At 33.6% G+C, this 144,179-nt stretch overlaps 3 protein-coding genes across 6 annotated transcripts; 1 reads left to right on the top strand and 2 right to left on the bottom strand.

Annotated features, from left to right (window-relative positions):
* Nucleotides 1-6,752: 6,752 nt before the first annotated feature.
* On the top strand, nt 6,753-8,009 carry LOC135140798 (uncharacterized). The gene is made up of 6 exons (XM_064071475.1): nt 6,753-6,890; nt 6,936-7,387; nt 7,430-7,531; nt 7,577-7,679; nt 7,726-7,854; nt 7,935-8,009. Exons 1-6 carry the CDS (start codon nt 6,753-6,755, stop codon nt 8,007-8,009), a joined length of 999 nt encoding a protein of 332 aa, XP_063927545.1.
* A 4,589-nt stretch (nt 8,010-12,598) lies between these two features.
* Nucleotides 12,599-14,008, bottom strand: LOC135140841 (uncharacterized). The gene is made up of 3 exons (XM_064071553.1): nt 13,247-14,008; nt 12,963-13,200; nt 12,599-12,916 (listed from the first exon to the last, which is right to left on the bottom strand). Exons 1-3 carry the CDS (start codon nt 13,738-13,740, stop codon nt 12,671-12,673), a joined length of 978 nt encoding a protein of 325 aa, XP_063927623.1. The 5' UTR covers nt 13,741-14,008; the 3' UTR covers nt 12,599-12,670.
* Nucleotides 14,009-22,906: 8,898 nt separating this feature from the next.
* LOC135140880 (protein kinase C-binding protein NELL2-like) lies at nt 22,907-113,460 on the bottom strand. 4 transcript variants are annotated; one of them, XM_064071611.1, is made up of 13 exons: nt 113,161-113,460; nt 65,142-65,297; nt 52,760-53,187; nt 45,586-45,741; nt 45,381-45,509; nt 45,169-45,262; nt 44,829-45,020; nt 44,522-44,641; nt 44,001-44,261; nt 43,714-43,950; nt 36,515-37,104; nt 24,956-24,976; nt 22,907-24,467 (listed from the first exon to the last, which is right to left on the bottom strand). In XM_064071611.1, the coding sequence occupies exons 1-13, from the start codon at nt 113,210-113,212 to the stop codon at nt 24,210-24,212; spliced, it is 2,694 nt and encodes an 897-aa protein (XP_063927681.1). In that variant the 5' UTR covers nt 113,213-113,460; the 3' UTR covers nt 22,907-24,209. The 4 variants fall into 4 exon arrangements, with proteins under 4 accessions (XP_063927681.1, XP_063927680.1, XP_063927682.1 ...); XM_064071610.1 differs by having other exon boundaries at nt 24,927-24,976; nt 113,161-113,459; XM_064071612.1 differs by lacking the exon at nt 24,956-24,976 and having other exon boundaries at nt 113,161-113,459.
* Between the last annotated feature and the right edge of the window lie 30,719 nt (nt 113,461-144,179).

Raw genomic sequence — 144,179 nt, 5'->3', positions numbered from 1 at the left:
GACGTCGAGATCTACGTCCCTGAATTTTTTCAGAATTTTTAGACGACTTTTCCAATGGTCCCCCCGTCTTCACATTTTGTCGAAATTTTGACCTTTTCGAAACCTAACTGAGTACATTTTCTTGTAGATTTCGAGCTCTAGAACTCACTTCCGGCCTCGATTCTTTGATAGCTGCAACCTTTTTTCCAGAATCGACGGTTGAAATATCGAAATTTTTGAAAATTCGATAAATTAGGCATTTCGTACCGATTTTTTCGAAAATGTCGCTCCGCGACCATCAACAGGCTATATTTTTGGAATCAGCACGTCGAGATCTACGTCCCTGAATTTTTTCAGAATTTTTAGACGACTTTTTCAAAAGTGAAAATTTTCCAATGGTCCCCCCTTCTTCACATTTCGTCGAAATTTTGACATTTTCGAAACCTAACTGAGTACATTTTCTTGTAGATTTCGAGCTCTAGAACTCACTTCCGGCCTCGATTCTTTGATAGCTACAACCGTTTTTCCAGAATCGACGGTTGAAATATCGAAATTTTTGAAAATTCGATAAATTAGGCATTTCGTACCGATTTTTTCGAAAATGTCGCGCCGCGACCATCAACAGGCTATATTTTTGGAATCAGCACGTCGAGATCTACGTCCTTGAATTTTTTCAGAATTTTTAGAAGATTTTTTTTTAAATGAATTTTTTTAATGGTCTTCTTCAGATTATTAGGTAAATTTTAAGCGTGATTAAAAAAAGTCGTAATTTTCATAAAGAATGAAATGAGAAGTTAAGACCACATTTAAAGGAATTAGCTGACCTTTATATTATTAGCTTTATAGGAATTATTTTGAGTACTTGAAAAAAGAAATTACTTCCAGCTATAAATTATAATAGGCATACTTTGAAGCAAAAAGTTACAATTTTTCAAAATATCAAAATTTCGCAGCGACGGTTTAGAAAATTTATTCTAATTTATAGCAAAACGTGAAGATACATCTAGACAACGACAAACAAAACTCTCCACTCTCCAGTCTAGTTCCGCTCCGCAGTTAATTTGTTATTATTATATTTAGGGTGGCGACGACTTTCACACTTTATCAACACTTTCTAACGATTGCAGTAGTAAATTTTGCAACGCAGTGACCATTAGTACAAATTTATAAACATTTCTACTGATTTACGATTTTGACATTACGAAAACTCATTTCTCCTAATTTAAAACCATCCAAATACACCGAACCTCCAAACACCTGTGTTTCCATTACAACCCAATATTTCAAAAACCGCTAATCCGCTCAAACACCTAACGGCACTCCATAAAATAGCGCGCTTTTCACGCTATTACCTAACGGAGAAAACACCCAGTTTCCCAAACCCCACAGTTTTCAGCAAACCTGCTTTCTCCTCGTTAATTTTCCCGAAATCGCACCAGTACATTCCGATTGGCATTAAATCAGGTTTGTTTGAATCGATAGCAAACAAACACGCATTCGCTCCATCAGAGGTGGAAAAAGGACATCGGAGCCCACGGTTTTGCTCTAATACGGCATATCTTTAAATACATAAAATATTGCAATTTTCAGACTGGTTTCGCGGCTGCCCACATCGTAATTGTCTCTTTTTTATGTCCGAGTGGTTCGTAAAAATGTTTAGAAATTGGATTGGGTCGGCAGTGTGGGATGCTGACTTCATTAGGTATCGAAATTGACGCCTTCATTTCGGATTGCTAACTTATTGAAAACCTGTACGCTTCAAATGTCGTTTGATTGCGTGTTTATTGGGTAAGACCGGAGGTCAGTGGGAGAAGAGTTTGCGCTGGAAAAACCGCTTATGGAACGAATTTGGTCATTTAAAAACGAATATTTTTGTTTACGACGTTGCTGATGCTCTTTCATAAGCAATTTCGACACCGAACTAAGCGTTTTTTTAGGTACTGAAATTCGTATCTTTATTTCAACTTGCTAACTAATTTCGTTGGAAACCTGTGGGATTCAAATGTGGTTTGGTTGCTTGAGGTCAGGTGAAGAAGACGTTGAGGTCGGTGAGAGTCCGTAAGAAGAGGTTTTACGTTAGGGATGAACAGGTTCTCAGAGGGGTTGTAGCAATTAGTAGAGGATTTCCTTCTATAATTATTTCGTTGTAACGTTAGAATCCGGCTTGGGGAGTTCTGAAACCGTATCTATGAAAATGAGAACGGAAATTAATTTGCTCACGAAATCGTGGCTATTTTTCTTAGTATTACAAAGATGATGACGTCATCCGTAGATTATATTGTTTAGTGTGGTTCTAAGTCTAATTTTGTTTTAACTTATAAGAGGTAATTGTGTTAGAATCATAAACATTAAAATTAGTAATGTTGGTTGCATAACCACTGAATTTTAGGAGTGGGTTGATTCTGTCGTTTTAAAATTAAAACACAGCCGCAATTTTTTTATATCATGAAAATAGTTACTTTTTTCTCACTTAAGTTAAAATATTTATTCTCAATTTTGTCAGACTTAACTGTACCTAACAACAATATTTTTGTTAAATAAATATCAATGGTTTCCCCAAAGAACATTTATTGCAAAAGTAAACAACGAAAAAATTGGTCGAAAATTATTTCGACAGAACTTCCCTGGCTTCTCAAGTACAGTCCAATAAATGCTGCTTCTTTGAAAAATTATAAATTAAATTAATTAAATCCATTCCCAACAAAAATTTACCATTTTGAAGAACTTTTAAGTTTGTTGTTGTGAAAAAAAGACTGTGTATTAAGAAAAAAAAGGCAAAATATAAGACCCGCCCACCCCCCCTATCTCGATTGTGATTATTTTTTTATTCGTTGTGAGTCAGAGGGCGAAGCTCAGCTGCAAAATCCTCATTCCTCTACCAGAAATTACCATATGAAAAAACTTAACAAGTTCTTAAGTAATCGTATTGTGTAAGGAAAATTGTATGTATTAAGTAAGAAAGAAAGCCACATGTTAAGCCCCACCTATACCCGCCCCGATCCCAATTGTGGCGAATTTTTCATTGGTTGTCAGATCGAGGGGCGGAGCGTAATTTCAAAATCGATAAATTTGCCAATTTGAAAATGTTTTAAGATTCTTGTTATGAAAAGAAGACTACGTTTAAGAAAAAAAATTGGTCGAAAGTTATTTCGACAGAACTTCCCTCGCTTCTGAAGTACATTCCAACAAATACTGCTTCTATGAAAAATAACAAAATTTGATTTTAAGGAGGTTTTACCTTCTTAAAAAAAGAACGTTGGGAGCCCTGAGAAGACTTAATATTCTTTAAAAAAACCACTTGGGGTCCCCGTGAAGGTGTCACATTCTTAAAAAAAAAAGTGGGGACCCCTCAGAATGTTTCACATTCTTCTTCTTCTTTTTAAAAAGGACAGTTGGGATACCCGAGAAGGTTTCAGATTAAAAAAATCATTTGGTGCCCCCGAGAAGGTTTTACATTTTTAAATAAGCCAGTTGGGACCCCCGACAAGGTTTTACAAAAAAAAAAGAAATTTTTTGGAGCCCCCGAGAAGGTTTTACATTAAAAAAAATCATTTAGGGCCACCGAGAAGGTTTTACATAAAAAAATACATTTGGGGCCACCGAGAAGGTTTTACATTTTTAAAAAGGACAATTGGAACCCCCGAGAAGGATTCACGTTGTTAAAAAAAATAGATTTGCGACCCCCGAGAAGGTTTTACATTGTTAAAAAAGACAGTTGGGACCCTCGAGAAGGTTTCACATTAAAAAAATCATTTGGGGCCCCCGAGAAGGTTTTACATTTTTAAATAAGCCAGTTGGGACCCCCGACAAGGTTTCACAAAAAAAATAAATTTTTTGGAGCCCCCGAGAAGGTTTTACATTAAAAAAATCATTTAGGGCCCCCGAGAAGGTTTCACATTCTTAAAAAACCATTTGGGACCCCCGAGAAGGTTTTACATTGTTAAAAAAGACAGTTGGGACCCCCCGAGAAGGTTTCACATTAAATAAATCATTTGGGGCCCCCGAGAAGGTTTTACATTTTTAAATAAGCCAGTTGGGATCCCCGACAAGGTTTCACATTCTTAAAAAACCATTTGGGACCCCCGAGAAGGTTTTACATTGTTAAAAAAGACAGTTGGGACCCCCGAGAAGGTTTCACGTTGTTAAAAAAAATACGCTTGGGGCTCCCGAGAAGGTTTTACATTTTTAACAAAGACGGTTGGGACCCCAGAGAAGGTTTATTCTTAAAAAAAAAACATCTGAGGCCCCCGAGAAGGTTTTCCAATTTTAAAAAAGACAGTTGGGACCCCCGAGAATGTTTCACATATAAAAAGACAGTTGGGACCCCCGAAAAAGTTTCACATAAAAAAAATCTTTGGGGCCTCCAAGGAGATCTTACATTAAGAAAAAGACAGTTTGAACCCCCGAGAAGGTTTCACTTTCTTAAAAAAAAACATTTCTGGCCCCCGAGAAGGTTTTACATTTTGAAAAAAGACAATTGGGACCCTCGAGAAGGTTTCACGTTATTAAAAAAATACGTATGGGGTCTACGAGAAGGTTTCACATTTTTTAAAAAGACAGTTGGGACCCCCGACAAGGTTTCATCCAGAAGGTTTTACATTAAAAAAATCATTTGGGGGTTCCGAAAAGGTTTCATATTCTTAAAAAAACATTTGTGGAAATTTTTACAATTTTAAAAAGGACAGTTGGGACTCCCGAGAAAGTTTCACATTAAAAAAAATCATTTTGCGCCCCGAGAAAGTTTTACTTTTATTAAGAAAGACAATTGGGACCCCCGAGAAGGTTTCACGTTTTTAAAGAAATAGGTTTGAAGCTCCCGATAAGGTTTAACATTAAAAAAAATCAGTTGGGACCCCCAAAAAAAAATGATCGAAAGATGTTTCGACAGAACTTCCCTCGCTCCCGAAGTACAATGAAACATGTCAAGTGGTAAATTGTTGTAGGAAGGATTTAATTCATTTAATTTATAATTTTTCAGTGTGTTCAGCAGTATTTGTTGGAGTACTTGAGAAGCCAGGGAAGTTCCGTCGAAATAACTTTCCAATTTTTCAACGTCTCCCTTTTGGGATTTGTGTTTAAATATTTCGATTTTTCAATTTTCAACTTTTGGCGTTTCTAAATTTTTAGATTTTTCGATTTCTCAATTAATCGATTTTTTAATTTTCCCAATCTTTCGATTTTTCGCTTTCTCAACTTATCATCGATCTTTTGATGTTTCGATTTCGCGTTTTTTCAATTTTTCGATTTCTCAGTTTTTCGATTATTCTTCTTTTCGATTATTCAATCTTCCAGTTTTACAAAATTTTGTTTTTTTAATTTCGATTTCCTTAATTTTTCGATTTGGAATTTTTTTCGTTCCTTCAAATTTACGACATTGAACTTTTCGAATTTTAATTTTTTAAACTTTTCTATTTTCTAATTTTTCGTTTCCGTTTATTTTCTTTATTCTATCTTTCGATTTTTTTCCTTATCGTTTTTAGATTTTTCGATTTTTCAATTTTTGGATTTTTCGCTGTCTCAATTTCTCAATTAATCGATTTTTTAATTTTCCGATTTTTCAATTTCTCTGTTTAAATTTTGGAATTTTTCAAGATTTCGATTTTCAAATTTTTAGATTTTTCGATTTTTTGACTTTCTACTTACTCGATTTTTCAGAATTTTGCGAGTTGTTTCTCTCGACACGTTGAACTCTTACTCGTCAATTATTTCGTTTTAAAAAAAAGTCGATTCCAAAGTAAAAAAAAATTTAATCGAAAAACAAAGATGTCAAGAAATTGAAACAAAAAACTGAAAAATCGAAAAATGTATATGTAGTTTAAAAAATCTAAAAATTGAAAAATAGAAATACCGAAGAACTGAAAATCTAAAAATGGAAACATCAAAAAATAAAAAAAATCGATGTTTCAGTTTTTCAGTTTTCGATTTCGATTCGGATGTTAAACGAAAAAATCGAAAAAAATCGCCATAGCTATTGTTTACGAGATGTTCAACTAATTATATCCAAATATAAAATAACAAAAATAACTCTGCTTAAAAAACACTTAATAAATATTTTCGCTGATTAGACCACATTCCAGTCCTGCACCTAATCCGCTCTTTTACAAGCAATTTTCGCAATACACTCACCTTTGCTGAACTTCAATCTGTGTTGGACGAAACCACGTAAACAGCCACCTACAAAATTAGCGTTTTATTCAAAAAAGGTGTTATGTCTTAGTTTGTGCCACATTCATTTTTTCGACAACAACAAGCTAATAAATTGTGCCGTAAAAAAAGAACAAGTCTGAAAATCGATTTTGCAAATTTTACCAGACATTATCGGGCCAGCAGGTGGCTAATGATACTCGGTAACGCCAAATCGGGAGGCCTAAATCTCCTACTGAAGACCACGAGCGCACGTGGGGGGCCCTCGCAACGAATAAATGTAGCTTTAAATTAGCATTATCGCAATCTTGTCAAAATCGATAGGACGAAGAGTTTGTCCGAATGGTAATGGCATGTCAAATCTAAATCGCGTTATTGGAAATTTGAATTCATTATTATCAATTATTATCGAGACATGCAGAAACTTGGGAAACTTCTCGTTTCCTTAACTCGCAACTAGCAATTAAGTTTTTCAAAAAACGCTTGATCGATTAGTGGGTAATTAATTCGAGTATAAGTATAGAAACTGGATCTAGGTCACGTTATGGTTGAAAATGGACCAGCAAAAGCGCATTCTAAAACTAAGCTTGACGTTTTTCCGTGTACTGGGGTTACACCCAAATGAAAAAATGCTCAAAATTCAAGTCGGAATTTTTCTTATTTCGTCTATATTTTTATTGTTTTTGGTGTTCTTACGATTTCGGTACGAAAAAATCACGTTCGGACTCATTTCGGACACTTTCGAGTCGACTTTCACCCTAGTGCATGTGAGTATTTTGCGAAAAAACTCAAAATAAGGAGCTTTGTTCCAGGTGTTACCTAAATTCGTTACTTTGGCGCTGGCGCGGCACCGCATCAAAAAATTACTAGAAACCACTCGAAAGTTCTGGTTTTTTAAACAATTCCAGGAAACTAACAACGAGCTGAAAATTTTGACTTTCGTGTTACAATCGTTCTTGTTTTTTGTTTGTTTAGTGATTTTGATTTTCGCGATTCGGCCCATTTTTAACGACGCTTTGGCTATAAATTGCCACGTTCCTCGGTTTTTTCCGACTTCCGTTTTCACGGTTTTTAATAATTTGGTTTTTTCGTTTTCCGCTTTTGCTGTCGGTTCTTTCGATATGTTTGTCTGCGTGATGGTCGTGCTGGTGGCGTTACAACTAAAAATCTTAAGTCGAGTGATTCTAGGGGTAAATTTGGCCGAAGACGAGATGTGTCTCAAAAAACTGAAAATGTGTATCAACTATCACAATTTTTTGAACGAGTAAAAATTTTTCTTGGAAAATAATAATAATTTTGGTTGTAGTTTTTTGCAGGAAGTGAATTCGATTGTGAGTCCGGCCCTACTGGTGTACTTCACCCTAGCACCAGTCGCTCTTTGTTTCGAACTATTTTTCATATCGAAAAGGCAAGATTGAAGTTTTAAATTTCCAAAATATAGCGAAGTTTTTAGCCCAAATTTGGCCGAAACTGCGAAATCTTGTATCTACGTTTCTGGAATTGTCATCGAATTGTTCTTCTTTTTTTGCCTACCGGCGACGCATCTCATGATTGAGGTATTTCAAAAGGTTTTGTGTCAAAATTTTCGGAAATTTTTTTTAGTCCGAACAAATGGTCAACGTTGTATACAACACCCACTGGGAAAATTCGTGTTCTTTACCAGTCCGCAGAACACTCATCATCATGATGCAACGAATGCAAAAGGAAAACATTCTATCGGCTGGAAAAATGGTCAAAATAAATTTGGAAACGTGCACAAATGTTTTCAAGACACGAATTTTGGATGCACTGTGTAATTGAGAAAGTTGTAGGCGTTCCGGATGGCTGTTTCTTTCTACACGTGCTTGCAAATTGTTGACGAAAGAACTGGAAAAAAGTGCTGCTAAAATTCGATGGTCAGGCAACCAACATTACAAGTGCATTGTTTTTTAAAGGTGGAAATAATGTATAAATACAGGGTGTTATTGAAAGGTACGTACAACAAAATTGACAGTTATTCGCGAAGTCTAAGAAGTCTGAAAAACTTATTTTGTGTTATCAAAATTATAAGGGGAAAATCAACCCTTATCCAACCTTTTTAGACGCTACTGAAGAATAAATAGGTAAAATTAATTTATTTTAGTAAATCCTAGCAACTGTAACAATAAAACTTTGGTCAAGAGTAAAATATTGCTATAGAAACGAAAGATGATCCTTTTATCAGAGGCGTACAACGAATTTGGACATAAATTTTAATCATTTTTATCTCTAAAAGGAGAACACTTTTACCTGAACTCTTTTTTACTTTTAGCACCCATACTTCGAGACCAATTGCCGATTTTATTTTGTACGTACCTTTCAATAACACGCTGTATATAAAACAGAAAACCCTGTCTTGAAAGAATCTATCTGGTTTTCCAAAAATATGTGCTGTAATAAATTAATTCGTTAATTTTTAGATAAAAAGTTATTGCCTGAAGTGCCTATTTTGTCTTTTTTAGAATCTTGTATCAGATTTTGTTTTTGAATATTTTTTGGCTTCTTAGAACAAGTGTATTTAAATGATAGAGTACTTTAAAACCTTCCACTTTTGGTTCTACAAAAACCAGACATAGTTGATCATTAATTGTTAATCAGTACCTCCCCCCGCCTTTCCTCGGGAAAACAGTTTGTGGACTAAGACCAGGAACTGCTTGAAGAGGCTGACAATGTTGAAGCGGAGTGACGGCTAAGCTTTGTTGAATTCTACAGAGTTTTCGTTAAATAGATAGGTTTGAATAATAATAAAATGATAAATGAGGTCATCACAAAATTGTCTAAAGTAAAAACTCAACTCGAAAATGCTGGATATGTTTCATTGTACTTTCGGTGCGAGGGAAGTTCTGTCGAAACAACTTTCGACCAATTTTTTAAAAATGTAAAAAATCCTTCTCGGGGGTCCCAACTGTCTTTTTTAAAAATGTAAAACCTTCTGGGAGGGGGGGCACATGTTTCTTTTAAGAATGTGAAATCTTTTATTTCTATTTCTGAAGAAAGAACGGGTGGGTGGGCGGGACTAAGTTTAACTTTTGGGTGGGTGGGCGGGGCTAAGTTTAACTTTTCATATAGAATTTTTTATAAGCAAACAATAGCCCCGCCCACCCACCCCCTCTTCATTCCAGTGAATACTCTTAATATTGTTCAGTCATTTTCCAAAATCAGTCTTATCTTAACAGTTACTAGCTCCGCCCACCCGCCCTCTATTTTCTTAGGGGATATATAATTTGCCAAAATCAGTTTTATCTTATTACTTCACCGCACAACTTTCGACCAATTTTTTAAAAATGTAAAAAACCTTCTCGGGGGTCCCCACTGTCTTTTTTAAAAATGTAAAATCTTCTGGGGGGGGGCACATGTTTCTTTTAAGAATGTGAAACCTTTTTTTTCTATTTCTGAGGAGAGAACGGGTGGGTGGGGGGGGGGCTAAGTTTAACTTTCCCTACAGAATCTTTTATAACAAGCAATAGCCCCACCCACCCACCACCTCTTCATTCCAGTGAATACTCTTAATATTGTTCAATTATTTTCCAAAATCAGTCTTATCTTAACAAGTACTTCTCGGGGATTCCAATGGTCTTTTTTTTAATGTAAAACCTTCTCGGGGGCGTCAAATGTTTTTTTTTTTAAGAATGTAAAACCTTCTCGGGGGTTTCAGTTGTCTTTTTTAAAAATGTAAAACCTTCTGGTAGGGGGGGGCACATATTTTTTTTAATGTGAAACCTTCTCAGGGGTCCTAACTATCTTTTTTTAATTGTAAAAACTTCTGGGAGGAGGGGGCACATATTTTTTTTAATGTAAAACCTTCTCGGGGATTCCAATGGTCTTTTTTTTAATGTAAAACCTTCTCGGGGGAGTCAAATGTTTTTTTTTAAGAATGTAAAACCTTCTCGGGGGTTTCAGTTGTCTTTTTTAAAAATGTAAAACCTTCTGGTAGGGGGGGGCACATATTTTTTTTAATGTGAAACCTTCTCAGGGGTCCTAACTATCTTTTTTTAATTGTAAAAACTTCTGGGAGGAGAGGGCACATTTTTTTTTTATGTAAAACCTTCTCGGGGGTCCCAGTGGTCTTTTTTTTAAGTAAAACCTTCTCGGGGGCCCCTAATGTCTTTTTTTTAATGTAAAACCTTCTCGGGGGAGTCAAATGTTTTTTTTTTAAGAATGTGAAACCTTCTCGGGGGTTTCAGTTGTTTTTTTTTTTTTTAATGTAAACCTTCTCGAGGGCGTCAAAGGTTTTTTTTAAGAATGTGAAATCTTCTCGGGGATCCCTGATGTCTTTTTTTTAATGTAAAACCTTCTCGGGAGCGTCAAATGTTTTTTTGTTAAGAATGTGAAACCTTCTCGGGAGCGTCAAATGTTTTTTTTTAACAATGTAAAACCTTCTCGGGGGTCCCAATTGTCCTTTTTAAAAATGTAAAACATTCTCGGAGGCCCCAAATGTCTTTTTTTTAAATGTAAAACCTTCTCCGGGGCTCCAAAAAAATGCCTTTTTTTGTGAAACCTTCTCAGGGGTCTCAACTATCTTTTTTAAAATGTAAAAACTTCTGGGAGGAGGGAGCACATATTTTTTTTAAGGTGAAACCTTCTCAGGGGTCCTAACTGTATTTTTTTTTTAATGGAAAAACTTCTGGGAGGAGGGGGCACATATTTTTTTTTATGTAAAACCTTCTCGGGGATTCCAATGGTCTTTTTTTAAAGTAAAACCTTCTCGGGGGCCCCTAATGTCTTTTTTTTAATGTAAAACCTTCTCGGGGGAGTCAAATGTTTTTTTTTTAACAATGTAAAACCTTCTCGGGGGTCTCAATTGTCCTTTTTAAAAATGTAAAACCTTCTCGGAGGCCCCAAATGTCTTTTTTTAAAATGTAAAACCTTCTCCGGGGCTCCAAAAAATGCCTTTTTTTGTGAAACCTTCTCAGGGGTCTCAACTATCTTTTTTAAAATGTAAAAACTTCTGGGAGGAGGGAGCACATATTTTTTTAAGGTGAAACCTTCTCAGGGGTCCTAACTGTATTTTTTTTAAATGGAAAAACTTCTGGGAGGAGGGGGCACATATTTTTTTTTATGTAAAACCTTCTCGGGGATTCCAATGGTCTTTTTTTAAAGTAAAACCTTCTCGGGGGCCCCTAATGTCTTTTTTTTAATGTAAAACCTTCTCGGGGGAGTCAAATGTTTTTTTTTTAAGAATGTGAAACCTTCTCGGGGGTTTCAGTTGTTTTTTTTTTTTAAATGTAAACCTTCTCGAGGGCGTCAAAGGTTTTTTTTAAGAATGTGAAATTTTCTCGGGGATCCCTGATGTCTTTTTTTTAATGTAAAACCTTCTCGGGAGCGTCAAATGTTTTTTTTTAAGAATGTGAAACCTTCTCGGGAGCGTCAAATTTTTTTTTTTTAACAATGTAAAACCTTCTCGGGGGTCTCAATTGTCCTTTTTAAAAATGTAAAACCTTCTGGGAGGGGGGGGCACATACTTTTTTTAATGTGAAACCTTCTCAAGTGTACCAACTGTCTTTTTTTTTAATGTAAAACCTTCTCGGGGGCACCAAATGTTTTTTTTTAAGAATGTGAAACCTTCTCGGGGGTTCCAACTGTCTTTTTTAAAAATGTAAAACCTTCCCGGGTGCCCCTGATGTCTATTTTTTAATGTAAAACCTTCTCAGGAGCGTCAAATGTTTTTTTTTTTTAAGAATGTGAAACTTTCTCCGGGGTCCCAACTGTCTTTTTTTAACAATGTAAAACCTTCTCGGGGCTCCCAATTGTCCTTTTTAAAAATGTAAAACCTTTTCGGGGGCCCCAAATATCTTTTTTTTTAATGTAAAACCTTTTCCGGGGCTCCAAAAAATGTCTTTTGTGAAACCTTCTCAGGGGTCCCAACTGACTTTTTTAAAATGTAAAAACTTCTGGGAGGAGGGCGCACATATTTTTTTTATTGTGAAACCTTCACGGGGTCCCAATTGCCGGTTTTAAAAATGTAAAACCTTCTCGGGGGCGCCAAATGTCTTTTTTTTAAGAATGTGAAACCTTCTCTGGAGTAAAATGTAATAATTTTTATAAAGGATAAACATATTTTTGAAATTATACTTTTTTCCTTTCTGAACCTGTCAATTGAAAGAGCTGAAAAGTCGAAAAGGTACAGTGAAAAAAAATGAACAAGAGGTAAAATGAAAAGAAAAATAGCAAAATTTGGGAATCCATATTTTTTTTCAGAAGTCAAAATAATAACTATCTAGTAACTTTACTTGATACTAAAGTTCTCCTATTAATTTGAATTATATGATATGAACAGAGATAATCTCTGATATGAAGTTCTAAATTTGAATAGGCGCCATTTGTTGCCCTATATGCAACCAGCAATTCTTGTGTGGTTATTTTATTGTTTTTTATCTTACGAATATCTAGTAACTTTAGTGAATTATGTGTCAAACTACAACATCAATACCACCCGTAGCAAAAAAAACCTCCCCAGCTCGGAAACATTTTATTAATTCCTTTCAAAATCATACTAAAATATCAAACTCCACACTCAACTTAACCTTACTTAATTAAAAAAATCAGTAACTTCCTGCAACTCTCTCTCCCTCGCTTGTTCATGAGCCCACCTCTCCTCAGCAAGCCGGTCCGACAAAGACCACTTAAAATGGAAAATGCGAGCCCCACAAGCGCTACACTTCTTATTGCCAAAAGGTGGTTGCTTCATAAACGCGAAAAAGCACTCCTGATGAAACAAATGTCCACAGTGGACTCGTTCAATATGTTTGGGGGAATTCTCGTCAATTTCCAATTGCTGCAAGTGAAAGTTAGCTCATTAATGATATCTCTGTTGCTCTTACTCTTGGATCACAGGGAAAACAGCGCTGTTTACAAAACTGACAATTTTCTGAAGGCAGCCGCTTCACGCAGTCGATCAGAAACTCAACGGATTTTTGGAGGGACGGCGACGGCTTGAACGGGGGGTCGTTCGGTTTTTTCTTAATGGGGGGTTCCACGCACTTTCGGGCTATTTCTCTGGCTTGACCGACCATGTGTCGGTTGAAAGCGGACGAGAAATTCGTGGAGACGTCTTGTATACTAAAAACTACAATTAAAAAGGCGCTAATTTCAAACAAAGACGTACTCAATAGCGGCTTTTGGGTAATCATCAGGAACTACAACCCGACAGTTGAGGAAGTAGCTATGATTGACTGCTTTCAAGTGAACGCTGGACGTTTTCTGCTTGAGTTTGAGCTCGTCTCTGTCCGTGAGAACCTTCTTAAGGAAGTTTATTTCGTCATAACAGCAACAAAGGGGGTTTTCGTCGATAAAATTCCTCAGAAACTTAATAGTATTGAGAACTTGTGCTTTCCCTAGGTATTTTTTAGCTTCTTGTTCGCATACATTCGTCAGTCCGTGCAGCAACTTTTCAGACAAAGTTTTCGACTTGAGTTCGAGCAGAAGCGGAGTGCTGGGGTAGGTTTCAGGGAACTGGATGCAAATGACCACGGACTTGAATTCAGTCCTTTTTATTTCTGCTCGAACCATCGTCTTGACACACGACACGAGTTTGCTGCCGGGAACCACATTTTCGCACAGCTTTTTGACTTCGCACAGCTCATCTTCGAGAAAACCCATGAAATAGGAAGTGTTGACAAATTGAGGTTAGGTTTATTGACTTGGTCGAGTTTACTTCCGATGAGCTTTTATTATCGTCGGTTTATTTTCAGCTGCAAGTGGTGTTCACGAAAATAACACATTTGTTTTAAATTAAAAGCGGAAAATTGCGAAATTTGGGTGACGGAAGTGTCTAAGGATTCGATCGTGAGCTTTTGTTTTGGTGTTAGGTCGTGACTTTAGACACAGGAAGATTGAGATTTGAGGTGAATGCTGAAGAGGAAGGAGAAAACTTGCTACATTTTACGGCTTTTTTCGTTTGTTTGTTTTGTTTGTATGATGAAAGTGCGTTAAAATCATTGTCCAAACCCAGTTTGAAAAAATTTCTGAAATCGTGGGTAGGCAACCAAATATACACCAATGTGGTAACCATAGAAGGACTTTCCCTATTTTTATTGTCGTTTGTAATCTTTATGGCACAGCGGTGACTATTAAGCTTATTATTATTATTTCCCAATTCTTCAATTTTTCGCTTCCATGATTTTTCAATTTGTCGAATTTTTAAATTTTAGATTTTTTGTTTTCTTTGATGTTTGAATTGTTAGTTTTTGATACGATTTTTTTTTCAAAAATTTTCAGTTTGTCAATTTATTCACTATACGATACTTCAGTTTTGCTCGATTTCGATTTCTCAATTTTTCGATATATTACTGTTGGGATTTTTCGATTTATCGATTCTTCGACTTCTCGATATTTTCCGATGTTTCAGTTTTACAATTTTTATTTTTTTTTATTTTTCAGTTTTCAATTTTTGACGTTTCTAAATTTTTCGTTTTCTCAATTTTTCGATTGGAAAACGGAAAAACCTAAAAATCAAACATAGAAAAATTGAAAACTAAAACATCCAAGAACGTAAGTAATATCAAAAGATCGAAAAATCGAAAATTCGAGAAGTCAGAAATTGAAAATTGAAAAATTTTAAACTAAAATTCGAAAAATTTAAAAATTAGAAAATTGAAGAATCAAGAACTTGAAAACTGAAACATCAAAAGATCGAAAAATCGAGAAAATAAAAGTCGAAAAATCGAAAAATTGAGTAATCGAAATAGCGCAGAACAAAGTGGAAAAAAATGATAAATTTAATATTAAAAAAAATCGGAAAATCAAAAAACCGAAAATTTAAAAAATTGAATAAATAAAATACCGAATTGAAAAATCAAGGAAATCAATTTGGAAAATTGAAAAACTAAAAAATTAAAGAGTGAAAAATTGAAAAATTTCAAATCAAAAAATTGAACAAAAAGTTGATTGAAATTGGGAAAACAAAAAATTGTAAAAATGAAGAATATAAAACACCCAAACGAAAAATTGAAGAATCGGAAAATCGAAAAAGTGACATATTTTTAAAATTATAATAATATTGAATATTTGAAAGGAAAATTGAGGATATGAAAATTGAAAAAATCTTGAAACTCAAAAATATAAAATTGAAAACTGAAAATTGGAAAATCCAAAAATTAAAAAAAATTACATTAAAAAAAGAAATATAAACTCATTAAGCACATTAAAAAAATAAAGAAAGTAAAAAACCGAAACAAAAAATTGAAAATCGAAAAATTGAAGCCAAAAAAATTGAAAAATTAAAAATTAAAATTTCTAGAAATTACAAATCGAAAAATTGAAAAAATTAAAATTGAAAAATCAAAAAATTGTAGAAATAAAGACAATAAAAAACCGAAACAAAAAATTGCAAAACGAAAATTTAAAAAAATTAATAATTAAAGAATCGAAAAATTGAAAAAGTAAAATATTTTAAAAATTATATATTAAATATTTAAAAGGAATAATTGAGGATATGAAAAATTGAAAAATCATGAAACTCCAAAATCTAAAAGCGAATAAAGGAAAAATTAAAAAATTTAATAAAGGTTGAAAAATTCAAAAATTGAAAAATCAGAACTTGAATATTCTAAAAGTCGAAAAATCATAAAATTGAGTAGTCGAAATAGCGCAGAATCTAAAAATCGAAGTTAAAAATGGAAAATGATGAATTTGAAATTAAAAAAAATTCGAAAAATCGAAAATTAAAAAAATTGGATAATTAAAATACCGAAACAAAAAAATGGAAAAATTGAAAAATTTTAATTTTAAAAATCAAAAGATTGAAAATTGAAAAAAATAAAGTAAATCAAAAAATTGTTGAAATGAAAAATTGAAAATTCAGAATGTAAAACCCGCGAAATCGCATATCGAAAAATTGCGGAATCTAAAAATTAAAAATCCAATATTTAGAAAATTGAAAAATTAAAAAATTTTAAATGAAAACCCGAAGGTTGCATTTCAAACACTTAATTGAAAAAATTAATTCAAATTGAAAAAACAAAAATTGCAAAAATTTTCACCAATAAATGAAAAAATTCTAAAATCGTAAAATCGAAAAAGTGAAACATTTAAAAGAAAAATTTTAAAACTGAAAAATTAAAAAAATTAAAGATAGCAACGTCGAAAATTTGAAAACTGAAAATTACAAAATTCAGAAATTAAAAAAACTTCACATTAAAAAAATTAAAAACCGAAACAAAAAATTGCAAAATCAAAAAAAAAAGATATGAAAAATAGAAAAATTATAAACCTCAAAATTTTAAAATTGAATAACCGATATATTACTGTTGGGATTTTTCAATTTATCGATTCTTCGATTTCTCGATATTTTCCGATGTTTCAGTTTTACAATTTTAATTTTTTTTTATTTTTCAATTTTCAATTTTTGACGTTTCTAAATTTTTCGTTTTCTCAATTTTTCGATTAACTGATTTTTTTATTTTCCCATTTCTCTATTTCTCGATTTTTCAATTCTTCCTTTAATTGTGATTTTTCAATTTTTCGATTTCTGAATTTTTCAATGTTTCAGTTTTGGTTTTTTTCACTTTTCCGATTCTTCAATTTTCTTTCCATTTTTCAGTTTTTCAAGATTTCAGTTTTGAAATTTTTCACTTTGTCGATGTTTCAAATTTCCTTCCATTTATCAGTATTTCAGTTCTGGGATTTTGTAATGTTTCGGTTCTTCAATTTTTCCATTTTTTGATGTTTCGATTTTTAAGTTCTAGATTTTACGTTAATTTTTTTGGTTTCCTTGATGTTTTGATTTGTCGATTATTCGATTTTTCAAGTTCTCTGTTTAGATTTTTTGGTTTTCCAATTCTTCGATTTTTAAATTGTTTCATTTTTAGATTGTTCAATTTCTCGATTTTTAGATTTTTCAATTTTTACCGATTTTTTTTCATTTAAAATGTTTCAATTTTTCAATTATTAACTGTTCGATTTTTCAATTTTGATCTAACTTGATTTCTTAATTTTTTGATTTTTTGACTCCTCCACTGTTGATGTTTTGATTTCTCGATGTTTCAGTTTTTGAACATTCCGATGTTTGGATTTTTCGACTTTTTGGCTTTTCGAGTGTTCAATTTTTTGATTTTTGAATTTTAGATTTTTGTTTTTTTGATTTTTTTGGTGTTTCGATTTCCCAATTCTTCAATTTTTCGAATTTTTAAATTTTTGATTTTTCTTTTCTTTTATTTCTCAATTTTTGGATTTTTTAAATTTTACATTTTTCAATTTTACTATTTTTTGATGCTTGGATTTCTCAATTTTTCAAGTTTTCAGTACTCGTTTTTTCAGGATTTGAATATTGAAAACTTTTCAATTTCAGGATTTTCAATTTTCAGATATGTTAATTTTTTTGATTTTCCCATTTCTCCGTTTCCCAATTTTTCAATGTTTCAGTTTGGGATTTTTTCACTGTTTCGATTCTTTAATTTTCCTTCCAATTTTAGGTTTTTCAATGTTTCAGCTTTGAAATTTTGCAATATTTCGTTTCTTCAATTTTTCAAATTTTTGATATTGTGTTTTCTCGGTTTTTAAATTTTTCGATATTTTAATTTTTCAGTTTTTAAAGTTTTAGGTTTTTAGATTTCTCACTATCTCGACTTTTCGATTTTTCAGTTCCAGGATTTTTCAATTTGTAGAATTTTTAAATTTTAGATTTTTTGTTTTCTTTGATGTGAGTTCTGGATCATTCGATTTTCTGAGTTTTCAGGCTTAGATTGCTTTTGTTGTTCAATTTTTGGATTTTTAAAATTTTTGTTTTTTAAATTTTCCTATTTATCAACTTACTGGGAATTCAATGTTTTGATTTTTTGATTGTTCAATTTCTCGATTTTTTTTAATTTTCACTATTTGATACGATTTTTTTTTTTTCAAAAATTTTCAGTTTGTCAATTTATTAACTTTACAATACTTCAGTTTTGCTCGATTTCGATTTCTCAATTTTTCGATATATTACTGTTGGGATTTTTCAATTTATCGATTCTTCGATTTCTCAATTCTTCATCTTTTTGGTTTCTGGAATTTCTTCATTTTTCGATTTCTCAATTTTCCGATGTTTCAGTTTTACAATTTTAATTTTTTTTTAATTTTCAGTTTTCAATTTTTGCGTTTCTAAATTTTTCGTTTTCTCAATTTTTCGATTAACTGATTTTTTATTTTCCCATTTCTCTATTTCTCGATTTTTCAATTCTTCCTTCAATTGTGATTTTTCAATTTTTCGATTTCTGAATTTTTCAATGTTTCAGTTTTGGATTTTTTCACTTTTCCGATTCTTCAATTTTCTTTCCATTTTTCAGTTTTTCAAGATTTCAATTTTGAATCTTTTCACTTTTTCGATTTTTCAAATTTCCGTCATTTTTCGGTATTTCAGTTCTGGGATTTTGTAATGTTTCGGTTCTTCAATTTTTCCATTTTTTGATGTTTAGATTTCTCGCTTTTTCAATTTTTCGATAGGTATTTTAATTTTTCAATTTTTAAGTTCTACATTTTCCGTTAATTTTTTTGGTTTCCTTGATGTTTTGATTTGTCGATTATTCGATTTTTCAAGTTCTCGGTTTAGATTTTTTGGTTTTCCAATTCTTCGATTTTTATATTGTTTAATTTTTAGATTGTTCAATTTCTCGATTTTTAGATTTTTACCGATTTTTTTTCATTTAAAATGTTTCAATTTTTCATTTATTAACTGTTCGATTTTTCAATTTTGATCTAACTTGATTTCTTAATTTTTTGATTTTTTGACTCCTCTACTGTTGCTGTTTTGATTTCTCTATGTTTCAGTTTTTGATCATTCCTGTTTCGATTTTTCGACTTTTTGGCTTTTCGAGTGTTCAATTTTTTGATTTTTGAATTTTAGATTTTTGTTTTCTTGATTTTTTTGGTGTTTCGATTTCCCAATTCTTCAATTTTTCGAATTTTTAAATTTTTTATTTTTCATTTCTTTTATTTCTCAATTTTTGGATTTTTTAAATTTTACATTTTTCAATTTTACTATTTTTTGATGCTTGGATTTCTCAATTTTTCAAGTTTTCAATACTCGTTTTTTCAGGATTTGAATATTGAGAACTTTTCAATTTCTGGATTTTCAATTTTCAGATATGTTAATTTTTTTGATTTTCCCATTTCTCCATTTCCCAATTTTTCAATGTTTCAGTTTGGGATTTTTTCACTGTTTCGATTTTTTAATTTTCCTTCCAATTTTAGGTTTTTCAATGTTTCAGCTTTGAAATTTTGCAATATTTCGTTTCTTCAATTTTTCAAATTTTTGATATTGTGTTTTCTCGGTTTTTAAATTTTTCGATATTTTAATTTTTCAGTTTTTAAAGTTTTAGGTTTTTAGATTTCTCACTATCTCGACTTTTCGATTTTTCAGTTCCATGATTTTTCAATTTGTAGAATTTTTAAATTTTAGATTTTTTGTTTTCTTTGATGTTGTGAGTTCTGGATCATTCGATTTTCTGAGTTTTCAGGCTTAGATTGCTTTTGTTGTTCAATTTTTGGATTTTTAAAATTTTTGTTTTTTAAATTTTCCTATTTATCAACTTACTGGGAATTCAATGTTTTGATTTTTTGATTGTTCAATTTCTCGATTTTTTTTAATTTTTACTATTTGATACGATTTTTTTTTCAAAAATTTTCAGTTTGTCAATTTATTAACTTTACAATACTTCAGTTTTGCTCGATTTCGATTTCTCAATTTTTCGATATATTACTGTTGGGATTTTTCAATTTATCGATTCTTCGATTTCTCAATTCTTCATCTTTTCGGTTTCTCGAATTTCTTCATTTTTCGATTTCTCAATTTTCCGATGTTTCAGTTTTACAATTTTAATTTTTTTTTATTTTTCAGTTTTCAATTTTTGATTTTCTTTTTCGTTTTCTCAATTTTTCGATTAACTGATTTTTTAATTTTCCCATTTCTCTATTTCTCGATTTTTCAATTCTTCCTTAAATTGTGATTTTTCAATTTTTCGATTTCTGAATTTTTCAACGTTTCAGTTTTGGATTTTTTCACTTTTCCGATTCTTCAATTTTCTTTCCATTTTTCAGTTTTTCAAGATTTCAGTTTTGAATTTCTTCACTTTTTCGATTTTTCAAATTTCCTTCCATTTTTCAGTGTTTCAGTTCTGGGATTCTGTAATGTTTCGGTTCTTCAATTTTTCCATTTTTTGATGTTTCGATTTTTAAGTTCTAGATTTTCCGTTAATTTTTTTGGTTTCCTTGATGTTTTGATTTGTCGATTATTCGATTTTTCAAGTTCTCGGTTTAGATTTTTTGGTTTTCCAATTCTTCGATTTTTAAATTGTTTCATTTTTAGATTGTTCAATTTCTCGATTTTTAGATTTTTCAATTTTTACCGATTTTTTTTCATTTAAAATGTTTCAATTTTTCAATTATTAACTGTTCGATTTTTCAATTTTGATCTAACTTGATTTCTTAATTTTTTGACTCCTCCACTGTTGATGTTTTGATTTCTCGATGTTTCAGTTTTTGAACATTCCGATGTTTCGATTTTTCGACTTTTTGGCTTTTCGAGTGTTCAATTTTTTGATTTTTGAATTTTAGATTTTTGTTTTCTTGATTTTTTTGGTGTTTCGATTTCCCAATTCTTCAATTTTTCGAATTTTTAAATTTTTGATTTTTCTTTTCTTTTATTTCTCAATTTTTGGATTTTTTAAATTTTACATTTTTCAATATTTTTTGATGGTTGGATTTCTCAATTTTTCAAGTTTTCAATACTCGTTTTTTCAGGATTTGAATATTGAGAACTTTTCAATTTCTGGATTTTCAATTTTCAGATATGTTAATTTTTTTGATTTTCCCATTTCTCCGTTTCCCAATTTTTCAATGTTTCAGTTTGGGATTTTTTCACTGTTTCGATTCTTTAATTTTCCTTTTAATTTTAGGTTTTTCAATGTTTCAGCTTTGAAATTTTGCAATATTTCGTTTCTTCAATTTTTCAAATTTTTGATATTGTGTTTTCTCGGTTTTTAAATTTTTCGATATTTTAATTTTTCAGTTTTTAAAGTTTTAGGTTTTTGGATTTCTCACTATCTCGACTTTTCGATTTTTCAGTTCCATGATTTTTCAATTTGTAGAATTTTTAAATTTTAGATTTTTTGTTTTCTTTGATGTTGTGAGTTCTCGATCATTCGATTTTCTGAGTTTTCAGGCTTAGATTGCTTTTGTTGTTCAATTTTTGGATTTTTAAAATTTTTGTTTTTTAAATTTTCCTATTTATCAACTTACTGGGAATTCAATGTTTTGATTTTTTGATTGTTCAATTTCTCGATTTTTTTTAATTTTTACTATTTGATACGATTTTTTTTTTCAAAAATTTTCAGTTTGTCAATTTATTAACTTTACAATACTTCAGTTTTGCTCGATTTCGATTTCTTAATTTTTCGATATATTACTGTTGGGATTTTTCAATTTATCGATTCTTCGATTTCTCAATTCTTCATCTTTTCGGTTTCTCGAATTTCTTCATTTTCCGATTTCTCAATTTTCCGATGTTTCAGTTTTTCAATTTTAATTTTTTTTTATTTTTCAGTTTTCAATTTTTGACGTTTCTAAATTTTTCGTTTTCTCAATTTTTCGATTAACTGATTTTTTTATTTTCCCATTTCTCTATTTCTCGATTTTTCAATTCTTCCTTCAATTGTGATTTTTCAATTTTTCGATTTCTGAATTTTTCAATGTTTCAGTTTTGGATTTTTTCACTTTTCCGATTCTTCAATTTTCTTTCCATTTTTCAGTTTTTCAAGATTTCAGTTTTGAATTTTTTCACTTTTTCGATTTTTCAAATTTCCGTCATTTTTCAGTATTTCAGTTCTGGGATTTTGTAATGTTTCGGTTCTTCAATTTTTCTATTTTTTGATGTTTCGATTTTTAAGTTCTAGATTTTACATTAATTTTTTTGGTTTCCTTGATGTTTTGATTTGTCGATTATTCGATTTTTCAAGTTGTCGGTTTAGTTTTTTTCCAATTCTTCGATTTTTAAATTGTTTCATTTTTAGATTGTTCAATTTCTCGATTTTTAGATTTTTCAATTTTTACCGATTTTTTTTCATTTAAAATGTTTCAATTTTTCAATTATTAACTGTTCGATTTTTCAATTTTGATCTAACTTGATTTCTTAATTTTTTGAGTTTTTGACTCCTCTACTGTTGATGTTTTGATTTCTCGATGTTTCAGTTTTTGAACATTCCTGTTTCGATTTTTCGACTTTTTGGCTTTTCGAGTGTTCAATTTTTTGATTTTGAATTTTAGATTTTTGTTTTTTTGATTTTTTTGGTGTTTCGATTTCCCAATTCTTCAATTTTTCGATATTTTAATTTTTCAATTTTTCGAATTTTTGATTTTTCTTTTCTTTTATTTCTCAATTTTTGGATTTTTTAAATTTTACATTTTTCAATTTTACTATTTTTTGATGCTTGGATTTCTAAATTTTTCAAGTTTTCAATACTCAATTTTTCAGGATTTGAATATTGAGAACTTTTCAATTTCTGGATTTTCAATTTTCAGATATTTTGATTTTTTGATTTTTTAATGTTTCCATTTTTGGGTGTTTTGATTTTTCGATTTTTCCGACTATATACTTTAAAGAAGAATTGCTGGTTGCGTTTAAGGCAACAAATGGCGCTCAATTCAAACTTGTCTCTGGTCTAGCGTTCCTCCTTATGTTTGTGTTGGCAATGCTGAGCAGTTGTCAATAGATCGTTTATTTTCAGGAGTGAGGAGGAATGAAGGTGTTAAAATAAGCTTGTTTTTGATTTATTTATTTTATTTATAATAATGATTGGCACACATTCTTTTACAACAGAATAAGGATTATGGCGATGTTTGTACAATAACATGTTCGTAAATAAATATAAATCTCGAATGTACACAACTGTCGGTAGTATGTGGAGTAATCGTTTCGGCAAAAAGAACAAAACGAAAAAGAGTCGAGTTTTCGCTCAAGAATGTAATTTCGAAGCCAATTATACGAATGAATAAAATTCGAAAAAGAATACTGACGTGTGACAAAGACTATGTGCTTATTTGAAAAACTTTAGCTCAAATTTTAGTCTCAACTAGTTATTTTTCGTTTTCCTAAAGTACATTATTTCTGCAATTTCTTTCATTATGTACAACGGTGACATCATCTTTGGTAAAAAAAATATCGATAAAATAGGTACTGCGCTATATACGTAAATAATGAGCAATAAATAATTTACAAGTTACTTATCTAGTGAATATTGTTACAAATCAAGAAACAGCTAAACAATTCGTTGTTCAGCAGTATAATTAATAATAATTATACACTATTAAAAATTTGATGGTGTTTGATTAGCCTATCTTATCATAATATTTACTTTGTGCTAAGTACATGTTCTTCTTTAATATTTAATATTTGCTCAAAAGTGGACACTCCACGTTTTGTCGGAGTGCTACACAGCGCACATGTCGCAGGAACTAATTTACATTTAATGGAAAAGTTACATTAATTATTAGTCTCATTTAACAATATCACAATTTTAATATTGCAATAATTTTTAAGTAGCTAGATATGCTTCCATTACTTTATTTAGATGTTAATATGTAAAGCTTGCAAGTACACTCTAGCAAGCCCATCATTAATTTGACTAGAGTTTCCGTAATAATGCCCACGAACAGAAAGAGACATTACCGAACGGACTACTAAAATGTGTGTTTTAAAGAACGCACTTGAAAGCAAAGCCTCCTTCAAGAAATGGATGCTACAAGTTTGCGCTTAAAACGTGATTGTTCGTGCTATCACCTACATGATATATACTATATATACACATACATTTTCTTTTTGATATACGTTGATAGTTGGATAAAATCTTTTGATATACAGTACGCCGCCACCACATTCTAGTAGTCCCGCTCCGCGTCGAACATAGTGTGTAACATTTCAATAACAAATGTAAAGCTGGCGAAGCTCAGGCGAAGCCTGGCCACGGTACTAGGAAGACACTTGGGATGAGGCCTAGCAAGCAGCCGTACAGGCGAGGAGAACACTCAGAGTGGCCGTAGGCTATTGCACAATTGGCTCGCAAGTGTCCAGGAATGTTAGACCGGTCCTCGAGCGGGACATCTCAACCACCGGGAGGCGCTGGTTCAGTCTTGTTGCCCCCCATCGAGTCACTGACGTAGACGACCCCACCACTACTATTAGCCACTCGAAGAGCTGCACTATATTGTTTAGTAAAGTCACTGACGGGCGTTGCGGCGCCGCCGCCGCCGCCCCCGTCGCGTCCATGCGCACCGGCCGTGCTGGCCACCACTCCGTCAAAGCCCACTGCGTGCGCATCGTCACCGCAATGGTAATTATAACTGCAGCAAAGCACTCCGTCCTGCGAAAACACCACAAACGGTTAACATTTTACGGCTCCGGACTGAATCCGCCCACAACCTGCGAACGCAAATTGTGAAGGAATTCGCTGGGGCTCTGTGCTAGTCGGAAAATCGTGACTGTGCTCGTCTATGAGTCCCACAATAGACTTGGTGGGCGGGAGATCGCCGCCTGGGAACCGGTTTCGCCGTTTCCCAGACGAGGAGCTCGAAATCTATCGGCTCGCATCAACAAGACCATGCACATTCATCATTCACCAAACTCTAGGACCTACGTCTCGACAGTACACTATAGTAGTAGTAGTAGTAGTAGTAGTAGTAGAGAAGGGAGCATGCAGTATGTATAGGGCGATACACATCTATAGAGTGCTATATATATAGTAATTTGGACACTACTCGGAACGAAACAGGCACTACTAGAGGTGTGTATAGTTTGAGTGTAGTTAGAGTGACGTGATTACCGATGCACACAACACGCGACATTGCTCACCAGTTCGGCGCAGAACGGCACCTGGAAGGGAACGTAGTGTTAATTGTTAGTATAGCCTAGCTATCAGCAAGCCAGCCTTGGGCTCTATGCAGCGGCTAGCCATGCTCTCGAGGGCGCAGGAGGCGCGACAGCTGCGCCCCCTGCATCCCGAGGGCTCCACTATCTATTAGTTTCCGACTAAGCATTGATTAAATACATATAGATAGACCCATGCTATTGTTTGGAGCGAACAGGCCAACGGCTGGCGAACAAGAGATGGCGCACCAACAGTCGGCCGTCAAACGCCGGCGAAAAGCTTGGACACCAATCGCGCGCGTAGATAACCCAAATCGCAGCAACAATACATTTAATAAAGCTACCACTCGACAGAGGGCGACGAAAACAATGTGTAAAAATCTCATAGTAACCATTTATATAATTTGCAACGTTGCCAGATGAGCCTAGCACAACTTTGCCGTTATTTCTAGTCGATTAGATTTTATTTCGTTTAAAAGTTTCTGGTAAATAAATGGAATTATTATAATGAATAAACAATACAAACAAATTATTACTTGTTATTTTAAATACTTGTTAGTGTTGATGAAAACATAAATGGTAATTAAAGTTATTCTAAATACGGTCCGGTCCGGTAGCTCAAATTTTACAGTACGAGTGATATGTTTCAGGACGAGTAGGTAGCCGAGTCTTTAATTTCGAAACGAGTACTGCGAAAAGAGTTACCGGACGTATGTTGTTATGTATTTTATTTCATACTGTCAACATACTTTTTTATTCGATAATATTATTATTATTTTGAGAAAAAATCCAAATCGAGTCACTTTTTCTGACATCGTTAGCAACCGCTCTTTGGTAAATGTTTTAATTTGTTTATTCGTGCAAATCAGCATCATATGTTTAAACACATAGTACTTATAACACTTTACAGGACTTATTGTTTTGTATAATCCGACTCGATGGACGAATGTTTTGTGCAATCCGTCTCGAAGGACCAATGTTTGTGCAACTCGGCTCGTCCTACCAGTATTTTTTGTAATCTGGCTGATACGACAATGTGATACCGAATTGTACTTTGATATTGCTGTTACAGCTAATATCCGAAATACGTTATTATGCATAATAACTAGATATTTTAGGAATTATGCGTAATAACTAAACTTGTCGGTTATTATGCATAATAACCGGAAACATTAGGAATTATGCGTAATAACTGAATTTTTCAGTTATTATGCACAATAACGGAAACGTTTAGGTAATATTGATAACAACTAGCAGAGGAAAAGGAATTATGCATAATACCTGAAACATTAGTCATTAAGCATATTGTCTAATAGGCCAGGGCCGATAATTTTTGAGAACAAAAAAATTTAGAACAGGATGATACCCATTGGAAAAGAAAGAAAATATAACAAAAATAAAAGGAAAAATAATTTACGGGCGATCTGAGGTCGGGAAGTCGAAGAGGGTGAGCTTTTAAGGGTAGAAAACGGTTTATCACGATTTCCGGCAAAACTACAAGTTCTATCGAAAAAAGTTAATGGCGAAGTTCTAGGTAATAAAAGGATCTACAACTTTTGTATTTAAACTTTTTTTAAATAACCTCAAAATTTATGCGAAAAATGCAAATAACCGAGTTTTTGGTTTTTTATTTTTATCTCCCACAAAAGTTTTTTTTTCACGAAATTTGGTGAAAACTTCCCTATTTATGTCTCAAAATCACTGTAATTTTTTTTATTCAAAATATTTAATGTTTGTATTGATGAGGCTGATACGTGTTTAAACTCCATATTAATTTTAATAATAATGAAACAACTTTCAGAGTTTTCGGTACACTTTCGGTACACAGTACCGTCTTCAGGCAGAAGAGAAACTGCCTGAAGACGGTACTGTGTACCGAAAGTGTACCGAAACACGTGTAGCAGTGACAACAAATATATTATTTAAACTCTGAAAGTTGTTTCATTATTATTAAAATCAAAATATTTATTTTTCACCCTTATTTTGATTTAATATCGAAAAACCACCCTAATTTTCAATCGAAAATTCTCACGTCAAAATGTTTGTTTAAAAAAAAAAATCGGTGTGCCTTCTGTTCGTTGAAATCTCTACTTTCTGATGGTGTAAAAAAAAGTATGCATTACTATGGCAAATTTTCACAGGAAATCCAAAAAAACGAAAAACTCGAATTCGAATTTTTTTTTAATCATGTAAAATTTGGAGCTATTATTAAAATTTACACTTTAATTACTCGAAAAAAGTAAGATTCCATGTTACACTGATAAACTCAAAAATTTAAAATCCCTGTTGGTGGGAGATTTGTCAATATGAAAGATGATTTAATTCTTGCTAATTCATTTTCGAAATCTTAATTGATTCAGTGTTATATTATCATTTTTACATTTATAAATATATTTGATTAATTGTAATCCACTTTTTGCGATATCTTCTTTGTTTGCATGTTTTTATAAAAAATATTGTCCAAATTTGACAAATTTTTATCATCTGACTAGCAGACCCAGTGAATATTTTAGTAGTTAAATAAAAAATAAAATAAAAATAAATAAATTATAATTAAATTAAATTATAAATTATACATAAAAATTTATCGTACGACAATGATTATTATATTCAACAGCCATCTTGAAACCTGCCTTGTGTATCTGTGGATGAAAGTAAAGATACTAATATCATTACTACAAAATGGGGGTTGGTGGTAGAAGGGTGAAAATTTAGGGTTAATTGTATTTTTTGAAGCCAAATCTTAAAAAAATAAAAATAACAAATTTTGTCCGAAAAAAAAAATTTTTTTTGGATGGGCCACTCTTATCACCTAGGGGTATAAAAAATAGTTTACAACCCATTGTCAGACCTACCGAATATAGACAGAAAATTTCATAAAAATCAGTCAAACCGTTTCGGAAGAGTTTGGTTACACACACTGTAACACGAGAATTTTATATATTAGAAAACAATGAATTTACGATGTTTTGCTTTCCTTTTCCGGCAAACCCAGATGTTGTATCGCAACCAGAAAAACAATACAGAAATGCAGCGATATTTTTGAAAGATTCATATTTGAAAAATAAATCTTTTACATTTCTAGAACCTGGTTTGAGAAAATAAATGTCATAATTATTTGAATTCAATTGATTCAAAAGGACCAAAATATCTTAACCCACAACTATGACAGTTTTATTGGTATCTCTAGCAGTTTCTATCCAGATCTTAATTATGTTAGCATCAGAATCTTCTTCTGCTTGTTTACAGGAAAATCCTTGTGACTGTAGATTCCAAAAGTTTCTTTTAAATAAATCAATTCGTCACGGTTCTCTTCAAGTAACTCAGCCTGCACGTGTATTTTTATAGACGATGTTGTTCATTCTTCTGATGGGCTAAAATTTTCCGTAGGCCATTCAGGTATGTAAGTTATCTTAAAATAGCAATAAATAGGCACCTATGCATATAATTTAAAAATTATCCTACAACTTTAACAAAATATTGTAGATGTCTTATAAAGTATTAAGTGTATTAACTTATTTGGTTGTTAATTATAGTAGTATATTTCGATTTGCAATTTTTTAATTTATCAATGTAACATGAAATATTACGTTTTTCGAGTAATTAACGTGTACCCTTTTATAAATAGCTCCAAATTTTACATAATAATTAAAAAACAAATTTTTGAATTCGAGTTTTTCGTTTTTTTGCGTTTCCTGTGAAAATTTGCCATAGTAATGTATAATTTTTTTTACACCTTCAGAAAGTAGAGATTTCAGCGAACAAAAAGCACACCGACTTTTTTAAAAAAGCAAATATTTTGACGTGGGAATTTTCGATTGAAAATTAGGGTGGTTTTTCGATATTAAATCAAAATAAGGTAAAAAAATAAATATTTTGTATCAAAAAAATGACAGTGAGTTATACATAAATAGGTAAGTTTTCACCAAATTTTGTGAAAAAAAAAAAAATTGTGGGAGATAAAAATAAGAAACCAAAAACTCGGTTATTTGCATTTTTCGCATAGATTTTGAGGAAAGAAAATGTAAATACAAAAGTTGTAGATCTTTTTATTACCTACAACTTTGCCATTTAACTTTTTGCCGGAAATCGTGATAAACCGTTTTTTACCCTTAAAAGCTCACCCTCTTCCCCTTCCGGACCTCAGATCGCCCGTAAATTATTTTTCCCTTTATTTTTGTTACATTTTCTTCCTTTTCCAGTGGGTATCATCCTGTTCTATTTTTTTTTCACTTTTTACCATTTTCAAAGGCTTATAACATATCCAGCTGATTTCAAAAAAACGGGTGATGAGCAACTCAGGTTCTCATAGATCAATGAAAAGCAATGGGAATATGACGTTTATATAACTGTAATTTGTCCCTTTTTTTTAAATCAACTGTACATGTGGTATGTACGAGAAAGCGAGGCAGGGTGGGTAGCTTTTTGGAAAATATGCATAATTCCTGTTTCTGTGTTAGTTATTATCAATATTACCTAAACGTTTCCGTTATTATGCATAATAACTGAAAATTTCAGTTATTACGCATAATTCCTAATGTTTCTGGTTATTATGCATAATAACTGACAAGTTTAGTTATTACGCATAATTCCTAAAATGTCTAGTTATTATGCATAATAACGGATTTCGGATATTAGCTGTAACATTGCTCCAAGGACCTTTGTTTTCTTGCGTGCGAGATAATAGACAGCGTTCGGTTTCGATGTTTAATACAGGACGGTTACAGAAGTACTAAATTTACATTTGTATTTACAATAACAGGTAAAGCAAAAGAGACTCAAAAGGGTCAGTGGCCGCTTCCGGAAATGGAAGACTTGTCCTTTTTGGCCACGGAGGTAGAAGAGTGTCTCTTCTACCTCCGTGTTTTTGGCTCAATTTTATCGGACTTGTCCGTTTTTTTTTTTTTACCGGAATAGTTCGATCCAGTAAAACGTCAAACTTGACATAGTATGAAGTAAAATAAATAAATTTTATGATGTAAATACAATTAAGTGTATCGATAATAATTCGCTACTGAAAATTTATTGAAATATAATTTGTGTTAAAAAAAGATTTTTGTGGTTTTATGGTTTATTAAATGTAATTAAAATAAATAATATCAAGAACTTGTATTATATATTAAAAACATTCATTGTAAATAAGAAAATTATGTAAATAAACCATAAAACCATACAAAATTTTCCTGCGACCTCTATTGAAAATCCCAGTTTACCAATAGGAATTAAGGCACAAAGATGTTTCACTGAATTTATTACCGATTTTTCAAGAAAAGTATGCTTATAAGCCTATAAGCGTCTAATGGGTTAAAACAACAAATAATAATCACAATTTATTTGTTTTATGTGTTCATTACAATAATCCCATTTATTTACCAGAAACTTCTAAATGAAATAATATCTGGTTGACGAGAAATATCCGCAAATTTGTGTTAGGCTCATCTGGCAACGTTTTCGGTAGGTAGGTATCAATGGAATAATGCGATTAGGTATACTGACCGTTTTAAGGGTGCCGTCTGGAGGCAAAATATCTGCCTGGTCAAAGTGAGAATAAAACGACCCGGGAGATGCTGCCTCCTGTTAGTGAATTGCTAAAATGTGAATAAATGCAGCACCGATCCGTAGAATTCTACATTTTACTGTACGGAAATAAGTTTTAGTACACAAGCCGCAGTGCCTGTCTAGCCATAATAGTTGCAAACAAAACCCGGGTACCTGAATTTACCCTTGACCGTTCAAAACCGGAAAGATGTAAAACTCACTGATTCATTTTCCTATTTTGGCTACAGTTAATTCTTTCCAGTTATTTATTTTGTTTCCGTACTTAAATTGTTTTCGGTAAATATATTAAATATATGTAAATATTAAAGTACCTCCTACTGTCGGGGAATCATCTGTAGATATGTGATTTATTCCTATCAAGGATGTGTTGTTTGTCTGAATTACAGGAACATCATGTAAAGCAAAAATTGGTCGCGCCAAGGTACTATTTACGAACGGGAGGGATTTTCCACATTTGTAGGCTAAACTTGAAATAAGAGAATTAACAATATTTCCGGTATAAGTAAATATTTTTATTATTTTCCTACTATCTGCACTGTCGGACATGCCCATTCATTACAAATAGAATATTTTTGGCGGAAAATTTTTCTTAAACTTAATAATGTATAAGAGTTTGGTTTTGTTATTTACTTTATCGTTTGCAACAAAACAATAGTAATAAAAATAAAAATATATTTACCAAGTAAATAACAATAAATTGTTAAAATTATTAGCCGCAATCGTTTGAAAATGAATAATAACGTGTCCTTGAAGCTATTAGCCACATAGCAAAATTTTTTACTTTCTTCAACGCAAATCATTAGTACGTTGTATGCAAGTAATTATAAGCATTCAACGGTGGTTTTTTATGTAAGTACTAAAATATTCATGTTAATTATTTTGGCGGCTAACTGCATGGCAGAAGGCAGTTTATTTAAAAATTTGACTTTGCTTAAACTGTTTGTTAGTATATCGTTTTGTAAGGATTTAAATAGTTAATTTTAAATTTTTAATAGAAGCAGCTGCTATTTTTTATGCATATTAACTTTGACTTGCACTTTTAATTTTACATATATCATATGCTTGCGCATCGTAAACCTCATTTTTTTGTATAAGGTGTAAATATTTTTTGTTCACTACATATTTGTCACACTGTTTCGGAAAGATTTAATTTTAAATTTTAGGCTTGAACAACAGCTTGAACGTAATTTTAAATTCGGAAAAAAATTGTTACTCAAATGGAGTCGAAAGCGTGTACAAGGGATAATTTCAGTCCGCAATACCAGTCCCACTTCCGGTGACAAACAAAAGTTGTTAAATTTATTGTAGGTGGTTGTTTACATCTGGCTGGTAGAAATGGTAGAGTCCTATGAATGTAATTGTTTGAAATGCACGTAAAGTACCTTTTTTCGGCAAAACTCAGTTTTGGAACAGTTGCCAATGTTACTACCACTTTGTCAGTGTCTGCCTAAAACATAGTTTCGGTCGTCCACTTACAAATTATTTGCACTATATTTTTGTTGTTACACCTTATTTTATAATAATGGCTCGTGACAAATTTTATCTACGCAAAAAAAAAACAAAACGTGCAATTAGTACAAAAAATTGTACAAACAGTAAAAAAACACATAAGTTTATTGAATTGAAATAAAAACATCCAACTTAAACGAAATCATCAATACTTTTATCAAGTATGTTATAAGCTGTGAAACATTAATCCTTTTCCCGTCATAATTCAAACTACAACATTTTTAGATTCAAGGTCAACTGGAAATTTGTGAAAAGGAGATTTGCTACTTTGTGGTTTATAGTGGAGATCAGAATAACCTCCATATAGAAACAATATTTAGAGATCGAAAAATATGGACAGAAATTATGTTTCCAAAATTAGAAAAATTCTATCGCTGCTGTTTGGCTCCTGAAATAATACTGAACAGGAGGTCAAAAAATTTGAAATGTTTAAATTTTGTTGGTTGTCTGTATGCCCCATTTTTTTAAGGGATTAGTAATATATAATTAAAATAAGCAGCATTTACAAATATTAATATTGCATGGGTTCGGTTTGACAAGTGTGTGCTGTGAAATTATACTGAGTATTACAGTCTGGATAGAAAGTCGCTAACCCGATTTGTTCTGTTACTGTCCTACAGAAGATAATATGCTTTTCTACCTGCCATCAATTCATCTCTTTTTAATCATACCTATATCGGCGTAGGTTGATTATGATTACAAAACTTTGACATCGTTTTACTTCTTTCATCTTCACCAACAACTCAATGACGTTTCAGAGTATATATAATAAAACACGTTTCAATTTTATTTTTTCATAGAGGATAAAAAATAATTAATATAAAACAGATTTATATGTGCCTCAGCTGCGGAGGATTGTAAATACCTTTTGATCTCTTAAATAAAACATACTTAATAACTAACTTTTAACGTATCCATCTTTTTTACTGTTTTAGTAAAAAAGATGGATACGTTATTTTGTCACTTCTAAAAACCGAAATGGTATTGTAAAATCGGAAATGCGATATCAAAATTTTATTCCGATAAATCGCTGAGTAAAAACAGCTCCCCCTGGTGGACAAGGTCCACATTAAATTAAGTCTGCAACCAAACCAGAATCTAAGTAAACCTGTATTCTGCTACGGCATCATAGCTCGTTTAATGGCGATTTCTCGTTTCAACAGATTCTGTCTTTTCGAGAGTTATTTACCTCAGTCGTGAATTTTTTAGGATTATAAATGGTATCAAAAGAAAGCTGACACTTTTCCCCAGGGGACCTCCTATCTCAGAATGCAAATCACTTCAGCACTTCTTCAAAAAATGCATCAATGTACCGGTTAAGTCTGGTGTAAAAATTGGTCAACTTTATCATTTTTTTTTTGTAAAAACTGCGGACTAGATATGAATATAAATACGGAGGTCCCCTGGACTCAAGTTTGTTAATTCGAAATATAATTTTTTTAAAGCGATATATTCCGTATTTTTAAAATGCAACTCCGGAAACCACGACGATGTTTTCAATGTATTTAGTATAGGGCGAAACCGATCCAGACGCGAGCCTTAAGGAGTGCTCGTCCAATAGTGCGTAAACTAAAAGATTTGGTAATTTTCTTGGAAGAGTTTGTTTCTTCAATGAAAATTTATGGTTTTTAATTCTTCGGCCGCTTGAAAGTCTCGCCATGTGAAAATAGATTATTTGATAACCTGTTTCGTAATAATTGTAAATACGAACAAAAGCATATTTGCATATTCTAAACAACAGGCCATATCGATTCCAAACTTGTACAGATATGTTTTTTATTGTTTCTTTTTTCAATGAAATAAATTTTATTTGCAAAATACCTAATGTCTAACGACATATCACGCATACATACTACCCCATTTACTATATTTTCAATCTGTGCATTTTTCGCTTCATTCGTAGGAGCCAAGTAAGAAGTATCAGTGAGACCGGCGGACTTTCAATAGCTCGTAAATGAAAAGATTTAGTAAAGTTTCCTAGAACAGTCTGTCTCTTCATAAAAAAATTTAGACATTTTTACTATGAAATATAGGTACAATACGGTATATTCCACTGTTTGTTTTCTTTGAGATACGACTAGTTCTTGTGCCGAAGTGAAACACCAAAAAGTCTAAAGTCCGGAAATCAGAGTGAATTTTAAAACACATAAAACGACTTCTTTATTTATTTAAATATTGTCCTGTAACGTCCTGTGACGTGGAATGGAGTTTCTTAATGTACAAAAGTATGTTAGATAATAACCGAAAAATTTTCTTGATTAAAACTAAAGGAAACACAATTATTACTTGGAATAAAAATAAAGAATATCAAGAACTTGTGCTATGTATTAAAAATATGTAATTTCAAATAAGTAAATTATGTTAATAAACCATAAAACCACAAAAATCTTTTTTTAACACAAATTATATTTCAATAAATTTTCAGTAGCGAATTATCGATATACTTAATTGTATTTACATCATAATAGTTATTTATTATACAAGCGGTTAAAGTGAATGTTTAATGAGCGGCCAGTTTAAGGCGAGAGCGGCGTATGCCGCGAGCGCCTTAAGACCACGAGTTACACATTCATTTTAACCGCGAGTGTAATACAAACTTTTATTCAATTTTGACAACCCCAAGTCCCAAATTGTGAAAAAATTGGTGATTCAAAGTTCACATTCGAGAAACGTCAGAATTGACAGCGACCAAATAAAAGTTTTATATGCGTAGAATTTAGGTTACAATATCAGGTGTGTGTGTGTAGTATGTGACTCTGGCGACGGTGTTTGTTTATTTTAAGCAAACTAAAATTATCGAAAAATTGCAAAATCATGCAAGATTCCAACGGCAAAACTTGCTCCCAAAAAAGAGCAAATCAGAAAGTGTATCAAAAGTTCCTTAGATGGAAAGAGCAGCAAGGCATTGGAGAAATTACAGAAATGGTAACCATGGTTTTAAAACAGCAAAATAAAAATTTTATTTCGCTAGCGGTTTAAAAATTTTATGGTGCTACCGGATAAACCAAAGCTTTAGTGGCCTACTGACGGCAAAATTAACGTTCGTTTACATGTCAAAATTGAATAAAATTTATTTATTTTACTTTATACTATGTCAAGTTTGACGTTTTACTGGATCGAACGATTCCGGTAAAATCAAAAAAACGGACAAGTCCGATAAAATTGAGCCAAAAAGGACAAGTGTTCCATTTCCGGAAGCGGCCACTGACCCTTTTGGGTCTCTTTTGCTTTACCTGTTATTGTAAATACAAATGTAAATTTAGTACTTCTGTAACCGTCCTGTATTAAACATCGAAACCGAACGCTGTCTATTATCTCGCACGCAAGAAAACAAAGGTCCTTGGAGCAATATCAAAGTACAATTCGGTATCACATTGTCGTATCAACCAGATTACAAAAAATACTGGTAGGACGAGCCGAGTTGCACAAACACTGGTCCTTCGAGACGGATTACACAAAACATTCGTCCATCGAGTCGGATTATACAAAACAATAAGTCCTGTAAAGTGTTATAAGTACTATGTGTTTAAACATATGATGCTGATTTGCACGAATAAACAAATTAAAACATTTACCAAAGAGCGGTTGCTAACGATGTCAGAAAAAGTGACTCGATTTGGATTTTTTCTCAAAATAATAATAATATTATCGAATAAAAAAGTATGTTGACAGTATGAAATAAAATACATAACAACATACGTCCGGTAACTCTTTTCGCAGTACTCGTTTCGAAATTAAAGACTCGGCTACCTACTCGTCCTGAAACATATCACTCGTACTGTAAAATTTGAGCTACCGGACCGGACCGTATTTAGAATAACTTTAATTACCATTTATGTTTTCATCAACACTAACAAGTATTTAAAATAACAAGTAATAATTTGTTTGTATTGTTTATTCATTATAATAATTCCATTTATTCACCAGAAACTTTTAAACGAAATAAAATCTAATCGACTAGAAATAACGGCAAAGTTGTGCTAGGCTCATCTGGCAACGTTGCAAATTATATAAATGTTTACTATGAGATTTTTACACATTGTTTTCGTCGCCCTCTGTCGAGTGGTAGCTTTATTAAATGTATTGTTGCTGCGATTTGGGTTATCTACGCGCGCGATTGGTGTCCAAGCTTTTCGCCGGCGTTTGACGGCCGACTGTTGGTGCGCCATCTCTTGTTCGCCGGCCGTTGGCCTGTTCGCTCCAAACAATAGCATGGGTCTATCTATATGTATTTAATCAATGGACTAAGCAAGCCCTCGCATCGACACGCATTAATCCAAATGAGATGACAACGAATGATACAGTGTATGAAGGAGAGGGTTACACGAAAGGCACTATCTCTCAGCGCATCTCTAGTGCGCTCGGATGCTCCAAGCAATTATCGAAAGTCACAGTACCTGAAGTAGTAAGTACGAAACATTCAGACCACGACAATCATTAGTTTAGTACACGTCAGCACCCCCGCATCGCACCCACCTTGCAGTTGCAGGCCACGCAGGGGTCGTTCGGGTCGGCGAACTGCGCTCCGGACTCGTACATCCGCCCGGAGAAGGTGCAGGGCTGCCCCCACGAGGACGCGTTACCCAAAGGACACAAGTCGTCGCAGTGGGGGCAGCAATCCCCCGCCGCCTGCACCGGGTTGTCGCACAACAAAGGCGGACACTTCATCTCCCAGCAGTCGACCTCGCCGTACAAACACTCGCACGTCTGGCACTGGTACGACCACTGCTCGCCGTGCATGAGGATGACGTCGGGCAGCTCCTGGTGCCGACAAGCGTGCTTCTTGTCGCACTGCGGACAACACCGGTTCTGGCCGTTGCCTGGAAGAGAGCAGTTGCAACGGGGCTTCTCACAGCGCATCACGCCGTGGTTGCACAAGCAAGTCTGGCAGGGGTCTTTCTGCGGGGACAGCGACAGCCCGTGCCCCACTTCCGTCCCCTCGAACATGCAACTGAGGCGGCAGTCTTCTTTCCCGGGGGGACATTCGCAGCGGAAGCCCCCCTTGAGGTTGACGCATTGAGCAGAGGGATGACACGTGTGGAGCTCGTCCGCACATTCATCAATATCTACCAAAAAAAAACATACACAACACCCGTAGAATCATTATTAAACTAGTACCATTGTTTAAGTATATTATAGTTGGACAACCTAATACAAATTTTACTTCGCCTAAATAGTGAGCTTTAGGACAAGGAATCCAGGAGGCGTGGGACAAATTTTTCGTCAACGCGCATTTTCACTACAGTGAGCGAACGTATTAGGTTTATTTTACTCTACTTCAGATGGCGCCATCAAACATTAGCAAAGGCAAACACCCTTCACTCTGCTCTTATACGAGGAGTTATCCATAAATCCATAATTAACATTGTTCCCAAACAGTAATGTGTATAAACATATATGTATAAAATATGAAAATATACTTGACATAAAAAATATGAAGCAACGCGTTGTAACGTGATACGAAAGAATTGTATTTAAATGAATTTGACGTCTATTTTTATTTGACTATATCTGAAGACTGACAGAAACTTTCCAAGGATTTTTAAACTGGTATAATTGTTTAGTTTTACAAGATTTAGTAAAATTTTGATTCGTGGTGTTACAAAAATATTAACACAAAATGAAAATTATATTCAAAGTAAATAATAGAATGACATAAACTTTCGGCGTTGACATTACAAATAATTACAAGACAGAAAAAAAAACGCATGTTTGTAATATCGGGTTGTTAAAGGCTGCTTTCAAGACAGTTTGTTTCTATGAAAAACAATTGATGAAATCCGACGTTTTGGTAGATTTTGTTCCAAAAATACGAGATAACTAATTGTTTCTTGAACTAGTTTCCGTAATTTTAAAATTTAAAAAGGATACGCCATTCTGCTGTAATAAAATCTAATATTACATCTGATTTTGTCAACCACATGAATATAATTTACATTAAAATAAGTTACAGACGTTGTTTGAAATGTTTACTATATTTCGAAAACAAGATAAATAAATAAAATGTGCAGTTTATAAACTTCAGAAGTTTAGTATAAAAATAATCATGTTTGAAGCTTTATTTTGTCTGTTCCATTTTATTGGGTGTACTCTATACTGGGCCCCTCTCGGGATATAACACCGACATCAATGCACCGACCCAAGGTTCTTCAACCGATGGGATGATTTATTACTTCCGTTATGCTAGCCCTACACACAGTGAACTGGTTTTCGGATTTTCGGCTAGATCTGCACAGTTAACTCTCTGCGCACTGCACACTGACACAGACAGAGTATTTTGTTCACGCCAGCATCAAAAATACTACGCCGAAAGCACTTCTTCAAGTCTTAATTTTTTTAAGATGTAATATTTGTCAGCGTTTCCAAAATTTTCTTCTTTGCACAGGTCAACTAATTTTTCGTAAATCGCATTTTAAAATTTTTGTTATTGTATTTTTTACTTTTTAATTTTCTAAGGCATGAAAAAATCCCATATAGGTTTCTATGAATTTACTAATGAAATCAACTGATAACTTGCGCGCCATTTTGTGTTAATTAATATCAATAGTGATTATGATAATTTTAATCCAGCTGAATGAAAATCCATCTCCCAAATATTTTACACCGATATAAATTTATTACTTTCTTGGCACGATTTGTAATCCGAAGTCTCCCTCCACATGCAATTTTTCGTCGCCTGAGAACTTGTTTGATCTACAGACCAAACCACACTCAGGCCAATAGCGGCTTTAAGCGATTTATTTATAAGTCGTAATGCGTAAGAGTTGATCTGATACACATCCACTACGAAGAACTAACCCGTTTCGACCATTGGACTTTACAACGAATAAGTGAACAAAGTTCTTGAACATCTTAACGATTTAATACATAATGTTTCCGAATGACAAAATTTACATTTCAAATTGTATTATCAAATGGTAAAACACTCACCAAAATTTGTCACCAACAATGAAATGACGCAATCTCCAAATTTTACAATACTATATCCTCCGTTTACGGTTTATGCATCCGTGTTGAGTTTTCACCTTGGACGTCAAGATTTTTGGAAAAAAAATGAACATTTTCCAATTTATAATGTTATTTAAATTTAAAAAAATAGCATAGTCCTGATCTTGTGATTTATAAATACGCTATTGAGACTTTCCGGCTTTTCGATTTCTGGATTTTTCAACTTTAAATGTCTCAATTTTTCAATATTTCAATTTTGGGCTTTTCCAATTCTTCCATTCTTCAAATTTTCCATTTCTCGATTTTTACTTTTTGGATTTTCAATTTATTGTTAAACTTTAGATTTTTCAATTCTTCGACTGTTTTCTGTTTTATACCTTTTTTTCGATGTTTCAATATTTCATTTTTTAAAATTCTAGGTTTTTCGATATCTCGAGTTTTTAATACTTCTATATTTAAATTTTTCAATTTTTCAAATTTTTTAATATTAATTTTCGATTTTCCGGTTTTTCTTTTTTTAAAATTTTTCGATTATTCAATTTTTTAATTTCTCAATTTATCGAATTCAGATGTTTCGTTGTTTTGATTGTTCAGTTTCTCAATTTATCAATTTTTCAATTTTTAACTTTCCTTTTCGACTTACGACTCCTCAATTTCTCGATCCTTCGATTTTTCGATTTCTCGATGTCTCAGTTTTTGAATTTTTCGATGTTTCGATTTTTGGATTTCCCGGTTTCTCGATTTTTTCTTTTGAGCTTCTCAATTTCTGGAGTTTCCAATTTTTTAATGTTCCGATTTTTCAATTTTTCAATTTTTTAAATTGAATTGGATTTCTCGATTCTTAAATTTTGCGATATTTTAATTGTTCAATGTTTTGAATCTTAGATTTTTCGATTTCTCGATTTTTTAACTTCTCAGTTCTTCAGTATTTAAATTTTTCAATGAAAAAATTTTGACGTTAAACTTTCAGTTTTCTGATTTCTCAGTTAATCTATTTTTGATTTTCCCACTTCTCAAAGTTTCGATTTTTCAGTTCTACAATTCTTCAATTTTTCGACTTCGCTTTATTGGTTTTTCGATTTCTCAATTTTTGGATATTTCTTTCAGTTTTGATATTTTTCAATACTTCGATTCTTTGATTTTTCGACCTCTAGATTTTTCGATTTTTTATTTTTGGATTTTCAGTTTTTTGTTTTTTATACATTAAATTTTTCAATTTTTCGATTGTTTTATATTTCAATTTCTCAATTTTTCAAGTTTTCCATATTTTAATTTTTAAATTTCTAGATTTTTCGGTTTCTCGATTTTTCAGTTCTTCAGTTCTTCAATTTTTCGATTATTCAGGTTTTTGATTTTTCAATTTTTCGATTTTTTAAGTTTGCGATTTTTCGACTCTGCTTTTTTGACTTTTCTGTTTCTCAATTTTTTAATTTCCTAATTTTTGGATATTTCGTTCAATTTTGTGATTTTTCAGTTTTTCGATTTCTCAATATTAACTTTTCAATTTTTAAATTATTAGTTTTTTTCGATTTTTCAATTTTTTTTTATTTTTCGATTTTCCAATTGTTCGATGTTTCGATTTTTGAATTAACCGATTGTTCAATTTCTCGATTTTTAAATTTTAGACTTTCCAATTTTTATTTTTTTGATTTTTACTTCCCGAGCGTAAGCAAAGGAAGTATTGTAATCGAGTCCGTCGGCCGACTCTCTACTTTTACGTTTTCTCGATCTTTCATGACCCCTAGAAGACGAAGAAATAGGTCCCCATTTCCGTCTGTCTGTCCGTCTGTCCGTCTGTCCGTCTGTTGTCCCGGATTTTTATTAGACAGATAATCTCCGAAAGTACTCGACCGATTGTTGTGAAATTTTGTACTTATATTAAGAATATCATGTAGATGGTAAAACGCTAACCAAAATTTGTCTAATCATCCCCACCACTAATGCGATGACGTCACTTCAAAATTGTACATAGTAAATGGGTTTTCAATTGTATAAAATAACATAGTCCTACACATGTCGTTTACAACTCTGAATCGACTTTTCACCCGAAACGTCCAGATTTTTGGAAAAAAAAATCAAAATTATAAAACAACATTTTGAAATTTAATTTTTAATCTGCTAACCAGAATGCTTTGAAATGTTGCAGATGTTTTAAGGCTATAAAGAGCATCATAAATCTTTAGTCAAAAAATATTTGCTTATCCCCTCCAAAAACTTGATGACGTCAGCTCAAAAGTTTGTGGAATAAATCATATCTAAAATGTACAAAATATGATGAGTCTGTACTTGTGAACTATCACTCCATTAATATTTTTTGGATTTGCATATACAGGGTGACTCAAAAAAATTAATGAATGCGTAAATATATTTTATTGATTTAATCAGGAACTACAAAACCGAATGCTCTGAAATCTTGCAGATGTTTTAAGGTCATAAAGAGCATAATAAATGTTTAGTCAAAATATATTTGCTTATCCCCTCCAAAAACTTGATGACGTCAGCTCGAAAGTTTGCCGAATAAATCATATCTAAAATGTACAAAATATGATGAGCCTGTACTTGTCATTTATCACTCCATTCATATTTTTTGGATTTGCATATACAGAGTGACTCAAAAAAATTAATGAATGCGTAAATTTATTTTATTGATTTAATCAGGAACTACAAAACCGAATGCTTTGAAATCTTGCAGATGTTTTAAGGTTATAAAGAGCATAATAAATTTTTAGTCAAAATATATTTGGTTATCTTCTACAAAAAACTGATGACGTCAGCTCAAAAGTTTTCCGAATAAATCGTATCTAAAATGTACAAAATATGATGAGTCTGTACTTGTGATTTATCATTCCATTCATATTTTTGGATTTGCATATGCAGGGTGACTCAAAAAAATTAATGAAGGCGTGAATTTATTTTATCGATTTAATCAGGAATTACAAAACCGAATGCTTTGAAATCTTGGGAATATTTTAAAGTTATTATAAGCATGGTAAACTTTTGTTCAAAATGTATTTGTTCATCCCTCCTAAAAAAATTGATGACGTCTCCCTTAAATTTTGCTGAATAAATCCTATCTAAAATGCAAAAAATATGATGAGTTTGTACTTGTGATTTATCATTCCATTCATATTTTTTAGATTTTCTTAAGAGGTGGTTCAAAAAAATTAATGAAGTCAATTTATTTTATTGATTAAATTAAAGGCAACACTTATTATTAGTATTACACCCCAACCAACCCAATTTGGTAGACACAAAATTTGTTAAAGGAAAAACTCGGTTGAAACATAAGGGTAGCACGCTTATTTACATCGACTTTAACATTACAGACCTGCATTTGTTTTATGCGTTCACTTGATTCCGCGAATGTGAAATAGACATGTTTATAATCAACCAATTGTGAATTTCACCGTCAAGAATTAAAATAAAACCCAATGTTTTATATAATAAGCGGAAGTCGAAGCAATAAAACCGATGGTCGTTTTGTTTACAGTTTCTCTGTTTGACTCTCACGTATGCTGTTACGCCTGTCATCTTAAATTGAGAATGTTTATACATACACGATTTTCAGTTGCCTCTGATACGTATACGTGAGTAAATTGTTTCGTTATTTTATTGATTATTACAAATCAATATTCAAACGACCCAATTCATTTTCCCGAAAATTTGAGAATATAATAATTTTATTCTTAGTATTACACTACATCTATCCCAACTGATATACGTGTCCTTGCAAAAATGTTGATGACGTCATCGCAATTTTTTTTGAAATTCCCACTACAAAAATGTAATGAGAAAAAAAACACAATAGGCATGCAGTCGTCAAGTTTCCGACAGCGAGGGAAGTACTGTCTAAACTCTTTAGACCAATTTTTTTATGTTTCGATTTCTCGATTTTACAATTTTCCCACATTTGAATTTTTCAATGTTTTAAATTTTCGATTTCGAGAATTTACTGTGTTACAGTAGTCATCACTCATCAAGAACGATTATTGCTGTGCGTTCAAATGCCTACATAGTGATAAGCACGTACATACAAGACGCATTTAAGGCTGTTTAAAGTCTGCTACATTTAATTTTTGCAATTTTAAATTTATTTCTTGATGTCTAAATAGTATATATTTAAATGGTGGTAAATATTTTGTGATAAAATGCATTTTAGTTTCAAAGATAATATGTATTTAGTGATTTGACTACTGTTAATAAAAAAAATACGTAAGATGTTCATACTGAATTAATTTGGTGTTCATAGTTTGATGATAACCCATAGTTATTCTGGAGGCAAACTAGATGACTTCTTACTTATTAATTAAAGTAGTGGTCGTTTAATTTTGTGCCTTTAAAGTGGTGGACGAAGGGACGCAATATACTGCGATAATATTAAATTTTTCTTACCTTAACCTTTATTTGCTTTTGTGCAAATATACGTGCTACCACATACAGGAAACAGGTATGCACTACATATAAATATATTACATATATGCAAAGTCTTCAACACGTACGTTCGCTTATTTTGTGACTGCTCCCCGTACAACGTACTGACTAATACGTCCGTTTACTACCTTATCGACATCACGTGCTTGCAGACTATTTTTACCTCCTTTCGTAAGGTACCGCCACTTCACAGTGAAGCGAGTGAGATGAAAACTATATGTTCATTCTTTTCTACATGGGAAAGTGATTCTCCGTATAGGTTGTCCAACTATAATATACTTAAACAATGCTAGTACCTTGGCATAGAGTTCCTAAATTATTGTCTGAGACGGGGCTCTGATAGCCCTCTTTGCATTTACAGTAGTACCAGCCGATCATGTTCACACAGACCGAAGCGTCGGTACACCTGTGGGCGTTCGTGGCACACTCGTCGAGGTCTCTCTCGCAGCTGGGGCCCGTGTATCCGTTGGGACAAGCGCACTTCCCCGGACTCCTGCAGATGCCTCCGTTGAGGCAGCTCTGGTTACACACGGCTGCAACAAACACTGTGATTCGGGGGTGCGACGCGACTCTAAAGACTCACGTTGGCAGCTGTAGCCGTCCCCGGTGTAGCCGTCCTTGCACACGCAGTGGTAGCTTCCTTGGGTGTTGATGCAGTCGGCGTTGATGTCGCAGTTGTGCTCGCCGGTGCTGCACTCGTCCAGCTCGGCGCAGTTGAACTTGTCCACTCTGCGATAACCGGCGAGGCATTCGCAGGTGTAGGATCCGGGGGTGTTGACGCAGCGGGTGTTCTGGTGGCAGTGGTGGCCTTCGAGGCCGCCCTCCTGCTGGCATTCGTTGATATCTACAGAAAAAACTCCGTTACGAGGGGTATTTTTCGTCGACTGAGCGTTAGTTGTATGTACATCGGTTCGCAGCGGTGGCGTACAGAAGGAAACGGGACGTCAGAAAGCGGAAGTCGAACAATGCGACAGTGTCATAACGCATCATACACAATCAAAGCAAAGATAATCGATTCAGTTGAAGGAAGCTCTTCGGCGACTTTGCCTTTTGTACGTCCACCGCGGCAAGAGCAGCCGAAGGTTAGAAAAAAATGTTGCGTACCGGTACACAATCGTCCGTCCCCTTGAAAGCCTTGGTCGCACTGACAAGCATAAGTCGTTTGTAAGTTGAGGCAAGTTGCGTTAGCATGACAAACATGCCCTTTTGCACAATAGTCAACACCTGTTAGGGATGAATAACACGCACCACGGTTAGTTGTTAGTAAAGCGAAGACGCTAGTGCTTCCTCTGAGGGCATGTCGCATCAGTTTCTACTCTAAATATGTTTATTTACAGATGCGAAAAGCTCCCAAATGCGACTATTAGATGGTAGTAATGCGAGATGAACGCGATCGGTGTGATGGTAGTACCTGGACAGAACTTGCAGCAGTTGTCGGCGACGCTGAACTGCTCGTCCGGGGGGCACGTGAGCTTGGGACACATCGTCTCCGGGTCTATCCTGGTGCACTGCATGCTGCCGTCGTGGCATTCGCACTCCACGCACTTTTTAATGGTGACCAGCTCCCCGTGGTCGTAAAAAGCGCCGTAAAACAGACAATGTCCTGAAAATGAATGGACCGTCGAAACCAATTGTGGCTCGTCACGTGCTACAAGAGGCCAGTAAAATTGGACGAAAAGAGCCATAAAACGCGAACAATGTCAAGCTAGCTGCGTTCTTTTCGTCGAAAGTTCCTGGCTCGGGCCACTTACTGAGGCAGCTCTGGCAGCATTCGCCCGTTATGTTGACCGGGTGCTTGCAGGGCAGTTCCGGGCACTCGACGGGACGGCACTGAACCTCTCCATGCTGCGAATCAAGACAGAAATGAAAATTGAGCGGCAACAGAGAGAAACTTGAAAATGAGAAAGGAATCGACTGTCATTCGCGGTTACGGTTACACCGGTTCGGTTAAATGAGTACTAACCACGCATGCGCACAAATCACAGCCGCGTTGCCACGTGGCGCCGTCCGCATGCACCGTCCCGTTGACGTGGCACGATTTCTGACAGTCACATTCCTCCACTTTACTGATACGTCCCTCTGCTGCTACCAACTGCAAAACACAGAATTATATATAATCAAAACAGTGTACAGAACGCATAAATGACGTTACATGGTAGTCCATATACCCTTTCGGAAAGTTCCTGAAGATGCCGAGTCAGCTCCTGCACGGTGCTCTGCAGCAAGGAGAACTGGCCGCAGGTGGGGCACGTGGAGTCCAGGCTGGGGCAGAGGGACAGGTAGCCGTGGGGACCTCCGATCAGCCGCACGTCCTGCATGGCGCCCTGCAACCCAAACCGCCCATCAAACCGGGGATCCTATCGATTCCCGAAATGTACGCGCACCACCCAGGTCTTTTAAGCGAACGTTTGTCCAAATTCCGGGATAAAAGACGTAGCAAAGTATCGAGCGCCGAACAGGGCCGGCTTAACACGGTAAGCGAAAGATGCACCGCATCGGGGCGCCCGTGACGAAGCTACATTTTAACATTCCACTATGACCACCAAAACAGATCCCAAGAAGTCAATTCCTGGCACTTTCAAACTGTAATAATTGAAAAAAAGTGCGCCTTTGGGTTGGGTGATGGGACCTTTACATCAATACCGACAAAAAATAACCAAATTTATGATGCATTATCTGGGTAACAATTTGACCAGACAGCGGTATGACCACACCCAGATGTTTTTCCTAACATTTGTCACGTTTGTTTTTACAAAAGTCCATGTCGGAATACTTAAAAATTTTATTTTCCAAGTCTAGTCGGTTGGTTTTGGTTGTGGTGGTTGTTCAACAGTTTTGTTATATTTTTCACTGTTCCTGTTTGTAGCCGAATTTGGTTCTGTGTATCATTTCGTGGCTTTTTCTCATCATTAATTTTAAATTTAAATTTCGATTAACATTGAGGTAAGTCTAAATTAAAAATAACTTTGAAATCGTATCAATTTTACAATATTAAAAATTGAAAAACGTTTGCAATATAAATATTTTTATATTTATACTATATATAGTTTACGAAATATCGGTGTACCCTATAAAATTTTATTGACAATAACGAGGCGGACAGTGGTACAGTGGTAAGAAATATTTATGGCTCACACCAGTCCCCCCGAATTTGTAGGAGAACATTTAGCAGGTAATTGTACGTATAGGATCGGACTTCCGCTACTTTAGAAATTTAAGGTCTGCGGATTACCGCCATGCGACAACTTTAAGTTGTAAATATCTATTGCTATTGTACTACTGTCCGTCTCGTTATTGGCAAGAAAATTTTATAGGGTACAACGATATTCCCTAAACTATAGAAAAGTTGTTACCCGCAGCTCCGTTTGTTACTTTCTAAGTGGCATCTTCAGGAGCAGGGTTAAGAATAAGGCAAAAGAGCCCGGTAACTCAGTATGTCAACCATATCAGAGGCGAAACTCTTTTGAGAAATTACACGGTTCCAACCCGGAAAACGATCATGTATTGATTCCGACCGTGTAAGCCTCCTAAATTTTCATTTTTCATCTCGTTCACTCCTCCCTCCCCAGTGAACCCGTCTGATTTAAAAACTTACGGCATTTCTGCACAAAGCTTCATCCCCTATTTTGTCCCCGTAGGGGCGGAATTTCCAGAAATCTTTTCTTAATGGGTGCTTATGACACAAAAGTAACCTACTGTCCAAATTTCATGTTTGTAGCTTCAGTAGTTTAGGCTTTGCGTTGATGAATCAGTCAGTCTGTCAGTTAAGACAAACATTTTTATATATTAAGATTGATCCATCATAATTTTATGCATGTTTGTTAATAAAAAGTATCTCTCTACAAAAATATGTGATTACAAAATTTTATTTGTTTTTTTTTTACAATTTTTTTTTAAGGGCGTTGAACAAGTAAGTTTGCATCGGGGCGCCTGGTCCCTTAGAGCAACAATATGTATGGGTTTACTTACTGTGGAGTGGCTCGGGTCACGAGCCGCCACTGTCGGTGTTAAACCATTAAGTTAATGAAGGGCTGATGGGGAAATTGCGCTGGCATTTGAAGCTAATACTAAACGACTTGGGCTTAAACGACTTGGCAAAGTCGCGAAGAACATGATAAAGAAGGGATCGATACATCGCGAAGGCACGGAATGAGCATCATTTTCAGCTTTTTTCAATCAATGGACTTCCATCAACCGCTTGAATGTATGTAGGGGTGACTTTGATGGCGATATGAGGCCGAGACATGTACACACGGAATTGAATCGACTTTTATGGCGCAACCTTATTATTGGAAGAGCTCGCACGCGTTACTGTGACTATATCTCGCCTAATGCTAAAGAGTAGTAATGGTGCATCTCTCAAGGTCACTTTTTGAACTTTCGATCAAAGGTTGTTCCCGTGTGTGAATAGTAAAATTATTTCATTGAATGCATTTTCATGTTCATTAAATCACATTTATCGGTCACGTGAATCTATGAAAAATACGTTTTCAGAGCATAAAACGGTTCCCGGAATAACGACCTTTCACGTCATAGGAGATGTCGGTCATGAAACATGACAGTAAAACCGTATCAGGCGCTTTATCTCTGCGGGTGGTTACACAATTTCTTCTAAAACCCGACACCTATTACTTCGAGGGGGGGATGTTTTTTACGAAGGACGTGATCATGGTGCATCAGCGTTGATGATTTGGTAGAGGGGTTGACTTTGAACCTCCAACGCCCTTTCATATTTGACCGTATAATTTGAATAAAATCAAGATAGAGTACCTCTAGTCACACAAGTTCGGTATTTATGCGACCTTGGGTCGATACCACTTAAAATACGACTGACAAATACTACAAATATGCAAAACGGGAGTCCCGTTTTAAAATTTCATACAGCCCCGTAACTACGGGGGGGCAAGAGGGGGCTGAGCCCCCCCTAGCAGTTGTGGTTGCCCCCCCTGGAAGACTTATACATTATAAATTTCAAATTAGTAATATAATTTCAATATAATGCCGATTGCTGAAGCATATTAACTGGCCCCACCCGCCCCACCTTTATTTTCGTACAGGGTATATTATTTGGCAATATCACCTTACCGTTGATGTTGACCGTATAAAAAAATGAACATGTCACATTTTATTCCATAGCCTACTATGTAGGTACTTGAGAAAGGTCAAAAATATTATATGGATTTTCTAAAAATTGAGCTTTTATTGAAATGGACAAAAAATAGACAAAAAATTCTGAGATGTAGATCTCGATCAGCTTAATCAAAAAACATAAGGTCTTGATGGTCCCAGACCAAGATTTTTCAAAAATTCGGTTCCAAGGCGACACTTCAAAATTTCTGAAAAATTACATTTCTTTTAGCGGCTCTGGAAAAATTGACGAATTTTCGAAAAAAAAAAAACATTTGGAGATCGAAATCAATAAAAAGATCCCTTCTGCTAGTTTTCGAAAATGCGTGGGAAAAGTCAAATTTTTTTTATAGATTTTCAAAAATTGAGCTTTTGTTGAAATTGGCTGAAAATCTACAAAAAATTCGACGAGTTTAGTCAAAAAACATAAGGTCTTGCTGCTATTCGGTTTCCAAGTCGAATTTTTAAAATTTCTCAAAAATTATACTCCTATTTCTTTTGACGATTCTAGAAAAATTTTACAAATTTTCGATCAAATAAAACCAAAAACAACATCTGAAGATTGAAATAAATAAAAGAATGACTTTCGGTAATTTTTGGAAATGCTAAGAAAAGTGAAAATTTATTTAGTTTTCAAAAATTGAGCTTTTGTTAGAGTTGACAAAAAATTCTGAAATATAGATCTCGATGAGCTTAATCGAAAAACATGTTCATGCTCCCGGAGCAAAATTTACGAAATATTGGGTTCTACCTAAAATTTCTAAAAAATCTCAAAAGTGACTTAAAAAAAAGTTATTTCTTTATGCGATTGTGGAAAAATTCGACGAAATATCAAAAAAATAAAACCAAAAATAACATCTGTAGATCGAAATCAATAAAGAGATCCCTTTTGCTAATTTTCGAAGATGCTTGGGAAAAGTCAAAAAATGTATATGGATTTTCAAAAATTGAGCTTTTGTTGAAATTAACAAAAAATCAACAAAAAATTCCGAGATGTAGATCTCGATGAGCTTAATCCAAAAACATAAGGTCTTGATGGTCCCAGACCAAGATTTTCGAAAAATTCGGTTTCAAAGTCGACATTTCAAAATTTCTCAAAAATTACATTTTTTTTGGCGGCTTTGGAAAAATTGTACAAATTTTCGAGAAAATAAAACCAAAAACAACATTTGGAGATCGAAATCGATAAAGAGATCCCTTTTGCTAATTTTCGAAAACGGTTGGGAAAAGTCATAAACATTTTATAGATTTTCAAAAATTTAACTTTTGTTGAAGTTGACTAAAAATCCACAAAAAAATCTGAAATGTTGATCTCGACGAGCTCAATCAAAAAACACAAGGTCTAGATGGTCCCAGATCAAGATTTTCGAAACATTCGGTTTCAAAGTTAAAAATTACATTTCGTTTGGCGATTGCTGAAAAATTTTACGACTTTTCAACCAAATAAAACCAAAAACAACATCTGGAGATCGAAATCAATAAAGGAATCCCTTTTGGTAATCTCGAACGTGCTTGAAAAAAGTCAAAAATTTGATACAGGTTTTCAAAAATTGCCATATTTCTTCCGTCGATTCTGGAAAAATTGTAAGAATTTTCAAAAAAATTGAATCCAAAACGATTTTTGGAAATCGAGATGAACAAAGGAGTCTCTTTTGATCATTTTTAAAAATGCTTGGGGAAAGTCAAAAATTTTATATGGGTTTTCAAAAATTGAACTTTCGTAAAAGTTGACAAAAAATTCTGAAATATAGATTTGGACGAGCTTAAAAAAACATGACAGGTTCATGGTTCCAGATCAAAATTTTCGAAATTCTCGGTTTCGACCTCGAATTTTCAAAATTTCTCAAAAATTACCATATTTCTTTTGGCGATTGTGGAAAAATTGTACGAATTTTCGAAAAAATAACCAAAAACAACATCTGGAGATCGAAATCAATAAAGGAATCCCTTTTGGTAATCTCGAACGTGCTTGAAAAAAAGTCAAAAATTTGACACAGGTTTTCACAAATTGCCATATTTCTCCCGTCGATTCTGGAAAAAAGTTAGAATTTTCAAAAAAATTGAATCCAAAACGATTTCTGGAAATCGAGATGAACAAAGGAATCTCTTTTGGTAATTTTCGAAAATGCTTGGGAAAAGCCAAAAATTTTATATGGGTTTTCAAAAATTGAACTTTCGTAAAAGTTGACAAAAAATTCTGAAATATAGATTTCGACGAGCTAAAAAAAACATGACAGGTTCAAGGTTCCGGATCAAAATTTTCGAAATACTCGGTTTCGAGCTGGGATTTTCAAAATTTCTCAAAAATTACCATATTTCTTTTGGCGATTATGGAAAAATTGTACGAATTTTCGAAAAAACAACCAAAAACAACATCTGGAGATCGAAATCAATAAAGGAATCCCTTTTGGTAATTTCGAATGTGCTTGAAAAAAGTCAAAAATTTTATACAGGTTCTCAAAAATTGCCATTTTTCTTCCGTCGATTCTGCAAAAAATGTAAGAATTTTCAAAAAAATTGAATCCAAAACGATTTTTGGAAGAAATCGAGATGAACAAAGGAATTCTTTTGGTAATTTTCGAAAATGCTTGGGAAAAGTCAAAAATTTTATATGGGTTTCCAAAAATTGAGCTTTTGTTAAAGTTGACAAAAAATTCTGAAATACACATCTCGACGAGTTTAAAAAAACATGACGAGTTCATGGTTCCGTACCAAAATTTTCGAAATATTTGGTTTCGAAGTCGGATTTTTAAAATATGTACTAAACATGCAAAAAAATAAACTCAAACAAATTGGATGTTACCTATATGGCCACTACACAAATTTTTGGATGCAGTACAGCTGTTTGTGAATCTACATTCTCTGTTTTAACCAGCATTTTAACCAAGTACCGTACTAATTTTTTGGACTTCGACAGGTTTTTACGAAAATTTAGCGTAAAAAATCGACGTTTCCAATTATTTTAATGTTCTTTCAAATATAAAAACTCAGAAAAAATAAAGTAGTTATCTGAGTGTATTATTAAAATATAAATATTTACATGAAGCCCCCTCTGTCGACAAACTTGCCCCCCCTGAATAAGTTTTCTAGCTACGGGGCTGGGACCATAAACCGTTCAAGGTCAATTGCGACTTCCATCTTCTGCCTGTAAGGAAAATAGGGGCTTGTTGTAACAGGGGTAAGTTGTAACACTAAATTTTTACCCGGAATTTAAACTCTTTAACGTCAGGTTTTTTACTGCACCATAAGACATCATGTCATCATAACCACTGTTCCTCCAGCCAGCGCAGTGAGTGGATGTGTGTACGTGTTTCGTTTTGGCAAAGTAATGTAAAATATTGCTTTAGTAAAATTTGGTTTTTCTTATCTGTTATTAATTAATTTTAAACTTTTAGTTTTGCATGTAGTTCAAAAATTACTCAGCTTTGATATTCTTTACACATTTTGACACTAAGCGACATAATTTTGTCGAAATGCAATTAAATGTAGAAAATTGTGCTACGGGGCATGTTGTAACAATATCTGAGGGGCAAGTTGTAACATGTTATGACTTATCCCAAATTCACGTCTACAAATCTCGTACCTAGCATACGAAATCGAGCGAAAATTTTGACCTATGCCATATATCGCTTTCCAGATATATTAAGAAAAAGGAAAACAAAACTCAAATCTTTAATGTTGACTCTTTTTCTAAAAGTTTATTGTTGTTGTTGTGTTGATTTTTGAAAAATAAAGTTTACACTGTTACAACTAGCCCCAAACACGGGGCAAGTTGTAACAGTGCACTTTTTTTAAGAAAATGCCTGGTATGAAGTGAATATGAACAATTTTGACCTTTTGCCTGTTCAGTCCAGTAGGGGAATAGTTAGACTACCGACAGATACTTTTATAATGGTCAAACAGCTAATAGATAACAAATTATATTCCTTTTCCTAAAAACTGTTACAACAAGCCCCTCATTTCCCTACTGAAAACACAAAGGTATTTGTTTGGGATAGTGGGATAAATTCTCGGACAATTTTCACTTATCCCACACTGGTTGTCATTTAAGTCTTGATAAGATTTCGTGTGTTTCGCCGTCCTCGTGTGATTGCATAACTCGGTCAACGCCTAGTTATCCTTTTATCCCAGTTGTATTTTTCAGCGAGTGCAGCATAGATGCACTCCTCGCATGCGGCAGCTATGATACCATCTTCGAATCGATATCGCCCTCACCTTAAAGTGGTAGTGCTTGTTCCTCTGGCCGAGCCAAAGCTGTTGCGGTTCGGTGAAGTTCCGGTCGGGCGCGCCGGGTCTCAAGAGTCTTTTGTACAGCGGATGACAGTCCACTAAGAGTTCCGCTTGCGAACCGCTCACCGACACAGCCACATGATGCCACAAATTGTCCGCGAGTCTGTAATGGAACGTTTCCACGTACACTTTCGAGTCCACCCGCGACGTGTAGTGCAGCCGGATCTCATTCTTCCGGCCGCTGGACTGCAGTTCGAGGTATCTGTTGAGGCCGTGTGCGAAACTCACTATGCTCCCCGTGTTGCCCACTTCTTGGCGGAGCCACGCCGAAATGGTGAACTCCGGGCTGCGACGCAGCAGGTCGGAGACTTGCTGGAAGGCGGCGGCCGGCAGCTTCAGGTCGCGGTAGTCTCCTGAAAAAGAAAAAGCGTCAACTTAAAGCAAACTCGAACCTTCGAGGGTTTAAAAACGACAAAAACTGCTGAAGAACTGAAATAAAAAATTGGTCTAAAGAGTTTAGACAGTACTTCCCTCGCTGTCGGAAACTTGACGACTGCATGCCTATTGTGTTTTTTTTCTCATTACATTTTTGTAGTGGGAATTTAAAAAAAATTGCGATGACGTCATCAACATTTTTGCAAGGACACGTATATCAGTTGGGATAGATGTAGTGTAATACTAAGAATAAAATTATTATATTCTCAAATTTTCGGGAAAATGAATTGGGTCGTTTTGAATATTGATTTGTAATAATCAATAAAATAACGAAACAATTTACTCACGTATACGTATCAGAGGCAACTGAAAATCGTGTATGTATAAACATTCTTAATTTAAGATGACAGGCGTAACAGCATACGTGAGAGTCAAACAGAGAAACTGTAAACAAAACGACCATCGGTTTTATTGCTTCGACTTCCGCTTATTATATAAAACATTGGGTTTTATTTTAATTCTTGACGGTGAAATTCACAATTGGTTGATTATAAACATGTCTATTTCACATTCGCGGAACTAAGTGAATGCATAAAACAAATGCAGGTCTGTAATGTTAAAGTCGATGTAAATAAGCGTGCTACCCTTATGTTTCAACCGAGTTTTTCCTTTAACAAATTTTGTGTCTACCAAATTGGGTTGGTTGGGGTGTAATACTAATAATAAGTGTTGCCTTTAATTTAATCAATAAAATAAATTAACTTTATTAATTTTTTTGAATCACCTCTTAAGAAAATCTAAAAAATATGAATGGAATGATAAATCACAAGTACAAACTCATCATATTTTTTGCATTTTAGATAGGATTTATTCAGCAAAATTTAAGGGTGACGTCATCAATTTTTTTAGGAGGGATGAACAAATACATTTTGAACAAAAGTTTACCATGCTTATAATAACTTTAAAATATTCCCAAGATTTCAAAGCATTCGGTTTTCTAATTCCTGATTAAATCGATAAAATAAATTCACGCCTTCATTAATTTTTTTGAGTCACCCTGCATATGCAAATCCAAAAATATGATTGGAATGATAAATCACAAGTACAGACTCATCATATTTTGTACATTTTGGATACGATTTATTCGGCAAACTTTTGAGCTGACGTCATCAGTTTTTTGTAGAAGATAACCAAATATATTTTGACTAAAAATTTATTATGCTCTTTATAACCTTAAAACATCTGCAAGATTTCAAAGCATTCGGTTTTGTAGTTCCTGATTAAATCAATAAAATAAATTTACGCATTCATTAATTTTTTTGAGTCACCCTGTATATGCAAATCGAAAAAATTTGAATGGAATGATAAATCACAAGAAGAGACTCACCATATTTTGTACATTTTAGATAGGAATTTTTCAGCAAAATTTTGTGGTGACATCATAAATTTTTTAGGGGGGACGACCAAATACGTTTTGATCAAAAATTTACCATGCTTATGATAATTTTAAAATATCTTCAAGATTTCGAAGCATTCGGTTTTGTAGTTCCTGAGTAAATCAGTAAAATAAATTTACGCTTTCATTTATTTTCTTGAATCACCCTGTATATGCAAATCCAAAAAATATGAATGGAGTGATAGATCACAAGTATAGACTGATCATATTTTGTACATTTTAGATATGATTTATTCGGCAAACTTTCGAGCTGACGTCATCAAGTTTTTGGAGGGGATAAGCAAATATATTTTGACTAAACATTTATTATGCTCTTTATGACCTTAAAACATCTGCAAGATTTCAGAGCATTCGGTTTTGTAGTTCCTGATTAAATCAATAAAATATATTTACGCATTCATTAATTTTTTTGAGTCACCCTGTATATGCAAATCCAAAAAATATGAATGGAGTGATAGATCACAAGTACAGACTCATCATATTTTGTACATTTTAGACATGATTTATTCCACAAACTTTTGAGCTGACGTCATCAAGTTTTTGGAGGGGATAAGCAAATATTTTTTGACTAAAGATTTATGATGCTCTTTATAGCCTTAAAACATCTGCAACATTTCAAAGCATTCTGGTTAGCAGATTAAAAATTAAATTTCAAAATGTTGTTTTATAATTTTGATTTTTTTTCCAAAAATCTGGACGTTTCGGGTGAAAAGTCGATTCAGAGTTGTAAACTACATGTGTAGGACTATGTTATTTTATACAATTGAAAACCCATTTACTATGTACAATTTTGAAGTGACGTCATCGCATTAGTGGTGGGGATGATTAGACAAATTTTGGTTAGCGTTTTACCATCTACATGATATTCTTAATATAAGTACAAAATTTCACAACAATCGGTCGAGTACTTTCGGAGATTATCTGTCTAATAAAAATCCGGGACGGCAGACGGACAGACGGACGGACAGACGGACAAACGGACAGACAGACGGAAATGGGAGACCTATTTCTTCGTCTTCTAGGGGTCATGAAAGATCGAGAAAACGTAAAAGTAGAGAGTCGGCCGACGGACTCGATTACAATACTTCCTTTGCTTACGCTCGGGAAGTAAAAACAGACAAAATAAAGCGAAAAGGACGAAAAAAGGCTTTAAAAGTATCACACAAAATTAACAGAAGAAAATGAAAAAAGATGGGCCAAAGAAATAAGAAAAAAACCGCTAAAAAATCAAAAAGTGGAGCAATTGTGATAAAATAATATTTTAATTTTTTTTGTTCCTTCATTTTTTCGATCTGCAATTTTTCTAGTTTTCAAGTCAAAATTTTTCAATTTTTAATTTTTCCATGTGCAATTTTTCGTTTCAGTTTTTGATTTTCTTTATTTTACAATTTTTCCATGTTCCGTTCAATTTTTTCAGCTTTTCTGTTTGCAATTTTTCTTTCGTCAATTTTCCTACGTGTAACATTAAATTTTTAGATTTTGCAGTTTTTCGATTTGAAGTTTCACGAGTTTTTCATTGAAAAAAAAATCAAAGATTAAGCACCACCCACCCGTCCCGATCAATATTTCTCAAAAAAATTCTACCATTTTAAAAATATATTTCATATTCTTGCAGAGAAATATCCATTTTGCAAACTAAATTCCACCCTTCAACTCATGATTAATAAAACATTCATCACAACTGAGAAGGGGTGGGTGGGCGGGGCTAATATTTTGTCCATTTTTTCTTAATAAACAAAGTCTTCTTTTCCTAACAAGAAACTGAAAACATATTTGACTTTCCGACAACATATTGAGAAAAAAAATTTACCAAAAAAAGGAATAAAAAAGCGAAAAAATGCGTTAAAAAATATGAATACACTAATCAACCACAAATATACTAAATGCATTTTTCTGTAAAGTTTAAGCTCACTTTTTATACAAAAATTATCTTGAAGATCAAGCAACATTGCACCGGACCGGTCGTGAAACTAATTGAAACCTCTATATGAAGATTCAAACTAACCACAACTAAATCGGTAAAACCCAGTGATTTTGGTCATAAGAGACAGATTTTCGTGAACTTTCGGTGACAAAATAAAGCGAAAAAGGCGAAAAAAAGACGAAAAATAGGGTAAAAACCGACAAAAAATGCTGAAGAACTGAAATAAAAAACGAGAAAACATTAAACAAAATAAAGCGAAAAGGACAAAAAAGGCTTTAAAAATATCACAAAAATTAACAAGAGAAAATGAAAAACAAAAAGGGGCCAAAGAAATAAGAAAAAGGCCACTAAAAAAATCAAAAAGTGAAGCAAACGTGATAAAATATTTTTATTTTTTTTGTTCCTTCATTTTTTCGATTTGCATTTTTTCTAGCTTTCAAGTTAAAATTTTTTCAATTCAATTTTTAGATTTTGCAATTTTTCAATTTGACTTTCTCAAGTTTTCAATTTTTAATTTTTCCATGTGCAATTTTTCGTTTCGGTTTTTTATTTTCTTTACTTTTACAATTTTTCAATGTTCCGTTCAACTTTTTCAGTTTTTCTGTTTGCAATTTTTCAAGTTTTCTTTTTACTTTCTTCAATCTTCCTATGTGTAACTCATTTGATTTTTAGATTTTGCAGCCTTTCGATTTGAAGTTTCACGAGTTTTTAATTTCTAATTTTCAATTTTTAGGTTTTTCAGTTTTTCATAGAAATAAAAACAAAGATTAAGCCGCACCCACTCGCCCCGATCTCAATTGTGATGAGTTTTTCATTCGTTGTTAGATCAAAGGGCGGAGTTTAAATGTAACATCAACATTTCTCTAAAAAATTCTACCATTTTAAAAATATATTTCATATGATAATTTCTTGTAGAGAAATGAAGATTTTGCAAACTAAATTCCGCCCGTCAACTCATGATGAATAAAATATTCATCACAATGGAGAAGGGGTGGGTGGGCGGGGCTTATATTTTGTCCATTTTATCTTAATATACGAAGTCTTCTTTTCCCAACAAGAAACTGAAAACATGTTTAATTTTCCTGTTGTTAAAAGAAAACTCTATAAAGTAAAAACCAGTGTTGTAACGCTCCCGCAGCTTATTTGACTTGAATTTTTTCTTCAATTTTTTATTTTTTTTTTGTTCCTTCATTTTTTCGATTTGCATTTTCTCTAGTTTTCAATTCAATTTCTAGATTTTGCAATTTTTCGTTTCAGTTTTTTATTTTCTTTATTTTTACAATTTTTCAGTGTTCCGATTTTATATAATTTTTGTTATTTCAATTTCAATTTTTTTCAATTTTTCTGTTTGCAATTTTTCAAGTTTTCTTTTTACTTTCTTCAATTTTCTTATGTGTAACTCATTAGATTTTTAGATTTTGCAGTTTTTCGATTTGAAGTTTCACGAGTTTTTAATTATCATTTGTATTGTAGTTTGAGAAACTTGTTGTTTAGTTTGACTGTTCACCGCATGGCGCCACGATCGCGGAAAATTAGAACACTGGGTGGAGGGGGAGCGGTGAATGTCGGAAATTCATTTTCATTTATAAGTTTGGTAATCTTTATGACAGGAAATGTTAGTGTTGTCATAATTGTACCTTGATCTATTTAATTGCACATTTGGAATTCAAAAGTTACATCTTTGATCCTTGATTTTTTGACACGAGTGGGTTTCGCATTATAATTAATATTAATAATAAATAGATATAGTACCCAACAGAAAGAGTTTCTAGTTACAGGACAGTATATAGTATAATAACTAAATTCGTAATTGTAAAGTAAAAATAAACATTAAATATTATCAATTTCACTATTATAATACGTTATTATATTTATTTATCTTTAATAACTAACTTAAATTTTCGTCTTATAACATATACCGGTGACTGATTGGCTACTGCCCGAGTCCGTTTTACAAAGCACCATTTTAGAAAAATCGGGGATTATTCGTGATGACTGATGACATTTAATTTAAACATTGTTGACGAAAATAGCTATAATCTCCATCCTGAACAGTAATGATTTTCGTAAACCTACATTTTCCCTTTGTTTTGCTATTTTTTTGTGACTTTGTTGTCTTTTGAAAGCATTTTTTCGTCATTTTCGCTTTATTTTGTCCGTTTTTTGACTTTTTTTGTCGCTTTTTTGATTCCCATTTTTCAGTGACTTTTTTCGCTTTTTTTTTGTGCCGCTTCTCATTTTTTTCCAAGTTTTTGTGGCCTTTTTTATTATTTCATTCCTTTTAGTCACACTGTCGTTTTTTTCCACCCTTTCTCGTCTCTTTTGCTATATTTTGTTACTTAAATCTCTCGAAAATTTTTTTACTTTATAGAGTTTTCTTTTAACAACAGGAAAGTTAAACATTTTCAGTTTCTTGTTGGGAAAAGAAGACTTTTTATATTAAGAAAAAATGGACAAAACATAAGCCCCGCCCACCCACCCCTTCTCAATTGTGATGAATGTTTTATTCATCGTAAGCTGAAGGGCGGAGTTTAGCTGCAAATTCCTCGTTTCTCTACAAGAAATTACCGTATGAAATGTTTTTAAAAGGGTAGAATTTTTTAGAGAAATATTGATGTTACATTAAACTCCGCCTTTAAAAACTCATCACAACTGAAATCCGGGCGGGTGGGTGGGGCTTAATCTTTGTTTTTTTTTTTTAATATATAGAGTTTTCTTTCAAAAACAGGATAGTTAAACATATTGTCAGTTTCTTATTGGGAAAAGACTTCGCGTATTAAGAAAAAATGGACCAAATATAAGCCAAGAAGCTTTCATCGCTCCCTCGCCGCCACCAGATTCAACTTTTAAGACGTCCTGGATTATGAATTTTATCATTTAGCCTAAAATTCCTAGCCAGCAAGGTGTGAAATTCCGGCCCGAGGCGAAGAATCTCAAAGGAGAATGGCAGATAAAGAAAGAATCCCGTGGCCTCTATTCCTGAGGATAAACCGGCGAGCTATACAAACACGAATTTATGGGGTTCCGAGAAGTCTGATCAATATTAACCTTGCCTCATTCGGCTCAGCTGGTAACGCATGCAATGGTAACGAAGTTTACTTGCACACGACCCCCGTTTCAAACGCGAATAAATCTACATAATGCGAAGAGAATTCGATGTCTAAATGGATTGTCTTACGTAAGAGAACACCGAGGATTCATTTCGCAACGTTGTGGTCTTCATCGATCGCATTTTTGGAGTCTTACCCTAATTTTCTACAGACGCCGCTAGTTTGCCGACAATTGGGGGTCGTAAAGGGGAATTTTGCATAAAAAGTTACTGGTTTTTCGGGTGCGTAAACAAAGTCGATGATTGCTAGGACGTTAGTTTTATAGACCAGATTTCAATGGGGCTCTCGTTATTCTTAAGTGGTCGTTACTATTTAAAATCTTCTTGAAGCGATTATCCGCAATGCCGCAGCATTTGGCAACGTTGTGAACCATCTTCGGTAATTGATTGCCGTTTGGTTACCGTTTCATTACAAAAATAGTTACCGTGGCGACGTGACTTATTGATTTATTGGTAGTTAAGAGACATTGTTTATTATCAGTCGACGTCATGAGGTAACGCACAGAAGAGTGTGAAAACCATGGCAGGTGTATTTTGGGTTGCATACACCAACTCGGCTAAGTCTTGCCATTGATTAAATACATATAGATAGACCCATGCTATTGTTTGGAGCGAACAGGCCAACGGCCGGCGAACAAGAGATGGCGCACCAACAGTCGGCCGTCAAACGCCGGCGAAAAGCTTGGACACCAATCGCGCGCGTAGATAACCCAAACCGCAGCAACAATACATTTAATAAAGCTACCACTCGACAGAGGGCGACGAAAACAATGTGTAAAAATCTCATAGTAACCATTTATATAATTTGCAACGTTGCCAGATGAGCCTAGCACAACTTTGCCGTTATTTCTAGTCGATTAGATTTTATTTCGTTTAAAAGTTTCTGGTGAATAAATGGAATTATTATAATGAATAAACAATACAAACAAATTATTACTTGTTATTTTAAATACTTGTTAGTGTTGATGAAAACATAAATGGTAATTAAAGTTATTCTAAATACGGTCCGGTCCGGTAGCTCAAATTTTACAGTACGAGTGATATGTTTCAGGACGAGTAGGTAGCCGAGTCTTTAATTTCGAAACGAGTACTGCGAAAAGAGTTACCGGACGTATGTTGTTATGTATTTTATTTCATACTGTCAACATACTTTTTTATTCGATAATATTATTATTATTTTGAGAAAAAATCCAAATCGAGTCACTTTTTCTGACATCGTTAGCAACCGCTCTTTGGTAAATGTTTTAATTTGTTTATTCGTGCAAATCAGCATCATATGTTTAAACACATAGTACTTATAACACTTTACAGGACTTATTGTTTTGTATAATCCGACTCGATGGACGAATGTTTTGTGCAATCCGTCTCGAAGGACCAATGTTTGTGCAACTCGGCTCGTCCTACCAGTATTTTTTGTAATCTGGTTGATACGACAATGTGATACCGAATTGTACTTTGATATTGCTCCAAGGACCTTTGTTTTCTTGCGTGCGAGATAATAGACAGCGTTCGGTTTCGATGTTTAATACAGGACGGTTACAGAAGTACTAAATTTACATTTGTATTTACAATAACAGGTAAAGCAAAAGAGACCCAAAAGGGTCAGTGGCCGCTTCCGGAAATGGAAGACTTGTCCTTTTTGGCCACGGAGGTAGAAGAGTGTCTCTTCTACCTCCGTGTTTTTGGCTCAATTTTATCGGACTTGTCCGTTTTTTTTATTTTACCGGAATAGTTCGATCCAGTAAAACGTCAAACTTGACATAGTATGAAGTAAAATAAATAAATTTTATGATGTAAATACAATTAAGTGTATCGATAATAATTCGCTACTGAAAATTTATTGAAATATAATTTGTGTTAAAAAAAGATGTTTGTGGTTTTATGGTTTATTAAATGTAATTAAAATAAATAATATCAAGAACTTGTATTATATATCAAAAACATTCATTGTAAATAAGAAAATTATGTAAATAAACCATAAAACCATACAAAATTTTCCTGCGACCTCTATTGAAAATCCCAGTTTACCAATAGGAATTAAGGCACAAAGATGTTTCACTGAATTTATTACCGATTTTTCAAGAAAAGTATGCTTATAAGCCTATAAGCGTCTAATGGGTTAAAACAACAAATAATAATCACAATTTATTTGTTTTATGTGTTCATTACAATAATCCCATTTATTTACCAGAAACTTCTAAATGAAATAATATCTGGTTGACGAGAAATATCCGCAAATTTGTGTTAGGCTCATCTGGCAACGTTTTCGGTAGGTAGGTATCAATGGAATAATGCGATTAGGTATACTGACCGTTTTAAGGAGTGCTCGTCCAATAGTGCGTAAACTAAAAGATTTGGTAATTTTCTTGGAAGAGTTTGTTTCTTCAATGAAAATTTATGGTTTTTAATTCTTCGGCCGCTTGAAAGTCTCGCCATGTGAAAATAGATTATTTGATAACCTGTTTCGTAATAATTGTAAATACGAACAAAAGCATATTTGCATATTCTAAACAACTGGCCATATCGATTCCAAACTTGTACAGATATGTTTTTTATTGTTTCTGTTTTCAATGAAATAAATTTTATTTGCAAAATACCTAATGTCTAACGACATTTCACGCATACATACTAACCCATTTACTATATTTTCAATCTGTGCATTTTTCGCTTCATTCGTAGGAGCCAAGTAAGAAGTATCAGTGAGACCGGCGGACTTTCAATAGCTCGTAAATGAAAAGATTTAGTAAAGTTTCCTAGAACAGTCTGTCTCTTCATAAAAAAATTTAGACATTTTTACTATGAAATATAGGTACAATACGGTATATTCCACTGTTTGTTTTCTTTGAGATACGACTAGTTCTTGTGCCGAAGTGAAACACCAAAAAGTCTAAAGTCCGGAAATCAGAGTGAATTTTAAAACACATAAAACGACTTCTTTATTTATTTAAATATTGTCCTGTAACGTCCTGTGACGTGGAATGGAGTTTCTTAATGTACAAAAGTATGTTAGATAATAACCGAAAAATTTTCTTGATTAAAACTAAAGGAAACACAATTATTACTTGGAATAAAAATAAAGAATATCAAGAACTTGTGCTATGTATTAAAAATATTTAATTTCAAATAAGTAAATTATGTTAATAAACCATAAAACCACAAAAATCTTTTTTTAACACAAATTATATTTCAATAAATTTTCAGTAGCGAATTATCGATATACTTAATTGTATTTACATCATAATAGTTATTTATTATACAAGCGGTTAAAGTGAATGTTTAATGAGCGGCCAGTTTAAGGCGAGAGCGGCGCATGCCGCGAGCGCCTTAAGACCACGAGTTACACATTCATTTTAACCGCGAGTGTAATACAAACTTTTATTCAATTTTGACAACCCCAAGTCCCAAATTGTGAAAAAATTGGTGATTCAAAGTTCACATTCGAGAAACGTCAGAATTGACAGCGACCAAATAAAAGTTTTATATGCGTAGAATTTAGGTTACAATATCAGGTGTGTGTGTGTAGTATGTGACTCTGGCGACGGTGTTTGTTTATTTTAAACAAACTAAAATTATCGAAAAATTGCAAAATCATGCAAGATTCCAACGGCAAAACTTGCTCCCAAAAAAGAGCAAATCAGAAAGTGTATCAAAAGTTCCTTAGATGGAAAGAGCAGCAAGGCATTGGAGAAATTACAGAAATGGTAACCATGGTTTTAAAACAGCAAAATAAAAATTTTATTTCGCTAGCGGTTTAAAAATTTTATGGTGCTACCGGATAAACCAAAGCTTTAGTGGCCTACTGACGGCAAAATAAACGTTTGTTTACATGTCAAAATTGAATAAAATTTATTTATTTTACTTTATACTATGTCAAGTTTGACGTTTTACTGGATCGAACGATTCCGGTAAAATCAAAAAAACGGACAAGTCCGATAAAATTGAGCCAAAAAGGACAAGTGTTCCATTTCCGGAAGCGGCCACTGACCCTTTTGGGTCTCTTTTGCTTTACCTGTTATTGTAAATACAAATGTAAATTTAGTATTTCTGTAACCGTCCTGTATTAAACATCGAAACCGAACGCTGTCTATTATCTCGCACGCAAGAAAACAAAGGTCCTTGGAGCAATATCAAAGTACAATTCGGTATCACATTGTCGTATCAACCAGATTACAAAAAATACTGGTAGGACGAGCCGAGTTGCACAAACACTGGTCCTTCGAGACGGATTGCACAAAACATTCGTCCATCGAGTCGGATTATACAAAACAATAAGTCCTGTAAAGTGTTATAAGTACTATGTGTTTAAACATATGATGCTGATTTGCACGAATAAACAAATTAAAACATTTACCAAAGAGCGGTTGCTAACGATGTCAGAAAAAGTGACTCGATTTGGATTTTTTCTCAAAATAATAATAATATTATCGAATAAAAAAGTATGTTGACAGTATGAAATAAAATACATAACAACATACGTCCGGTAACTCTTTTCGCAGTACTCGTTTCGAAATTAAAGACTCGGCTACCTACTCGTCCTGAAACATATCACTCGTACTGTAAAATTTGAGCTACCGGACCGGACCGTATTTAGAATAACTTTAATTACCATTTATGTTTTCATCAACATTAACAAATATTTAAAATAACAAGTAATAATTTGTTTGTATTGTTTATTCATTATAATAATTCCATTTATTCACCAGAAACTTTTAAACGAAATAAAATCTAATCGACTAGAAATAACGGCAAAGTTGTGCTAGGCTCATCTGGCAACGTTGCAAATTATATAAATGGTTACTATGAGATTTTTACACATTGTTTTCGTCGCCCTCTGTCGAGTGGTAGCTTTATTAAATGTATTGTTGCTGCGATTTGGGTTATCTACGCGCGCGATTGGTGTCCAAGCTTTTCGCCGGCGTTTGACGGCCGACTGTTGGTGCGCCATCGCTTGTTCGCCGGCCGTTGGCCTGTTCGCTCCAAACAATAGCATGGGTCTATCTATATGTATTTAATCAATGGTCTTGCGAAAACCTTCCATTTGCCAAAGTCCCGTTGATCTTGAAAGTAGCGCCCCTAAATCTGCCAGTCGCAAAAAGAAATATTTTCCATAATCCAATCTCGGGAAAATATGGTTTTCCCAGTGGAAATAACCCGACTCCCTATTGGAAAAGACAAGTTGATGGATTGATTATTACGTCGATTTTCCGCAACATTAGCCGCCCTAAACTTTAGCAATTGTATGTGAAGGCTTCGAGCCCGTTAAATGGTTGGGCCGTCCTTTAGTTCGCTTGATCCCTCGGGCAAGGGTTAAAGAGCGTTAACCTGATTTGATTCGATCATATAGTTCACTCGGCTCCAGATCAAAGCTCCCCTGACCGCACAGCTTTTAATTATAAATAACGAGTTAAGCCTCGCCAAACTGATTAATCGGAGGGTGGTTTACCTTGTAAGTAGTATGCCGGCCGAAGCTGCTGTGGTCCGGGCGCCAGTGTAACGCCTGCCCAGCTGTTGTTGTGCAAACCCAAGGCACCCAGAAGGTCGATGGACTGACCCGGAGATGTGGCGGATGACAGCAGACCCGTAGGGTCCAAACCGGTAGCTGGAACAAAAACTACAAGTTATAGAGCGAACGAAGCGCCAGACGCAAATCGCGAATTCAGAACCGTAACGGCAGCTTTCTGTTTTTCACACGGTCGGGCAGGTGTATCCAGGAGGGTTATGAATGTGATTATGTGAATAGAATTATGTCGCTTTTATGCGTGCTTTACGGAAGCCGTCGACCCCTCTCCGAGCTAAATTATTGACCAAACGGGGTAAATATGAGTAGGGTCAAACGTACATACACGCTGGACGTTTTCAATTTGTTGCTTGGCTTTCCGTTATTAAATGTCCGTCTGGATTTTATGGATCGGATCGAAATGATGATGGCAATTTCGCGGCTCTGCTGATATTTAACACCGATAGTTAACCCGGTTAGTGGCCCATTGCGACGAATTCGGGGCTGAGGCACGTAGTGCAACAAGGGTGCTGGAAGTGGTCCAAACGGGTCGAGTTTACAAGTAATTTGTCTCGGATTAAGGAAAAGGCGATTTTTGGGTTAGAGCGAACAAAGCTTGGATTTAGTTTATTTTGGAGTTGCAGATGGGGTTTGAGTAATAAGGTCGTTTATATTCAAAGTGTCAAAGATGGAGCTTCTCTGGGGTCCACAACAAGTCGAAATATGATCGCTATCTCGAGATTTGCAATCGCATTATATATTGTCACTATAATCCTTATTACGACAAGGCGGCACACCTAAGTAGGACAGAAATCCAAGGAAATCCTATTCAAACTAAAAATTCATTAATCAACTGTCACGATTACGATGTCAGCTGGACTTTTTCAAGGTTTGTTGGCTCACCTCTAACGACATAAAACTCCACTGCAGCCAACTTAGTTTTACTGGGTCACCCAATGCAATCAAACCCACAAAAAACCCATTGATCGCCATTTCATGTCCAAATGCAGTTGGCAACTTCCAAGTAAAACCTCAAGCAACCCCTATACTTAGACCTTAATTCTTAGTTCGCTTCGTGCACGAAATTCGCCACAAAAAATTAATAAAACCCGAAATTCAACCGCCTCGGAATGTTGAAATGTTATAACACGAAAGAATTTATTTGTCTGGCGGTAAGTATCGACGCATAAAGCACACAAACTTTCGAGCGCCCCTTATCAAACAAGTACACGTCGACAGATATGTATTTTATAAATTCCCTCTGCCGTCCTATCGATAAGAGCCCAAGTTCCGTGCTAGTTAAAAATACAAGTCTGCACCAGCGTCTAGCCTGAAATAATGAAAGTGTGTTTTATCACTGATAAGCACGCGAATCCCTAAGGATTGCAAGGGCGGTCGAGGTTCTTCAACTCGGCTACCACGTAACACCAGTTAAAGAGCTATCGATCTCGGGGAAAATTTGATTAGAGGTGTCCAGAGGATCGGAAATGGGGCTTACACTCCCTGGAGATCATTTGAATTCGACAAACTATATACGTTTTTAACGAAATGTAGTCTGCTGTTCTCATGCGACATTAAAAACATGGAATGACAAAGTTGAGGCTCTTATTATATGAAGAACGGCTCTGAAACTTTAAGCATCGAACATTTATTGAAAGACATAAAATTCGCGGAGCACATGAAACTTATTGATTCGGGTTTCACAGAAAAGTCAACGTTGAATTGTTTGCCGAGGACGATGTAGCTCTTACGGAATAATAATATTAACAATGATTAAGTGCTTTCTTTTTTAGCATTCTGGACTACAGCAAACAACGTTTCGAAAGGGCATTGCACTCTTCATTACCAGGTCAAAAATCACCACTTATATTCTGTAACCCAAACAATTGTATCGGAAGTTGTAGCTGTCGCGGTAAATTATGCCAATAATCCTTCGCACGGAATGTGTTGCTTTTTTTAGGTTATGTGTGTCGGGTTGCATTAGACTGCTAAAACCGCTGAAAACGACTGTAACTTCACCCCAAAGGGCTACATATATGAACAATTTAAGTAATAAAAAATGTAGAACAGTGTTTATTTCTTTTATTTCACTGAAAACCATGTTTCCTTCCTAGTCACGGAATGTTCATAGGTCGTAAAAAAATGTCGTGTTTTTTTCCCTGAAAAACAAACTTTCGCTCGATGGGGTGAGGTAGGGTAGAAAAATAGACTAACATTGTGGACAGAGGCAGGAAGGATTTCGTGGTGTGGGTTTATTTGGCTATTGGCTAGGAACAATGGCGTCGGCGTATCGAAACAATTAAGAGAACTCCACAACAAAAATCGACTGGTGTTAGGTCGGGTAATCTAGCTGACTATTCTGTAAAACACGTCCCTGCTCAATCTACCCGAGAAAAGATTATCCAAACTTGAGAATCACGGATATCTGGACTAATAAAATGACGTCATCAAAACACCAGGAGGGATAAACAGATCCTGTCAAAATCTCAATTCGTATGTCACATTATAAATTTCAATAGTAGTGTTATAGAAAACAAGGAATAAAATGAATTTAAAAAACAACTAGATAGCAGTCACAAATCCTGGTAGAGATTTTAAAATTCCCATAATACATTAATTTTCAGAGTGCACGAGCATGAAAAAATCATAGTTGAGTCAACAATAAAATTTTCGTGAAAAAAGAAGCAACAAAAAGTAAATTTAAATTTTAAGTTTTTACAATATTAATAGGGGCAAAATCAGTTTTATCGTAACAAATACTAGGCCCGCCCACCCGCCCCCTGTTTTCCCAGGGGATATGTCATTTGCCAAAATCAACCTTATCTTATCAAGTACTAGCCCCGCCCACCCGCCCCCTATTTTCTCAGAAGATATGTCATCTGCCAAAATAAGACATATCTTAGCAAGTACTAGCCCCGCCCACCCGCCCTTTATTTTCTCAGAAAGTAGTACTTGCTAGTACTTGCTAAGATAAGTCTTATTTTGGCAGATGACATATCCTTTGCAAAAATAAGGGTGGGCAAATCACATATCTTCTAAGAAAAGAGAGGGTGGGTGGGTGGGGCTAGTAGCTGATAAAATAAGACTGATTTTGGCAAATCAGATACCTTCTAAGAAAAGAGAGGGTGAGTGGGTGGGGCTAGTGCCTGTTGAGACTGATTTTGACAAATGAGAATGACATATCCTTCAATTAATTTAACTAAATTATTAGAAGATAAGGAACTAGAGGCTCCAAAGCACTACCAAATTTTTTCCAAACAGGAATACCTAGAACCTGAAAATTGTGTAAGCTGGATATATTTTTTGTTCCCTTTGGCATTAATCGATTCTTATAATTTTATTACAACTTTTCAAAGCACATTTCCTTTCATTGCTAAGAAATGTAATTTTAAAACTGTCAAAACTATTCTGTGATTATCAAAGCTCTTGAGATGTTACTGACAATTTGACAATGAAATATTCCTTGTGGATTCGCGTAAATTGAACCGAATTTTCAGTAAAAAAGAAAGTTTGTAAAGAGTGAAGTTTTAGAAGATTGGGGTAAATATTGAAATTTTAATCAAAATATATTTTGCCTTCGTTTTAATAAATTTTTACGAAAATTTACCATTTTTACCATGTTTTAAGTTTATAGTTGAGGAAAGAAGATTACGAATATTAAGAAAGAACAAAAGTCGAAAGATTAGCCCCGCCTACCCACCCCACCTCGATTGTGATAATTTTTTTATTCGTCGTGAGCCAGGGGGCGGAGCTTAGGAGCTTAATTGCAAATCCGTAAAATATAAGCCCCGCCCATGCATAAAAAAATCGTCACAGTTGAGATAGGGCGGGTGGGCGGGAATATGTTAATTTTCAGGGAGTAGAATTGTGAGTAAATCATAACTGAGTAGAAAACATTAAAAAAAAGAAAATTTTCGTAACTTTAAAAGAGCTGTTTGATTAATGCTGTGCTCACTAAGCATGAGACGTAGTACAATTTAAAAGAATGTTGAATTAATCAGAAATATGAAGAGAAAATTCAGTAATGACACTCAAAATCCAAAATGTTCAAAATATTAGAAAAATTTCTTATGTTTTGAAAACTAAATGAATATATTTACTTAGGTTAAATATCTGAAACATAGTTGTCAGTGGAGATTTTAAAATACCCATACTACATTAATTTTCAGAGTGCAGGAACATGAAAAAATCATAGTTGAGTCAAAAATAAAATTTTCGTGAAAAAAGAACCAACAAAAAATAAATTTTCTTTGATTTAAAAAAGATTGTTCGATTAATGCTGTGCTCATTAAATATGCGACTTTGCAAATTTTAGCGAATGATGAAAGTTTAAAAGTGAATAGATACAGGAAATTTACAATTTAACACTTTTAAATTTCACAAGTTTTTACAATATTAATAGGGGCAAAATTAGTTTTATCTTAACAAACACTAGACCCGCCCACCCGCCTCGCTATTTTCTCAGAGGATGTCAACTGCCAAAATAAGTTTTATCTTAGCAAGTACTAGCCCCGCCCACCCACCCTTTACTTTCTTAGAACGTATGTTATTTGCCAAAATCAACCTTACCTTGTCAAGAGCCCCGCCCACCCGCCCCCTATTTTCTCAGAGGATACGTCATCTGCCAAAATAAGACTTATGTTGGCAAGTACTAGCCCCGCCCATCCGCCCTTTATTTTCTCAGAAGGTAGTACTTGTTAGTACTTGCTAAGATAAATCTAATTTTGGCAGATGATATATCCTCTGAAAAAAATAGGGGTGGGTGGGCGGGGCTAGTATTTGCTAAGATATGACTGATTTTGGCAAATGACAAACTCTGAGAAAGTAGGGGGCGGGTGGGCGGGGCTAGTACTTGCTTGGATAAGACTGATTTTGGCTAATGACGTATCCTCTGAAAAAATAGGTGGCGGGTGGGCGGGGCTAGTACTTGCTAAGATAATACTGACTTTGCCCCTATTAAACTTGTAAAAACTTGTTAAATTTAAAAGGTCTTAATTTGCACATTTCCATAGTAACGAGTTTAATTCCTAAATCTGATTGGATATTTATTTTTTAACAACTCAGTCATTAATTTTTCTGAGACACCCTGTGTAAGCAAATTTCAAAAATATGAATGCAGTGATAAAATACAAGCATAGACTGATCATATTTTGCACATTTTATTAATCAGAAAAATAAAACGAAAATCTTAAGAAAATTCAATAACGACTTTCAAAATCCAAAATGTTCAAAATATTGGAAACATTTCTTACGTTTTGAAAATTCAATGAATATATTTGGTTTAAACATCTGAAATATAATTAGCAGTAGAGATTTTAAAATTCTCATAATACATTAATTTTCGGAGTGTAGAAACATGAAAAATCATATAGTGTAGTCAAAATTAAAATTTTCAAGAAAAAAAAAAGCAACAAACAGCAAATTTTCTTCGATTTAAAAGAGATTGTTCGATTAATGCTGTGCTCACTAATCATGCGACTTTTCAAATTTTAGCGAATAACGAGAGTTTGAAAGTGAAAAGATACATTTAATGTTTTGTAAAATAAAAGGAAAATGTTGAATTAATAAAAAAAATGGACTGAAAATGTTAATAAAATTCAATGTTGACACTCAAAATCCAAAATGTTCAAAATATTAGAAATATTTCTTATGTTTTAAAAACTAAATGAATATATTTAGTTAAAATATATCTGAAACAGTAGTGGAGATTTTAAAATTGCCGTAATACATTAATTTTCAGAGTGCAGGAACATGAAAAAATCATAGTTGAATCAGAAATAAAATTTTCGTAAACAAAGAAGCAATAAAAAGTAAATAAGATTTCGTGATGTGGGTTTATTTGGCTATTGGCTAGGAACAATGGCGTCGGCGTATCAAAACAATTAAGAGAACTCCACAACAAAATTCGACTGGTGTTAGGTCGGGTAATCTAGCTGACTACTCTGTAAAACACGTCCCTGTTCAATCTACCCGTGAAAAGATCAACCAAACGTGAGAATCACGGATATCTGGATTAATAAAATGACGTCATTAAAACTCTAGAGGGGATAACCAGATCCTGTCAAAATCTCAAGGGGTCCGTCATATAGGTTTAAGACTCATCGTATGTCACATTATAAATTTCAAGAGTAATGTTATAGAAAACAAGAAATAAAATGAATTTAAAAAACAACTAGATAGCAGTCATAAATCCTGGTGGAGATTTTAAAATTCCCATAATACAGTAATTTTGAGAGTGCGCGAGCATGAAAAAATCATAGTTGAGTCAATAATAAAATTTTCGTGAAAAAAGAAGCAACAAAAAGTAAATTTTCTTTGATTTAAAAGATATTGTTTGATTAATGCTGTGCTCATCAAAGATGCGACTTCGCAATTTTTGCAAATGATGAAAGTTTAAAAGTGAAAAGGTACAGGAAATTTGTAATTTAACACCTTTAAATTTCATAAGATTTTACAAAAGTAATAGGGGCAAAATTAGTTTTACCTTAACAAATACTAGGCCCGCCCACCCGCCCCCTATTTTCTCAGAGGATGTCATCTGCCAAAATAAGTTTTATCTTAGCAAGTACTAGCCCCGCCCACCCACCCTTTACTTTCTTAGAACGTATGTTATTTGCCAAAATCAACCTTATCTTACCAAGTACTAGCCCCGCCCACCCGCCCGCTATTTTCTCAGAAGATATGTCATCTGCCACAATAAGCCTTATGTTAGCAAGTACTAGCCCCGCCCACCCGCCCTTTATTTTCTCAGAAGATAGTACTTGCTAGTACTTGCTAAGATAAGTCTTATTTTGGCAGATGACATATCTTTTGATAAAAATAGGGGTGGGTGGGAGGGGCAAGTATTTGCTAAGATAAGACTGATTTTGGCAAATGGTATATCCTCTAAGAAAAGAGAGGGTGGGTGGGTGGGGCTACTACCTGTTAAGACTGAAATTTAACTAAATCATTAGAAGACAAGGAACTAGAGGCTCCAAAGCACTACCAAATTTTTTCCAAACAGGAATACCTAGAACCTCAAGATTGTGTTAAATTTTTCAAAAAAAAGCGGGGTCCCAAAATTAACTCAAAAACACGTCAAGTCCGAATTTTCCAAAAATAGAACAGGAAAGTCTCCCAAAATTGTTTTAAATAATTTACAAAAAAATCTCCATGGGCTCCCAAAATAGTACACCATGGATACCCAAGATTTCGTGGTGTGGGTTTATTTGGCTATTGGCTATGAACAATGGCGTCGGCGTATCGAAACAACAGACAAACAATTAAGAGAACTCCACATCAAAAATCTACTGGTGTTAGGTCGGGTGATCTAGCTGACCACTCTGTAAAACACGTCCCTGCTCAATCTACCCGAGAAAAGATTATCCAAATTTGAGAATCACGGATAGTTGGATTAATATAATGACGTCGTCAAAACTCTAGGAGGGATAAACAGATCCTGTCAAAATCTCAATAGGTTCTAAGACAAATCCTGTCACATTATAAATTTCAAGAGTAGTGTTATGGAAAACAAGGAATAAAATGAATTTAAAAAACAACTAGATAGCAGTCACAAATCTTGTTTTTATTTGAAAGTCGTTCAGTGTAACAAAGTTGTAATTTCATGTTTTTCTCGGTTTTATCGCATCGTTAACCGAAAACGAAGTGTAATTTGAGTTGGATTCGATCGTAACGATTATTGCAAGCATTCAGGCGTGGCGAACCTCCCTGTTTTCGCAAGTTTCGTCGCTTCTAATCGTACCTACTACCCTAATCTCCGCCGCATGCAACACGTTATGTCAATCTCGTAATATCCCACACCACTAAAATTAAACCGAATGACCTCCAAGTCCGCGCCGACCCGATCTTGACGATAGAGGTGCTAACATATGGTCGGCGAGATGAAAAAAACAAGTTCGCCACCTCAGTCGGTGCGTTTGGCACACCTCCAATCGTCTGTATAAATATTGCAGATAATGTTAATAATCCACTTGGCAGAGACTAAACCTGTCGCGCAAACACTTTATTCGTCTGGTGCAGCGGCTGTCAGTGCCCTCGTCAGCGGGGCGAAAGTTTTCCCGAAAAAATCGCATTTTTCCGAGCGCTGATGTAATTCGCCGCCTCCTCTGGATGTAACTGTGACAATGTCCGCTAGTCTCGACGGCGTCACGACGCGAAATTTATAGCGGCGCTTCTGCCAGCCTCTCGGGCGCCTATTTCGGTGGTCTCTCCGTCTAGCGCACGACAGGAGCATCGGCCTCCTTCTCGCAGACCTAGATGATCATGTGCCTCGGGACTAGTGTGATGTAACTGGTTCATGTTGCCCTAGTACGCTTTTCGGGACGGGTGATGAAGCGAGAGAGCGGGATTGTGACCGCCGCGAACAGTGACACATGTATGCGTAATAATATAATTCCCTACTCGACTGGCACAGGAGTGCTCACACTTTCACAGGTTTTAATTCGCACTTGGAACAATTCACCAAAAAATCTGACCTGATTTTTTTATCAAACAAATTTTTATTAGTTTTTATTCCTAACATACATACAAAATTTGACAACAATCAGTCCGGTAGTTTAGAAGATTATCTATCTAATAAAAATCGACAGCTTACGCTCGGGAAATAAAAAGGACACCAAGGACCCTAGAATGTTTTCTAAAATTGTATAAAATAAAATACTAGGGCTCCCAAGAATTTTTCACATTCTTAAAAAAAGGACACCAGTGGTCCTCCAGATTTTTCTAATTTTTTAAAAAATATGACAAATTATTTCAAATTCTCAAAAAAAAAAACCGGAAGATTCCATCATTTATGTCTAATTTGTTAAAAAATAAGCACTAGGAGCCCCAAAATTATTTCAAATTCTTAAAAAACACATTAGGGACCCCCACGATTTTTTCTGATGCTTTAAAAGACATTTGGGATTTTCAAGATTTTTTCTAATTCTTTCAAAAATAAAAATGAGAGGATAAGATTCTTTCACATTTTGAAAAACAAAACTGTTGGGTCCCCAGGATTTTTTCAAATTTTTTATTCTCTCTAAAAATGTTTGTGATTATCTGCTAAAATTCATTTATCGTTTACAAAAAGTGAATTTTAAAAACAATTGTAATTTTTTTTCAAAAACACGATGCTGAAAAACATTTATTGTAGGGAAAGAAGGATTTTGTAATTAAGCTCCGCCTCCTGACTCACGACGAATAAAAAAATCTTTACAGTTAATATGGGGGCGAATGGGCGGGGCTCATATTTTGCCTTTTTTTGCTAAATATGCGTAGTCTTCTTTTCACAATTACTTGATACCTATTTAAAATGGTAAATTTTTGTAGAGAAATATCGATCTGAAAACCAAAAATTCGAAAATCGAGATTTCGAAAAACCGAAAAATCCAAGAATCGAAATATAGAAAAACATGAAAAGTCGAAAATTCGAAGTTTCTAAAATCGAAGAATTAATAATTGAAATCGAAATTGAAAAAATGTAGAATGTCGAAAAATCTAAAATGCCAAAAATGGATACATATATCGAAAAATCGAAATTTCGAAAATAGAGATTTTGAAAAATTGACGAAAAGTCAAAAAATCAAGAAACCCATAAATCGAAACATTGAAATATCTACTCGAAAATCGAAAAATGTGACATCGAAGAATCGAAAAACTGAAAAATCAAAAATACGAGAACTCGAGAAATAAGAAAATCTAGGATTAAAAAAAAATCGAGTTTTCATCTTTTTGATTTTCCAGTTTTTCGATTTTGAAATTGAAGAACCGAAGAATCGAAGAACTGAGAAATCGAAACATCGAAATATTGATAAACTGAAACAATGAAAAATCAAAACATCAAAAGATCGACGAAATGGAGAAATCGAAAATTTTGAAAATCTAGAAATTGAAAAATTACCAAAATTGTAGTTTTGAAAAGTTGAGACCAATGGAAATCTTGAAAAATCAAATCGAGAAATGGAAAAATGTTAACCATTGAAAATCCGAGAAGCAGAGACAAGGAAAAATCGAAAAATAAAAAAAATCAAATATTAAAATATTAAAACATGGAAAAATCAAAAAGTGTAACATTTAAAAAACGAAAAATTAAAAAATCGGTAAACTGAAAAACCAAAAAAGCAGAATTCGAAAAATTCAAAAATCTAAAATTTACAAAATCGTAAAACTGAAATGTAGATAAATTGGGAAATCGAAAAGGTGAAAACCGAGAAATCGAAAAATCTAGACATCCAGCAACTGGAAAATTCAATCGAGAAATCGAAGCATCGAAAGATCGAGAAATCGAAAAGCCGGGAAGTCGAAAAATTTAAAAATCGATAAATCGAAAAATTAAAATTTGAAAAATCGAAAACTCGAGTCATCGAAATTCGATAAATCCAGAAATGGAAAAATTGATAACACTGAAAATTCGAAAAATTTAAAAAATGAAAAATGAAAATTCGTGAAACTGAATTATGGAAAAATGGAAAATTTGAAAAAACGGGAAATTCAAAAATCTAAAATTTCAAAAATCGTAAAAATAAAAACTCAAAAATTCGAAAAATAAAAAAATTTAAAACTTGAATATCGAAACTCGAAAACTCGAGAAATCAAAAAAATATATAACTGAGAAATAGAGAAACTGAGAAAATCTTAAGAAAATTCAGTAATAACACTCAAAATCCAAAATGTTCAAAATATTACAAATATTTCTTATGTTTTGAAAACTAAATGAATATATTTAGTTAAAATATATCTGAAACATAATTGGCAGTAGAGATTTAAAAATTCCCACAATACATTAATTTTTAGAGTAAAAACATCGTAGTTGAGTCAACAATAAAATTTTTGAAAAAACGAAGCAACAAAAAGTAAATTTTCTTTGATTTAAAAGATATTGTTTGATTAATGCTGTGCTCACTAAAGATGCGACATTTCAAATTTTAGCGAATGATGAAAGTTTAAAAGTGAACAGATACAGGAAATTGGAAATTTAACAGCTTTAAACTTCACGAGTTTTTACAATATTAACAGGGGCAAAATCAGTTTTATCTTAACAAATACTAGGCCCGCCCACCCGCCCCCTACTTTCCCAGGGGATAGGTCATTTGCCGAAATAAGACTTAAGTTAGAAAGTACTAGCCCCGCCCACCCGCCCTTTATTTTGCTCAGAAGGTAGTACTTACTATTACTTGCTAAGATAAGTCTTAGTTTGGCAGATGACATCCTCTGAAAAAATAGGGGTGGGTGGGGCTAGTACCTGCTAAGATAAAACTGATTTTGGCAAATGACGACATATCCTCTAAGAAAAGAGAGGGTGGGTGGGTGGGGCTTGTAGCTGATGAAATAAGGCCGATTTTGGCAAATGAGGAACTGGAGGCTCCAAAGCACTACCAAATTTTTTTCAAACAGGAATATCTAGAAACTCAAGATTGTGTTAAATTTAAAAAAAAAAAGCAGGGTCCGAAAATTAACTCAAAAACACGTCAAGTCCGAATTTTCGTATAAGGTTTCTTTTCAGAACTACTTGATACCTATTTGAAATGGTAATTTTTTGTAGAGAAATATCGATTTGAAAACCAAAACTTCGAATATCGAGATTTCGAAAAACCGAAAAATCCAAGAATCGAAATAGGTATAGAAAAGCACAGCAAAAGTCGAAAATTCGAAGATTCTAAAATCCAAGAATTAATAATTAAAATCGAAATTAAAAAAATTAGAATGTCGAAAAATCTAAAATGCCAAAAATGGAAATATCGAACAATCGACATTTCGAAAATTGAAATTTTGAAAAATTGACGAAAAGTCAAAAAATCAAAAAACCGATAAATCGAAACATTGAAGTATCTACTGGAAAATCGAAAAATGTGACATTAAAAAAACGAAAAGTTGAAAAATCTAAACACTGAAAAATCAAAATACGAGAACTCGAGAAATCGAAAAATCTAGGATTAAAAAAAATCGATTTTTCGTTATTCGAATTTTTTTAATCTCGATTTTTTGATTTTAGAAGTTTTCGGTTTTTTCAATTAAAAATTGTTCGATTTCTCGAGTTCTCGTATTTTTAATTTTTCGGTTTTTCGATTTTGAAATTGAAGAACCGAAGAATCGAAAAACTGAGAAATCGAAACATCGATGAAATTGAAACAATGAGAAATCAAAACATCGATGAAATGGAGAAATCGAAAATTTTGAAAATCTAGAAATTGAAAAATTACCAAAATTGTAGTTTTGAAAAGTTGAGACCAATGGAAATCTTGAAAAATCAAATCGAGAAATGGAAAAATGTTAAACATTGAAAATCCGAGAAGCAGAGACAAGGAAAAATTGAAAAATCAAATATTAAAATATTAAAACATGGAAAAATCAAAAAGTGTAACATTTAAAAAACGAAAAATTCAAAAATCGGTAAACTGAAAAACCAAAAAGCAGAATTCGAAAAATCCAAAAATCTAAAATTTACAAAATCGAAAAAATGGAAAAAATAAAAATTGACGAATCGAAAAATCGTAAAACTGAAATGTAGATTAATTGGGAAATCGAAAAGGTGAAAACCGAGAAATCGAAAAATCGAGACATCCAGTAAATGGAAAATTCAATCGAGAAATCGAAGCATCGAAAGATCGAGAAATCGAAAAGCCGGGAAGTCGAAAAATTTAAAAATCGATAAATCGAAAAATTAAAATTTGAAAAATCGAAAACTCGAAACATCGAAATCTCGATAAATGCAGAAATGGAAAAATTGATAACACTGAAATTCGAAAAATTTAAAAAATGAAAAATGAAAATTCGCGAAACTGAATTATGGAAAAATGGAAAATTTGAAAAAACGGGAAATCCAAAAATCTAAAATTTCAAAAATCGTAAAAATAAAAACTCAAAAATTCGAAAAATAAAAAAATTTAAAATTTGAATATCGAAACTCGAAAACTCGAGAAATCAAAAAAATATATAACTGAGAAATAGAGAAACTGAGAAAATCTTAAGAAAATTCAGTAATAACACTCAAAATCCAAAATGTTCAAAATATTACAAATATTTCTTATGTTTTGAAAACTAAATGAATATATTTAGTTAAAATATATCTGAAACATAATTGGCAGTAGAGATTTAAAAATTCCCACAATACATTAATTTTTAGAGTAAAAAAAATCGTAGTTGAGTCAACAATAAAATTTTTGTAAAAAACGAAGCAACAAAAAGTCAATTTTCTTGGATTTAAAAGATATTGTTTGATTAATGCTGTGATCACTAAAGACACGACATTTCAAATTTTAGCCAATGATGAAAGTTTAAAAGTGAAAAGATACAGGAAATTGGCAATTTAACAGCTTCAAACTTCACGAGTTTTTACAGTATTAATAAGGACAAAATCAGTTTTGTCTTAACAAATACTAGGGCCGCCCACCCGCCCCCTATTTTTCCGGGGGATAGGTCATTTGCCGAAATAAGTCTTATCTTAGCAAGTACTAGCCCTCCCCACCCACCCTTTACTTTCTTAGAGGGTGTCATTTGCCAAAATCAATCTTATCTTACCAAGGACTAGCCCCGCCCACCCACCCCTATTTTCTCCGAGGATATGTCATCTGCCAAAATAAGATGTATGTTAGCAAGTACTAACCCCGCCCACCCGCCCTTTATTTTCTCAGAAGGTAATACTTACTAGTACTTGCTAAGATAAGTCTTATTTTGGTAGATGACATAACCTCTGAAAAAATAGGGGGGGTGGGCGGGGCTAGTATTTGCTAAGATGAGTCTTATTTTGGCAGATGACATATCCTCTGAAAAAATAGGGATGGGTGGGGTTAGTATTTGCTAAGATAAGACTGATTTTGGCAGATGACATATCCTCTGAAAAAATAGGGGTGGGTGGGCGGGGCTAGTATTTGCTAAGATAAAACTGATTTTGGGAAATGAGGAACTGGAGGTTCCAAAGCACTATCAAATTTTTTTCAAACAGGAATACCTAGAAACTCAAGATTGTGTTAAATTTTTCAAAAAAAAGCAGGGTCCGAAAATTAACTCAAAAACAGTCCGAATTTTCGTATAAGGCTTCTTTTCAGAACTACTTGATACCTATTTAAAATGGTAATTTTTTGTAGAGAAATATCGATTTGAAAACCAAAACTTCGAATATCGAGATTTCGAAAAACCGAAAAATCCAAGAATCGAAATAGGTATAGAAAAGCACAGCAAAAGTCGAAAATTCGAAGATTCTAAAATCCAAGAATTAATAATTAAAATCGAAATTAAAAAAATTAGAATGTCGAAAAATCTAAAATGCCAAAAATGGAAATATCGAACAATCGATATTTCGAAAATTGAAATTTTGAAAAATTGACGAAAAGTCAAAAAATCAAAAAACCGATAAATCGAAACATTGAAGTATCTACTGGAAAATCGAAAAATGTGACATTAAAAAAACGAAAAGTTGAAAAATCGAAACACTGAAAAATCAAAATACGAGAACTCGAGAAATCGAAAAATCTAGGATTAAAAAAAATCGCTTTTTCGTTATTCGATTTTTTTTTAATCTCGATTTTTAGATTTTAGAAGTTTTCGGTTTTTTGAGCTAAAATTTTTTTGAATTCTCAAGTTCTTGTATTTTTATTTTTCAGTTTTTCGATTTTGAAATTGAAGAATCGAAGAATCGAAAAACTGAGAAATCGAAACATGGAAATATTGAAAAACTGAAACAATGAAATATCAAAAGATCAAAAGATCGATGAAATAGAGAAATCGGAAGTTCAGAAGGCGAAAAATTGGCAAACCGAAAAATCTAAAATTAAAATTTCGAAATTTTGAGAATCTAGAAATGGAAAAATTATCAAAATCGTAGTTTTGAAAAGTTGAGAACAATATAAATCTTGAAAAATCAAATCGAGAAGTGCAAAAATGTTAAACATTGAAAATCCGAGAAGTAGAGACAAGGAAAAATCGAAAAATCGAAAAAAAAATAAAATATTAAAATATTAAAACATGGTATAATCAAAAAGTGTAACATTTAAAAAAACGAAAAATTAAAAAATCGGTAAACTGAAAAACCAAAAAAAGCAGAAATCGAAAAATCCAAAAATCTAAAATTTACAAAATCGAAAAAATGAAAAAAATAAAAATTGAATCGAAAAATCGTAAAACTGAAATGTAGATAATGTGGAAAATCGAAAAATCGAAAACCGAGAAATCGAAAAATCGAGACATCCAGCAACTGGAAAATTGAGCCATCGAGAAATCGAAAAAAAAAATTGAAAAATCGAAAAATTAAAATTTGAAAAATCGAAAACTCGAAACATCGAAATCTCGATAAATCCAGAAATAGAAAAATTGATTACAGTGAAAATTCGAAAAATTTTAAAAATGAAAAATTGAAAATTCGCGATTGATCATTTTTTCGAAATTTACTCAAATCAATCGATAAATGGAAAATTTGAAAAAACGGGAAATCAAGAAATCGAAAAATAAAAAAATTGAAAATTTGAATATCAAAACTCGAAAACTCGAGAAATCAAAAAAATATATAACTGAGAAATAGAGAAACTGAGAAAATCTTAAGAAAATTCAGTAATGACACTCAAAATCCAAAATGTTCAAAATATTACAAATATTTCTTATGTTTTGAAAACTAAATGAATATATTTAGTTAAAATATATCTGAAACATAATTGGCAGTAGAGATTTAAAAATTCCCACAATACATTAATTTTTAGAGTAAAAAAATCGTAGTTGAGTCAACAATAAAATTTTTGTAAAAAACGAAGCAACAAAAAGTCAATCTTCTTGGATTTAAAAGATATTGTTTGATTAATGCTGTGATCACTAAAGACACGACATTTCAAATTTTAGCGAATGATGAAAGTTTAAAAGTGAAAAGATACAGGAAATTGGCAATTTAACAGCTTCAAACTTCACGAGTTTTTACAGTATTAATAAGGACAAAATCAGTTTTATCTTAACAAATACTAGGCCCGCCCACCCGCCCCCTATTTTTCCGGGGGATAGGTCATTTGCCGAAATAAGTCTTATCTTAGCAAGTACTAGCCCTCCCCACCCACCCTTTACTTTCTTAGAGGGTGTCATTTGCCAAAATCAATCTTATCTTACCAAGTACTAGCCCCGCCCACCCACCCCTATTTTCTCCGAGGATATGTCATCTGCCAAAATAAGACGTATGTTAGCAAGTACTAACCCCGCCCACCCGCCCTTTATTTTCTCAGAAGGTAATACTTACTAGTACTTGCTAAGATAAGTCTTATTTTGGTAGATGACATAACCTCTGAAAAAATAGGGGGGGTGGGCGGGGCTAGTATTTGCTAAGATGAGTCTTATTTTGGCAGATGACATATCCTCTGAAAAAATAGGGATGGGTGGGGTTAGTATTTGCTAAGATAAGACTGATTTTGGCAGATGACATATCCTCTGAAAAAATAGGGGTGGGTGGGCGGGGCTAGTATTTGCTAAGATAAAACTGATTTTGGGAAATGAGGAACTGGAGGTTCCAAAGCACTATCAAATTTTTTTCAAACAGGAATACCTAGAAACTCAAGATTGTGTTAAATTTTTCAAAAAAAAAACAGGGTCCGAAAATTAACTCAAAAACACGTCAAGTCCGAATTTTCGTATAAGTCTTCTTTTCAGAACTACTTGATACCTATTTAAAATGGTAATTTTTGTAGAGAAATATCGATTTGAAAACCAAAACTTCGAATATCGAGATTTCGAAACACCGAAAAATCCAAGAATCGAAATAGGTATCGAAAAGCACAGCAAAAGTCGAAAATTCGAAGATTCTAAAATCCAAGAATTAATAATTAAAATCGAAATTAAAAAAATTAGAATGTCGAAAAATCTAAAATGCCAAAAATGGAAATATCGAACAATCGACATTTCGAAAATTGAAATTTTGAAAAATTGACGAAAAGTCAAAAAATCAAAAAACCGATAAATCGAAACATTGAAATATCTGTTGGAAAATCGAAAAATGTGACATTAAAAAAACGAACAATTGAAAAATCGAAACACTGAAAAATCAAAAATACGAAAACTCGAGAAATCGAAAAATCTAGGATTAGAAAAAATCGATTTTTCGATTTTAGAAGTTTTCGGTTTTTTCAGTTAAAAATTTTTAGATTTCTCGATTTCTCGTATTTTTTTTTAGTTTTTCGATTTTGAAAATGAAGAACCGAAGAATCGAAAAACTGAGAAATCGAAACATTGAAATATTGAAAAACTGAAATAATGAGAAATCAAAACATCAAAAGGTCGATGAAATGGAGAAATCGGAAGTCGAGAAGGTGAAAAATCGGCAAAGCGAAAAATCTAGAATTACAATTTCGAAATTTTGAAAATCTAGAAATGAAAAAAATTACCAAAATTCTAGTTTTGAAAACTTGAAAAGTTGAAAAATCGGAAAATTCGAATATTAAAATATTAAAACATGGTAAAATCAAAAAGTGTAGCATTAAAAAAAAACAAAAATTAAAAAAAAAACAAAAAAGCGGAAATTGAAAAATCCAAAAATCTAAATTTACAAAATCGAAAAAATTAAAAATCTAAAAATCGAAGAATTGAAAAATTTTAAAATCGGAAAATCCTAAAACTGAAATGTAGATAAATTGGGAAATCGAAAAGGTGAAAAATCGAAACATTAAAAAATTGTAAAATAGAAAAATCGAGGAATCCAGCAACTGGGAAATTCGAAAACATCGAAAGATCGAGAAATTGAAAAGCCGAGAAGTCGAAAAATTTAAATTGAGAGAAAAAAAAATAAAATTTGGAAAATCGAAATCTCGTTAAATCCAGAAATGGAAAAATTGATAATATTGAAAATTCGAAAAATTTAAAAAATGAAAAATTGAATCTTCGCGAAATTCAAATATCGAAAAAATGATCAATCGATAAACGGACAATTTGAAAAAACGGGAAATCCAGAAATCTAAAATTTAAAAAACCGTAGAAATGAAAAATAAAAAATTCGAAAAATAAAAAAATTGAAAATTTTAATATCGAACATCGAAAACTCGAGAAATCAAAAAAAAAATGTAACTGAGAAGTAGACAAACTGAGAAAATGTTGAAAATATTAGAAATATTTCTTATGTTTTGAAAACTAAATGAATATACTTATTTAAAATATATCTGAAACATAATTGGCAGTGGAGATTCTAAGATCCCCATAACACATTAATTTTCAGTGTGCAGGAGCATGAAAAAATCATAGTTGAGTCAACAATAAAATTTTCGTGAAAAAAGAAGCGACAAAAAGTAAATTTTCTTCGATTTAAAAGATATTGTTTGATTAATGCTGTGCTCACTAAACATGCGACATTTCAAATTTTAGCGAATGATGAAAGTTTAAAAGTGAAAAGATACAAGAAATTTGCAATTTAACACCTTAAATTTCACAAGTTTTTACAATATTAATAGGGACCAAAATCAGTTTTATCTTAGCAAGGATTAGCCCCGCCCACCCACCCTTTACTTTCTTAGAAGGTATATCATTTGCCAAAATCCACCTTATCTTAGCAAGGGCTTGCCCCGCCCACCCGCCCCCTATTTTCTCAAAGTATATGTCATCTGCCAAAATAAGACTTATGTTAGCAAGTACTAGCCCCGCCCATCCGCCCTTTGCTTTCTCAGAAGGTAGTACTTGCTAGTACTTGCTAAGATAAGTCTTATTTTGGCAGATGACATATCCCCTGAAAAAATAGGGGTGGGTGGGCGGGGCTAGTATTTGCTAAGATAAGTCTTATTTTGGCAGATGACATATCCCCTGAAAAAATAGGGGTGGGTGGGCGGGGCTAGTATTTGCTAAGATAAGTCTTATTTTGGCAGATGACATATCCCCTGAAAAAATAGGGGTGGGTGGGTGGGGCTAGTATTTGCTAAGATAAGACTGATTGTGGCAAATGACATATCCTCTGAAAAAATAGGGGTGGGTGGGCGGCGTTCCAAAATTAACTCAAAAAGACGTCAAGTCCGAATTTTCCAAAAGTAGAACAGGAAAGTCTCCCAAAATAGTTTTAAATAATTTACAAAAAAATCTCCATGGGTACCCAAGAGTCTCCCGAATTAAAAAAAAAACACACTGCGGTTGGTCATTCGTTTTGAAACTTTCAAAAAAATTTGAAACACCAATAATTCAGTTAAATTAAAGAGAACACTTTTGAGTTCTTTTTTGGACTTGATGACAAAATTTGTCACCACAAATGAGGAAGCGAATAATAGTGTAATTTCCTGAGGTGGTGTGACAGCGGTAAGACCCCGGCAAAAATAGACCCCTATAACTTATTCATATCACGTGATCGAATTAGAGTCATAACTATCGGAAAAAATCCCAGCCATCTGACAACCCAATCGTCTCGTTTCGATCATTTCATTAGCATTTCCATGACTTTCATAAAATTCAAAAATAACTTTCATTTAATGAACACGCAATGCAAGTCGCTAGTTTTAGACTTCCTGCTGGGGTAAGAGCCGAAGGGTGGGTTTGGACCCTTCGTTTGTACTTCACCCTTCGCCGCGAATCGCAGTCGATGTCCTTTATGCAGTTCTCTGTAACGACGTTGCATTAAAATCAAACATCGCGCTATTACGGCAATTAGAATTATAGGAGGGAACGCTCTTTGCAGGAATTGTTAATAGATCGCTCCTGTTTGAACCGGTTCGTTAAAAAGGGAACGGTCAACATTTTCACTAATAATTACGCGAGGTTAGAATAGTGTACCTAATCGATTACCGAATATGTTAAAATAAAACTGTTACTAAGTTACCCGCTTGCTACATTACGTCACAGAACCTCCCCTTGGTACAGTTTTTCTGTGAGAAATTTTGATTGCTTGAGGACGAACTAATTACCAGGCATTACCATAAAGCGGAAGTCAATATCGACTTATGCAAAGAAAGAAACTTAGGGATGGCCTAAGATGCGGAAATCAATAGCAAGTATGCCACGGTCTAGTCCGCTTTACTGCACGTCCGCAGGATTTTAATTGCGAACGCCAGCAGGAAGAGCGCTGAAAATCGACCTAGCACTGGCTACATCGACACTGAAAGATTCCCCGTTTCCGTGCGTGTATGTCCAGTGACCACCAAGTCGTCGCCGCCGCCAAACTGCATCGCTTGACCCACTTCCGCCAACAAAAAGTTGTTTTTCGGTGTAGCCGCCCGAATTAACTTAAAACTAATGGCTGCACGGTTTTCATTTTCGACAACATCAGATTATACCGATCCGTGTTAATCATTTTCTGGGGTGGATTAGGAAATTAGGTGATTCAATTTGGCTCGATTTAATTAAATTGGGAACAATTCGAGCCGCGAAACATTCGTGGATGCAATGGAAACGAGGCGAAAAGGGCCGAGGTGATCAATCAAAGGAAGAGGTCAGAGGGCTCTGGAGGTTATTAAATGGAAAGTTGGGACAGTCGGGTATCGATTTTGGGGCCGCAGCAGCGGATTTTTGTGTGTGGCGAAAATTTGTTTTTGGCTATTTGGGGACGCGGAGGGGTCGTGGGTGGGCGATTCCGGTTGCCACAACTGCACTTTCATATATTTAGAGTGTGTTCAATTATGGGTGCCAGACGATTTATGATAGACGGGCCGTCGTTATGATATTTGCCAAACTAAAACTACACACTCAAGGACATAGGATTTAAATAGAGGAGTTCTTAGAAACGAAATGCGGAGAGTTTTCGGTTTAATCTACGCGGAAAATGGCTTTTTCGAATTGCGTTATTAAGTTGTATCAAAAATATAGCTCGCTTCGCTCGCTGAACAATGCAAAGGCGTTTAACTTTTTAAAACTAAAAGCCCCCAGGATTGTTTATAAATTGTTACGTTCGTCTAAAATTAAACATAAAGAGAATTTTCCCTGATTCTGAAGCACATTCTGTGCGTAAATTTCAAGCGGAATCTTCTTCTTCAGCACTATCTTTAGTTTGCACCTTCTCAGTTGATAAACCGATTAATTTTCCACGCCATGGTAATGATAACCATAATATAAGTGCCTTTAACTTTCGTAAAGCTGACTTCATCTCTCTTTACAATGATATCCTATTAACTGATTGGTCATTATTATCAACTCTTTCTTCTGTAGATCTGATGGTTGATTGTTTTTATAATATCCTGTTCAATTTATTCCGTAAACATGTACCTGTCTTTCGGTCAAAAAAGCGGCGTTACCCGCCATGGTTCAATAGGGAAATAATAAATAATATTAAATTTAAATTCCGATACCTTAAGAAATACAGAGCTTCAGGTCTACATTCTTATTTACTGAAATTTAAAGAAATTAGGTCCCTTTTAAAGAAGCAAATAAATACTGCTTATAAATTGTATATTAACAACATTCAAATTAACATACATCATGATCCTAAGCAATTCTGGGGTTACATTAATGCTAAAAAAGGTAAAACTAGAATTCCAGGCCAAATGTCATTTGGTATAAACAAGTTTGAAAATCCTATGGAAATAGTAAATGCCTTTAGTGATTTCTTTAGATCCACCTATACTGAATCTGATCCGCTTGATGAATATTATTTAGCTGATACTGTAAATTCTACCTCATGTGTTGTAAATATATTTAAGATCACGGAAGATGATATAATAAAAGCCATCACAAGATTGAAACCAGGTATGACATCAGGTTCAGATCAGATTCCAAGTTTCATAATTAAGGACTGTAAGTTTCAAATTGCTAAGCCACTCCTACTAATTTTTAATAAATCCCTTGAAACAGGAGTTTTTCCTAATAAATGGAAAGAATCTAAGATCTGTCCTGTCTTGAAGTCCGGTGATGCATCTAAAATTGAAAATTATAGACCAATCTCCCTGCTTTCTAATTTTGCTAAAATTTTTGAATTAATCCTATATTCCCATATCTACCCCGAAGTGAAAAATTATATATCAAAGTATCAGCATGGTTTTTTAAATTATAGATCAACAACAACTAACCTCATAATGTTCTCACAATTTGTATCTGAAAGTTTGGAAAATCAATCACAAGTCGATGTCATCTATACGGATTTTACAAAGGCATTTGATCGTATTGACCACAATATTCTTCTTAAAAAACTTGTAAATTTTGGTTTCACTTGTAAATTATTAAACCTTTTTCGATCCTATCTTACTCTCCGTACTCAATTTGTGCAGTATAACAACTTTGTATCTTATTCTTTTATTGCTAGCTCAGGAGTTCCTCAAGGATCTATATTAGGGCCACTTCTCTTTAATTTATACATAAATGATCTACCTTCCAACATACACTGTTCAATTTTGTTATTTGCAGATGACGCGAAAATATTTCATAATATTAACTCATTAGCAGACGCTATCTTTCTTCAAAAAAACTTAACCAGGCTCTATGAGTGGTGCATCAGCAATAAGTTTAAATTGAGCCTTCCTAAATGCAAAATTATTTCATTTACTCGAAAAAACAACATTATTACTTATGATTATGAAATAGATCAAAGCATACTCCCGCGATATAACACTGTTAAAGACTTAGGTATATACTTTGATAAGGCTTTTCGATTTGATCAACATTATTTTAATATTATTTCATCCTGTAATCGGACGCTGGGTTTTATTATACGTAATAGTAAATCTTTCTATAATACTGACTGCCTCGTCGCCTTATACAGAACACTTATTTTGAGCAAGCTTGAATATGCTTCCATTGTGTGGTATTCTATATATCAAACCTACAATGTCATAATTGAAAACATCCAACGTAAATTCCTAAAATACTTATTCTTAAAATCTCATAAAGTTTATCCCCCAAGAGGATATAACCACGATCTTCTCCTAGATGAATTTAAGTTTATCCCTGTTTTAGTAAAGCGTCAAACTAATGTTCTACTTCTATTATATAAATTACTTCACTCCCAATTGGATATACCTCAAATGCTTGAAAAACTGAACTTTTTGGTCCCACGAATATATGCCAGACATCATTCAACTTTCACCTACAATATCCCCAGGACAAATATGATTGTTAGATCGCCGCTATACCTGATGTCATCTTTATATAATGAAGTTTGTAATGATGTTGACATATTTCATTTGAGATATTCAACGTTTAAAAAATGTGTTGAAAGATTTTTTTTTTTTTTTGAAAAAGTAGGTAATATTTAGTAGTATTCATTAATTTTTGTATTAATTTAGTATTAGTTTAGCCACTAATCTATCGTTTCGTAGTTTATTTTTCTTTTTATTTAGTTCTTTTTTTTTACATACAATTGTTCTTTTAAGTTGTACCTGTAATTGGTGTATTTTACACTGTTGGGCAATAAAGACATTATTATTATTATTATTATTATTATTATTAATAAAATTTGTCATCAACTTTTAGTAGTCACACTTACACTCGGAATCTAAAATAAAATTTCGCAATTATTTAGTCCAATTTGTCAAAAAAACGCAAACTTTCTCTCGACGTCAGTTCTTGGAAGCCCGACTAGACTGCGTTTAATAATTTCGTGGATTGCAGCAACGCTAGACATTTTGTCAAGTTCTATTTCCGACGAACTGCAAATAAAAAACCGATGGAACTCAAATAAGCCGCAATGTCGTGCAGAGGAGTCGTTCACGTTTTTAACAGCACGAAGTCGTAAAAACGGTCAAAGCATTCTTTAATGGAGTGTACACCGGTGATGTAGTACTCGCTTCCACTAACCACGACTTCATTCCAGTGGTGCGTCTCGCACTGAAAAACGGTGTAGCGCAGGGCTGGTTTGCCTGCTGCTTTTCATAGTTCGCGTAAACGATCCAGGACGCAATTTGTCTTCTGTACGCAGCACGCTAATTAGTTTATCGCTTACGTTAAATCGGCCAATCGGCGTCATGCAGTTGTTTATCTCGAAATTGTTTACAAACAGCCGACTTGTATTTGCGCGCTGCTACCGCGGAAACAACAAGAAACTACCAACGAGCTTTTTGTTAATTAACCGAGTCAGCTATTAATCATGTAATTGAATCAGTAATGCTGTAGAGCATGAGCGTTCGACTAATACGAAATCAATATTTTAAGTTTTAACATTAAACGAAGCTTCGGCTTGCTAATGTTGTTAGCGGTGTTTCTTTGATGCACGCAGACATCGAGCCAGGCGGCAATCTAATAAATAAAGGCGGCTTTTAGGCAAAAAATAGTTTTAGGAAAAATCAATTTTACGCAACGTCTGGTTTTCTGCGAGATCTACATTTATTTTATTGTTTTACATAATCAGCGATCCTGATTTTCGTTCAATTTGCATAACAAATTAGATGTTTGTCTAAATTTTAGGAAAACATTTTCGCCTTGTAATACTTAACCAATAAGTTTCAGCTCTTGGTAGCCGGTATTTTTTTGTAAAAGATCTTGCAGCTTTTTAAATGTCATTTTCACTACTAATTTTATTTCTAGTTAGTATAAGATCCACCTTTCATTCAGAGCAGACAAATGAACCGCTGCGTTCTTGCTCATAAGTGTACTGATAAAGCTGAACATAGCCCCGCCCACCTCCTTCTTCTTCATTTGACTAACTGATTTCATTTATTGACCCCTACACCGTTTTGATCATCCATTCTTATTGACTCTGAAGCAAGAATTTCAGTTTTCAAATTTAAATAATTCACTTTTTCGATTTTTCATTTTTTGACGTTTTCAATTTTTCGAACTGCATTTTTACAATTTTTTATTTTATTTATTTTTTGTTAGTACTTGCTAAGAGAAAACTGATTTTGGCAAATCACATACACTCTAAGAGAGAGAGGGCGGGTGGGTGGGGCTGGTCTTGTTAAAGTAAGACTGAACAATAATAAGAGTAGTCACTGGAAAGAAGAGAGACTCTTAAAAAAAGGCTAACCTCAGCTCCGCCCAACTTTTTTCTCTATTTCCTTAACTTATTTGAATTACTGTACAATGAGAATTGAATTCAATTTTAACAAGCGGTAGAATCTAAGATATAAAACAGTCAAAAGAGTTAGCCCCACCCACCAGCCCAGCCTCTGTTTTCTTAGAGGATATGTCATTTGCCAAATTCAGTCTTACCATATCAGGTACTAGCCCCACCCACCCGCCCCTATTTTCTTACAGAGTATATGATGTGCCAAAATCTCTTTTATCATAGCTAGTACTAACCCTGCCCATTCTAACTACTAATTTTATTTCTATTTAGTATAATGGCCACCTTTTATTCAGAGTAGACAAATGGATCACTGAAATGAAGGTGGGTGGGTAGGTGGGCGGGGCTTGTTCTTGCTTATAAGTCTATTGCTAAAGCTGAACATAGCTCCGCCCACCTCCTTCCTCATTTGACTAACTGATTTTATCTATTGTGAAATGGGAGTTGAATTCTATTTGGCAAGCGGTAGAATCTAAGACTTAAAACAAAGTAAAAAGTGACCCCTCCCACTGACCCCTATTCCCTTTTGATAATTCATTCTTATTGGCTGTGAAGAAAGAATTTCAGGGGTTTTTAATTTTTAATTATTCACTTTTTCGATTTTTCAATTTTTGACGTCTTCAATTTTTCGAAGTGCATTTTTTCGATTTTTCATTTTTTTTTGTTAGTACTTGTTAAGAGAAAACTGATTTTGGCAAATCATATACACCATAAGAAAAGAGAGGGTGGGTGGGTGGGGCTAGTCTTGTTAAAGTAATACTGAACGAAGATTAGTCACTGGAATGAAGAGAGAATCTTAAGAAAAAAGCTAAACTCAGCTCCGCCCACTTTTTTTCTCTATGTCACTGACTTATTTGAATTACTGCACAATGAAAATCGAATTCTATTTTGACCAGCGGTAGAATCTAAGATATATAATAAAGTCAAACGCCCGTCCTCTGTTTTCTTAAAGGATATGTCATTTGCCAAAATCAGTCTTATCGTAGCAGGTACTAGCCCCACCCACCCGCCCTCTATTTTCTTAGCAGATATGTCATTTGCCAAATTTAGTCTTAACGTAGCAGGCACTAGCCCCACCCACCCGCCCCTATTTTCTTACAGGGTATATGATGTGCCAAAATGTCTATTACCATAGCAAATATTAACCCCACCCACACGAGTTTTTCTCATCTAACGACTAATTTTATTTCTGTTTAATATAAAAACCACCTTTCATTCAGAGTAGATAAATGAATCCCTGAAATGAAGGTGGGTGGATGAGCAGGGTTAGTGTTTACTCAAAAGTCTATTGAAAACGCGGAACTTAGCCCCGCCCACTGCCTTCCTCATTTGACTAACTTATTTTATTTATTGTGAAATGGGAGTTAAATTCTATATTGATAAGCAGAAGAATCTAAGATTTACAACAAAGTCAAAAGTGCTAGCCCCACCTACCATCCCGTCCTCTATATTCTTAGAAAGTATGTCATTTGCCAAATTCAGTCTTACCGTAGCAGCTACTAGCCCCACCCACCCACCCATATTTTCTCACAGGGTGTATGATGTGCCAAAATCATTTTTGTCGTAGTAAGTACTAACCCCGCCACCTGGGTTCTTTTCATTTTAACTACTAATTTTATTTCTATTTAGTATAAGATCTACTTTTCATTCAGAGCAGACAAATGAATCACTGAAATGACGGTGGGTGGGCGGGGTTGCTAGTTCTTGCTCATCAGTCTATTGATACACCTGAACATAGCCCCGCCCACGTCCTTCTTCATTTGACTAACTGATTTTAATTATAGCGAAATGTAAGCTGAATTCTATTTTGACAAGTCGTAGAATCTAGGATTTAAAACAAAGTAAAAAGTGGCCCCTTCCACCGACCCCTATTCCGTTTTGATCATTCATTCTTATTGGCTCTGAAGACAGAAACTTCTAGGACTTTTCAATTTTTAATTATTCACTTTTTCGATTTTTCAATTTTTGACATCTTCAATTTTTTGAAAAGCATTTTTTCGATTTTTCATCTTGTTTTTGTTAGTATTTGTTAAGACAAAACTGATTTTGGCAAATCACATACACCCAAAGAAAAGAGAGGGTGGGTGGGCGGGGCTAGTCTTATTAAAGTAAGACTGAACAATAATAAGTTTACTCAGTGAAACGAAGAGAGACTCTTAAGAAAAAACTAAACTCAGCTCTGCCCACTTTTTTATCTATTTCACTAACTTATTTGACTTACTGCACAATGAGAATTTAACTCTATTTTGACAAGCAGTAAAATCTAAGAAATAAAACAAAGTTAAAAGTGCTAGCCCCACCCACCTGTCCTCTATTTTCTTAGAAGGTATGTCATTTGCCAAATTTAGTCTTACTGTAGCAGATACTAGGCCCACCCACCCGCCCCTATTTTCTCACAGAGTATATGATGTGCCAAAATCTTTATTATCACAGTAAGTACTAACCCCGCCCACCCGGGTTGTTCTCATTTTAACTACTAATTTTATTTCTATTTAGTATAAGCCCACTTTTTATTCGGAGTAGATAAATGAATCATTGAAATGACGGTGGGTGGGTGGGCGGGGCTAGTTCTTGCTCATAAGTCTATTGATAAAGCTGAACATAGCCCCGCCCACCTCCTTCTTTATTTGACTAACTGATTTTATGTATTGTGAAATGGGAGTAGAATTCTATTTTGACAAGCGGAAGAATCTAAGATTTACAACAAAGTCAAAAGTGCTAGCCCCACCTACCAGCCCGTCCTCTATACTCTTAGAAGGTATGTTATTTGCCAAATTCAGTCTTATCGTAGCAGGTACTAGCCCCGCCCACCCGCCCCTATTTTCTTACAGGGTAGATGATGTGCCAAAATCTTTTTTATCATAGTAAGTACTAACCCCGCCCACCCGGGTTCTTCTCATTTTAACTACTGATTTTATTTCTATTTAGTATAAGTCTACTTTTCATTCAGCGCAGACAAATGAATCACTGAAATGACGGTGGGTGGGTGGGCGGGGCTAGTTTTTGCTCAACAGTCTATTGATACACCTGAACATAGCCCCGCCCACCTCCTTCTTCATTTGACTAACTGATTTTATTTATTGAGAAATGTGAGTTGCATTCTAATTTGACTAGCGGTAGACTCTAAGATTTAAAACAAAGTAAAAAGTGGCCCCTCCCACCGACTCCTATTCTGTTTCGATCACTCATTCTTATTGGCTGTGAAGAAAGAAACTTCCAGGAGTTTTCAATTTTTAATTATTCACTTTTTGGATTTTTCAATTTATGACGTCTTCAATTTTTCGAACTGCATTTTTTCGATTTTTACTTTTTTTTTGTTAGTACTTGTTAAGAGAAAACTGATTTTGGCAAATCATATACATTCTAAGAAAAGAGAGGGCGGGTGGGTGGGGCTAGTCTTGTTAAATTAAGACTGAACAATAATAAGATTAGTCACTGGAACGAAGAGAGACTCTTAAGAAAAAAGCTAAACTCAGCTCCGCTCACTTTTTTTTTCTCTATTTCACTGACTTATTTGAATTACTGCACAATGAGAATTGAATTCTATTTTGACAAGCGGTAGAATCTAAGATTTAAAACAAAGTCAGCCCGCCCTCTGTTTTCTTAGAGGGTATGTCATTTGCCAAAATCAGTCTTATCTTAGCAGGTACTAGCACCACCCACCCGCCCTCTATTGGCTTAGAAGATATGTCATTTGCCAAATTCAGTCTTACCGTAGCAAGTACTAGCCCCACCCACCCGCCCCTATTTTCTTACAGGGTATATGATGTGCCATAATCACTTTTACCATAGCAAGTTCTAACTCCACCCATCTAGATTCTTTTCATTTTAACTACTAATTTTATTTCTATTTAGTATAAGATCCACCTTACATTCAGAACAGACAAATGAATCACTGAAATGACGGTGGGCGGGGCTACTGCTATCTCATAAGTCTATTGCTAAAACTGAATATAGCTCCGCCCACTTCCTTCTTCATTTGACTAACTGATTTTATTTATTGAGAAATGGCAGTTGAATTCTATTTCGACAAACGGTAGAATCTAAGATTTAAATCAAAGTAAAAAGTGGCCCCTCCCACCGACCCCTATTCCGTTTTGATCATTCATTCTTATTGGCTCTGAAGAATGAAACTTCTAGAAGTTTTCAATTTTTACCTTCTTCAATTTTTCGAACTGCATTTTTTCAGTTTTCCATTTTTTTTTGTTAGTACTTATTGAGAGAAAACTGAATTTGGCAAATCACATACACCCAAAGAAGAGAGAGGGTGGGTGGGCGGGGCTAGTCTTGTTAAGGTATGACTGAACAATAATAAGAGTACTCAGTGGAACGAAGAGAGACTCCTAAGAAAAAAAAAAAATTCAGCTCCGCCCACCTTTTTTATCTATTTCACTAACGTATTTGAATTATATCACAATGAGAATTTAACTCTATTTTGACAAGCGGTAGAATCTAAGATATAAAACGAAGTCAAAAGTGTTAGCCCCACCCACACGCCCGCCTTCTGTTTTCTTAGAGGGTATGTCATTTGCCAAAATCAGTCTTATCTTAGCAGGTACTAGCCCCACCCACCCGCCCTCTATTGGCTTAGAAGATATGTCATTTGCCAAATTCAGTCTTACCGAAACAGGTACTAGCCCCACCCACCCGCCCCTATTTTCTTACAGGGTATATGATGTGCCATAATCACTTTTACCATAGCAAGTTCTAACTCCGCCCACCTGGATTCTTTTCATTTTAACTACTAATTTTATTTCTATTTAGTATAAGATCCACCTTACATTCAGAACAGACAAATGAATCACTGAAATGACGGTGGGTGGGTGGGCGGGGCTACTGCTATCTCATAAGTCTATTGCTAAAATTGAATATAGCTCCGCCCATTTCCTTCTTCATTTGACTAACTGATTTTATTTATTGAGAAATGGCAGTTGAATTCTATTTTGACAAACGGTAGAATCTAAGATTTAAATCAAAGTAAAAAGTGGCCCCTCCCACCGACCCTTATTCCGTTTTGATCATTCATTCTTATTGACTCTGAAGAATGAAACTTCTAGAAGTTTTCAATTTTTGACGTCTTCAATTTTTCGAACTGCATTTTTTCAGTTTTCCATTTTTTTTTTGTTAGTACTTGTTAAGAGAAAACTGAATTTGGCAAATCACATACACCCAAAGAAGAGAGAGGGTGGGTGGGCGGGGCTAGTCTTGTTAAAGTAAGACTGAACAATAATAAGAGTACTCAGTGGAACGAAGAGATACTCTTAAGAAAAAAACTAAACTCAGCTCCGCCCACCTTTTTTATCTATTTCACTAGCTTATTTAAATTATTGCACAATGAGAATTTAACTCTATTTTGACAAGCGGTAGAATCTAAGATATAAAACGAAGTCAAAAGTGCTAGCCCCACCCACATGCCCGCCCTCTGTTTTCTTAGAAGGTATGTCATTTGCCAAATTCAGTCTTACCGTAGCAGGTACTAGCCCCACCCACCCGCCCCTATTTTTTTACAGGGTATATCATATGCCAAAATCAGTGTTATCATAGCAAGGACTAACCCCGCCCACCCGGGTTCTTCTCATTTTAACTATTAATTTTATTTCTATTTAGTATAAAATCCACTTTTCATTCAGAGCAGACAAATGAATCACTGAATGACGATGGGTGGGTGGGCGGGGCTAGTCTTATCTCATAAGTCTATTGCTAAAGCTGAATATAGCTCCGCCCACCTCCTTCCTTACTTGACTAAAACTGATTTTGTAAAATGAGAATTGAAATATATTTTAACAAGCGGTAGAATCTAAGTTTTAAAACAAAGTAAAGAGTGGCTCCTCCCACCTTCCCCTACTCCGTTTTGATCATTCATTCTTATTGGCTCTGAAAAACATTTTTCAGGAGTTTTCAATTTTTAATTATTCTTTACTTTTTCGATTTTTCAATTTTTGTCGTCTTTAATTTCTCGAACTCCAATTTTTTCGATTTTTCATTTTTTTTTTTGTTAGTACTTGTTGAGAGAAAATTGATTTTGGCAAATCACATAGACTCTAAGAAAAGAGAGGGCGGGTGGGCGGGGCTAGTCTTGTTAAAGTAAGACTGAACAATAATAAGGGTAGTCATTCGACTGAAGAGAGACTCTTAAGACAAAAGGTAATCTCAGCTCCGCCCATTTTAGCTTATAATGGTTGCCATAAAAAACAATAAAATTCTCAAAATCAGATCTTCTAGTTTTTCCAAAGAGCTGGATTGGACAAGCTGTAAATTCTGTCGACTAATTTTTTTATCGTGTTTTAGAAGCTTCGAGACGTCCCCACCGCCCAGGCCATGACGTCACCTCAAAATTTGCGCAGTAACCGCTATTCAAATTTTGTAAACTTAACCGTCCCCGAGATTCCTCCGCACCTTACCCCGATCATCGCACGCTCCGACGCATCCCACCCATGTAACACAACCCGCGAGTCCTGTCAACAGAAGCTCCTGTCGTCCTTTGGGGATGTCACAGAATTCCGTATAATTAATTTCCGAGGAGCTGGCACACGACACCGTCGTCAAAACCCAGTCGTCGCAGCTGTCACACAAATGGCCCTTGTCCAAACTCATTTCACATCTCATCGCACTTGTTATTAGCGGACAAATTAAGCGGGGTTTCACTCTCGCACCCCACAGGACGAATCTCCCATTACGTTCCCGCCCCATGGAGTCGCAGGAATTGGGCTAAAACAATTCGAGACGTCGGCGGAGTCACGGAAACTCGCCGTTTTTTGATGGGCGTACGTGCTGGACGGGGCGAAGGAAATTGGGGAGATTCTGGGAATGACAGGGAATTATTTTCACGGCGGGGTGAGTGTTTCAGGCGGGCATGGAAATTTTACTTTTGTTGGTTGTTACAAGCCACCTTCGATATTTCCGAAGTTCTCGAAATATCGACGGCGGAAAATTGGATTAGGTCGGCCCGATGCACGCGACTAGCCCTGGCTGAAAATAAAACTGAATTTAATTAATCCCTAATATGTGGCAATTCCCGGAAACCCGCTGTATTAGCTCTCGTTATTAACATAACCCTATAAAAAGCGATTTAATGAAGTTGCGTGACGATTTTTCAATCGATAATGATTGACTGTTCGTGCTGGATTCTTATAAGGTTTTAATATTAAGCAGGAGTTTATGGCACAGGACACGGTATTTATGAAAAGGATGTCAGGATGACGGGTATTGACTGTAGGATGAAAGGGAAGACGTTAAACAGCTCCGAGCCGCCGCCATCCGACAAAGAATGAAAAGGTTTAATTACGTGAGGGCTAAGTGCTCTTAATCTTTTGGCGCTTTTATTTTATCGAGATTCGGGGGGGCGGCGGCGTACAGTCTGATCAAGAGCTCGCACGTGACTCGCGACCTTGTCGCGTCATTGTTCTTGAATCTTTCGTGGTGCATAATCCTGGCGGTTTCCTTAATTCGTCCTTTCAGCGAACATAATGCAAGTCGTGTTAATGCACCGGAGTCTAATTGGTGCGATTGTACGAGAGGTCCTCGGACAATGGGGCTAATTGCGAACTTGATACGTAGAAACTCCCTCATTACCTTTAGAATTCGTCTAATTAGCGTCGCCTTGGCTCGCAGCACGACGCCCAATTTTCTGTCATCGAACGAGACTTTACTACTCGTAAACAGTACATTACAAATTACCCAATTACTGACGGTAGATACATGTTTCGGATTGGATTGGTCAAGAATTGCGCGCAATAAAACTATTTGCCGGCGACCGCTCGCTAAATAAACACAATATCGAACCCCAGGCCATTTAGAGGTGTGCGTTGGTCACTATTTGCTCGCCACCCCATCATCTCGCAAATTTCCCTGGTCGTTTTCATCTCAAAGCATTTATTGCCGAGGGACGATTGAATTGTGAGGGTGACTCCCCAGGACCACGGTATTCAACAGTTGGAAAAATGAGCAATTTAGAGTTTGCGGCGACGTGCAATAACGCAACTTACAAAAGGTGACAAACACAAAAGGAAGCGTTGAATAATGAAACGGACGCATTTTAAACATGTGCAACTATTTCGATTTTATTTTACTATATTTTTACTCAGAACGTTATTTTGCAGATATTTTCTATTTTGTTAACATTTCCAGAGTACAGATATGTGAAAAAATCGTAATTCCTAGATTTAAAAGAGACCCTGATTAATTCTGTGCTCACTCAACATGCGACTTTTTAACACCATATTTTGCACATTTAAACCACAAGTGCAAGAATATCTTATTGCATGAAATTAAATAAAATGTTTTATTATGGATTTTGGAGATGACGTCATCCTATTGGTGGTGGGGATGACTAGCCAAATTTTAGTTAGCATTTAACCATCTACATGATATTCCTAATATATATGCCAACAATCGGTCCAGTAGTTTCGGAGATTACTCGTCTAACAAAAATGGATAAAGACAGACACGCAGACAAACAGACAGACAGACAGACGGAAACGGGAAACTACTTTTTTCATATTCTAGAGGTCATGACACCATAATTTCCAAGATTCTACGTTTGGATAAATCTGAAAGTTCAGAATGTTCAAAATATTGAAAATGTTTCATTACATTTTGAAAACTAAACGAACTTACTTAGTTCTGACCACATCTATAACACATTTGGAGGCCGAGATTTTAAAATTTCAGAGTGCAGAAATTTAGAAAAAACATAATTGAGCAAAAAGTAATCTTTTTTTGTAATTATAATGTAGTGTCTTTTTTTTCTTAATATGCATAGTCATCTTTCCATGACAAGAAACTTAAAACATGGTTAAAATGGTACTAATTACAAAATCGATATTTCCTTATAAAAATTTTACATTTTAAACATGTTTTACGTTTCATATTGTAAAAAGAAGTGCGCAAATATTAAAACAAAAAGGCAAAATGTAAGCCCGCCCACCCGCCCTATCTCAATTGTGATGATTCTTTTTATTCGCTGTGATGCAAGGGGGCGGGGCTTAACTATAAAATACCTATTTCTTTACAAGAAATTAAAAACATGTTTTTCAGTATCGTGTTGTTCAAAGAATATAATGCATGTTAAGAAAAAAAGTCAAAATATAAATCCCGCCCACCCACCCCATCGCTATTGTGATGATTTCTTTAATGTTAAAAACTTAAAACACGTTTAAAATGGTAAATTTTTGTAAGATAATATGGATTTTGCCATTGGGCTCCGCCCCTCGGTATGACAACGAATGAAAACTTCACTACTATTTAGATCAGGGCAGGTATGGGTGTGGCTTAATCTTTGGTTTTAATTTTTTCTTAATATATGTACATAATATTCTTTGAATAACACGATACTCAAAAACATGTTTTTAATTTCTCGTGGAGAAATAAGGATTTTGCAGTTAAAAAAATCATCACAATTCAGATAGGGCGAGTGGGTGGGGCTACATTTTGCTTTTTTTTCGTAATATATGTACTCCATCTTTTCACAACAAGAAACTAAAAACATGTTTAAAATGGTAAACTTGTCTAGGGAAATATTGCATATTAAAGTCTCTCAGCCGACGACGAATAAAAAAAATCATCAGAATTGAGATAGGGCGGGTGGGTGGGGCTTATATTTTGCCTTTTTTTTTAATATACGTATCGATCTTTTCACAACAAGAAACTTAGAACATGGTTAAAATGGTACATTTTTGCAAGGAAATATGGATTTTACAGTTATAGGGCGGAGCCTAATTGCAAAACCGATATTTCCTTATACAAATTTTCCATTTTAAACATGTTTTAAGTTTTATGTAGTGAAAAGAAGTCTACACATATTAAAACAAAAGGCAAAATATAAGCCCGCCCACCCACCCTATCTCGATTGTGATGATTTTTTTATTCCTCGTGAACCAAGAGGGGCGGAGCTTAACTGCAAAATCCTTATTTCTTTACCAGAAATTAAAAACATGTTTTTGAGTATCGTCTTGTTCAAAGAATAGTAAGCATATTAAGAAAAGAAGTCAAAATATAAACCCCGCCCACCCACCCCACCTCAATTGTGATATTTTTTATTCTTATAAACTTAAAACACGTTTAAAATGGTAAATATTTGTAAGGAAATGTGGATTTTGCAATTAGGATCCACCCCTCAGCTTACCACGAATAAAAAAAATCATCAGAATTGAGATAGGGTGGGTGGGCGGGGCTTATATTTTACCTTTTTTTTTCTTAATATACATCGCCATCTTTTCACAACAAGAAACTTACAACTTGGTTTAAGTGGTACATTTTTGCAAGGAAATATGGATTTTGCAGTTATGGGGCGGAGCCTAATTGCAAAACCGATATTTCCTTATACAAATTTTCCATTTTAAACATATTTTAAGTTTCATGTTGCCAAAAGAAGCCTGCACATATTAAAACAAAAGGCAAAATATAAGCCCGCCCACCCACCCTGTCTCGATTGTGATGATTTTTTTTAATTCGTCGTGGACCAAGAGGGGCGGAGCTTAACTGCAAAATCCTTATTTCTCTACAAGAAATTAAAAACATCTTTTTGAGTATCGTGTTGTTCAAAGAATAGTATGCATATTAAGAAAAAAATTCAAAATATAAACCCCGCCCACCCACCCACCCCCCTCAATTGTGAGGATATTTTTTATTCTTCCAAACTTAAAACACGTTTAAAATGGTAAATATTTGTAAAGAAATATGGATTTTCCAATTAGGCTCCGCCCTAGTGCTTGCTAAGATAAAACTTATTTCGGCAACTTACATCCTCTGGAAAAGTAGAGGGCGGGTGGGCGGGCCCAGTATTTGTTAAGATAAAACTAATTTTGCCCTTATTAATATTGCAAAAACTTGTGAAATTTAAAGGTGTTAAATTGCAAATCTTTTCTTACCAAGGACTAGCCCCTCTCTTTTCTTAAGGATATGCCATTTGCCAAAATCAACCTTATCTTACCAAGTACTAGCCCCGCCCACCCACCCCCTATTTTCTCGGAAGATATGTCATCTGCCAAAATAAGACTTATGTTAACAAGTACTACTACTCAACATTTTCTTGTTATTTTACAAAACACTAAATGTATCTTTTCACTTTTAAACTCTCATTATTCGCTAAAATTTGAAAAGTTACATGTTTAATGAGCACAGCATTAATCGAACAATCAAAGAAAATTTATTTTTGTTGCTTGTTTTTTACGAAAATTTTACTTTTGACTCGACTATGATTTTCCAGGTTTCTACACTCTGAAAATTAATGTATTATGATAATTTTTAAATCTCCCCTGCCAATTATATTTCAACCAAATATGTTCATTTAATTTTCAAAACGTAAGAAATATTTCCACTATTTTGAACATTTTGGATTGTGAGTGTCGTTATTGAATTTTCTTAAGATTTTCGTTTTATTTTTCTGATTAATAAAATGTACAAAATATGATCAATCTGTGATTGTGATTTCTGGATTCTGGATTCTTAATTTATGGGGGCTGACCGTAGCCAGCCGGCACTTAGGCCTCGCCTTTGGGCCCATTGTACCTTCCCCAAGTCCATATCAGGGTGTTTTCCCGCTCCTCTACTCGTCAAGCCATCCAACTGCTTGAATGTACCTGAGTAATGCAGAGGGTGGAAACTCCCTGATATTTGCCATACTAGGCCAGATGTCCCCTAGTATGGATTCCCTGTAGGAGGCTAGGGCTGGACACTCACGAAGAATGTGCTCAGCTGTTTCCTCTTCTTCATTGCATCCACGACAGATTGGGTCTGTTACTACCCGTGATTGTGATTTATCATTACATTCATATTTTTTGGATTTGCATATACAGAGTGACCCAAAAAAAATTAATGAATGCGTAGATTTCTTTTATTGATTTTGATTGATGACGTCACCTCAAAATATTGCCGAATATATCCTCTCTTAAATGTGTAATATATGATTAGTCTATACTTGTGATATATTTTTAACATATAATTATTTTTTTTAATTTGCCGATATAGATATAGGAATTTAACTCGTTACTATGGAAATATTCAATTTAACACCTTTTAAATTTAACAAATTTTGACAGTAAGGGAATAATCAGTCTTATCTTAGCAAGTGCTAGCCCCGCCCATCCGCCCCCTACTTTGTCAGAGGTATGGCATTTCCCAAAATCAGTCTTATCTTAGCAAATACTAACCCCGCCCACCCACCCCTATTTTTTCAAAGGATATGTCATCTGCCAAAATAAGACTTATCTTAGCAAATACTAGCAAGTACTACCTTCTGAAAAAATGAAGAGCGGGTGGGCGGGCCTAGTACTTCCTAACATAAGTCTTATTTTGGCAGATGACGTATCCTCTAAGAAAATACGGGTGGGTGGGCGGGGCTAGTACTTGCTAAGATAAGACTGATTTCGGCAAATGACATATACTCTCGAAAAATAGGGGGCGGGTGGGCGGGCCTAGTATTTGTTAAGATAAAACTGCCAATTAGGTTTCAGATATTTAAACTAAATATATTCATTTAGATTTGAAAACAAGAAATATTTCCAATATTTTGAACATGGATTTTGAGTATCATCAATGAATTTTCTTAAGATTTGCACTTCATTTTTCTGATTAATTCAACATTCTCCCTTTTTTCTATAAAACACTAAATCTAACTTTTCACTTGCTAAAATTTCAAAAGTCGCATGTTTAGTGAGCACAGCATTAATCAAACGATCTCCTTCCAATCAACGAAAATTTACTTTTTGTTGTCTTTTTTTTTAGGAAATTTTCACATTTGACTCAATTATGATTTTTCCACACTTTTTCGCTCCTAAAATTAATGTATTATAGAAAATTTAAAATCTCGGTCACCACATGTGTTGCAGAAATTTCAACTAAATATACAAACGTGAAATCTTGAAATTTTAATTTTGTGTGTCATTTGTGAACTTTTCAAGATTTTTAGCTATTTTCCTAATTGTTTCAACATTCTTCTACTCTCCTACAAAACAATAAATATACCTTTCAGGTTCAAACTTTCACCTTTCGTTAAAGTTTAAAAAGTCGCATGATTAATGAACACAACATTAATCAAACAATCTCTTTTTTTTATATTTGGTACTTACGATTTACTTACAATTCTTGTCTCTGAAAATTAACATCAATCTTCTAAAACTTCATTCTGTAGAAACTTTCGTTTTTATTGAAAATTCGGTTCAATTTTAACCGACTTAATTGGTAATTATCGAAAATACGTCAATTTATGCGACTCCACAAGGAATATTTCAGCGTCAAATTTCAGCCACATCTCAAGAGCTTTGATAATCACAGAGTAGTTTTGACAGTTTTAAAATTACATTTCTTAGCAATCAAAGGAAATGTGCTTTGAGAAGTTGTAATAAAATTATAAGAATCGATTAATGCCAAAGGGAACAAAAAATGTATCCAGCTCGAACGAAATTATTTCACGCAAGATCTACTTCATATTTAAATTGGTTCTAGAAAGTACACAAAGCGTTCACGAGAGTACAGAATTTTTATTCTGAAAAAAACTGAACTAGTTTGGGTAAAAACTACTTTCCTATGCTTGATGTTGCATTTATTTCCTCTTTCGAAAAAATCGCCTATTATCAATTCCGATTCTAGCGCTTCCAGTCCGAGGAAGTGTTTGCTCTTTGAAAGATTTACGAGATAAATATTTAAGCGGTACCTCTACCTGTTTATCGTCAAAGCGGCTGCAAATATTTGCACTCCTGATGGCTGTTAAGAAATGAGTATGTCAAATGTGAGTCGTCGCTGAATAATTTACTATTCTCCTTTCGGAATTTGTTGTGTCGGCTTCTACTCAATGGGAAGGTCCTGTCTTCTCGGATTTAATTAATTTCAACGAACTGTTTTCGTCTGTTTAGCCAGTTGTTATTTTTAAAGTGGATCGCACAGAAATATATTTTTGTCTAAGCAACATGTTCGAAGTCAACAAGTCTGGTGGTCTGATATTTAGTTTTTGGCAAAAACTTTGATGCAATTTTTGGGTTAGACCGCACACGTGAATGCAGAAAGGGTTACGAAATTTTTACCATAATTACTTCACGATAATGCGAAATTCCAGCAAACTCGCCACTCTTTCTTGCCGAACTTCCAACAAACGTTCTCTAATTAAATCCCGAAGACAAATTTATTAATTCGCTCGAAATTTCCGCCCAACTTTGAGCAATTCGCTCCGAAACTTATGAAGTTATAAAAGAATCCGGGAATGCTTTAAATTTCATTAGCGTTCAATTAAACTGTTCATTCCCGTGAATAATTGAATCTCAGATTGGGCTAATTGTTTCTGTGCGAATTTACAAACAGCGTGAATTTTCGGTCGTTTTTTAACGGATGCGGGCGGATTCTACCCTGGTAACTAAATACACCACCATTTCCAATGGTATCAGACTGTACGGCTCCGTCACTTGTCTCCCTAGACACTGCGTCACCTACTGTTCCCGCTATTAATAACATTCCGACACGAAAACTGCATTGTGACATTTCTATTTTAAAAAATTCATCAAAGTGGAGCGACTCGGGAACATTTTTTATAGTGGTTGCCATGCACGATAAGTGTGTCACTATTTGACAAAAATAGACACAATTACTAAGAATATATTACCTTATAGTGCCTTGTTTAAATTTTTTTTATAATTTTAATAAATTTGTAATTTCACGGTTTGTAGTATATGAAAATATGTACAGAACGCAGCGAAATAGCGAAAATGGAGGAACAGTTTTGATAAAAACCTACGCAAACACGGCTTCTGGTGGCGTTGATCTAGTGACCCTTGTTGAGTTTTATTAACTTAAGGAAAAAAATAAAAACATAGTAGAAATAAATGTTAAGTCGGTTTAGCGAAGAAGCGGGGACTCGTTACTCGGTACTTATTTTTATTGTAATTCAACAATTGTTTAATCTTTGGTGTATGGAATAAGTGCAAAGAACGAGATTGGAAGTAAAATTTTGAAAAAAACCACTTGCCAGAGAATCACCTATATATAATTTAAGCTAAATTTGATAAAATTTTTCTGAAAAGTTTTAAAATCTCGGTCGTCAAATGTGCTTCTACTAAGAATAATCATTCAATTTTGAAAATATAAGAAACATTTTCGGTGTTTTACACATTTTGGTTTTTTAAATTCAAGCAAACGTAGAATTTTGCAAAATTAATAAATAAATAAATAAACATTAATTAAATAATCTCTTTTAAAACAACGAAAATTACCAAGTTGCCGTTTATAGTAACTTTGATGTTCAACTTTTGCCGTATTAAAGAGGTTGTAGAAGAAAAGTGGAAAATTACTACAAAAATTTAACATTATACACAAGTTTCAAGTTTCTTATTGTCGAAATAAGTCTACACATATTAAGCAAAAAAGGCAAAATGTAGCCCCGCCCACCCACCCTATCTCAATTGTGATGATTTTTTTTATTCCTCGTGAGCCAAGAAGGCGGAGCTTAACTGCAAAATCCTCATTTCTCTACGAGAAATAAAAACCATGTTTTTGAGTATCGTGCTATTCAAAGAATACTGCATATATTAAGAAACAATTGAAGCCAAAGATCCCCCCGATCTAAATATGTAGTAATGAAGTTTTCATTCGTTGCCAGACGGAGGGGCGGAGCCTAATTGCAAAATCCATATTTCCTTACAATAATTTACCACTTTAAACGTGTTTTAAGCTTTTAACAGTAATGCATAGTATGCATATGCATAGTATTCTTTGAACAACACGATAGTCGAAAACATGTTTATAATTTCTTGTGAAGAAATAAGTATTTTGCAGTTAAGCTCCGCCCCCTTGGTTCACGGCGAATAAAAAAAATCATTACAATTGAGACAGGGCGGGTGGGCGGGCTTACATTTTGCCTTTTTGTTTTCATATATCCAGACTTCTTTTCACAACATGAAACTTAAAATATATTTAAAATGGAAAATTTGTATAAGGAAATATCGGTTTTGTTAATTAGGCTCCGCCCCATAATTGCAAAATTCATCATTCCTTGCAAAAATGTACACCATTTTAATCATGTTCTAAGTTTCTTGTTGTGAAAAGATGGCTACGTATATTAAATAAAGAGGGAAAATATAAGCCCCACCCACCCGCCCTATCTCAATTGTGATGATTTTTTTTATTCGTCGTGAGCCCAGAGGGCGGGGCTTAATTATGAAATCCTTATTTTTCACACAATCGTCACAGTTGAGATAGGGCGGGTGGGCGGGAATATGTTTGATTAATGCTGTGCTCACTAAGCATGAGACTTATTAAATTTTAGAAGAATGTTGCATTAATCAGAAAAATGAAGTGAAAATCTTAAGAAAATTCGTAATCACACTCAAAATCCAAAATGTTTAAAATATTGGAAATATTCCTTATGTTTTCAAAACTAAATGAATAAATTTACTTAGGTTAAATATCTGAAACATAGTTGGCAGTGGAGATTTTAAAATATCCATAATATATAATTTTCAGAGTGCAGTAACATGAAAAAATCATAGTTGAGTCAAAAATAAAATTTTTGTGAAAAAAGAACCAACAAAAAAAAAATTTTCTTCGATTTAAAAAAGATTTTTCGATTAATGCTGTGCTCACTAAACAGGCGACTTTGCAAATTTTCGCGAATGACGAAAGTTTAAAAGTCAAGATACAGAAAATTTGAAATTTAACAACTTTAAATTTCATAAGTTTTTACAAAACTAATAGGGGCAAAATCAGTTTTATCTTAACAAATACTAGACCTGCCCACCCACCCCCTATTTTTTCAGAGGATGTCATCTGCCAAAATAAGTTTTATCTTAGCAAGTACTAGCCCCGCCCACCCACCCTTTACTTTCTTAGAAGGTATATCATTTGCCAAAATCAACCTTATCTTAGCAAGGGCTTACCCCGCCCACCCGCCCCCTATTTTCTCAGAGGATATGTCATCTGCCAAAATAAGACTTATATTAACAAGTACTAGCCCCGCCCATTCACCCTTTATTTTCTCACAAGGTAGTACTTGCTAGTTAGTACTTGCTAAGATAAGTCTTATTTTGGCAGATGGCATATCCTCTGAAAAAATAGGGGTGGGTGGGCGGGGCTAGTATTTGCTTAGATAAAACTGATTTTGGCAAATCACACACTCCCTGAGAAAATAGAGGGCGGGTGGGCAGGACTAGTACTTGGTAAGATAAGACTGATTTTGGCAGATGACATAAACTCTAAAAAAATAGAGGTGGGTGGGCGGGACTAGAATTTGCTAAGATAAAACTGATTTTAGCAAATCACACACTCCCTGAGAAAATAGAGGGCGGGTGGGCGGGGCTAGTACTTGGTAAGATAAGACTGATTTTGGCAGATGACATAAACTCTAAAAAAATAGAGGTGGGTGGGCGGGGCTAGAATTTGCTAAGATAAAACTGATTTTAGCAAATCACACACTCCCTGAGAAAATAGAGGGCGGGTGGGCGGGGCTAGTACTTGCTAAGATAAGACTGATTTTGGCAGATGACATAAACTCTAAAAAAATAGAGGTGGGTGGGCGGGGCTAGAATTTGCTAAGATAAAACTGATTTTAGCAAATCACACACTCCCTGAGAAAATAGAGGGCGGGTGGGCGGGGCTAGTACTTGGTAAGATAAGACTGATTTTGGCAGATGACATAAACTCTGAAAAAGTGGGGGCGGATGGGCGGGGCTAGTACTTGCTTGGATAAGACTGATTTTGGCAAATGACATATCCTCTGAGAAAATAGGGGCGGGTGGGCGGGGCTAGTACTTGCTAAGATAAGACTGATTTTGCCCCTATTAAACTTGTAAAAACTTGTTAAATTTAAAATGTGTTAAATTGCATGTTTATTTTTTAACGAGTTAAATTCCTAAATCTGATTGGATATTTATTTTTTAACAACTCGGTCATTAATTTTTCTGGGACACCCTGTATAAGCAAATTTAAAAAATATGAATGCAGTGATCAATCACAAGCATAGATTGATCATATTTTGCACATTTTATTAGTCAGAAAAATAAAACGAAAATTTTAAGAAAATTCAATAACGACTCTCAAAATCCAAAATGTTCAAAATATTGGAAATATTTCTTACGTTTTGAAAATTCAATGAACATATTTGGTTTAAACATCTGAAATATAATTGGCAGTGGAGATTTTAAAATTCTCATAATACTTTAATTTTCAGAGTGTAGAAACATGAAAAATCATAGTTGAGTAAAAAGTAAAATTTTCGTGAAAGAAGAAGCAACAATAAGTAAATTTTCTTTGATTTAAAAGAGATTGTTCGATTAATGCTGTGCTCACTAAGCATGAGACTTGGTAAATTTTAGAAGAATGTTAAATTAATCAGAAAAATGAAGTGAAAATCTTGAGAAAATTCGCTAATGACACTCAAAATCCAAAATGTTCAAAATATTAGAAAAATTTCTTATGTTTTGAAAACTAAATGAATATATTTAGTTAAAATATATCTGAAACATAGTTGGCAGTGGAGATTTTAAAATACCCATAATTCATTAATCTTCAGAGTGCAGGAACATGAAAAAATCATAGTTGAGTCAAAAATAAAATTTTCGTGAAAAAAGAAGCAACAAAAAATAAATTTTCTTTGATTTAAAATAGATTGTTTGATTAATGCTGTGCTCACCAAACATGCGACTTTTCAAATTTTAGCGAATGATAAAAGTTTAAAAATGAAAAGATACAGAAAATTTGAAATTTAACACCTTTAAATTTCATAAGTTTTTACAAAACTAATAGGGGCAAAATCAGTTTTATCTTAACAAAGACTAGGCCCGCCCACCCGCCCCCTATTTTTTCAGAGGATGTCATCTGCCAAAATAAGTTTTATCTCAGCAAGTACTAGCCCCGCCCACCCACCCTTTACTTTCTTAGAAGGTATATCATTTGCCAAAATCAACCTTATCTTAGCAAGGGCTTACCCCGCCCACCAGGCCCCTTTTTTCACAGAGGATATGTCATCTGCCAAAATAAGACTTATGTTAACAAGTACTAGCCCCGCCCATCCGCCCTTTATTTTCTCAGAAGGTAGTACTTGCTAGTTAGTACTTGCTAAGGTAAGTCTTACTTTGGCAGATGATATCCTCTGAAAAAATAGGGGTGGGTGGGCGGGGCTAGTATTTGCTAAGATAAAACTGATTTCGGCAAATCACATACTCCCTGAGAAAATAGAGGGCGAGTGGGCGGGGCTAGTACTTGCTTGGATAAGGCTGATTTTAGCAAATGACATATCCTCTGAGAAAATAGGGGCGGGTGGGCGGGGCTAGTACTTGCTAACATAAGACTGATTTTGGCAAATGACATATCATCTGAGAAAATAAAGGGATGGTGGGCGGGGCTAGGACTTGCAAAGGTAAAACTTAACTTGGCAAATGACATATCCTATTCCTAAATTTGATTGGATATTTATTTTTTAACAACTCAGTCATTAATTTTTCTGAGACACCTTGTATAAGCAAATTTAAAAAATATAGATTCATCATATTTTACGCATTTAAGATAGGATATGTTCAGAAATATTGTGAGGTGATGTAATCAATTTTTTCATTTTGATTACAAATTTATCATGTTTATGATATATATAATATATCAGATATATATTTAGTTAAAATATATCTGAAACATAATTGGCAGTGGCGATTTTAAAATTTCCATAATGCATTAATTTTCAGAGTGCAGGAACATGAAAAAATCATAATCGAGTCAAAAGTAAAATTTTCGAGAAAAAACAAGCAACATTTGATTTAAAAGCGATTGTTCGATTAATGCTGTGCTCACTAAACATGAGACTTTTCAAATATTAGAGAATAATGAGAGTTTGAAAGTGAAAAGATACATTTAGTGTTTTGTAGAATAAAAGGAAAATATTAAAAATTAATCAGAAAATGTTAAGAAAATTCAGTGTTGACACTCAAAATCCAAAATGTTCAAAATATTAGAAATATTTCTTATGTTTTCGGGGCTAGTACTTGCTAAGATGAAACTGATTTTGCCCCTATTAAACTTGTAAAAACTTGTTAAATTTAAAAGGTGTTAATTTGCATATTTCCATAGTAACGAGTTAAATTCCTAAATCTGATGGGATATTTATTTTTTAACAACTCAGTCATTAATTTTTTGAGACACCCTGTATAAGCAAATTTCAAAAATATGAATGCAGTGATAAAATACAAGCATAGACTGATCATATTTTAGATATTTATCCGGAAAAATTTTTGGATGACGTCATCAATTTCTTGGAGGGGATAAGCCAATATATTTTCGTTAAAAAATTATTTTACTTACCATAAATTGAAAACATTTAATTTTCCAAATTAAGTCAGGTGAATTTCATCGGCTTATTATATTTTTACGAGACGAAAATTTTACTTTCGTTCAAGTGGTCCAACCACATTTAAAAAAATTCAAAGAGCTTACGCCCACCCACCCGGATTTCGTTATAATCACTTATTTTATTGGACAAAAAGTTGAGTGACAAAAGAAAAGACGACTTTTTCAAAAATGAATTTTTCCACTATGTGTAGACTCCTTATGCAAATTTCGACCCATTTTCCACGATTTTCGAAATTTAACTAAACACATTTTTGGAGATTTCGGGCCGTAGAAGTCACTTCTGGAGTCGTTTTTTCGATAACTCCAGCCGTTTTTCCAGCATCACCCATTGAAATATCGAAATTTTTAGAAATTTCAAAAAATTCGAATTTAATACATACTGAGTTTTTCGAAAATATTTGTCCATGACCATAAACACGTTATATTTTAAAATCTTGAAAAATACACAAACGACACAAACTCAAAATTTCAAGATTCTACATTTGCACGAATCTAAAAATCCAAAATGTTCAAAATATCGAAAAGGTTTATTATAAGTATTTTGAAAACTGGATAAGTCAAACACGAAAACGCAAATTTTTGTCGAGTTAATCGAGACACAACTCCGAATGTAGAAACTTCGCAATTGTCCTGTCCACATTCCTGCTGAAAATTTCCGTCCACCCCTTCCTGCCTCCCAGCCGAAAAATTCCCCGACGCACATTCCTGCGGACTCGCGTAATTAGCGCATATTCAGTATGCAGATTATCCTGATTAAAATTAACCCGAATTTCCGATGGAAGCGGAAGGCAGCGGCTCGGCGTCCCTCCGGGGGTTGTCCGCCGCGTCTTCGGGGCTCAACCCACCTGTAAAAGGCGCAATCAATTTCCCAGCCCCACGTCGAAAACTGCTGATTAAAATTTCGCTTTATACCTCGTAAACTAACCCGGCCGTAAAAATCCAAATAAGCAAACTTGCGAACACAATCAGCGAATAAATCTTTTCAAGCCAACTCGCAAAAAAATCGCGACGTGCGCGATTAATTTATGAATGAAATAGTGTCAACGATTGCGAAACAAAGGATGTGTGAATGATCAAACGCGGATTTCTTGGTTCCATTAAATCGGGAAAAGGCCTTGTACTGATGCGCCCATTACGCCGATGAGGTGCTTGGCATGCACGCAGCGGCGCTCAATTAATTTAAAAGCAATAGAAATGTTTGCGTAACAAATTTATTGCCTGTTAAAACCCAAAGTCTGTATGCAACAATCAATTTGAATGGGTTTGTTTGTTAATTTTTATGATGAATTTATTTTGTCATGAGCTAAAAATAAAATATGCAATGAATAGGTTTTGTGAGTGGTGCTGATTATTGGCGAGACGGACGGCGAATTCTATTTTCAATTGAACGGGAAATTTCTCTTAAAAAGATAAAGTTTAACTGCAACGAAAAGGAAACAATGGAACATTATCGGTTTTTAAACTTGTACTTATATTGTTGTTGTGAAATAATTTCAACTTTATTGTGGACATAAAAAAAATTATGAAGGTAACGTTTTTGCACTCTCCATTTCGGAATTAATATGTAGAAACGGAATTTCCTGCCCACTTAGCTAATGAAACGTATTTCTAGATTAAATGAAAAAATCGTCAACTGTGCAAATGCATAGAACTTCTCCAATATCGATGATACGGCGGAATGAAAGTTTTATTAGTTTACAAATCCACGTATTTGCAGTCCAATTTTTAAATTCATTATTAATTCAAAAATAAGCGTTTGTATGTCATTGATGAAGAGCGAAAATAACCATGGGCTCAAACTGAAAAATTGTGAAATTCGAGAAATGACAATTTAGAAGTCATAGAAGAAAAAACGTTTCTTTATTAAGTCAAAGAGAATTGGAAAATGAAAATAATTGTGCTAAAAAAATCGTCTGTATGTCATTGATGAATAGCAAAAATAAGCATGGACTCAAACGGGGTCCTCATCCTTGTAAAAAATCGAACGCATTGAATTATATAATACAAAAAAAATCCAAAATTCCGATTTGTCAAAAATTTCCCGTTCAAGAAAACTATACCATACCGCTATAACCTTGAATTCTAGGTATGTCATCGGCTATTGATGAAAAACGTGATGAGCCATAGAAAAAGGAAATTATCCGTGACTATTTTAATAAAAAAATTATTGCAACAATGGATTTATTGAGAATATTACGCAGAGTGGGTTTTGCTATAAAACAGTGATAATACCGTTATCGTAATGGACAATGCGAGAATCGGATGATGAAATCGAAATTGAAACTTCGTTATTCGCACTTTTAGTTTGCTTTTTCGTCATTATGCGTTGTATTAAGTGAAATATTCTTGTAGCGAGTCAAAATTTTCGCAGTAAATTTGTGTCGGTTCCCCTCTTCTGAAATTTCCGCTTTACTTATCGAATAAAACACACGCATAAACTCGAAATGCAGGCGACGTCTCGAATACGAAACGCCATAATGCAATGGAAATGAGTGTTTTATCAGCGCCCGATTGCCCATCACTTCGATCCCATTCAGGGAGATGTCTGCGTCAAAAAAGGGAAAAAGCGCTCCGGGCCGCATCTCCCTCTGCCGATCATTACTTCCAGGACTCGGCCTGCGAAGACCATGAGACCATGTGGGCCGCCGCCGCCGCCGCCATCCTTCCGCCTGCATTTCGGCGCTTTTTGGCAATGCCGGCCCATAAAGCTCGTCTCGCGTTTTATTTATACCGCGCCTAGCGCGCTTGTTTATACGCATCGCGTATTTTTAAATCTGGAAAGAAGGAAAAGAAAGGGCTGGAAGCGCTTACCTGAGGCGAGCCACAGCAGGGTGGTCCAAACCGCGAGCAGGCAGTAGGCCATGGCCTCGATCCGCGGCCCCGCACCGAATCGTCAGCCCGAGGGGGTGGCCCGGGGGTGGCCCATGGCGGGCCCACGCTCAGATCTCGGACGGCCAGCCGCGGCGGCCAATACACATGGTCAGCAGGGGAAGGCTGGGGATGGGCGGCGCGCGAACTCCACGAAAGACGGCCAGAGACTGAACGCGGAGCTGCGATGGAAGGATACCAATGGTCCGCGCCGGCGCCCGCCGGCGTCCCGACGTCGCGATACTACACTGCGGATACGGTGCACGGCGCGGTGCCGCCGGACTGATGGACGGACGCCGGGCGAGGGCCCATGAGGGCCCATGGCGTTCGGCTTGGACGGCGACACCTGGGCCGGGGGACCAATGAGGGTGGAGCGATTTCGGCCTTCCGGTCACACTGCGAATAGAGCTGCCGCTGAATTTCGACCAAATCGACGTTTCACGATAGCGCGGGATTGAGATCATTCGTAATCGAGTTGTTCGCACGAACGTCGGGGGATGATGACCCGATTACGTAATTTCGAACACACCCAGAATTTTCTAGTGCACACTTTTACATATTTCTGAATAAACTGACTTATTAATATTTAACTTTTGGCACGCTTATTTTGGCATGACGTCGGTAATTATTGCGTTTTCCTAAATCAAAACAAACATCAAACTTTACTTTCTGGGAAGCGTTGACGATATTCTGTATCGATAATATTGGTGGAATTTTCCAATGAAAGCGGAACTGTTTTCTACAAATGATGCTAATTTTTGTTTCGTAGGTCTTCTCTTTTTCTATTTTTATAAGGAAGAAAGTGCTGAGTGTCCGAAATTAATTAATTTCTGGAAGTATTTTCAATACAACTGTATCTATTATGAATACACGCCAGATTTAAGATTGGTGTGTAATTTATGAGCCCATAATCTTCCTGCTTATTTTAATATGCGCAAATTAAAAAAATTGTCGTCTGTGTGTCGTCCGAGAGAATCCGAGATAATGCGAGAGAAACCAAAGAATCTAGAGAATCTAAGGAATACAAGAAAAAAATCGAAAGAATTTCCAAAGAATCTAAGAGAATTCGAAAAATGCCAAGTGAATCCCTGTTAATCCGAAAAATTCGAGAAAATCCAAAGAATCCGAAAGAATCCAGAAGAACTCAAAAGAATCCGGAATCATTCAAGTAAATTCACGAGAATCCGATAATAATTCGAAAGAATGCGAGAAAATACGCGAAGAACCCGAAAGAATGCCAGAGAATCTAAAAAAATCCGAAAGACTACGGAAATCCGACCAAATTCCGAGAGAACTGGAGAAAATCTAGAACAATTTGAAAGAAACCGTGAAAAACCGATGGAATCTAATGGAATAGGAGAGAGAGAGAGAGAATCCGACTAAATTCGAGAAGATCGAAAAAAATCAGAGAAAATCCGGCAAAATTCGCAAGAACCCAAGAAACCCAAAGAATCGGAAGAACGCGAGAATCGCAAAGAATCCAAAGAACTGAAATAATTTCGAAAGAATCTAAGAGAAGTCGAAAAAGGTGGAGAGAATCCGAGGAAAGCCAAAAATAATTCTAAGTAATCCGAAAGAATATGAGACAATGAGGAAATTCGAAAAAATCTGAAAGAATCCGAAAGAAACCGAGAAAATTTGAAGGAATCAGAGAAAATCCGACAGAATCCGAAAGAATACGAAAACAATACGAAGAATACGATAGAATATGGGAAAATCCAATTAAATTTTGAGAAGATCGGAAAGAATCCAAAGAATCCGAAAGGATCTGAGAGAATCCGAGATAATGCGAGGGAAACCAAAGAACCTAAAAAATCTAAGGAATCCAAGGAAGTGCACCAAAAAACGCACAAAATCCAAAAAATCGAAAGAATTTACAAAGAATCTAAGAGAATTCGAAAATCATTCAAGTGAATTTAAGATAATCCGATAATAATTCGAAAGAATCCCAGAGAATACACGAAGAACCCGAAAGAATACGAGAGAACCTAAAAAAATCTCAAAGAATCCGAAAATCCGACTAAATTCCGAGAGAACCGGAGAAAATCTAGAAGGATTTGAAACAACCCAAGGAACCCAAAGAATCGGAAGAACGCGAAAATCGCAAAGAATCCAAAGAACTAAAATAATTTCGACACAATCTGCGAGAAATCGAAAAAGGTGGAGAGAAACCGAGGAAATCCGAAAAAATCGAAAGAATCCGAGGGAAGCCAAAAATAATTCTAAAGAGTCCGAAGGAATGAACAAAGAATCCGAAAGAAAATGAGAGGATATGAGAGAATTTAGCCAAATCCCGAGAGGACCAAAAAGAATTCAGCCAAATACGGTGAGGATCGGAGAGAATCTGGAAGAATCTGAAAGAAATCGAGCGAATCTGGAAGTATCTGAAAGATTACGAGAGAATCTGAGACAATGCGAGAGAAACCAAGGAACTACGGAAAACCCAAGAAACGAAAAGAATCAGAAGAACGCGAAATATTGAATAAATCCAAATAACCGAACAAATTTCGAGAGAATCTAAGACTATTCCAGGAAAGTTGACAGATTCCGGGGGACTTCGTGCGAATCCGAATTCAAAATAATCAGAAAGAATGCAAGAGAATCCAAAAGAATCCGAGAAAATCCAACAAAAGCCGACAGAATCCGAAAGAATTCAATACGAATACGGGAGAATATGGAAGAATCCGACAAAATTAAGATTCGAAAGAATGCGAGAGAATATGAGAGAATAAAACCAAATTTTGAAAGGGCCAGACAGAATTCGGCCAAATTCCGAGAGAATTGGAGAAACTTTGGAAAAATCCGAAAGAAATTGAGAGAATCCGAGGAATTCCGGCATAATCCAAAGGAATCAGAAAAAATCCGACTGAATACGATAGAATACGAAAATAATCAGAAAAAATTCAGAGAGAATACGAATTCACGAGAATCCCAAAGAACCTAGATGAATCCAAAAGAATCTGAAAGAATACGAAAAAGTTCCGAAAGAATATGAGAGAATATGGGGAATAATAATAATAATTTATTGACGGCAAATTTTAGCCTTTACATACATAAAAAGATACATAATAACTACTACTAGTAACTAATTATACAAAATGCGAATCTACCTAAATTCCCAAAAGATCTAAGAAAATCAGAAAGAATCCGAGAAATTCCTAAAGAATTCGGGAGAATCAGAGAAAATCCGACAAAATCTGAACAAATGTCGAGAGGATCAGAGAGATTCAGAACGAATTCAAAAGAATCCCAGAGAACCCGAGAAAATCCGACCAAGTTCCAAAGAATTTGAGAATTGTCAAGAGAATTTGAAAAAATGAGTGAAAATCCTAAAAAATCCAAAAGAATCCAAAAGAACTCGGAAGAATCCGAAATCATTCAAGTGAATTCAAGAGAATCTGATGATAATTCGAAAGAATCCGAGAAAATACGCGAAGAACCCGAAAGAATACAAGAAAATCTAAAAAAATCCGAAAGAATACGAAAATCCGATTAAATTCCGAGAGAACCGGAGAAAATCTAGAAGGATTTGAAAGAAACCGTGAAAAACCGATAGAATCCAAAAGAATACGAGAGAGAGAGAGAATCCGATTAAATTCGAGAAGATCGAAAAAAATCAGAGAAAATCCGGCAAAATTCGCAAGAACCCAAGAAACCCAAAGAATCGGAAGAACGCGAGAATCGCAAAGAATCCAAAGAACTGAAATAATTTCGAAAGAATCTAAGAGAAGTCGAAAAAGGTGGAGAGAATCCGAGGAAAGCCAAAAATAATTCTAAGTAATCCGAAAGAATATGAGACAATGAGGAAATTCGAAAAAATCTGAAAGAATCCGAAAGAATACGAAAACAATACGAAGAATACGATAGAATATGGAAAAATCCAATTAAATTTTGAGAAGATCGGAAAGAATACAAAGAATCCGAAAGGATCTGAGAGAATCCGAGATAATGCGAGGGAAACCAAAGAGCCTAAAGAATCTAAGGAATCCAAGGAAGTGCACGAAAAACGCACAAAATCCAAAAAATCGAAAGAATTTACAAAGAATCTCAGAGAATTCGAAAATCATTCAAGTGAATTTAAGATAATCCGATAATAATTCGAAAGAATCCCAGAGAATACACGAAGAACCCGAAAGAATACGAGAGAACCTAAAAAAATCCTAAAGAATCCAAAAATCCGACTAAATTCCGAGAGAACCGAAGAAAATTTAGAAGAATTTGAAAGAAACCGTGAAAAACCGATGGAATCTAATGGAATAGGAGAGAGAGAGAGAGAGAATCCGACTAAATTCGAGAAGATCGAAAAAAATCAGAGAAAATCTGGCAAAATTCGCAAGAACCCAAGAAACCCAAAGAATCGGAAGAACGCGAGAATCGCAAAAAATCCAAAGAACTAAAATAATTTCGAAAGAATCAAAGATAAGTCTAAAAAGGTGGAGAGAATCCGAGGAAAGCCAAAAATAATTCTAAGTAATCCGAAAGAATATGAGACAATGAGGAAATATAAAAAATCTGAAAGAATCCGAAAGAATACGAAAACAATACGAAGAATACGATAGAATATGGAAAAATCCAATTAAATTTTGAGAAGATCGGAAAGAATCCAAAGAATCCGAAAGGATCTGAGAGAATCCGAGATAATGCGAGGGAAACCAAAGAACCTAAAGAATCTAAGGAATCTAAAGAAGTGCACGAAAAACGCACAAAATCCAAAAAGTCGAAAGAATTTACAAAGAATCTAAGAGAATTCGAAAATCATTCAAGTGAATTTAAGATAATCCGATAATAATTCGAAAGAATCCCAGAGAATACACGAAGAACCCGAAAGAATACGAGAGAACCTAAAAAAATCCTAAAGAATCCGAAAATCCGACTAAATTCCGAGAGAACCGGAGAAAATCTAGAAGAATTTGAAAGAAACCGTGAAAAACCGATAAAATCCAAAAGAATACGGAGAAAGAGAGAAAGAATCCGACTAAATCAAAGAAAATCCGGCAGAATTCGCAAGAACCCAAGAAACCCAAAGAATCGGAAGAACGCGAAAATCCCAAAGAATCCAAAGAACTAAAATAATTTCGAAAGAATCTGCGAGAAGTCGAAAAAGGTGGAGAGAAACCGAGGAAATTCTAAAAATTCGAAAGAATCCGAGGGAAGCCAAAAATAATTCTAAAGAGTCCGAAGGAATGCGCAAAGAATCCGAAAGAAAATGAGAAGATATGAGAGAATTTAGCCAAATACGGTGCGGATCGGAGAGAATCTGGAAGAATCTGAAAGATTACGAGAGAATCTGAGACAATGCGAGAGAAACCAAGGTACTACGGAAAACCCAAGAAACGAAAAGAATCAGAAGAACGCGAAAAACTGAAGAAATCCAAATAACCGAACAAATTTCGAGAGAATCTAAGACTATTCCAGGAAAGTTGACAGATTCCGGGGGACTTCGTGCGAATCCGAATTCAAAATAATCAGAAAGAATGCAAGAGCATCCAAAAGAATCCGAGAAAATCCAACAAAAGCCGACAGGATCCGAAAGAATTCAATACGAATACGGGAGAATATGGAAGAATCCGACAAAATTAAGAAAATCCGAGAAAGTTTGGTCAAACTCCAGAGAATTGCAAAAAGATGAAGAAAAAAATAAAAAAAAGATCCGAAAGAATACGAAAAGAATCAGAAAAGAATTAGACTAAATTCTGAACGAATCCGAAAGAATCTAAGAGAATCCGAGAAAGTCCGGCACAATATCAAAGGATTTGAGAGAATTTGAAAATTGTCGAGAGAATCCCGAAGCATCCGAAAGGATCCGCAAGAATTCGGAAGAATCCGGGAAGATACAAGTAAATCAAAGAGAATCCGATAACAGTACGAAATAATCCGAAGGAATACGAGAGAATATGAGTGAATCTATGAAAATCTGAGAGAATCCAACAGAATCCGGAAGAATCTGGAGGAATCCGAAAAAAAATTAGCGAATACAAGAGAGTTGGGCTAATTTCGAGAAGATCGGACAGAATCCAGATAAATCCGAAAGATTCTGAGAAAATTCGACAGAATCCAAAAGAATACGATAAGAATGCGGAGAGGATGTGAGGATTCGACTAAATTTCGAAAAGATCGCAGAAATTCCGGAAGGATCTGAAAAAATCCGAGAGAACACGAAAGAGTTCGGCCAAATTTAGAGAGGGTCGAAAAGAATCTAGAAGAATTCAGAAGATTTTACAAAACTGGACAAGGAATCTAGGGAATCCAAGAGAATCCGATAGTAATTTGAAAGAATACGGGAGAATATGAGAAAATCTGACCAACCTCCGAAAGAATTAGAGAGAATCCAAAACAGTCAGAAAAGAATCCGGGAGAACACGCAAGAGGATTGGAGAATTCAACTAAATTTCGAGAATCAAAGAAATTCCGGACGAATCCGGGAAAATACGAGAGAGTCCAGCCAAATTCGGAGAGAATCCAGAAAAATCCAAAAGGTCCTGTAAAAATCCGATATAATCCAAAAAAATCAGAGAAAATCCAACAGAATCTGAAATAATACGATAATAGTACGAGAAAATATGGTAAATCAAAGAGAATCCTCAAGAATCTGAAAGAATTCGAGAGAATCCGAGAAAATCCGAGAGAATCCGAAAGAATCTGAGAAAATTCTACATAATCCGAAAGAATAGGAGAGAATCTAAAAAATGCGAGATCCGAGAGAAACTAAAAGAATACGAAAAGAATGCGAGAGAATACGAGAGAATAAAACCAAATTTTGAAAGGAGCAGAAAGAATTCGGCCAAATTCCGAGAGAATTGGAGAAACTTTGGAAAAATTCGAAAGAAATTGAGAAAATCCGAGGAATTCCGGCATAATCCAAAGGAATCAGAAAAAATCCGACTGAATACGATAGAATACGAAAAGAATCAGAAAAAATTCAGAGAGAATACGAAAGAGTTAAGCCAAATTCCAAAAAATTTGAGAGAATTCGAGAACTGAAGAGACAATCTGTGTGAACTCGAAAAAATCCGAAAGAATTCGGGAGAATTCACAAGAATCCCAAAAAACCTAAATGAATCCAAAAGAATCTGAAAGAATACGAAAAAGATCCGAAAGAATATGAGAGAATATGGGAGAATCTACCCAAATTCCGAAAAGATCTCAGGAAATCAGAAAGAATCCGAAAAAGCCAAGAGAATTCGAGAAATTCCTAAAGAATTCGGGAGAATCAGAGAAAATCCGACAAAATCTGACCAAATGTCGAGAGGATCAGAGAGATTCAAAACGAATTCGAAAGAATCCCAGAGAACCCGAGAAAATCCAGCCAAATTCCAAAGAATTTGAGAGAATTTGAGAATTGTCGAGAGAATTCGAAAAAATGAGTGAAAATCCTAAAAAATCCAAAAGAATCCGCGAGAATTCGGAAGAATCTGGAAGGATCCAAGTAAATCTATAATATAACAATAACAATTCGAAAAAATTCGAAAGAAACGAAGAAATCTGTAAAAATACAAAAGGAATCCAAAGGGATACGAAAGAATGTGAGAGAATCCGACCAAATCACGAAGAATCTGGAAGAAACCAAGAGAATCCGAGAAAATCTGACAGAATCGGTAAGAATCCTAAAAATTTGACAGAATCTGAAAGAGTACGTTAGAATATGAGAGAATCTGTCTAGACTTCAAGAAGACCGAAGAGAATCCTGACGAATCAAAAAGATCGAGTAAATCCGACAGAACCCGAAGTAATACGAGAAGATCCGACACAGTACGAGAGAATGCTAAAACCCAATGACCCCAAAGGATCAGACGAACGCGAAAAACGCAATAAATCCAAAGAACCGAAAAAATTTAAGAGAAAGAGAAAAGTCGAGAAAATCCGAAGGAATCCGTGTTAATCTGAAAAAATCCAGGAGAATCCGAAACGACTTCCACAGAATCAAAAGAATACGAGAGAAATTCGGAGAAAATTGGAGAGAATCTGGGAGAATACGAAAGAAACCAAGGGAACCCGAGAAAATCCAAAAGAATCCTGAACAATGTGGAAGAAATCGAGAGAATCCCAGACAGTGAGAGAGAAACCTAGAACGTCCCAAAGAATCAGAAGAACGCCAAAAACCCATGCAATTCAAAGAACCGAGAGAATTTAAGAGAAATAGAGAAAAGTCGAAAAAATCCAAGGGAATCCATGTAAATCTGAAAAAATCCGAAAGAATCCAAGAGAATCCGAAACTAATCGAAAGAATTCGAAGGAATACGGGAGAATATGAGAGAATTCGGCCAAATTCGGGGTGGATCCAAGAGATTCTAGAGAAATCCGAAAAAATTCGAGAGAATCCCAGAGAATTAGAAAAAACCCGTCAGAATCCGAAAAAGTCCGACAGAATACAAAAAGAATACTATAGAATATGAGAGAAAATGAGAGAATCCGACTAAATTTCGAGTGAGAATATGGGAAAATCGAAAAAAATAGGAATAGGAAAAAATCCGACAATCCGAAAGAATCAGAGAAAATTCGATAGAATCCGAAAGAATTCTCCGACAGTCCAGCCAAATTCCGAGACGATCGGAGAAAATTAAGAAAAATGCAAAAGGTCCCATGAAAATCCAACGGAATCCGAGAGAATCAGAGAAAATCAAACAGAATCGGAAAGAATACGATAATAGTATGAGAAAATGTGGGAAAATCAAAGAGAATCCTGAACAATTTAATTGAGAACCAGAGAAAATCCAAAGGAATACGAAAAGAATCTGAAAGAATACGAGAAAATCCGAGAAAAATTGACAGAATCCGAAAGAACCCGAAAATAATCCGAAAGAACCCGAAAAGAATCCGAAAGAACACTAGAAAATAAGAGACAATCCGACCAAATATCGAAAGAATTGGAGAGAGTCCCAAAGAATCCGAGAGAATACGAGAGAGTCCGGCCAAATTCCAAAAGGATTGTAGAAAATCCAGAAAAATCCAAAAGATTCCATAAAAATCCGACAGAATCTTAAAGAATCAGAAAGAATACGAAAAATATGCGAGAAAAAATGGGAAAATCAAAGAAAATCTTGAAGAATCAGAAAGAATTCTTGAGAATTAGAGAAAAAAGGAGTCCGAAAGAATATGAGAGAATAATACCAAATTCAGGAAGAATCAGAGAGAATTCGGCCAAATTTCCAAAAGATCGGAGAGGATCTGGAAGAATCCGAAAGAAACAGAGAGAATCCGAAAAGAATTAAAAAAGAATTCGGGGGAATATGACAGAATATGGGAGAATGTGTCTAAATTTCGAGAAGATCCGGGAGACTCCGGACGGATCAGCGAGAATTTGAAAGAATTCGGAAGTATCCAAGTAAATCAAAGAGAATCCGATAACAATTCGAAAGAATCCGGAAAAATACGAAAGAATCTAAAAAAATCCGAGATCACAGAGAATAAGAGGGAATATCAGAGAATCCTACCAAATTCCGACAAGACCGGTGCGAATCTGGCGAAATTCCGAGAGAATCGGAGAGAATCTGGAAGAATCCGAAAGAAAATCTGACAGAATCCGAAAGAATCAGAAAATTTCGACAGAATCGATCGGAGAGAATCCAGAAAAATCCAAAAGATTTCTAGAAAATCCCACAGAATCCGAAATAATACGAGAGAAGAACGGAAAAACGCAAGAAGTCCAAAGAACTGAAAGTATTTCGAAAGAATTTAACAGAAATCGAGAAAAGTCGAGAGAATCCGAAAGAACTAAATTAGCGTATTTTAGCATCCTAGAAAATCCCAGAGAATCCAAAAGGATCCACAAGAATTCGAAAAAATCCTAAAGAAATCTGGTCAAATTTTGAGTGGAGGCGAAAATCTGGAAAAATCCGGAAGAAACCGAGCAATTGTCCTTCTAACTTCACATTTAATTTGTTTTATTAAATATATTTGTCATTTTTAGATATTTATCAGTGTGGTTTGATCACCGACATGCTAAATCCTTTCCAAGAATGACTCGATTACATAATATATTGATCACTCGATATTACACTGCACCTATCCAAATAAATGAACGTGTCGTTGCTAAAATGTTGATGACCTCATCACAAAATTTTCTAATCAAAAAGCTGATTCTTTATTTTAACTTATTGGGGTTATCAAAAATCACAAAACAAAATTTTGTTTTTTCGAAAACGCTGTATATGTTGTAAAAATTGTAGCGGCCACAAAAATAACGGTTAGAGTGTATACAACATTTTTTCTACGGAAACGAAACAATCTTCATAATGTATAAAAAGTCGCACTTCACGTCTCATTACGCCATCCTGTTCTTCACGTAGATCGAAGTCGCCACTCCACTAAGCGGTTCGCCGTCCATCAAGCCCTCCATCCACTTCCGAATTTCCGCGTCGCCTTCAATCACCCCATCCATACATCCTACAGGCTTCAAGGATGGCTCCCGCACGTGCCGCCGTCGAAAAAAAGCCGTTATCAATTACAAGGAAACATGTCAGGGCGTATCGTTTCGTCTTTACTCGAGCGAGCACGTCCTATGGACAGGTGGCCCGACTTAGCCCCCGTCATATGGTCAAGCAAGGTCTCCGTGCCATATTGCACTTCCTATCTCTAAATATCTCTTTTCAGTGGGGCGAACTCCCAATAATCCCCGCACACGTGCCACACATGCCATTTCTCGTCACTTTCCGTATTCAAAACAAAATCATCACGGAAAAGAAGCTCGGTTCCGGCACGGCTGTTCCGGATCGATCCACATGTAGCCACATTTCGAGTACGGCTCTGTCTGGCCCAGTGCTCCACTGGTGGCGGTAACAAGCCGCCGATGATTTATTCAATCCGAGGCACGATATTAATCTGGAATTGTGCCATGTTCCAGCGTGGACAATCGTATCTCATCCACTCGAATCAATTTCGAATTGCGTTGAGTAGTGTGTAATGCCGCCGACAATAACCGGGAGCATGATGGCTGATTTATATACTGTACGGACACATTATTATCGCGGATTGTGATTTATTGTTATCGCAATGTGTCTCGTGGTATGAATTCATTACCTGGGTGGATCGATTGCGACCCGCTGCGGCCAGATTTAGGGGCAAACGGACTAGTTTCCACTAGTAGGAACGGGTTGAGGAAATCGGTCGAGGTTTCCTAACACACGGAAAATTTTAAACAAAGCGGCTGGTACAAATTTGCATTTTACTCAGTAATTAACGTTTAAATAATGGTGGTTTTGTTGCGGGTGCCGCACTGATTGGTAGTCAAGATGGATCGACACAGAATAATTAAATAATGTGCGAAGAATTGAAAAATTGAAGCAGCAGAGGAAATTTAAATTAAATTCCGTAGTGTATTATGGGTTGCCTAACCCGAAATAAAAATTTGACGTTTCTGGTGTATTGGTGGTTGCAAACATTTCAATTCTACAATAAACAATTTGTTAATAATTATAAATTATAACAACCTTGTCATTTCAATTTGAATGTGACTGACTACTTCACGATTGACAACATTATTTACACATAACAATCGCTTTTCCATTATAATAAATAGTAGTGTATTATTGGTTGCAGCAATTTGAATTTTACATTATTTTTCTTTACGAAAATTTCTCGTAAGTTTTTTACGATTAGTACCTCTACTTTAACGACCTTCACCACTTCTAACAAAAATTTGTACTCTTTTCTGATACTGTTTATTCAAAAATTAAAAAACCACCAGCTGTCGAATTAAGTTGGTAAAAATAAAACTGTCAAAATGTCAAAATCAAATAATCAAAAACCAAGGTTAGTTAATAGAGAATCTATTAAATGACTTTGATCAAAAACAACGTGTTTTGAATGAAAACCATGATCATCCTAACCTCAATTTTTTTTGACAGCACATCTTGGTACCATAAATCTCCCTAGACAAGGTTGTATTTTAGTACTATGTGGTCGCTTGAGTGGTTATTAAAATTTCAAAATTATAGTCAACAACAGATGGTTTCACTTATTCACTTTTTCGATTTTATTTTGCAATTTTTCGCTTTTACAAATTTTTGTTATTCAATAATACGATTTTTCAATTGAAAAAAAAAATCAAGTTTCAAAAATTCAAAAAATCGAAAATCTAAAAATTGATGAAAGGAAAACTTAAAATACATACTAACTTATAAAGCAAGGAATCGAAAAATTGAAAAATTAAAACATCTGAAAATTGAAAAAGCGAAATTTTAAAATTTCCAAAAACTGAAAAAGTCAAAAAAATTAAAAATTGTAATATCGATAAATTGAAAAATCTAGGACCTAAAAAATAAAAAAATGTACCATTTGAAAGGATTAGAAGTTGACATATTGTAAGATTAAAAAAAACAAATTAAAATAGAAGTCGAAAATTTGAAGAAGTGAAAACTTAAAAAAAAATAATTGAAAAATCGCAGAAAGATCGAAAAACTGAAGAAACGAAAAATAAAATTTAAACTGAGAATCTGAAAAATCGAAAAACTAGACAATTGAAAAATTCAAAAGTTCGAAAATTGCAAAGACCAAAAGTTGGTAAATATATCTAAAAATTGAAAATTCGAAAACTGTAGAAACGGAAAATTGAAAATTAACAAATTAAAGAACGTAAATATAAAAATAAAATAAAAAAGTTGAAAATCATAGAAATGATGAAAAGTCAAAATGAAAAATTGGAATGTCCAAACATTGTAAAATTGAAGACGGAAAAATTAGGAAATCGAAAGCTTGAAGCCTCCAAAAATTGAAAAATTGCAAACGAAAATTTGAAGAAACGAAAAATTGAAAAATTGAGAAAACAAAAACTTGAAACATACAAAAAAATGAACTGAAAAATTAAACAATTAAAAAATTGAAGAAACGAAGAACTAAAGAAATGAAAAATTGAAAAATTCAAAATATCGAAAAATTAATTTTAACCAAAAATTAAAAATCGATGAAAAGAAAACTTATAAAACGAGGAATCGAAAAACTGAAGAATTACAACATCTGAAAATTGAAAAATCGAGAAACGATAAAATTGCAAAATGAAAAACCGGAAAAGCGCAAATTGACGAACTTGAAAAGTGAAAAAATTGCAAAAATTAAAAAAACATCTAAAAAATCAAAATATTGAAAATTTGAATGAAAAAATTAAAAAAAAATGAGAAATTGAAAAAGTGTAAACTGAAAAATTGAAAATCAAAAAACTGAAAACTAAAAATCAAGAATTATAAAAAATAAATAAATTGAAAAAATTAAAAAAGAATTATCTAAAATAAAGAATCCAAATAAATGAAAAATTAAAAAATTTTGGAAAACCGAAAAATCGGACAATTGAGAAATTCAAAAGTTGAAAAACTGAAAAAACGGAAAGTTAATAATTAAATGTAATTGAAAAATCCGAAACTGTAGAAAATGAAAAACTGAAGAAACAAATAACTGAAGAAAGGAAAATTTCAAGAAATGAAAAATTAAAGAAACAAAAAATTGAAATATTTAGAAAGCAAACTTGATACATACGAAATATTAAAAATAAAAATAAAAACTGTAAAATTGAAAAATTAAAAATGCAAAATTACTAACGAAAAACTGAAGAAACGACAATTAAAGAAACGAAAAATAAAAACATCTAAAAATTGAAAACTCGAAAGTTTATAAAACAAAAAAATTGAAAATCATAGAACTGAAAAAACAAAAAATTAAAAAAGGAAAAATTTTAAATTGCACAACTGGAAAACGTCAAAACGAAAAATTGAAATTTCCAAAAATTGTAAAATAGAAAACGTGAAAAACTGGGAAAACGAAAACTTGAAACATCCAAAAAACGAAAAATAAAAAACCGTAAATCCAAAAATTACAAACGAAAAATTAAAAAAATCAGAAAACAAATACTTAAAACATATTAAATGAAAAATGAATTGTAAAATTAAAAAAATAAAAAAAAATTGCGAACGAAAAATTGAAGAAACGAAAAATTCAAGAAGCAAGAAACCGAAAAATCTAAACAAAAAATTAATATGTATAACTAAAAATTAAAAAAAGAAAATTGAAGAAACCAGAAATTGAAGAAACGATCAATTGAAGAAATGAAAAAATAAAAATATCTAAAAATTGAAAAGTCAAACAGTATAGAATAAAAAAATTGAAAATCATAGAACTGAAGAAACAAAAATTGAGAACTTGAAGCGAAAAATTGGGAAAATAAAAACTTGAAACATGCTAAAAATGAAAAACAGAAGACTAAAATGAAAATATTGCAAACGAAAAATCGAAGAAACTAAAAATTGAAAAAAGACAAATTAAAGAAACGAAAAAATTGAGGGAACAGAAAATTGAAGAGATGAAGAATTGAAGAAATGAGAAATTCCAAAGGTTGCAATATCAAAAATTAATATAACTCAAAATTAAAAATAGAAAAATTGAAGAAACCAAAAATTCAAGAAACGAATAACTGGACAGACGAAAATTTCAAAATGAAAAATCGAGAAAACATAAACTTGGAACATACAAAAATTAAAAAATAAAAATTAAAAAATAAAAAACTGTAAAATTGAGAAATTAAAAATGGAAAAATTACGAACGACAAATTGAAGGAACGAAGAATAAAAAGGTCAAAAATTGAAAAGACGAAACAATATAAAATAAAAAAATTGAAAATCATAGAACTGAAGAAACAAAAATGTAAAAAAAGAAAAAATTTAAAGTTGAACAACTGCAAAAGGTCAACACGAAAAATTGAATTGTCCAAAAATAAAAAAATTGGAAAATTGAAGAAGCGAAAAATGAAACATTGAGAAAAAAAAACTTGAGACAGACAAAAAATAAAAAAGGAACTGTAAAATTAAAAAATTAAAAATGGAAAATTGCTAACGAAAAATTGAAGAAAGAAGAACTGAAAAAACTATATCTAAAAATTAAAAATCGAAAAATTGAAGAAACTAAGAATTAAAGATACGAAACGAAAATTTCAAGAAATGAAAAATTGAAGAAACAAAATATTGAAGAAACGAAAAAGTGAAAAATTGTAAAACCAAAAACTTGAAACATACAAAAAAAATCTGTAAAAAAAATATAAATGAAAAAATTGCCAACAAAAATTTGAAGAAACGATAAATTGAAAAAACGACAAATTGAAGAAACGAAAAATTGGAGAATCGATTAATACAGACATCCATAAATCGAAAAATCGAAACATAAAATAAAATAAAATAATTGAAAATCATAGAACGGAAGAAACAAAAAATTAAAAAAGGAATAATCATAATCGAACAACTGGAAAACGTCAAAACGAAAAACTGAAATGTCTAAAAATTGTAAAATAAAAAATTGAAGAAGCGAAAAATTGGAAAAAGATAAACTTGAAACATACAAAAATACAAAAAAACCTATAGAATTCAAAAATAAAAAATCGAAAAATGGCAAACGAATAATCGAAGAAACAAAAAATTCAAAAATTAAGGAAAGCAAAACTTGATTCATACAAAAAATGAAAAATAAATTCTAAAATTAAAAATGGAAAAATTGCGAACGAAAAATTGAAGAAACGATAAATTGAAGAAACGAAAAACTGAAAATTCACAGGTTGAAATATCCAAAAGTTAATATAACTAAAAATTAAAAATCGAAAAACTGAAGAAACCAAAAATTGAAGAAACGAATAACTGGAGAAACGAATATTTCAAAAAAAACATCTAAAAATTGAAAAGTCCCAAGAGTATAAAATAAAAAAAATTGAAAATCATTAAAATTTGATATGTCCAAAAATTTTAAAATTGAAAAATTAAAGAAGGGAAAAATCGGGGAAACAAAAACTTGAAACCTGCGGAAATTGAAAAGCAAAAAACTGTAAAATTGAAAAATTAAAAATAAAAAAATTGCGAACGAAAAATTGAAGAAATTAAAAATTGAAGAAACGAAAAACTGAAGGAACGAAAAAATTAGAAAAAATCAAAGGTTGGAAATTTGAAAAATTAATACATCGAAAAATTGCAAATAAAAAATTGAAGAAACCAATAATTGAAGAAACGAAAAAGTGAAAAATTGAGAAAACAAAAACTTAAAACATAGAAAAAATAAAATAAAAGATAGAAAATTGTAAAATTAAAAACATCCAAAAATTGCGAAGTCGAAAGATTATAAAATAAAAAAAATGAAAATAATAGAACTGAAGACACGAAAAATTGAAAAATTCACAGGTTGAAATATCGAAAAGTTAATATAACTAAAAATTAAAAATCGAAAAACTGAAGAAACCAAAAATTGAAAAAAACGAATAACTGGAGAAACGACTATTTCAAGAAATAAAAAATTGAAGAAACGACACATTGAAGAAACGGAAAATAAAAACATCTAAAAATTTAAAAGTCCCAAGAATATAAAATAAAAAAAAATGAACATCATTAAAATTTGAAATGTCCAAAAATTGGAAAATTGAAAAATTGAAGAAGGAAAAAATCGGGAAAACAAAAACTTGAAACCTGCGGAAATTGAAAAGCAAAAAACTGTAAAATTGAAAAATTAAAAATCGAAAAATTGCAAACGAAAACTCGAAGAAACGAAAAATTGAAAAATTGACAAAACAAAAACTTGAAACATGTAAAAAATGAACTAGAAATTTAAAAACTTAAAAATAGAAAAATTGCGAACGAAAAATTGAAGAAATTAAAAATTGAAGAAACGGACAACTGAAGAAGCGAAAAACTGAAGGAACGAAAAATTAAAAAAATCAAAAGTTGGAAATTAGAAAAATTAATACATCGAAAAATTGTAAATAAAAAATTGAAGAAACCAATAATTGAAGAAACGAAAAAGTGAAAAATTGAGAAAACAAAAACTTAAAACATAAAAAAAAATAGAAAACTGTAAAATTAAAAAATTAAAAATGGAAAATTAGGAACCAAAAATTGAAAAGTCGGAATGTTATAAAATAAAAAAAATGAAAATAATAGAACTGAAGAAACGAAAAATAAAAAAAAGGAAAAATTTAATATCATGCGAAAAACTGTAACATTGAGGATTTAAAAATCGAAAAATCGCAAGCGAAATATAATAACAAAATAATACCATTTTACAATCATATATGCCATCATAAAATTTTAAATATCTTACCAACTTGACAAAAAAATCACCAACATTAATATAAATAATTTTATGTAATTTAATATATATTATATAATAGAATATATAGCCCTACTGATAAGACACCTAGTTTTTAGTTTTCGAGGGAATGTTTAAAATATGTTTAAAAGTAAGAAGATGATGTTGAAACAACTAAACAAATCACCTGAAACTGTAATTTTTCCAGCGCCCTCTGTCAAGTAATAGATTAAAAACAGTCTTGTTGGTGTTGGTTTGTGGAGGAAAATTACAAGAAACATTAATTCAGAGCAATGTACACCATCTCTTATCCACCAAACCAGAATAAAGACAATTTGTGTGTATTAATAATAATCAATACTGACAATAAAAACGACCTAAAAGTAAACGTAGCAACCTGTTTCGACGCATAAATACAGAATCCCGTCACTAAATCTCTTCTCGAACTCGAGCTTCTTACTCACAGATGGCGCGCCACCACCACACCGCGCCGCATCAATTTTTAATTTTATTGTAGATTTATGTAGCATTTTAAAACACTGCTAGTCCATTGCTTTTGGACTTGAACACTCCGCCTACAAATTGCTTCTCCACACTCGATCAATTTGCAGCAACAACTCGGACGCTCTTATTTATTTCGCTTCGCCGCTGCGTCACATTAGACATCCTTCATCTCCACCCAACTGTAGCACAATATAAATCAACTAAGTTAATCTCCACCCTCCTCGGCCAACAAACACCGCCACCAAAGTAAATTTGTTTGACCATTTTGAGTATTGATTCCCATATCGGGCCCGAACTTTTCTCGGCCCGTTATGAAAAGCATCATGTCGTGCGTGCCGCGTTGCGCAAATTTAGTACCACTTTGCAAAAGAAAAAGTTTGTGACATGCTCTACTTGCGGAGGTTTAAAGCCGCTGACGATTATGTTCGCGTTGTCGTTTTGATGCAGAGGCGGACTGAGGGGGTTTGCGGTGGTTGGATGACAGGGGTGGGTCGGGGGTTGAGGGGGTGGTGGCGCGAAAGCACCAGTGTCGAAGCTGTGGCAGTTTGCTTGAATGTTCTGGGATTAGGTGGTTTGTTAAAGAAATTTGGGGATTGTTGTGTTGTCCGGTGTATGCAAATTGTGGTAGGCGGAGAAAATATTTTAATCCCTGTAGATAAACTGCGGTGGATTTTTCGAAACAGGTCATTGGAAATTGTAGCCGTGGCAGGTACCTAGCTAGTCAACTGGAAAGTGTTTAAAGATCTATTATGTTGTACATTTACTAATAGTGGATATTGGGGATTACCAGCAATATAGTAAGCTTAGTTGACATATACCTAGTGAAACTTTACAGCCCGTATGGGTTTAATAGTAAAATTAAATTGTCATTAGTCCGGACCTGTTCAACCTTAGGTCTACTCTCTATCTGAAAATTTGTGTGTTCTGCTTCACGGAAACAAGTTGATTTATGTTAAGTTTGGCTTACGTCATTAAGTTTTACTCAGTACATGTCAACTGAGCTTACAATATATAAAATTCTTTTTGATTAAAATAACATAAATGCGGCTATTTTGCAGAAAACCATCACAGATCCGAATATATTAAGACGATGAACAACATGATTTAAACTTTTGAATTTTTCTTCAATTTGTTGAGTGCCCATTTTTCCATTTTACGATTATTCAGTTTTTCGCTTTTTAAGTTTTCCAGTTTTTGAGTTTATCGATTTTCCAAAATTTCGATTTGTAATTTTTCCAATTTTAATTTTTTTTTTATTTTTCACAAAAGGAAACTTCAAACATGGCTAAAATTGTACATTTTTGGAAGGAAATATTGATTTTGCAATTATGAGGTGGAGCCTAATTGCAAAATCGATATTTCCTTATACAAATTTATTATTAACATATATTAAAACAAACAAGCAAAATGTAGCCCCCCCACCCGCCCTGTCTCAATTGTGATGATTTTTTTTATTCGTTGTGAGCCAAGAAGGCGGAGCTTAACTGCAAAATACTTATTTCTTTACAACAAATGAAAAACATGCTTTTGAGTGTTATTCAAAGAACACTATGTAAGTATATTAAGGAAAAAAAAAAATAAAAATATAAACCCCGCCCACCCACCCCATCTGAATTGTGATGATTTTTTTAATTTCTGGAAACGTAAGACGCGTTTAAAATGGTAATTTTTTAATTAAACATGGATTTTGCAATTTTATTTTTCGATTCGACATAAATTTTGGAATTGTTCGATTTTTCAGTTTTTCGATTTTTTAGTTTCTCAATTTTAAATTTTTTGAATTTTCAATTTTGTATACGTTTTCAATACCTCGATTTACCTCAGCTTTCCGACTTTAATCTTTAGATTTTTCAGACTTTCGTTTCTTCAATTTTCTGATTTACAACTTTTCAATTTTAGAATAATTCGATTCCTCAATTTTTGCATTTACTAATTTTTCATTTTTTCGATTTCTCAAAATTTCGATTTGTAATTTTTCGTATATACAATTTTTTCACAATACAATTTTTCCACTTTTCATTGTTTAAATTTTTCGATCTTGTTTTCCCATGGGGATTTCTATTTCTCGATTTTTCGGTTTTTCGGATTTTCAATTTTTCGATTTCTCAATTTTTCCACTTGCAATTTTTCAGTTTCTTGATTTTTAATTCTTGGATTTTTCAGTTTTCCGTTTCTTCAGTTTTTCGATTCCAAATTTTTGTATTTTAGAATTGTTCGATTTTTGGGTTTTTAGCTCTTTCAATTTTTCGATTGCTTAATTTTTCTGTTTCAATTTTTCGTTTTTACAATTTTTTGAGATTCCATTTTTTCAATTTATCATTTTTTGATTTTACTTTTTTTTCCTCCAATTTTTCTAATTTTCAATTTTTAGATTTGGGTTTTTCAGTTTTTCATTTCTTCGCTCTTTCAGTTTTTAATTTTTCGATTTCTCAATTTTTGGATTATTCAGTTATTTGATCTTACAATTTTCGATTTTACAATGTTTGTTTTTCAATTTTCGAATTTTCATTTTTTGGAGTCAAGCTTCCGATTTTTAAATTTTTGATTTTTCAATTTTTCCTTTCTTTATCTTTTCGATTTACAGTTTTTCGATTTTTGATTTTTGAATTTTTGATCACTTCAATTTTTAAAATTAAATTATTTAATTTTTCGAACTTACTTTTTCGATTTTACAAATTTTCGATTTTTTAGTATCCCGTTTTTAATTTGACGTTTTTTCTGTTTTGAGATTTTAAATTTTTTCAATTTTTAATTTTTCAGATTTTCGATTTTTCAGTTTTTTAATTTCTCGATTTTTCCTTTTTAGATTTTACTTTTCTTTCCTTCAGCTTTTATTGTTTTCAATTTTTAGATTTCTCAGCTTCCGATTTTTAATTTTTGGGTTTTTCAATTTTTCGTCGCTTCATTTATTCGATTTACAGTTTTCCGATTCTTGATTTTTGAATTTTTTAATACTTCGATTTTCCAGTTTTAAATTATTCAAGTTTTCAATTTTACAATTTTTATATTTTCTAGTCGCCCGATTTTTAATTCGAAGTTTTTTCAGTTTTTGTATTTAAACATTTTTCAATTTTCCAATTTTTCGAATTTTCTTTTTTTCTTTAAAGTTTTCTAGTTTTCAATTTTTAGATCTTCCAGGCTTCGATTTTTAATTTTTGGGTTTTTCTGTTTTTCGTTTCTTCATATTTTCAGGTCACAATTTGTCGTATTTTTAGTTTTGTGATTTTAAATTTTTCGATTTTTCAATTTTTCAGTTTCTCGGATCAAGGACGAAGGATCGAATACGAAGGATGAAAGACGAAGGATCGAATACGAAGAACGAAAGACGAAGGATGAAGGACGAAGGACGAGGTATCAAGGACGAAGGACGAAGGACGGAGGACGAAAGACGATAGACTATTTGGATTTCACTTTTCGTTCCATTAATTTTTCAATTTTTACGTTGTTCAGGTTCCGATTGTTTTTGGTTTTTCAGTTTTTCCTTCCTTCATTTTTTCAGTTCACAATTTTTCTGTTTTACATTTTTTCGATTTTGAATTTTTGGATTTGTCAATGTTTCGGTCTCTCAATTGTTAGGTTGTTTGATAACCTAAAAATTTTGGTTTTGCAATCTTATAGTTTTAAAATTTTCACAATTTTTCGCTTCTTCAATGTTTTGATTTTTTCAGTTTTTCTATTTTTAATTTTTCGATTTTTTATTTTTTTGTTTAACCTTCTTTCGATTGTAAATTTTTGGGTTATTCAATTATTCCACATCAAAGTTTTCGATTTTACAATTTTCGTTTTCCAATTTTTCGTCTCTTGATTTTTTCGATTTACAGTTTTTCGATTTTTGAATTTTTGAATAAGTCGATTTTTCAATTTCTAAATATTCGATTTTTCAGTCTTACTTTTTCTATTTTACAATGTTTAGATTTTTTAATTTCCCGTTTCTTAATATGTCGTTTTTCTAGTTTTTTGATTTAAAATTTTTTTAATTTTACTTTTTCGATTTTGCAATTTTTCGGTTTCTAGATTTTTTCTTTTTGGGTTTTACTCTTCTTGGTTTCAATTTTTCTAGTTTTCAATTTTTAGATCTTCCAGGCTTCGATTTCTAATTTTTGGGTTTTTCTGTTTTTCGTTTCTTCAGATTGATAATTTTTCGATTATCCATTTTTCGATTTTAAATTTTTGGATTTTTCAACAATTTTCGTTATCTCAATTGTTAGGTTATTTGAATAATATAAAAATTGGTTTTTCGATCTCCGTCAATTTTCACAATTTTTCGTTTATTCAATGTTTCGACTTTTTCAATTTTTCGATTTTTAGTTACTCAATTTTTAACTTTTCCGGTTTTCGTTTTTGGACTGTAAATTTTTGGATTTTTGAATTTTTCGATTTCCCAATTTTTGTATTATTCAGTTAATCAATTTTACAATTTATTGACTTGATTTTGGATTTTTCTATTTTTCTTTTTCGATTTTTGATTTTTGAATTTTTGAATACTTCAGTTTTTCAATTTTAGATTATTCAATTTTTCGTTTTTAGATTTTTAATTTATCGTTTTTTCAGCTTTTTGATTTTAAATTTTGTCAATTTTTAATTTTTCGACTTTCGGAATTTTCAAATTTTAAATTATTGATTTTTCGATGTTACGGTTTTCGATTATAAAATTTTTCATATTAGTTAATTTTGGCAAATTATAAACCTTCTAAGAAATTAGAGGGCGGGTGGGGGGTTAGTATTTGCTAAGATAAGACCAATTTTGGCAAATGATAAATCTTCTAAGAAAATAGAGGGTGGGCGGGGCTATTTTACAAAAAATACAAATTATTTATCGATATTACAATTTTTCGATTATACAATTTTTCAAATTTTAGTTTCGATTTCTCAATTTTTAGATGATTAAATTTTTCGATCTTAACAAACAATAATTTTAGAACTTGGTCAGTTTGAATTTGGCGCCTAAGAGCTTTGACGTGATTGGTCGGTACGCGTGCGGAAATTGACTCATTCCGTCGACACCACGGAAAAAATTGAGATTTCCAAATTTATTTTCTTTCTTATTTAAACAAACAACAAAATCTACTAATTCATTTTGAATAGTTTTCGATGTCCTTGAAAAAAAACCAGATCTGACATCATTATCATTTTACAAAGAGTTGTTAAACGGGGATTAATAATTTACTAATTAAAGTGACGCGTTCCTTAAAATTTTCCACGATTCTAAAACTTTTCCGACTCATCATGACCCCTAATGGTAATTCTTGCATACATAAATACATTATAACCCCAATCAAACTTTCGAAAATTTGCCGGTTTTCCCGAACTTTGGAATTAAAATTTTCTATTTCAGTTTCAAAACCACATTTATTTGTTAAAAATTCCACCTAATAAAAATAGAGCTCAAATTCGCCCCACCTGCCTCGGACTCCCAGCCGCCCTTGTTAAAATCCAAGACCTCGCACCGTTCGAAAAAAGCGAATAACCGAAAGAAAGATGTCGCCTTTTTATATTTGTATGCCGAACTAAATGTACAACTAACAAGTCACATTCAATGACATGCCCCACAGTTGACAGGGAGTTAAAAGAGAACAGTGGAGAGAAGACAATAGCAGTAGTTTCCCTTGTGAGACGCGGGAGGGTTGACAGTTCATTCTCATGCGCCCTGCGGCTACAGGTTACCGATAAATTCACGGCGTTAAGCTTTCCCATCTGTATACTTTAGTTAAGTAATCAATCGCTAATCGCAAACTTTGTTTGCTGATTTGTCAGCACGAAGAAGTTGATTTCGGGAATTTCATTACAGCCCGAGTTCAATTTAATTGACAGATTTTGGTAATTAACGCACTTTTAAGCCGGCTTACGCCGACACGGAGCCGTCTCATTGGCCGGCCGAATTGATCGCTTTTTCAAACAAACGTTAAAATACCGAAATAGTTGTAACAAAGCGACCCGACGATTGCATCTGACATTAAAAAGTCGGGGGCGGCGGCGCGGGGGCGGCGAGCGCTTTGAACGCCATCCTCGCGTGCGTTTCAACGACTTGGGTTTGTCGCTGTACATACATATACATAATTCTGTGTATGTACAAAGTAGACGTAGGTAATTCATGGTCAAATGAAATCTGGAATAGTCGATGTACCGAGTGTTTGGAGATCATAGCTTCATTTAGGAGCGTCATGCAGCGTCAGTTTCACCGGAAGTGAAGCCAACTTTTGTCGTATAAATGAGCTATTTTTTACTTCCTGAGTGTATATAATTTAACTATGAAACTGCAGAATCGAATGCTCGGAAATCTTGCAAACATTTTAAGTATAGTAAATCGTTAAACAAAATTTATTCGGTTATCCCCTCCCAAAAAATTAATGACGTCATCAATTGTTAACGTTACACACATATCCTTAACTTAACTTATTAGGGCTATCATAAAAAATAAATCATAAAAAAAATCGCAATATCAAGTCTTATAATTTTTCGAAAAATCTGGATGTAATTTAATTACTTTCGATTAATTTTTTGATAATAATAATATATATTAGCACTTGCTACGATAAAACTGACTTTGACAAGTCATAAACCTTCTATGAAAATAGAGGGGGGTGGGTGGGGCTAGTAATTCCTATGATAAAACTGAGAACTCTAAGAATATATAATAATACATAATATAATAATATGTATAATAATTTTTCGTTTTTCCTTCTTCGATTTTACAATTTTTTATATCGCAATTTTTCGTTTTTTCGTGTTTTCAATTTTTTAATTTTTCCACGTTTCATAATTTTTCATTTCTTGAATTTTTCGATTTTAAATTTTTCAATTATGCAGTTTTTGGGTTTCTCAATCATTCGATTTTCCGATTTCTTTAATTTTCAATATTTCGTTTTCGTTTTTTTCGATTTCGCAATTTTTCGGTTTTTAAGTTTCTTAATTTTTAATTCTTCCATGTTTCAATTTGTCGTTTTCTCAATTTTTTCCACGTTTCCAATTTTCAGATTTTCAAAGTTTTCTTTCGTCTTACACTTTTTCGTTTTTCTTTTGATTTTTCAATTTTTATTTAATTTCCAAAAATGATTTTTAAATTGTTGATTTTTCAATTTTTCTTTTTCTCGGTTCTTAGAGTTTTTAATTTTTCATTTTTTCTTTCTTGCAGTTTTTTTTCTCTAGTTTTAATTTGTCGATTTTTCAATTTTTCGATTCCCAATTCTTGGATTTTACAATTTTTCGATTTTTCATTTATTCGAATTCTCAATTTTTCGGTGTTTGAAATTATAGATTTTATACAGTCTATCATGAAAAATAATCCAAAATCTCAATTTTTGCAATTTTTTCAAAATATCAGCTTTGATAAATTGGAAAAAATTGAAAACTCAAAACACTGAAGAAACCAAAAATGGCAAAATAGGAAAATCGCAAATCGAGGAGCTACAAAAAAGAGGGTGGGTGGGTGGTTGGTACCAACATAAGACTGCTTTTGGAAAATGACATACATCCTAAGAAAATAAGAGGGTGGGTGGGCGGGGCTAGTATGTGCTAAGAAAAGGCTGATTTTGGCAAATGACGTACCCTCTAAGAATATATAATCAAATAATAATTTTTCGTTTTTCCTTCAGCGATTTTACAATTTTTTGACATCGCAATTTTTCGTATTTTTTCGTATTTTTAATTTTTCAATTTTTCCACGTTTCATAATTTTTCGTTTTTTCGCCTTTAATTTTTCACTTACCAATTTCTGGACTTTTTTAATTTTTTAATTTTTCATTTCTTGAATTTTTCAATTTGAAATTTTTCAGTTTTGCAATTTTTCAACATTACAGTTGTTCATTGTATCCATTTTCCAGTTTCTCAATTTTTAATTTTTCGATTTTTCAATTTTTATTACAATTCTTCGTTTCTTCATTTCCTTTGTTTTTTCAATGTTGACTTCGGTTTGATCATTTTTCGTTTTTACAATTCTTAAATTTTTCAGTTTTGCAGTTTTTGGATTTCTCAATTATTCGCTTTTCCGATTTCATAATTTTCAATATTTCGATTTTACAATAGTTCGCATTTTTTCGATTTTTTTCTTGATTTAATTTTTTTAAAAAGTTAAAAAATCCAAAAATGATTTTTAATTTGTTGATTTTGCAATTACATATTCGATTTCTCAGTTTTTAGATTTTTCAATTTTTCGTTGCTGCAGTTTTTGGATTTTTAGTTTTTCCCTGTTAAATCTGTCGATTTTTTTAATTTTTCGATTTCCATATCTTGGATTTTAGAATTTTTCAATTTTTCATTTATTCGAATTCTCAATTTTTCGATATTTGAAATTATATACAGTTTGTCAAGAAAAATTATCTAAAATCTCCTTTTTGCAATTTTTAAAAATATCAGTTTAAACAAATTGTTTTTTTTTTGCTGAATAATTGAAAAATTGCTAATCGAAAGATGGAACCAACGCAAAATCGAAAAACTAAAAAATTGGAAAAAATTGGAAAATCAAAAACCTGAAAAAACGAAAAATTGCAAATCGGGGAACTAAAGAAAGGGAAAATTGAAACACTGATAAAATAAAAATCGAGAAACTTAAAAATATAAAAAAAATGAACCGAAAAATTGGAAAGAAAAAAACGAATCGATTCGAAAAATTCGAAAACCCAAAAACAGTAGAATCGAAAAATTATAGAACTGTCAGAATTGTAAAAATCAAAAAATTGCTAAGGAAATAGAGGGCGGGTGGGCGGAGCTAGTATTTGCTAAGATAAGACTGATTTTGGCAAATGACATACCTTCTAAGAAAGCAAAGGGCGGGTGGGCGGGGCTAGTATTTGCTAAGATAAGACCGATTTTGGCAAGTGAAATACCCTCTAAGAATATTCATTTTTCCTTCTATGATTTTACAATTTTAGATATTGCAATTCTTCGTTTTTCCGTGTTTTAAATTTTTTAATTTTTTCACATTTTATAATTTTTCTTTCTAGATTTGTCAATTTTTCGATTTGAAATTTTTCAATTTTGCAATTTCTCGACATCACAGTTTTTCATTTAATCAATTTTTCATCTCCTCAATTTTGTAAGTTCTTGATTTTTATCTTTTATTTCCAGATTTTATTTTCGATTTTATATCATATTCATTTCCTTTGGTTTTTCAATGTTTACTTCGATTTTATAATTTTCGTTTATTCAGTTTTTGATATTTCAATTTTCGATTTTACAATTCTTAAATTTTTCAATTTTGCAGTTTTTGTATTTCTCAATTATTCGATTTTCCGATTTTTTTAAATTTCAAAATTTCGATTTTACTATCTTTCGTTTTATCGATTTTGCACTTTTTCGATTTTTAAGTTTCTTAATTTTTTGTCGTTTTTTCATTTTTTCAAGTTCTTGATTTCCAATTTTCAGGTTTTTCAAAGTCTTATACTTACTGTTTGTTTTTTTTTTGATTTTTTAATTTTACAATTTTTAATTCGTAAGGCTAATTTGTTGATTTTTCCATTTTTCGTTGTTGCAATTTTTCGATTTTAAAATTTTTCGGTTTTTTGTTTCTCTAGTTTTAATTTGTAAGTAGATTTTTCAATTTTCCAAATTTTTATTTTTTGGATTTAACAATTGTAGTCTATCAGGAAAATGCATTTTTCAAAATATCGGTTTTAATAAATTTCTTTCTTTTTTGCTGAAACATTCAAAAATCGGAAAAAACTGAAAAATCAAAAAACTGAAAAAACGAAAAATGATAAAATTATAGAATTGTAAGAACTCTAAAGTCAAAAACCATCGGAAGATCGAAAAATTTATAAATAAAATATTGAGAAAACGAAAAAAATTGATAAATCAATCAGATCATAAATTGAAAAAACGAAAAATTGATTAATCAAGAACCCGAAAAATGTTAAATTGAAAACTCCAAAGATTGCAAATCGAATAATTGAAGAATCCAAATCGAAAATTTTCCCATTGAAAAAAGAATAATTATAAAATCAGAAAATTGAAAAACCGATTATATATAAAAAATAAAAAATCGAAACTCATGAAACCGCAAATCGAAAAATTTGCAAAATGAAAAAATTGAAACATCCAAAAGTTGTAAAATCGTAAAGCTGAAAAATTTTTAATGAAAGACAAGAGAAACTGTCAAAATTGAAATTGGCAAAACCAAAAATTTTAAAATGGAAACATTGAACAGCGGATAATTGAAAAAAAAGAAAATTAAGAACTGAACTAAACATTTCAAATCGAACAACTGAAGAAACAAAAAAAGAAAAATCGAAGAAAAGAAAATTTTTATACATAAGGAACATCGAAACATTGAAAAATAGAAAAATTGGAAAGCTAAAGAGTCGAAAAATCGAAAAATCGAGAAATCGAATCATCGAAAAGTTGAAAAATTGAAAGATCCAGAAACAAAGTATTAAATGATCGAGAGAGAGAATTGAAAAATTTAAAACTGAAAAAAATCCATAGATAAATCGAAAAATCCAGAAATCAAAACATTAAAAATTCGGAAAATTGAAAAATCCAAAAATGAAAAATCGAAACATCAAAAAAACTTCATCGAAAAATCGTAAATTTGAAAATTTAGAAATATCAAAAATTTTTGGAATGGTAAACAAGGATATTTTGGATCATTGATTTTCTAAATGACGTTGCATTTCCGCGGATACACGATCACACATTCTGCAAATTTTTTATTTGAAATATCCAAAAATTGAAAAATCGGGACTAGTATTTGTTGAAATAAGACTGATTTTGGCAAATGACTTGCCTTATAAATAATATAATAATATATGTAATAATATAATAATTTTTCGTTGTTTCTTTCGCAATTTTTCGTTTTCTCGTAATTCTAATTTTTAAATTTTTCCACGTTTCATAATTTTTCGTTTTTTCGACTTTAATTTTTCAACTTTTCAATTTTTCGCGTCTTGAATTTTTCGCGTCTTGAATTTTTCGCGTCTTGAATTTCTCGATTTGAATTTTTTTAATTTTCCAATTTTTCAGCATTTTTCATTTTATCGATATTTTAGTTTCTTAATTTTTAATTTTTCGATTTTTCAATTTTTCGTCTCCTCAATTTTGTAAGTTGTTGATTTTAATCCTTGATTTCCAGATCTTTTACTTTCATTTTATCGATTTTATATCACAATTCTTCATTTGTTTTGGTTTTCTAATGTTTAAAATTAAAAAATTGAAAAATTAAAATTTGGAAAAATTGAAAAAAGGAGAAATCGAAACAACAAAAAATCGAAAAATTGAAAAATCCAGAAATTGAAAAAGTTCCAAAATTGACAAACCGAGATGTCAAGAAATCGAATCAAAAAATCGTAAAATCGCAAAATTGAAAAATCGAAAATGTAAAATTTAAAAAATCGAAAACTGAAAAACCAATAAATTGAAAAATAAAAAATTTAATAAACCGAGAAATCAAAACATCATAAAATCGGAAAACTGAAAAATCCAAAAATGGAAAAGCGAAACATCAAAAAATCGAAACATTGAAAAATCGAGAAATCAAAGTCGAAAAACCAAAAAAGTTAATCGAAAAATCGAGAAATTGAAAAATTGTAAATTTCAAAAATTTAGAAATGTCAAAAATTTTTGGAATAGTAAACAAGGAGATTTTGGGTTATTGATTTCCTGAATGACGTTGCATTACACGATCACACATTGTTAAATGGTTTAATTGAAGCCCCCATATTGCTAGCGTTGGTAGGTCTTAATGTGTCAATCCGTAAGGTTCGTACGCCTAGGCTGTTTTTTATACCAGTTCATAAAACGAATTATGCATTACATTCGCCTCTAAATAGCGTTTTGATGATTGCTAACGAATGCAACACTTTAGAGTTTTTTGGTATCTCCCTCAACGCCTTCAAGAAAGAATGTCGCAAATTGTTACTATTATGTTAATATGAATTGTTATGTTAATATTTTGTTATGTACTTTATGTAATGCCTTTATATCTTTCGGCGTAATAAAGCACTGTTATTATTATTATTATTGTACAAAAATTAAACTGAAAAAGACCAACATTGAAATATGGAAAAATTGAGTAGGTAAGTAGAAAATTGAACATTGAAAAATTGAAAAGTAGAAATCGAGTAATTAAAAAGTCGAAAAATTGAAAAGTAAAAAACTGGAAAAACTCAAAACTGAAATATTGAAAAATGGAGAAATCAAAAATCGAAATTTCGAATTGTAAAACGTTACACCATTTTGATTTTTTTTCCAAAAATCTGCATATCTGATGTAAAAACTCAACACGGATTAATACACCACAAATGGAGGAGCGCGTTTTTCAAAGAATCGGAATTTGTTGGGCTGTATTTCAGGGGCAAGGGAGGTTCTGTCGAAATAACTTTCGACCAATTTTTCTTAATTACATGCGCTTTGAAAATTTCTTTGTTAGTAATTGTAATTATTATTAAACTGGAGTATAATAATTGTTGGTGGTGGAATTAACTCAGGTCCAGCGTTGAAAACACGTTTGACACATAGTCCAGACCTACTAGATTATTTAAATACAATATTACCACCAAATCCTAAACAAATTCCCCCAAAATCATCCATTTCCCCCGTTCCACATACTCCACGTTACCATTACCACCACTAAACCAACTTTCGAATAACCCGTCGTGCCTTGATTGCCTCTTTGTTTCGTTAGCACCCCAACGTAATGTATTTACATTAGTTTCCGGTACTAAACATCGACTTAAGGCCACGAAGCAGTGTACAAGCGCGTCAAGAAATATTAACATACTCCGGCGCAAGTTTACAAGTTTAGAGCCAGAATATACGGGGTCTTCTCGGAGTTGTCTCACTTTGCAGCTGGTGTATTTCAAAAGGCACGGAATGGTGTGAGTAGAACGTAGCCGAAACCTCATTACGAGTGTTTCTATAACAACCACGACCCTTCGAGATTGCGGCTATGGGTGGAAAAGAGCAAGGAGCGCCCAAGAACGAGACGAACTATCACTGCTATCATTTATTATCCGGAAAATTCATGCATGGAGTGGAAAGGTTCGGAATAGTTCGGGCGGGCGGGGGCGGGGGACCGCTTCATCATGATGTTACTATTACGGGTGACGTGTGGAACAATAAATAAATAATCGCGCAATTACGACATAAAATCATAAAAACGGATTGTTTTTTATCACTTTCGAAAAACTGATGACGTCATTTCTGTTGAATTCGACTGGGTGTCTATTGATATTTGAAAGATTCGAAAAATTGGTGAAGGTTATTTCCACAGAACTTCCCTCGTCCCTGAAGTGTAGTCCGACAAATCCCGCAACACCAGTGGCGTACATAATACTCCCGCAGCGGGGGTGCAAATTCCAAAAAAATTTGAAAAATCGAAACAACTAAGAAATTGAAATATAATAATATAATCGATAATTCGAGATATTGAGAAATCAAAAAATTGAAAAATCGAAAAATTAATTAATGGAAAAATTCAAAAATCC

Source organism: Zophobas morio, unplaced genomic scaffold (assembly GCF_036711695.1).
Source record: "Zophobas morio isolate AGI-343-1 ecotype UQ-CSIRO unplaced genomic scaffold, CSIRO_AGI_Zmor_V1 ptg000041l, whole genome shotgun sequence".
Classification (NCBI taxonomy): Eukaryota; Metazoa; Arthropoda; class Insecta; order Coleoptera; family Tenebrionidae; genus Zophobas; species Zophobas morio.
This window is presented reverse-complemented; position numbering and strand designations above follow the sequence as displayed.

Bases quoted from the DNA above. Each gene is read 5' to 3' on its own strand.
- LOC135140798 (XM_064071475.1), top strand. From the start codon at position 6,753: ATGCTCAAAATTCAAGTCGGAATTTTTCTTATTTCGTCTATATTTTTA. The intron at 6,891-6,935 runs GTGAGTATTTTG...GCTTTGTTCCAG, and splicing joins CGACTTTCACCCTAGTGCAT to GTGTTACCTAAATTCGTTAC. The intron at 7,855-7,934 runs GTCAAAATAAAT...AGAAAGTTGTAG, and splicing joins TTCTATCGGCTGGAAAAATG to GCGTTCCGGATGGCTGTTTC.
- LOC135140841 (XM_064071553.1), bottom strand. From the start codon at position 13,740: ATGGGTTTTCTCGAAGATGAGCTGTGCGAAGTCAAAAAGCTGTGCGAA. The intron at 13,201-13,246 runs GTACGTCTTTGT...TGTAGTTTTTAG, and splicing joins TACCCAAAAGCCGCTATTGA to TATACAAGACGTCTCCACGA. The intron at 12,917-12,962 runs GTAAGAGCAACA...TTTCACTTGCAG, and splicing joins GTTTTCCCTGTGATCCAAGA to CAATTGGAAATTGACGAGAA.
- LOC135140880 (XM_064071610.1), bottom strand. From the start codon at position 113,212: ATGGCCTACTGCCTGCTCGCGGTTTGGACCACCCTGCTGTGGCTCGCC. The intron at 45,510-45,585 runs GTATATGGACTA...TGTGTTTTGCAG, and splicing joins TTCAGGAACTTTCCGAAAGG to TTGGTAGCAGCAGAGGGACG. The intron at 45,021-45,168 runs GTAAGTGGCCCG...ATTCATTTTCAG, and splicing joins ATGCTGCCAGAGCTGCCTCA to GACATTGTCTGTTTTACGGC.